This window comes from Eublepharis macularius, chromosome 14 (assembly GCF_028583425.1).
Source record: "Eublepharis macularius isolate TG4126 chromosome 14, MPM_Emac_v1.0, whole genome shotgun sequence".
Taxonomy (NCBI): domain Eukaryota; kingdom Metazoa; phylum Chordata; class Lepidosauria; order Squamata; family Eublepharidae; genus Eublepharis; species Eublepharis macularius.
This window is the reverse complement of record NC_072803.1, coordinates 47,426,397-47,547,680: the sequence shown is the minus strand read 5'-3', so window position 1 is coordinate 47,547,680 and position 121,284 is coordinate 47,426,397. Positions and strand designations below refer to the sequence as shown.

At 44.2% G+C, this 121,284-nt stretch overlaps 4 protein-coding genes across 4 annotated transcripts; 1 reads left to right on the top strand and 3 right to left on the bottom strand.

The window, feature by feature from the left end:
• Positions 1–8,582: 8,582 nt before the first annotated feature.
• Positions 8,583–44,898, bottom strand: SLC2A8 (solute carrier family 2 member 8). The gene is made up of 11 exons (XM_054997401.1): positions 44,832–44,898; positions 37,318–37,480; positions 30,035–30,197; positions 26,503–26,709; positions 25,283–25,382; positions 19,138–19,349; positions 18,311–18,457; positions 17,232–17,340; positions 13,769–13,933; positions 12,697–12,842; positions 8,583–10,683 (listed from the first exon to the last, which is right to left on the bottom strand). Exons 2-11 carry the CDS (start codon positions 37,404–37,406, stop codon positions 10,528–10,530), a joined length of 1,494 nt encoding a protein of 497 aa, XP_054853376.1. The 5' UTR covers positions 37,407–37,480; positions 44,832–44,898; the 3' UTR covers positions 8,583–10,527.
• A 245-nt stretch (positions 44,899–45,143) lies between these two features.
• FBXW2 (F-box and WD repeat domain containing 2) lies at positions 45,144–58,945 on the top strand. The gene is made up of 8 exons (XM_054998541.1): positions 45,144–45,533; positions 47,371–47,476; positions 48,043–48,552; positions 50,371–50,565; positions 51,572–51,705; positions 52,971–53,057; positions 54,372–54,541; positions 56,990–58,945. The coding sequence occupies exons 3-8, from the start codon at positions 48,063–48,065 to the stop codon at positions 57,276–57,278; spliced, it is 1,365 nt and encodes a 454-aa protein (XP_054854516.1). The 5' UTR covers positions 45,144–45,533; positions 47,371–47,476; positions 48,043–48,062; the 3' UTR covers positions 57,279–58,945.
• A 6,506-nt stretch (positions 58,946–65,451) lies between these two features.
• On the bottom strand, positions 65,452–76,734 carry LOC129342480 (uncharacterized). Its single transcript, XM_054998274.1, has 2 exons — positions 76,458–76,734; positions 65,452–67,234 (listed from the first exon to the last, which is right to left on the bottom strand). Exon 2 carries the CDS (start codon positions 67,190–67,192, stop codon positions 65,879–65,881), a length of 1,314 nt encoding a protein of 437 aa, XP_054854249.1. The 5' UTR covers positions 67,193–67,234; positions 76,458–76,734; the 3' UTR covers positions 65,452–65,878.
• A 16,917-nt stretch (positions 76,735–93,651) lies between these two features.
• LOC129342391 (beta-1,4-galactosyltransferase galt-1-like) lies at positions 93,652–116,845 on the bottom strand. Its single transcript, XM_054998120.1, has 2 exons — positions 116,724–116,845; positions 93,652–95,229 (listed from the first exon to the last, which is right to left on the bottom strand). Exon 2 carries the CDS (start codon positions 95,203–95,205, stop codon positions 93,916–93,918), a length of 1,290 nt encoding a protein of 429 aa, XP_054854095.1. The 5' UTR covers positions 95,206–95,229; positions 116,724–116,845; the 3' UTR covers positions 93,652–93,915.
• Between the last annotated feature and the right edge of the window lie 4,439 nt (positions 116,846–121,284).

Below are 121,284 nucleotides of genomic sequence, written 5' to 3'. Positions count from 1 at the left end.
GTGGAAGCGCAACACAGGAAAACGGCTGAGTGCAAACAGGAGAACTTTCGTGGTTCTGCTAGCAGCCGCACACAGGGGAATTCTCCGGGTTCCAGCTGGAAATTGTTCAGCTCTCTGTTCTTTCCCTTCTTCTTTGAGATGTTCCAAAGCTATTTGGATTATGTAAAGTGTTTGGGATTTCTTTGTCATTCTGTTAGCAACTGCTTGGTTTGCATCCATTGTCTGCTTTGGGGTTTCAAAGCAATGATGAGATAGTATTGAGGAATTCTGACGGTTCGCTGGCCTGTTTATGATACCCTGTTCTTGTTCTTCGGCTAACTGTGGTGTCCTTTCCCAGCTTTTCTACCCTTCCTCTAATTTTAAAAAGAGCTTTTGAGCAGTTCCTGATTTGGGAGGAAATCTGTTTGCTGCTAGAGCACCTTCTCATACTATGTTTCGCTGAACAAAACTTTGTCCATGCAACTTTAACATGTGAGGGCTACGTGCGGGGAGACCCTCTGATAGGCTGGTGAGCTGCCCACAGGAGCGTTCTGGACTCATGCCATTCGCAGGCCTGCTGAAGAGCCAGTCCTGTTGCTCCTTCAGAGGAAGATGCTTGCTCTCCTAAGCAGATGTGGGACTAGCCAGGTTGACTTTTATGTGAAAGTTGCGTATCTCATGAGTTCCTTCCCAGGCCCATGAAGGCTTCACAGGATTCCCAAGTCCTGCATGTTGCAGGTCATTTGTTTCCTCAAAACAGTTTGAGTGTGCCTGCAAGGCTGACCATGCCACTGAGGGCTAGCAGCTGGAGCCAGCATTGCAGGGCCTCGTCCAAAGCCCACGCCATGGCAAAGTGCCCTCTACCAGTTCCTGAACTCACACACACACACCAGCTCTTCTGCTTCTCCATTTTGTGATCATGGCCTGCCCTCTTTGAGTGAACAGAGACCAAAGGAGGAGGAGCTGCCACTGTTCACCCTCTCCCTCTGTGAAACGGGCCCAGAGCAAGAAGGCAGAATGAATGGGCAGTGGCAAGAAGGGGGGCACATTCATGGCAGCTCCCGCTGCCCCATATCTGGCACTGACAACGCAGTTTCGGTCATAAATGCTCCACGCTTTTTTCATGACATTAAGGAAAGATGGCTGGGATGCACGCAGCCAGACCTGTGCTGGAAGTAGCAGAGAAGAGGCAGCCCCGATTGCTTACCTTAGTGGAATAAACAAGACTTGAGTGTCTTGCCTTAGGTAATTGTCTCAACTTTAAGAGCATAAAACTGATAAAAGGGCAGACAGAATGGCATGCACTGGTGTGCTTTAAATTATGAGCCAGGATCTTGCCTCTGCCACGGAATCACCAGGAGATTCCTTTGGCAAGCCTCTCAGACCTAGTTGACACGTGCAAGAAAATGAGGAGACAAAGAACCAAGATGAGTAAACGGATTGTGCCCCTACAGGAGAGAGAAATCATTTTTTGGAAAATTTTCTGCCATATCCCCACCTTTTCAGGTTTTTAACAGCGCCTCTCCTTTCTGTGCTTGCAAAAGTAGCACAGGAGGATGGGGCGGATGAGAGAGTCTTGTTCTGGAAGATCTGTGTTTTCTGTCTGATCTTCTGGAAAGCTCAGAGCTGCTCATGCAGGGCTCTGGGGTGGCCGCCCATCCATTCAGTCCACAGCCTTCAGCGATGAAACGGCTGCACCCAGACCATTCACTGTTGCAAAAAATAAACATAACATAGCAAAGCAGTCCAGTCGTTGAACAAAGGAAAGTCCTTTGGCCAGAACACGTGGCAAAGTTTTCTTCTTGCCGGCAGGCTCCTAAAGCTCTTGGGTCCCTGTCTCCTTTGTAGCATTACAACACACACAAACACACACACACAAGCTATCTTTGCATGTCTGTCCTGTTTGTGCCAGTCAAACACCCAATGACCAAGAACTTCCACATTTCCTGCAGCATCACTGTGTGGCTGGAGTGAGGAGAATTTCTCTTTCGGTTTTCTTTCCTTTTTCTTTTTAAAGGGACTGTTTTCTGCAGGCTTGACTTCTGAATATTTATTATTTTCTCTTGCCAGATGGAAGGCACTCCAATTCTAATGTTTGTACAAAACAGTTTGTCGTCAAACCTGGTTGCTTGTTTTCCTTCAAAGACTTTGGTCAGAATCCGGCACAAGTTGGTTGAGGCGGGCAGCCTAATCTTTGCGTGGTTAGCTCAGAAGCCACACTGCACCCATGCCAGTGACATTTGCTTCTGAGTAAAGCTGCAGTCCTAAGCACACTTGGGACTTCTGAATAACTTTACACAGGGCAGGCTGTAAGTGAGCCTAACATTGTAGCTTCAGGGCCAAACAGATATCACTTGGGAGATCCAGGTTTAAATACCCTGACCTGATATTTTTTTTAAACTAAACCAGCCAGAGGGAGCTCCATTTTTTATTAGATCAATAGCCTGACAGGAGAATTTATTGCTCTTCTACTCCTGTGCTGTTTTCCTGATCTAAACTACTTCCTACCTGTATAGGGTGGGGTGTTAGATCACCCCAGCAGTGGGGTGGAGTGTTAGATCAGGAAAACTAAACCCTATGCATAGGTATAAGTACTTATATTCTTTTCTAAAAGAAAACTGTTAGTTTACTGCAACCAAAACATCAAAGCATCTTGTAGCACTGGCAAGCTATTTGTTGTGGCATAAGTTTTTCATGTGCCAGAACTTATTTTGTCAAATGCATGAAGTGCTGTATACAGATGACAGCAAGATCTAAAGCATGCTGTGGAACTGGCCTCCCAGACTCCCTTTGTAATAGCCCCCCCCACCATTATGTTTGTAACTCTAGCTGTATATATGTGTTGTTACCTGGCTGTAACACTTCATGCATCTGACCAAGCAGACACTGGCTCATGAAAGCTTTTGCCACAATAATTTGGTTATCTTTTAAGATACCATAAGATTCTCCATTGTTTTACTTATTCTATACATTTTTATCCTGCTGCTTGTAGCTTTAAATGGGTCTCAAGGCATCTCCTGATATAAACATTTAAAAAACCTCATTAAAACATACAAAACCTGATAACAAAACAGCCACAAGAGCATACCAATAGTAGAACAGCAGCATAAAAACATCCGTGCAGAGATTTAAAATCAAACTGATGACAATACGACTTGTCTGACTACAAACGAGACCCAGCAGTAATTTTTAAAAGTTAACTTATAGGAAAAAAAGGAACTTTTTCACCCTGACCAGGTTAATCTCCGCAGCTGTTGCTCCTTCCTCTGCTGCTTTATGGTTAAAAAGGGTAACTAATTCTGATCCTGGATCATTCAGTTTGCATCTATTTTAGCCTTTAGTTGCAACAAGTTCCCTCTTGATTTCTGTGGGATGCTTGATCCTCTGTGTATTTGTTCAACTCAGATGTTCCCACTTGATTTCAAGGGGACTTGCTCCCCACTAAGCATGCTTAGCATCTCAGCCCAAGCCGTGCCTAACTTTTGCTGGATTGTGCCCCTTGACTGTTAATCTAGTGGGGTTTTGTACTTTCAATGATTCTGTACTGTTGGGCTGTGGGTTTATCCTCTTGTGAGTCTCAAAGTTTAAATTACCACCAAGTGTCTTAAACTCGATTGTATTGCCATTGTTTTTAAATGCTAAAGTAATAATGTATTGATTTTTTTCTCTTTTTGTGTGTGTGTGTGTGTTTTCAAATGTAGCCTGTAAAGAAAAGAATCAAGATATGAATATAATAGCAAAAAAAAAAGTTCTAAAAAATTCTGTAGACCACAGCTGTAAAATGGACTGTAGGTTCTTTGGGTTTTTTTCCTTCCTTGATATGTAATAAATATTTATGACATTTAACATTCACTTTTTTTTCCCTTTGGGGCAGATGCATAATTTTTAAGTGGAGCTGCACAAACACAGAAGGGAATGTAGGATCCAGCCCGACAAGATGCTAGAAAATTTATAATGAGATCTCCAGTACAGATTTTTATTTTCAAATAGTAGCTGGTGGTGGGGAAGCGAGGTACCAGTTGCAGCCTCCATAGAGCACCTTAAAAGGCATCACGTCTGAATGTAACAAAGGCACGAAGGACTGGCTCAGTTTTGCCACCCCCACCACATTTTTCAGTTTTACATCTTTCAGTCGAAGATCATTAATGTCCATTTCACAAAAAACAAACCATTAAGCAACCACTTGCAATAAGCCCCCTAATGTATTAAAAAATACTTTAAACTGGGGTAGAAGTAAGGGTCTGCAACTTTTTACAATTAGAGACAAATTTCATCAAAATTCAAAGCAAGAGATTAGCAAAAAGCCAGGATAAGAATGCCCATTTGTAGAAGTGAAAATACACATTATTAATAATTGACACGTTGAATAATCCGTACAGTTGCTGCAGCCCTTTTGTGAGTCCTTCATTAGGAAGTGGCGCACACAAGGTCTCATAATAAATACATATAGGAGTAACTTGTGCAGTTGTTTTAGTGCACTGGTTTAAATCTCTGCATGGTTTGCACTTGAATTACCGGCTACTGTACACCTCTTCTTTTCCTTTCTGTAAAGCATCACTAAGAAGCCTTTTAATCTCATAAAAATCTTTGCAATTCCTTTCACATAGTGGTTATTCCAGCACCTTATTGATTGGAAGATTTCTTTTGAAGAGAGATGTATTTGGCTCTAGAGTCAAGTAAAAAAAATGCATCAAGGCAAAGAGCAGGAAAGGATGAAGCAAAACGAGTCTTGCTCAAATCAGCAACCCTGCAAAGCAGCCTCTTTGAAAGCTTTTGTGGGCTCAAACCAGAAGGGAGGGATCTGCAGCTCACAGCTGCCTCTCCATGCCCATGGCGGTAGAGAACACAAGCCCAGAAAGACAAGCTGGAAACAACTGTTGTGGGCTGAATTCTAATGAGGCTTCAGTGTGCTGGGGAGAATACGCAAAGAGACTTGCCACGGCTAGTCGATTTGGCCTGCAGGATGTAGCTTCTGCTAGGGGCAGGGACACAGCACCCAACCCACCATTCCAGATACTACCAGCAAGAAACAGCCACGGGTATAAAGCTGTGGGTGATCTTTTCCAAAGCAAGACTTTTAGGTGTAGCAAATTCTGTGCTGTTTACTTGCTTTCCCTGAGATTTCTCAGCAACAGATGCTGGAGCAAGGGGGAGCACATGATCACCTTGTGCCCTGTTGGGAAGGGCACAAGGCCCAATAATAAAGCATGAAGCTGCTTAGCCAACAGAAGAGACCAGGTTCCACCATGTCACCTGACTGAGGGGGACACAACTAGGAACTTCTTGTCAATTCATTTATACCCAGACTTTATTACCAGAGGGGATGCTGACCTTCTTCTTCTCCATTTTATCTTCGCAGTGACTCCATGGAGTGGGTGTGGGTGTGTGTCTGGCTCGAGGTCCCCTCACTGACCTTCCTCAAAAGCTAATTACTGCCCAGAGCGGTCTGAAAATGTGTGCGCGCTATATGCCGTCCAGTTGCCGCTGACCTATGGCGACCCTATGAATGAAAGACCTCCAAAATATCCTATAATTAACCAACTTGCTCAGATCCTGCAAACTGGAAAACATGGCTTCTTTTATTTGAGTCAAGCCATCTCGTTTTAGGTCTTCCTCTTTTCCTACTACCTTCCACTTTTCCTAGCATTATTGACTTTCCCAGGGAATTTTGTTTTCTCATGATGTGACCAAAGTACGATAGCCTCAGTTTTGTCATTTTAGCTTCTAGGGAGAATTCAGGCTTGATTTGATCTAGTACCCACTTATTTGTCTTTTTGGCCATCCATGGTATCCACAAAACTCCAGCACCACATTTCAAATGAATCAATTTTCTTCCTGTTAGCTTTCTTCACCATCCAACTTTCACATCCATACATACTAATGGGGAATAGTATAGTTTGGATTATCTTGATCTTGGTTCCTAGAGAGAGCTCTTATCTGGACATAATACCCTGAAAAACACAATTATTTCAATATTATTTACATCCCCCACCCACAATGCTTTACTGGCTGTTAATAAAATAGCCCCAGGCAGGAAAAATTAAGTTTGGAAGCAAGATCAGTACTCAAAACATCAGATGGCAATAATTTTATTTCACATGGCAACATCCTCGAAAAACTACATTAAATAGTTCTTTGTTCCACAGAACACAAAGTCAATCACTAATACTGTTATTTGCTAGGTCAGTTACCCAACAAAGAGGAGGAAGCATTTGGGAACGTGTTACATTTCCTCCAAAGGGCTGAGGACAGACTACACAGTGTCTTTCTCCCCCCTCCTCCTGTTTTGTTCTCACTGAGGTAGGTTAGGCTGAGGGAGAAGTGATAGCATCGAAATCACCCACTGAGCTGCATGGCTGAGTCAAGATTTGAACTCAGGTCTTCCCAGTTTTAAATCTAGCACTTAAAAGTCCAGCACTTCCACAAAACCACACAACATCTGGAACCTGGCTTACAGTGGCAGTGATGAGCCCAGCCATTCACAAAAGTTCTGTGCAAAGTTCTGCGCTACACCCTGACTATTCAGGCTTGACCCGCAACGGGAAAACATGAACCGTAACCAGTTTGGCTTTGAGCAGCATCAGCTCCTCAGCCCCATGCATTAAATAACTCATTCATACACGCCACAGAAAGAGTTGGTAGAATGAATGCCCACAGAAGGAGGTCGTTTTTGTAATACCCACCAAGTAGAAAACTAGCAAAACAGGGAGAGATGGACAGGACATTCTCCTTGCTGTGCTAGTACTGGGGAAAGAGTTATGTGCAAAAACTATGGAGGAACATATATAATCCACCAGCTGAAGACAGAAGTGGTACAGTTTATCATCTGAGGATTCTACCTCCTCTTTCGGCAAGAGAATTCTGGACTGGAAACTGCTTCATCTTCCAGTTGGGTGGAACTGCATTTCTGAATGTTCTCCATCCCCCCATGCATTGCTTGCATGTAATAAGCTAGCACAACAGGGGGCTTTTTATTACAATGAGGCAGCATTCAAGAAACAGCACACAGAAATTTACCAGGTCCTTTTGTACAATATGTAGATCAGCTTTCTAATGAAGAGCCCCCAATCTTTTCATATTGCAGACCAGAACATTACTCAGTTCCAGTTTCCATCCAACAGGGATGGAGAATGGATATCACAGTTCAAAGCAACATTCCATGGTGGGGAAATACATTCATGGCCACCAACTCTGATGGCAGCCTCTTTGCCTAACACTTTCAAGTCAGTACAAAAATATTATTCTCCCAAACCAGTCCATCCTCTGGCCAAACAAGAATATACAGTGCAAGAATATACAGTGTGGAAGGAGCAGTTGTTTCGGACAATTTAGGCTGCAATCTTGCACACATTTACACTGAACAAAGTAGAATTTACTTGTAAGTAAACATGTACAGGATTGTACTGGAAGGCAAATTCCATTATCCTTGAGTTTATATTGAAATTTCTTTTAAAAGAGAATTCAGTTGGTTAGTATCTATACCAGAAAGGTTCACAGAGAATGCTCAGCTGTGTTTTTCATCACAATGGAAAAAATTCCCAGATCATTACTGATCCCGGCAACAATAGGATTCTCCCCCTTCCCGCTTGCACACACAAATGTAGTGTCTGTCCACAGTTGTGAAATCACAGAAGCGAAATCATAACCAAATCGTTGACCAGTTTGATTGAATACTGTTGCTTAGTAACTAAATTAAGTATACACACAAATGTAATATCTTTTAAACTTTGCCAGTTTCACCAACTGGTGCCTGTGAAAGACATTTCTCCCTCCCTCTTGTACGTGTACTTAAATTTTTGTTCCCTCTCCAAGACCCTTGGAAATTGAAATGCTTTAAGCCCAATGCACAAAACAGCAGGGAAATCTGCATTCTCCCAGACCACCGAGTACTTAACAAAGGCAGAAAGATATATATTAACAAGCATACCTTCAAGATGCCAGAGTGAAAGCTTTTTAGAATGTCAGCTCTTTGGACTTTGCCATGCTTTGCCATGCTCCATATTATGCAAATCAAACACGGTACAGGAAGAGTTAAACAGTAAATATTCCAGCACTGCAACCCCCCTTCCCACACACAAGCACTTCTTTTTTTAGCAACCAAACATATGCTGGAGAGCCGTTCACAGAATGTCCAGCACCCTGTCTGGTTTGACCCTTAGCGGAGTCACAGAAACCATTACTGGATGAAACTGTTCCAAACATCTGAAATGGTTTGATTTGCATAATACTTTGATTGCCTATATTTTGCCTTAAAAAAACCCTTCCACTTTGCTTTATTGATAGGCGTTTATTGCTTTTTTCTCACTCTGAACAATTTAAGAAGCAAAAGGAATTAACTTAATCTGTATGCATACTTGCATCGGCCCTTTGTGTATTTAGTAGGGTTCAGGGCTTTTTTTCTGGGAAAAGAGGTGGTGGAACTCAGTGGGTTGCCCTCGGAGTAAATGGTCACATGGCTGGTGGCCCCGCCCCCTGATCTCCAGACAGAGGGGAGTTTAGATTGCGCTCCGAGCCGCTGAGCGGCTCGGAGGGCAATCTAAACTCCCCTCTGTCTGGAGATCAGGGGGCGGGGCCACCAGCCATGTGACCATTTTCAAGAGGTGCTGGAACTCCGTTCCCCCGCGTTCCTGCTGAAAAAAGCCCTGGTAGGGTTTATATCATTGCGGAGCTTAACAGCCATAAATACATGAATGAGGTACACAACACATCTTTCATAGCTTCTCTCATTGTCAAAATACACAGATTTCCCCACAATAAAGGGCTTCTTTCCTCTCTGCATAGAATTCTATATAACTCTAAAGCTGGCACACCAGAGTGGGGAGGTTCAATGAAACAATGTTAATGCACGGCTAGATGGCAAAACCATCAGGTAATATTTCAGCTGGAAATGAACTGAATGTGGTCATGCCTGCATTTTCTTAGAATGGAGAAGAAATTCCACCAAGGGGACTGTTCAGTCCATGAGCCGTCACAGAAACTTCAGCCTATAAATACTTCCTTTCCAGACTGCTGAAATTTCAGGCAAGGGCGTTGCCACCAGAAAGCCAGTGTATGATCTAGACCTCCCTTGATTTTTCAAATGTTGGAATTATTTGTGTTTTGATTAGAATAATAAAAAAGGAAGGTCTCATTGTAGACTAAATTTTAGATATGATATTCGCAATCATTTTAGAGCAAATTTTCATTTTATGGATACTGTAAAAAGAAACTTTGCATATGAGTGTTCTGTAACAAAAATATAATATTACAATTGAGACCTAACTTCTATGTAAACACATCTGCTTTATTAAATTCAGTAGTTAAAGGGGAGGGGGGGTAGGCGAAGTTACCTAGGCCAACCTCTACTAGTGTAAGAATGTGTCAACTTGGAGTTACACACAACTACTAAGTCAGTAGAAGGATAGAAAGAGGCCAACATTGTGTGAAAATTTGTGCATTTCTACTGAAACAGCCAAAACTTTCGCAGTGAAAGAAGTTCAGGTCACTTGGGGTTTATGGGGATGAACTGATGCAGAATAGCCCAAACCTAACTATCATTGTTTAAAAAGGCAAACAAAGCCTAACGTTGCGAAACTCCAGGTTTGGGCCTGGAGATCTCTTTGAAATACAGCTGATCTTCAGACAACAGAGATCAGTTTCCCTGGAGAAAATGGCTGCTTTGGAGAGTAGTGTATATTACTTTATACCCAGCTGCAGTCCTCCCTTCCCCAAACCCTGTTCTTCCCAGACTCCACTCCCAAAGCTCCAGGAATTTCCCATCCCAGCTTTGGTAACCCTAGTAACACGTCTCTCCCTGCTTCTATCACTTAGATATGGTGACCACTATAGTGAGATAAAGGTGTTTTGCCGCTAGAGAGACCAGATGGTTACCTCATTACCAAAAGTAACTGCCTTCAGGCATTCTATTCAGATTCAGCAATGGAGGGAAGGGGTCACACCCAGCCTGGATTGCGCACTCCACCTCTGTCATGACTTCTGCAACTGATTTACATGGCCCTCACTCCCTGTACCCTCTCCCCCATCCCCTCACCATCTATATATCTCTGGCCACTTTCTTCATACCTTCCATGCATCTGACAAAGAGAGCTGTGGTTCTCAAAAGCTTATGCTACAATAAAGTTGGTTAGTCTTAAAGGTGCTACTGGACTCTTTACTATTTTGCAACTACAGACTATGGATCTATGATGACACATTTCCCCTGTGGCTACAGCCCTGTAACAGAATGACCGGGCCATGTAGCTGTTTTTGTAATACTTACCTTTTCAAGCAGACATGTTGGAAGACACATGTCATGGCACAGTCAAAGATTACAGAAAAACATATTTTGGAAAGTTTTACACCATTAATTCTCTCATAATAAAACGATCGGTCCTCACAAAGTCCACCGTTGTCTCTCCAAAGACTCCCCAATTACATTGATTAAAAACTGAACTTGACCTGTCAGCACCCCACAAAATTCATGCGCTTCTCCTTGGAAACAGGAACATTTTGGCCCCATCAGCCAACACCCCGGATAAAATCCCAGAGGAACATTGCAGATTTCCTCCTTCAGATGGTAGATGGTTGATGCAATCCCTGGAAATAAGTCTCTATCTCTTCTAGGGTCTTTCCTTTGGTTTCAAGTATGCAAAATACAGTGAAGAGCACACTGAGAAGGCAGGCAGCAGAGAACAGCCAGAATGTACCATAAGGAGTCAGGATAACCTGGAATGGAAAGAGATGTGGGATCCTGGTTGAGCAGTCATTAAGGTGGTTAACCTAACTGGACTAGGCCACTTTACACTGCAGCTAGGGAACTCAGATGTGGAAAAAGTCTATCTATCTATCTATCTATCTATCTATCTATCTATCTATCTATCTATCTATCTATCTATCTATCTATCTATCTATCTATCTATCTATCTATCTATCTATCTATCTATCTATCTATCTATCTATCTATCTATCTGGCCCGGCCCGGCCCGGCCCGGCCCGGCCCGGCCCGGCCCGGCCCGGCCCGGCCCGGCCCGGCCCGGCCCGGCCCGGCCATTTGTTTGTTTGTTTGGAATCTACTTTTCCCTCCCAACCTACACCCTGGAGAGATGGCTACCGGTTTCACATCGACTGAGTCGTTCGAACTGGGAGAGCAGGTGGAGGGCCCTTCTAACCAACTACCCGGAGCCCCGGACCCGATACCGCCAGGAGGACGAACCTGGGCAGACCTAGGAGCGATCCCCAGGAGCGGGGTCTCCCACCTAACATGGACTTCCTTCCTTCCTGGCCTGGCCTGTTTTTAGATTTGTTGAGAATCTACTTTTCCCTCCTAAGCAACACCCCGGAGAGATGGCTACCGGTTTCACATCGACTGAGTCGTTCGAACTGGGAGAGCAGGTGGAGGGCCCTTCTAACCAACTACCCGGGGCCCCAGACTCGATACCGCCGGGAGGACGAACCTGGGCAGACCTAGGAGCAATCCCCAGGAGCAGGGTCTCCCACCTAACATGGTCTTCTTTACCTCCCCCGAGACAGTGAGCCGCTCGGCCACGAGAAGAGAAGGAGCTGCGCAGAGGGACTCTGTTCACGCGCTACTCTGCTGGGACTGGCCTAAGCAGCAGCTTAGACCCCCCCCCCCAACTCTCAGCCATACCCAAAACCCAGCCTGGATGAGAAGTAGCAGGGGATTACGCCTGAGAGTCGCTTCAAACTTCTACGGCAGCGCTCCTCCCTGCTTTACTTAGTGGTGCTCCGGAACAATGGTGGGACAAGATGGCCGGGTGCTACGTGGAGGCGCCGGGGCTGCGAGAGAGCCTGGCCTGGCCTGGCCTGTTTTTAGATTTGTTGAGAATCTACTTTTCCCTCCCAACCTACACCCTGGAGAGATGGCTACCGGTTTCACATCGACGGAGTCGTTCGAACTGGGAAAGCAGGTGGAGGGCCCTTCTAACCAACTACCTGGGGCCCCGGACCCGATACCGCCGGGAGGACGAACCTGGGCAGACCTAGGAGCAATCTTGAGGAGTGGGGTCTTCCTTCCTTCCTTCCTTCCTGGCCTGGCCTGGGATTTGTTAGGAATCTACTTTTCCCTCCCAACCTACACACCCCGGAGAGATGGCTACCGGTTTCACATCGACTGAGTCGTTCGAACTGGGAGAACAGGCAGAGGGCCCTTCTAACCAACTACCTGAGGCCCTGGACCCGATACCGCTGGGAGGACGAACCTGGGCAGACCTAGGAGCGATCCCCAGGAGCGGGGTCTCCCACCTAACATAGTCTTCCTTACCTCCCCCGAGACAGTGGGCCCCTCGGCCATGAGAAGGAGCTGCGCAGAGGGACTCTGTTCACGCGCTACTCTGCCGGGACGGGCCTAAGCAGCAGCTTAGACCCCCAACTCTCAGCCATACCCAAAACCCAGCCGGGACGAGATGTAGCGGGGGATTACGCCTGGGAGTTGCTTCAAACTTCTAGGGCAGCGCTCCCCCCTGCTTTACTTAGCGGTGCTCCGGAACTCTGGTGGGACGAGATAGCCAGGTGCTATGTGGAGGCACTGGGGCTGCGAGAGAGCCTGGCCTGGCCTGCGAGGCTGCGCCAGGGCCGGGCCTGGCCTGGCCTGGCCTCTCCTGTTTTTATAAGCATGTGTGTTTAAAATCTCTGTTAAAAATCTAAAAACCTGCTGCCTTGGGGACACCATGTAAGTAGATCTCCAAATGGTGAAACCACATAAATGCAATGCTTCCTTACCATGAAGTCATGGAATTCTTTTGTTACGAGAAACGCCATAAACCAGTTTGTTAAGACACAGGCGCCACTAGCTGCTCCTCGTGCTCGGAGGGGGAATATTTCCGACATCACCAGCCATGGGATTGGGCCCCAGCCCAAGGCAAAACCTACAAGTTGCAAAAGAACCACAGTGAACCAAATGGAGAGTCTCTGGGTGAGCTTGTTTGGTATTTAATGAGGTTGGCTAGGAACAGACAAACTGACTTAGCAATCACAACTAGGTGCTTTCGTCATCTACTCTTATGCCAAACAAGACTTCCATGTTCTACTGCCAGTAGAAATCCAAAAAGATGAGTAACTCATTCATTCAACTTTGAAGATGCTGAAAGAAGAGGAGTTAATGCTGTTCTTTTTTTCCTAACCATCAGCCCTTTTAGTAAATAATAGTCGCATGCACTTTTCATACAGCACTTTAAAGGGTTCAAAGTACGTCATATATGGAGTTTTCTAATAACCTTACCACACCTTAAGCTGTAAGTCGATATTATTCTATTCCATACTGCCAATATAAATTTGGTATTACATAGTGGCTAAAACACTGATGTATGAATTGGGAAGTCTCCCATACCACTACAGACTGAAGTTATGGGGTTTACATATCTGAATGTTCCTCCAGACAAAGAGAAATAAATACATTCCTAGCTACTATGTTAGGGAGAAGACTAGGCAAGTACCCCAATTCCCTGACATGCTAGTTTTCTACATGTATGAAATCTGCCGTCTATTAAAAAGTGTTCAAATTACACTCTCTGCCATGAATTCACTAGATAAGCTATTGTCTTTCAGCTTCAGCCACACCTCCCCATCTACAGAGAGGATAATACTGGCCGACCTTACAGGGTCTGTGTAAGGCTTACTCTTGCAAGCTTATGTGCAAGGTTGTCGTAATGTGTTGATCGCATGGGCACTTCCCATGCCTGTGTCAGCGGCAGTTAGGCGATTGGCTAAACAAAGGGATGTACATCACACAGGCGTTTAAAGGATACAAGAGCCAAAGCAAATGGCTCAGTCCCACCACGAGGCCCACACTGACCCATGATAAAGAGACCCAGACTCAGCACTGCCAGCCACGAGAGGCTGTGCTCTTCTTCCACAAGTGCAACATTCAATGAGTTGATGTGTGAGGAGTTGCTGAGACTCTCAGCTGTTATGTAGAAATAGATCCCAAATACTGCTGCGCTGGCAGCCATGATGGTCCCTGGGGAAAACGAGATAAAGCACAACTTCAGGCCACACGTACTGGGAAGCAAGTGGTTCAGCCCTCTCTCATTCATGTGGCTTTTTGTCTAGAGGGTCAAGGTGAGTTTAGAGAAGCCTGCCTGTGCTTTGGGGTCAACCATTGGTGTCCAGCTATGTAAGATTATTAATCAAGTGCTTTTGCTACATGTTACTCATAAAAAGTGACCTCATTCATTTTAGTCCATAAGAATCAAGATGAAAAAGTTCAAAAAGTTCATTAAGTGTTGTTCCCTTGTAGTTTCTTCTGTATCAGGTTAAAGCAACAGTGTCCCAAACAAAATTCTTCCCCTTCCTCTTCTCCGGAAAGGTTCCCAATATATTACGCCGTGGTAGTATTCCAAATGATGGTTAATGCCCAATCTGACTGCCGGCTGTATAAGCTTAGATTTCGTTCATTTGCTTCCTCAGGGGCATTATATACCGCTGTAATACATACATATATTCATACATGACCTTTGTATTATCAATACAGCAAATTAAAAATAATAAATAATACTCCTCATCATTTTACCCATACAGACCTGTTGCTTTCTTGTATTTTCTGAATTCCCTTGGAAAGGGAGTGAGTGCACTCACTTTTGGATTTGTCTATTTGGTACAGGAACAGCCATTTTTGTTTAATTTCACAGCTATGTAAGATGGCATGAACAGAACTGAGATTGGAAGGCACATGAGGCAGGGCCTTTTCAACCGTGACCCCGAGAATTTGCTGTTTAAGGATGTCACTTCCTCACTCTGGGCTTTCTGGAGAATGCTAAAACTCTTTTATTCTGTAGGATCTTTGATGGGCTTTTTCCCTGACATGATGATTTTGTCTGATTTTTCTTGGACTGTTGTCTTCATTATATTGTTGATTACTGCTTGGCATTGAGACCCAGCAGGGTGCAGTGGTGAGAGTGTCAAGCTAGGGTATGGGATACCAGGGTTTGAATCGTTACTAGAGGTGGGCATGGACCGGGAAAAACCCATGGGCTGTGGGCCCATGGTCTGTGGCATTTCACGGACTATGGACCATGAACTTTTCACAGTCCAGCACCGGTTCGCGAACCGACTGGTTCATTGGTCTGGGCTGGCACTGGAGCACTTTAACCCCCAGGGCCGCTTGCCAGAGGGGCTGGGAGGCTTTAACAGACCACGGACCAGCGAAAAGTCCATGGGGTGCATGGAAAACGGGCACCCCATCACCCACCAGTTCATGAATGCCAAACCAGCCTGGTCCGTGTTAAGTTTTGGTTCGTTTTCCGGCCCGTGCCCACATCTAATCGTTACTATGACGTGGAAGCTTGTTGGGTGACCTTGGGCCAGGCACCCACACGCACAGCCTAATCAACCTCACAGGGTTATTGTGAGGATAAAAATGGAGAAGACATGTAAACCATTTTGGGCCTCCATTGGGGAGAAAAGCAGGTGATAAATGAAGTAAAAAAATTAATGAATAAAATACTGGTTTTATGGCTGCTTTTACTGCTTTGGTTTGTTTTGAGGCTGCTGCGCATTGCTGCTTTTGATTTTAAGATGGGAGGTGTTCATAGAGAAGTTTATTTCGTATGGCCAAAGGCCATCACAATTAGAAGAAAAAAGAATGAAAATATGAATCGAAGGAACATAAAATACAAGAGTTAACAGAGATTATAGTTAAAATAAATTAAAATGAGATTAAAATACAACAGATATTCCTTGCCCAAAGACACAAACACGTTAAGACGCACCACAATGAGTTAGGCCTCAAGAGCGGATCTAGCCTGAATTTTCTTGGTGACCGTGATGATATCAGGTAAGTAATGTACAGATCTATATCAGCTAGAGGAGGAAGATAATTTTCTCCACCACTGCACACAAGCTGAGACTTGAGGAGTTTAGATCTGAGCTCTGAGTAAAGGGCACAGAATGGAATATAACAAGCAGAGGACCTGCAGGGACTTGCAATGGGCATCTCATTTCCCCCTCCCTCACTATTGCTTCTTTCACTTCCCAAAAGTCCCCAGAGCTTCTCCCCTTGTCCTACTATCTTCTTCCCACCCTTCAGCCAACCTACCTTTACTTGCTGCTTTCAGTTTTCCTTCCTTCCCTCCCCCTGGCAGCCTCTACCTGCCAATACTATGGCCGAGTTGTGTAATGCTGACTGCTGGGCCAGGCCCAGTTGCGTGGCGGGGAACCTGCAAAAGGTGGGGCGGGGGGAGCACCTCATTTTCCCTCTGAATTCCCTTCCCCACACTTTTCCCTCTCCCCATACCTTCCACTGCCTTTTGTATTCATCGCTCCAGTCTCTGGATTTAAGTATTCACAGATTTGTCCATGTGGAGAATGAGATAGATTGATGGGGAAGATTCTCCGGCTCCGAGGCTCCACAGAGACACATGTTAATGTGGCAGTTGGCATAAACCGAAAGCCGACTGCTATGAAGGCTATTCTAAGTTTATGAAAGGGGATGGTGGACAAGAACAAAGCTCTGTTGTGGCACCTTTTAATCAGGCCAATTATTGGGGGAGAGGACGTGTAGATTTATTGTTGCAGTCTGACTCCACCTGTTGGTTTCAATGTTCAAATATTTGGTAAGCTGCCTTTTTGTCCCACCTACCCAACTGGCAGGTGGGACAAAAATCCTCAAAATAAACTTAGTGTTATTTGCAGCACAAAAATAAAAAAGGGAATCAACCAAACACCTGGGCAATAAAAAAAGTCTTCCCCTGGACCACCAGTCCAGCCAGCTTGGTATTGTCTCCCCTGATAGTGGCTCTTTCAAGTACAGAAAAGTCTTCCCTGACACCTGCAGCCCAAGACCCTTTCAGCTGGAGATGGGCAGATAGAGAAGATAAAGGGCCCAGCAACAAGCCAGGCTGAATGGCCCCTGAGCACTACACCCAGTGCTACGGGGACCTCCTCAGGCCAGATCTGGCTAGCAGTGCCAGTGAGGGCTGGCTGTTCACTGGCTGCTGCTCCCCACACCACTACTGAATTGGTGCAAGAGGTAGCAACAGGCAAGCCAATAACCATCGTAGATGCTGCAGTCCAGGTCTGACTTCATTGGATGCTGCAGAGCCTCTGGAGCTTGGCTTGTCCCTGGCTGTCAGGCCAACCAGGACCTTCCCCGGTAAGTTAAATAGCCAGCCTGCCCCCAGCTGGAGTTTCCAGGGATTAAATGGAGGACTTCCTTCAGGCACAGCATGCATTCTAGCACAGGGCAATGGTCCCTCACAGCCTCTAAAAAGACCCAGTATCCCACCGTTAATACTGGGCAGTCTGCTCGTTTGCAGTACCTGATACAACCAGAAGGATCTTCCTTCCCACTTTGTCGATGAAGAGAGCAGCCACCGCTGTGAAAAAGACTTGTATGGACCCCACAATGACAGACGCAGCACTGCTGTTCTGAAAGCGGAAGAAACAAGCGTTTCAAGGCATGGCACCTTTACTCTGATCCTCACTTCCTTTGCAAGACAAGAGAACAAGGAACAGACCGAATATCTGCTGGAAAGAGTTTCCATGTCAGGAAACTGTGCAGCTGTACAGACCAAAGGTCTGTCTAGTCTGGCATCCAATAGCCTGCAGTGGCCATCTGGATGTTCCCTTGGTTCCCAAGAGCAGGATCCTCCACTACTGCAGGTCTCAAGCAACTGACATTCACAGACACATGATCTCTGAACACAGATGCTCCATTTCAGCATTAGGGGCTTATGATACACATCACCATATGGGTCTCAAGCGCACACTGCCCTGAGATGGACCCCCAAATGATCACCCAGGACATTCTCAACATTTCTCCTCTTGAGGTAGGTGGGACAGAGAGCACATGACTGGCTCAAGGTCATCTGAGAAGGGATTAGAACCCAGAGCACTCTAATCAACCACATTACCCTGCTGGTGTCTCCACTTAAGGCCTCAGCTATCCAGGAGGACCTAAAACCCAGTAATTTGAATCCGAGGAACTCAAGATATTTCAGAATTTTTTTTCACAGTTAATAAGCATCCTATGGAGATACAGCAAGCCATGTTAGTCTGCCTGTAGCAGCGGAAAAGAGCAGGAGTCCATTAGCACCTGTAAGACTAACAAAATTTGTGGTAGGGGATGAGCTTTCGTGAGTCACAGGTCACTTCTTCATTAGTGAGTCACAGCTCACTTCTTCTGTATCTGAAGAAGTGAGCTGTGACTCAAGAAAGCCCATCCCCTACCACAAATTTCATTAGTCTTATAGGTGCTACTGGACTCTTGGTCTTCTCTGTTGCAATAAGCATCCTGTTAGTTTTCATGTGTGGCTCACATAGTGGTTCTCATAGGCAGCAGCACGAAGGAAGCTGTGTTAGACACGTCGAGAGCAGAAATAAACTACGGTCCGCTGACCTTGAAGTTGGCCTCCTCAAAGATGGTTTCCGCATAAAACATGATGGCGTTGATTCCTGAGACTTGCTGGAAGATCATCATGGTGACTCCAATTAGGAAAGGCTTGTAGATGGCTGGATTCTTGAATTCTGCTATGCCCAGCCCTTGCTACAGAGAGAAACACAAGGGAAGTTAACAACATTGGTCATTTCAGAGATGGGGGATGGGGTGGTGAAAAAATCAAGATTCAGAAACCTAGGAAAGGGCTTTAAAAAGGGGTTTTGACACAGTCAGGGAGGAAGAGAGGCCTATCAATGGCTGTTAGCTATAATGGCTTAGATGGAAACTCCATGTTCAGAGGCAGTGTACTTCTGAATGACAGTTACTGGAAGGGCAGCTGCAAGAGAGGGCTATTCCCTTCTTTCCCTATTAGTAGGCTTCTCACTGTGTGCAACAGGATGTTGGACTTCACAGATCTTTGTTCTGACCCAGCAGGGCTCTTATGGTCTAGCAAGACCAGGAGGTTTTCTCCTGGTTCGGCAACTGGACAGGAAGGAATATAGGGTATCCCTCAGGGACAAGATTTGGCCGGGGCCTCTAGTTGTTGATTCCTGAAGGCATTAAGCAGCTCCATTAGATTCCATTAAGCAGCTCAGTGCTGGACAGAAGAAAGGCCAGGGAGCGCTGAAGGTCTGCCAAAGTGTTTTGGGTAGGGCAATCAACAGGAACTGCTGCTAGCTGTTCTCCTCTGCCCTGAAAAGCCTAATGCTGGCTAAGCTGTCAGGAACTGTTTTTCTGTTTCCTGTAGGAATCCCTGCCGTCTTCTCTGCCTGCGCCCTGGGACATACCTGCTCGCCAGCATTTGCTTCGATCTCGCTGCATTCCCACTCATGGTCCACCAGGGGTCCCCGTAGAAACTGCAGTGCAGCAATAGCTTCGGCGCGCATATTCTGGCACAGCAAGAAACGAGGCGTTTCAGGCATGAAAGCCATAATCCCGAGCATGAAGCAAGGTGGGATGCAGCCCAGAACTGCAAGCCAGTGCCACTCCAGCACCATGCCTGAGAGGGAAACATAAAAAGATGCGGAGTTTTTAGGCACTGCCCGGTTTGTGAGGCCTGCCGATGATAACCTTTGCTTCCCAGATAACAGCTTTTCCATGTCTGTATTATGCCCCATGCATTTATGATGTGGCATTCAGCCAAATGCGTGTTGCATTTGGCATACCGGTGTGCATAATTCTGGAGCGACACATGAAACATGCAGCCCATGCCTCCAGCAGCTCTGCTTAGATCAGGCGCTTTTCCATTGTAGCACAAATACACAAAGTTTACACTTCCGCATTGGATAAATCAGGTGCCAGTAAACAGATGCCTCTTGCTCACCATGTATGTTTAAACAAGTGGCTTAGGCAACATGAAAATGTTATTATCCTTGTTTAGAGTATATCTTAAATCTGGTAATTTTAAAATCTATGCTATTAAAGCAGGACAGTTACAAGACAAAATTTACTGTTGGGATTCTTGCAGATCTCCCCTGTTCTAGAAAGTGTTGGGTTAATATAAATAATCATGCCCCCAAAATGTACCTGCATGAATTAACAATTCCCCCAGTCTGAAAAGCTTTTACAAGACCTGGGGTACAGACCTTCAGATGGAAAATACTTAAAATTCCAGCAGTTCAACGTTGCGGAATTTGTCACTAATGAAAAAATGAAGACAATGTACTTTATATCTTACAAGAGGAGGACGTGCAGAACTTGCAAGGGGAAAGGAATTCTTCTTCCCCATCTCCAATTCCAACCCTTTTGGTCAATTTTCCTTCCCTACTAGTTCTGCATCTCCCCTACACACACTTTGCCCTCCAACTTCATGCCCTCACTCCTCTCCCCCATCACTGACTTTTTTTCCATTGTGCAGTAGATGTCCACTGAAATTTTGTGAGACTGTCTCGTGAGATTTCAACAGTTGTGTTGCCCAGGTATTCCAAAATGGTCGCTGAGATCTCAAGAAAGGCTCAGCACAAACTGTTTCATGTTTATTCTCTCTCCCCCACCGTTCTCTCTCCCCCTCCAGGTCTGTAAAAATATCACTCCAGTTCTCGCCTAGCCCCACTGTGTCTCTACGCATGGAAGGCAACAGAAAAGGTCTGCACCAATGCCGAATCCAGGAGAAAAGAAGAAAACAAGTGGGAGAAATATTGTATTTGTAATTACAGATCCCAATATGTTTTGTGCTTGGCTTTGTTAGGGAGTTTGTAGAGCAGCAATCCCTTTTAATTTCCACCTTGATAAACGAAATGCAATAGGACAGCGATGGCGAACCTATGGCACATGTGCCACAGCTGGCACGCAGAGCCCTCTCTGTGGGCACGCGAGCCAAGTTGCCGATTGCTAGGACCAGGTCTCATTTGGAGGGAGAACGCCTGGAATGGCGTTCCAGTAATTCTGAGCAGAGATCACATGGGTTTTGGCCCTGCCCACATGATTCCTTTTCCTCAAGGCTGCCTCCCTGCTGCCCGTCTCTTTAGCAGCAGGAAGCGGAGGCAGCAGCCGGGCTGCGGGGGCTGGCTTTCTAAAGAAGAGTAAGCTGCTTTGATTTAACTTGCTTTACTTTCAGTTGTGGCTCTTGAGTAGGGGTGTGCAAGCCAAAAATTTTCGGCTAAAGCTGAAAGCAGAAAGCCGAAAGAGGATTCTCTTTCATATAAGCTGAAAGCCGAAACGGCCAGCCGTTTCGGCTTTCGGCTTTCGGCTTACTTTCGGCTTTCGGCTTTTTCAATGGGAAAATGCCTCCGGCGTCTTCCCGGATGTCTGGGGGAGGCATTTTCAAACCGAATCAGCCCAAAATTGGTGGGGATATTCCTCTAACCCCTCTCTACAAACCCCCCAATTTTCAGACCGATTGGACTTTGGGGGGCCATGTTATGGCCCCCCAAAGCAGGTCCCCCTATCCTCCCATAAGAAAGCGAAGGAGCAGCATATTGTTAGCATGCTGCTGCTCATCTTCTTCATTATTTCCTATGGGGAAAAATGAAGAAGCAGGCTTCCTTTGCCAGGGGTGGCATTTTGCATGCAAAATGCCCCCTCACCCTCAGGGGCCCTTCTCCCACCCCTCCTCCCACCCCCCACCAAGGCTCAGCCTGCTCCCACTTGGGGGGGCCATTTCATGGCCTCCCCAAGTAGGTGCTCTTTTCTCTACCACTGACAGCTGGGGGAGGCTTGTCTTGCCAGGGGTGGCATTTTGCATGCAAAATGCCCCCCAGCCCTCTGGGGCCCTTCTCCCACCCTTCCTCCCACCCCCACCAAGGCTCAGACTGCTCCCACTTGGGGGGGCCATTTCATGGCCTCCCCAAGTAGGTCCTCTCAGCCCCTAAAGTCCACCCCTTACAGCCCCACACAAACCCAATTCCCCCCCAGCTGCCACACACAGACCCAAATCCCCACATTAGCCCCTCACAGACCCAAATCCACCCCCACCTGCCCCACACCCATAACCCCAGGAACAGGCTGGCAAAGGCCAGCCCTCTCCCTTTGTTCCCTATGCTGGGAACTTCTAAACTCTCTTTCCCTGGGCAATTCTGCACAGCCCAGGGGTGCCACAATGGTGGGCACACTTCTGAGTGCCAGCTGGTCCCTGTGAAAGAGCACCTGAACCACAGACACCCTCCCTCAAATTCCCCCGCCACCTACAGAGATGGCTGGCCAGCCAGCCCCATTGTTCCCTATGATGGGAACCAACTGCACAACAAAGAATAAAACAAGAACAACACAAAATAAAGTTTTTAAAAAATTATTTTCTCCCTTCCAAAGTACAAGTAGGCAAAGCATTATGACACATTACACCAGCAGTCCCCCACACAGAAAAATAACACGACTCACTTAACATCAGAGAATCACAAAGCACGATTCCTGTCAAAAACACTTTATTTCTTGAACAGCTTTAGGTTGCACAGCAGGGGGGAACACCAAAGGGCATGGCAGCACTATCTTACACAAAAATAACACAACTCACTTAACATCAGAGAATCACAAAGCACAATTCCTGTCAAAAACACTTTATTTCTTGAACAGCTTTAGGTTACACAGCAGGGGGGAACACCAAAGGGCATGGCAGCACTATCTTACACAAAAATAACACATCTCACTTAACATCAGAGAATCACAAAAACACAATTCCTGGCAAAAACACTTTATTTCTTGAACAGCTTTAGGTTACACAGTAGGAGGGCACAACAGGGCATGATAGCAATGTACTACAAAAAATAATACAACCCACTTCACCGTTTTTGACAGCAATTGTGTTTGTGTGATTCTCTGATGTGAAGTGAGTTGTGTTATTTTTGTGTAGTACACTGCTTTCCTGCTCTGTTGTGCCTTCCTACTGTGTAACCTAAAGCAGTTACAGAAATAAAGTGCTTTTGACAGCAATTTTTTGGGGTGATTCTTTAATGTGAAGTGAGTTGTGTTATTTTTGTGTAAGATACTGCTTCCATGTCCTTTGGTGTTCCCCCCCTGCTGTGTAACCTAAAGCTGTTCAAGAAATAAAGTGTTTTTGACAGGAATTGTGCTTTTGTGATTCTCAGATGTTAAGTGAGTTGTGTTATTTTTGTGTAAGATAGTGCTGCCATGCCCTTTGGTGTTCCCCACTGCTGTGTAACCTAAAGCTGTTCAAGAAATAAAGTGTTTTTGACAGGAATCGTGCTTTGTGATTCTCTGATGTTAAGTGAGTTGTGTTATTTTTCTGTGTGGGGGACTGCTGGTGTAATGTGTCATTATGCTTTGCCTACTTGTACTTTGGAAGGGAGAAAATAATTTTTTAAAAACTTTATTTTGTGTTGTTCTTGTTTTATTCTTTGTTGTGCAGTTGGTTCCCATCATAGGGAACAATGGGGCTGGCTGGCCAGCCATCTCTGTAGGTGGTGGGGGAATTTGAGGGAGGGTGTCTGTGGTTCAGGTGCTCTTTCACAGGGACCAGCTGGCACTCAGAAGTGTGCCCACCATTGTGGCACCCCTGGGCTGTGCAGAATTGCCCAGGGAAAAAGAGTTTAGAAGTTCCCAGCATAGGGAACAAAGGGAGAGGGCTGGCCTTTGCCAGCCTGTTCCTGGGGTTATGGGTGTGGGGCTGCTGGGGGTGGATTTGGGTCTGTGAGGGGCTAATGTGGGGATTTGGGTCTGTGTGTGGCAGCTGGGGGGGAATTGGGTTTGTGTGGGGCTGTAGGGGGTGGACTTTGGGGGCTGAGAGGACCTAATTGGGGAGGCCATGAAATGGCCCCCCCAAGTGGGAGCAGTCTGAGCCTTGGTGGGGGGTGGGAGGAAGGGTGGGAGAAGGGCCCCAGAGGGCTGGGGGGCATTTTGCATGCAAAATGCCACCCCTGGCAAGACAAGCCTCCCCCAGCTGTCAGTGGTAGAGAAAAGAGCACCTACTTGGGGAGGCCATGAAATGGCCCCCCCAAGTGGGAGCAGTCTGAGCCTTGGTGGGGGGTGGGAGAAGGGCCCCAGAGGGTTGGGGGGCATTTTGCATGCAAAATGCCACCCCTGGCAAGACAAGCCTCCCCCAGCTGTCAGTGGTAGAGAATGAGATTAGAGCACCTACTTGGGGAGGCCATGAAATGGCCCCCCCAAGTGGGAGCAGGCTGAGCCTTGGTGGGGGGTGGGAGGAGGGGTGGGAGAAGGGCCCCTGAGGGTGAGGGGGCATTTTGCATGCAAAATGCCACCCCTGGCAAAGGAAGCCTGCTTCTTCATTTTTCCCCATAGGAAATAATGAAGAAGATGAGCAGCAGCATGCTAACAATATGCTGCTCCTTCGCTTTCTTATGGGAGGATAGGGGGACCTGCTTTGGGGGGCCATAACATGGCCCCCCAAAGTCCAATCGGTCTGAAACTTGGGGGGTTTGTAGAGAGGGGTTAGAGGAAGGTCCCCACCAATTTTGGGCTGATTTGGTGGGAAAATGCCTCCCCCAGACGTCCGGGAAGACGCCGGAGGCATTTTCCCATTGAAAAAGCCTAAAGCCGAAACGTTTCGGCTTTTTTTCTTTCGGTTAGCCGAAACGTTTCGGTTTAGCCCGAAACGTTTCGGCTAACCTGAAAGAAGCCAAAACACTTTTGTTTCGGCTTTCTTTCGCCTTTCAGAAAGCCGAAATGCACATCCCTACTCTTGAGTGAGTGAGAGAGAGAGAGAGACAGAGTGCTTGCAAGCCGGGCTGCTGGTGTAAAGAAGGGCAAACTGCTTTGATTTAACTTGCTTTACTTTCATTTGTGGGTCCTGAGTGAGTGAGTGAGTGAGTGAGAGAGAGAGAGAGAGAGAGAGAGAGAGAGAGAGAGAGAGAGAGGTTAATTAGTTCGGACAACTGTATGAGTTGTTTTTTCTTAACTAAAACCTCAGTATTCAGGCTTAATTGCAGTGTTGGCGCTTTGAAATAAATAAGTTGGTTTTGTGTTGCAGTTTGGGCACTCGGGCTCAAAAAGGTTCGCCATCACTGCATTAGGATCTATAATTACAACATAAAACATCTCTCCCACTGCACCTTGTTTTCTTCTCCCTTCCTGGACTCCACACACTGGGAATCGGGTTTGGAATTAGCCACAAGATATTGTTCCCTCCATAATGCTTCCAGGCACAGGTTTGAGATTCTTGATAACTACTCCCCTGATCAGAGGGGGTCATGACAGTACCTCTGATTGCCTTGATACCTTATGCTATGAATGTGGCCAACAGGTCACTATTCCCTGCCAGGAAGGTCATTTAATATAACATTTGGAGTGCACTCAAGTGTAGCTTGATCTGAATGTAGTCTCACTGGGATTGCCCACCCAGGAGTACCCAGTCCCAAACTATCAAATACTAGACATATGGAGAATTGCAATAACCTTTGGTTTCCAACAAATAAAAATGAGAACAATGTGTGCGTGTACGTGTGCGGCCAGCCACTGACCCCCTTCCCCCCGGCCCAGAACGGATGCAAAATGAACAGGAGACCAAACATGCAACGTGGATACCTGCTACATAGGCTCCCAGGATGCCGGTCACCACCATCAGCTGAACACATGAACCAAGCATGCCTCGCACCTTGGAGTGGGCCACTTCAGAAATATATATCTAGGATATGCAAGCAGGGAGAGGGCTATGCCAAGCGATACAAAAGAAAACTTTTTTATTTTATTTTTATTTATTCACATCATTTATAGTTCGCTTTTCTGAGACTCAAGGCGGATTACATAGTGTGAGATTAGCACAGTCAATATCAAGGACATTTCAATAAACATTTCACATAGGGTGAATCAGCGCAAGTTTACAAAGACGTAACATTAGCAAAAAGTCCAACACAGAGTTGAAGAAATGCTGAAACGTTTCTTCAGGTACGGCATTCTAGCTAATCTCACAGCATTTTAGCTGTATCTGAAGAAGTGAGCTGTGCGACTCACAAAAGCTCATACCCTGTCACAAATTTTGTTAGTCTTATAGGTGCTACTGGACTCTTGCTCTTTTCATATGGGCTCTTCTGATCCTTAAAACAATTCTTTAAGGCTGACTGGGATTATTATTCCCACTTTGCTAATGATGGGGGCAATGACACTGGGGGCTGAGCTGAGAGGCTTAAGTTACAAGCCTAAGAACGCCTTCCTGGGAGTCAGCCCCACTAATAAAATGGGACTTTCCTCCAACTCTATCTGCTTAGGATTGTTCCCTTCATGTCTTGGCTAAGGCAGGCTGATTCCTTGGCTGAGGTGAGATTTAACATGGGAAGCTACTTTATACTGAGGTAGGCCATTTTTCCATCTGGCTTAATATGGCCGCTCTGACTGGGTAACAGCTCTTGGGGGTCTTGGGTAGAAAAACGGGTAGGAGGACATCGCTGCTAACCGAGATCCCCCTAACTGAAGAAACTGGAGGGCTAATCCCCTGACCATTTGCCATTAAAAATGTGCTCTGCCATTAAGATACAATCCATCTTGACTGACTCTCCCAGATCTCAGGCAGAGAAAACTCATTCCAAACATCTGCCACCTGAGACCTTTCAATCAAAGGTGGTACAGATTGAGCCTATCAATCTCGCACGGAGGCCCTCTTTGGAGGGGTAAAAAGCAAAATTTTCTCTTTCTGTTAAAGAATATAAAGATTCCCATTTATAAAACCGAAGTTAACATTGTTTCAATAGCAGACAGTTATTTTTTTCCACCACGTCCACGAGAAAGAGCAAGGACATGTTTTGTCTTACCGGAACCACCAAAGAGGTGACGCCACTGGCCACTCCATTCAGGAGCCGGCCGGTGAGAAGCATCCCGATATTCTGGGCAGCGATGATTGTCGTGAAACCAATGACATAGGGGATTGAGCAGAGCATCAGGCTCAGCTTCCGGCCGATTTTATCCACCACGTAACCTCCCAGGATTCCACCAGCTGCAGCACCCAGAGTCACTACAGACTGCAAAACACACACATGTTGCACGATGAAAACAGACCATTTCAAACTCTCAGGAGGCAGGGATAAAGAAATAGATCTGGAGCAGAAGCATCCCCTATTTTCTTATCATAAAATAGATAATAAGACTTTTCTTTTGTACTCATATATATTATTTGTTAAATATAGAAGGCATGTAGAATGTTGTGAAAGTAATACTGGACATGCAATAATGATGTAGTTGCAAATTATTGTATTTTATAGACTGTGGCTGAATCCACATTACCTCAGCGCGTCCCGGTGTTGCACTAAATGTTTGCTAAACACCCGGAAGTATAGTGTCTTTCTAGCGCGATTCAGAAATCGCGCTTGAAAGACGCTATACTTCCGGCTGTTTAGTGAACATTTAGTGCAACACCGGGACGCGTCGAGGTAATGTGGATTCAGCCTGTGTCTTAAAAATGTAATGAACGGAATGTTGGGGAGAAAATTTTGTTTCATATACTTTGTTACATATAATTATTTCTGATTTACATAATTATGTTATATAATCTCTTTTTCTTTTCTGTACCCCCCCCCATATTATCACTCTGTTTTTTAAAATTAAAAGTATATAATTAAAAAAAACTCCCAGGAAGAGGCAGCAGCATTTTGTAATCAGTGATCGGATTTTGATTGTGAGCTCCTTGGGGTCAGAAACCTGACTATGTTATGGGCCTCTGGATAGCCTCATATCCAGACGGCACTATATATATTTTCAGTTCAAAGGCCAGTCTGGCATAGTAGATAAGAGTGTCGGACTAGAATCTGGGAAATTCAGGTTCAAATCCCTCCTTCCCATGATGGTTATTAGGTAACATTTGGCCAGTCGCATGCTGTCAATCTAACCTTTCTCATATGGTTGTTGTAGGGATAAAACAGAGGAGGAAGGAGAGCTATCTGTACTGGCCTGAGCTCCTTAGAGGAAAGGCAAGATAAAAACGTATTTGACAGATGGATATTTTTTTCATTAACAACAACAGGCAGTAGGACTGGGGGAACTGAAGTCTGAAGGTCCAAAAGAGGCTGGCCTTGTTTCATTTACTGTACTTTGGGGCCCTCAGTATCGTTGGAATAGGACTGGATCCAGAGAAGTTGGGCACAGGTCCCTCAAGACTGGAAAAGGTTCACCAGGGTGCCATCATAGCTGCTATCCTCACTAGACACAGATAATCCCAGAAATCATCATTTCTTGATCATTTATTCTTCTGCCTTTCTTCCATCGTGCAACCCAAGCCAACTGACAGGAGGATTCCCAAGAGGTCTCCCTTCCAGGCACTGGCCAGAGCCACACCCACTTGGCTGCAAAAAGGCAGCTGCATCATGCTTTGGAATACAAGGATTGTCGTCTGTGGTTATCGCTCCCTTCCCCAGAAGAGCTTGTGCCCTGAAACTTCTGCACCCAGCAGGCTCAACTCTAGCAGGGAAGCCTTTCCTTTTATTGCCCATCCATAGTTAGGAGAGAAAGCTGCACCTCTTGAATTTCTGCTTGCCATTGAGCTCTATAAAGGCACCAAAGTTTTATTATTACATTTATATCAGCTCCTCAAGGACTGCCTGAGAGGGCATTAGGGTTCTATTGTTCTGTCTTTTGTTGCAAAGCTTCTGTTCCCTTGAACTTTATTCAAAGCTCTCCTCCTCTGGTCCAAACCCTTAGTTATCCTCCCCTTCTGCAACTAAGGCTTGATTTAAATGAAATACTAATGAAGCAAAATAATTCTCCTATGGTCCTCTATAGATACATGATGTATTGTTTGAACTGGGCTATTAACAGAGCAAAGCAGCAACGGGCACTTAACTAGCACACCAGTGCAACACCCCCCCCCCCGAGCTACAAACCTCTAGCTCATGAAATAAAAAGAGCAGAAGAAATGCTCGTACCAGTAGCTGGCTGCCTGCCCCGGATAAAAGTGCCAGAAGCAGAATGGATCCACAGGATCCAACCCATAGTCATTTAGACAAAGATATTTTTGCTTCCAGAGAAAACTGCCAATCTCTGGCCTGGAAGGGTTCTAGGCTAGCATTCATTAAGATGTATTTTTTGTCAGTCTTTGATCAATCAGTTGTTTTTGTTCACCCAGCAGAAACTTAGGTGTTTCCAGCATACACACTTACATCAGGTTTTTCGGGGACTCAGTTCACAAGGATCGAATCCACTTTGGGCCCCTGTAATTCCACACTTGAGGGAGTCGAACTAAAGTGTCTGTTTACTTTTTCTGCACTAGAAAAATGCCCCGGTTCCTGCTGTGGCCATTCTTTTTTTGTCTGTTGATTGGCTGAGGAAGGATTCGTAAGTTTCATCTGCTGAAGACAAGCCAGTTTCCTCAGTTGATGGGCTGAGGAAATTTGCAAGGGTTTTTTTTCCTTTGAATGCACTAAAGTTGCAATGTTGTAACACCGGCCTCGGCAATATTTACCGCTTTTGACTGCATAACTCTTCAGGTTTTCTTCTGAATTCTGGACACTTAAATCCCACTTCAAATTTCAATGCGCTGTTTCAAGCGTTCCATTCTGAATTTTCTGCCTGTGCTTTTTGCTCAGGCAGAAAATTCGGAACAGAACCCTCAAAATGCCACACTGAAATCTGATGGGGGAATTTAGCGTCTGGAAGTCGGAAGAAAACCCAAAGAGTTATGGGGCCAAAAGCGGCAAAATTCTCCTGTGCAAAAGTGGCCAGTGCTGGGTTTTTTTTGAAAAAAGAGATTTATTTCTTACTGCTGAGGTTAGTCTGTACATACAACAAACTTTTCAGTCCATTCTTAAAATTTCTTTTAGCCATATTGCAGCTGATGGGCTTATGACATTTCTAATTTTTTAAAAAATATATATTGTATTTTGTCAAAGTAAAAAAAAATGCAAGCGGCATTTTTTTTACTTTGACAAGATTTTTTTCCAATGCACCAACATTGCAACATTATTGTTTAAAAAAACATTTTAAAAAGAAAAAAATCTGGATTGGTTGCTGTTCAACCAATCAGGATACAGGAGGATAAAAGAGAGGGTGAAAGGCAGGGCCAGAACCAGGCCTCATGCCAAAGAAAGCATTCTGCACTTCAAAAAAGCTCCGGTTTGACTTCACTGGAAAAAAAAATCGGGGTATGTGCACAGGAACAAAAAAACATACAAAACCCAAGGAAAAATAAACTCTGCAGCTGATGTAGTCTTTTACCATGCAAAACACAAAAATATCATGGAAGCAGTTTGGAGACTGAATTGGGGTATTTTGACCATCCGTGCATAACTCTGGAAAGAAACTGATGCAGTATGAGGCCAGAATCAATGAAAAGGCCCAGTGTGGAAAAGTCCTTACCCCAAACCAAGATGCTTGGTTGTCATCAAGCCTTAAATTTGGATTAATGCTTTTCTTCAGGGCTGGAATCGCTGGGGAGCTGTAACCAAGGACGAACCCGAAACTTAGCGGTCCCAACACAGTAGCAAATGTGGCCAGGTAGAGATTTCGGTTCCGGACTCTGCTGCAAGAGAAGCAGAAGCAAGTCAAAAAGATAATGCCTTCTCCACAGACCATAAAGTTAAGCAGAGCACAGCGCTCAGAATGAATCTAGTGCTTAGAGTGCAAAACCAGCAAGTCCCGGTTCAGATCCCTGGAAAGTCACTCAGTAATTTCGGGCCAGCCACACTTTTGCAGACTAACCTACATCACAGGGTTGTTGTGAGGATAATATGAAGGTGGGAAACAGTCATATATATATGGATGTGCAGGGACAGAATGATTCGGTTTTCCCACTTTGGAATTTCTGAAGCAGGAAAAAGAATCGGAAATAAGCGATTTCTGAAGCGGCAAGTCTCTTCAAGAACTGCTTGTTTCCCCGCTTTGGTATGCTCTGTGAAGATTCGGAGCACTCTGAAACTTCCTGCCCCACCGCTTATTTCACTCAATGGGAGGGGGACGAAGCGGTTCCCTCTGCCCCCTCCCATAGGGTGAAATAAACAGGGGTGGGGCTTCCCGCACATCAGCTGGCCTGCAGGGGGGATTCCCACCCCCGCTGGCCAGCTGAAGTTTAAAGGGCCATTTCCGTGCTGCTTGGCTCTTTAAACTTCCGCTGGCCAGCGGGGGGATCCTCTCTGCTGGTCAGCTGGAGCCAGCTGCAGGGTTTGAAAGCACCCTGAAGCTTCCCGAAGCAACTCGAATTGCTTCAGGAAGGTTTGATTCAACATGTTCGAATTGGGGCCCGATTTTTTACGAATTGGGTCCGATTCGGGTATTTTTCCCAAACTGGAAACCCAAATCGCACACCCCTAGTCATGTATGCTGTCCTGTGCTCCCTGGAGGAAGGTTAGGGATAAAAACATAATAGATAGTAACAGAGTTTGTTTTAACACCATCGCAGATGGAACTATTCAGTTCCCCTCCTCCCATCTGAAAGTCTTCAGAAGCTGAAAACATGAACTACATACATTGGGTTTATTTATTCAAGTCATTTACTAGCTGCTTTGCTGCCCCTTGTAACTTAAAATAAAATGATATAATCAGTAAAAAATAAAATCATTGGTTTAAACTAGTTTAAAACTAGTTTAAAAGCAGATAAAATGCTACATGAAATACTATGAAATGTAAAGGCAGCAGAAAAAAACCCAGCATGAAATATGGTGGGAAAGAGACAACAGCATACAAAATTGTAAATATGGCAGCTGTATAAATCAGTTTCTGCCCTAAAGAATTTTTCTAGTGATAGCCAAACAAACTCTGGGGTAGTGGTTTCACAATCTGATGAACCACTGAAAAATCCCTGCCTCTGGTAGGCACCCACTTAATTTCAGAAAGTGGAGTGAAGCACACAGAACATTTCTTGAGATCCTGATCTTTACTAATGCAGAGGAGTTAGCCGTGTTAGTCTGTGGTAGCAAAATCAAAAAGAGTCCAGTAGCACCTTTAAGACTAACCAACTTTATTGTAGCATAAGCTTTCGAGAATCACAGTTCTCGAAATGCATCTGACGAAGAGAACTGTGATTCTCGAAAGCTTATGCTACAATAAAGTTGGTTAATCTTAAAGGTGCTACTGGACTCTTTTTTATTTTGATCTTTACTAAGGATCCACAGATAGGTCCAAGTGAAATCTGTGCTAAAAGCAGGGCCAAAAATCTCAAGTTACCTGGAGGCCAAAAATCTTAAGTTACCTGGAGGCTCCTAAGAATTTTGACACCTTCAAGTGTCTTTTTACCTCTATAGCTTTAAAAAAAAATAATTTGGATCTCAGGAAAGTTAATTTTGTGCTGAATACCAGATGCAGTCCTCAATCATTCTTTTCCTGCAATCAACTCTGCAGTATGCAAGTGAATGCAGTGTGACTGTACATTGGAACATGTGTTCCCTTACCTTGGAGTCTGCCTCTGCACGTTTGGAATTAGGGGCAGACTTTCCAATTCATTCTTTTCAGGCATGTTTGAATCGCAGCACCTCTCTTTCCAGAGTTAACCAGTGTTCACTGTAATCCAAGAAGTCTTGTTTGTGGAGAGGGAGGGAATAGACCTCAAAGGCACATCAGAAACAATTTAGTAAACCCTAGATGAGTCAATCTCATCAAGGGACTGCAGAAGGAGATCCGATAGTGCAGAAGGTTGTTTTAATAAATTGCTCTTGAAGGAGAAACTTGAAATGTGCCAGTTCTAAAGGAGGCATTTCCAGTTAATTTCAGCTCTCCAGGTTTCTCGCTTCCCGTGATGTGTTTTGAGTGCACAAGTAACCATCTGATTTTGCAGTCACCGAGAGGGAAGTGTTGGTTATGATTTATGATTATGATAATGATTAGCAGAGTAGAGCATTGCACAGCAGATAATCACAGAGACATGTGTGTTCAGCTTCTAAAATAATGTTTACTACATAAAGGATAAAATAATAAGGGTTACATTGGTGATAAAATAAAGAAGAGCTAACTAGCTTCTACGTCCTTACATGCTGGTTATAATGGTGGAACTGACTAGAGAGTAAATGGCGTCCTGGACAAAGGAAAAAATGTTAATTGCCCCCAATAAAGCTGGTCAGCCAATAATTAATCCTAGATTTGTTCATTAGGCATGCAACTCCCCTTTGCCCTGGCGGGAACAGTTACTCCACATCTAACTGGCCTCATGCTAACTCATTATGCTTAGCTAAACACAAACAGATTAACCCTTTCACGACAGAAGAGAATGACACTTGTAAGATTCCCAACAGGAAGGCACATGTGAACTCACCTTCAGAGCATAGGTGGACTTCAGGTCTTTTAAGATTTACTTACTATTTTATCAAAATGCCCACAGTCAACCAGTCTGTTCTTAAATTTAAAACAAATATTTTCCTAGACTCTCTCACCATCTAACCATAGTTAATCAATGTCTGCACTAGGGTTGCCAACTCCAGCTTGGAATATTTCTGGAGATTTGGGGACACTGGAATTTGGGAGAAGGGGAGCTAAGTGGTATGTGATCTTTATCATACACCATAGAGTCCACTCCCCTCGAAGCTACCATTTCCTCCAAGGGAACTGATTTCTAAAGCCTGAAGACGAGCTGAAATGATGGAAGAACTCCAGGCACCATCTGAAGATTCGTAACTGTAGTGTGCACTCTTGATGAAGACCCTCAGAAGTTTTGCTGGATCAAACCAACTAGTGTAACATCCTTTGCAAGAATCCAAGCAACCATCAGGCACTGGGTGTACCCCTGGAAATTGGCTAGGGGTCTGCTGGTAGACCACAGTCTACTTTCTGCCTGCCCTATCCCCTACTTTAGAGATAGTGAGCATAGTCTTGTTGGATCAGACTAGTTTAGTCTAGAGTGCTGTCAAACAGCAGCCAGCCAAATGCCTCTAGCCCTTCCCAAGCAGGTAATAAAAGCTATCCCATTGTATTTGCCCACAGCAAATCTAGCGCTCAGAGATATACTGCCTCTGAACCTAGAGGTTCCATTTAGGTATCATGGTTCATAAACATTAATAGTCTTTTGTGAATTTCCTATCCCTTTTCAAAGTTACCCAAGTCACTGGTCACCACCACACCAGTTGCCACTTCATGTATTGTATGGAAAAACTTCTGAAGTTACTACCCATCAACTTTTTTGGGTGATCTTGAGTCTTAAGAATTGTGAGGATGCAACAAAACTTTCTCTCTCCGTCTCATTCATAATTTTGTAACATCTATCACATCTCCCTACAGCCATCTGTAAAATATTGAAGAATGTGCTGCACAGCTGGAAAAGGGCACAATACTGAGTTTAAAGAGCAGCACATGAACATAAGAAGAGCCCTATAGGAACAGACCAATGGTCCGCCTAGTTCAGGAACCTGTTCACACAGGCATCAACCAATTGCCAGGAGGGCCCAAAAATAGGGCCATTGGGTCCAAGGCCTTCCCCGCTGTTGTCTCCTAGCACTGGGCTAAAGAGGTTTGCTGCCTTCAAATATAGAGTCTCCCTTTCATCTCCAAAGGCTAGTAGCCATTGATGGACCTCGCCTTGATGGATCTGTCTAATTCCCTCTCAAAGTCTTCCATGACTACAGACAGCAGCAATCAAAGGGAATACTGCCCACATTGCTTTCTTGCATGGCTGAGGACGCAGTCCTTTATGTACTTCCTTGGGGGCAAGCATCATTAAATGAAGTGGGATTCACTTCCAATGAAACACGAGATCAGCCAGTTAGCACTGCCACGGGAGCGAAAGCTGCTTGGGGCAAGTTTTTTGTAACTAGAATGGCAAAGAGTCCAGTGGCACCCTGTGGACTAATAAAATAATGATGGGCATCAGAAGGGTGAGCTCTGACTCTCAAAAGCTTGCGCTGGAATGAATTTTGTTAGATTTTAAGGACTCCTTCCCTGGGCCGCTGAGCTGGAATTCATATGCAGATTTGGTAATGCAAATTTGGGCTCAATAGCACCTGGGACGGCAGCGGGTAGAATACTACAGAAAGCAATTGTGCCACGTTGTTCATCTTCCTTTGCCAATTCACTGATAGTTGAGAGTAACCCACACCCACAATGGGATCATTTACTCTTTGGACTGCATCTTTTTTCCCTCTGCAGTAACACGTAGCACACTTCTAACACGGAATGTTGGGGCATCTGGTCTCCCTCTGTGCTAACTCCTCCTTTATTGTTGGCATGTTTGTACATATGCATGCATGTATGTATACATAAAATATATCTGTCAATTGACAGTAATCTTCATGCTTCTGAAGAAGTGCGATCTGGCTCTCAAAAAAGAAGGTATCACAATAGATTTGTTAGTCTTTAAAGGGCCACACAGTTCTTTGTTACTCTTTGGTTTTCATTGCAAGGGGCTAAAATAGCTGCCCCCCTGGAATATCTAACAATCAAAAACTTTTCGGCCAGTTAGGCATTTAAAAGAAAAATAAATCCTCTTGGCGAGGTTGGCTCATTCACCCCTGAAGTTAACCTAGTGATTCAGAGCCTGGTAAACAAAGGCTTTAGATCATCTGACCTCAGCAGCAATCAGCAAACTGTTGATCTACCTTGTGGCCAAAGGGGCGGGGGGGGGGGGTGAGTAGATACAAAGCCTTAGATGACCTTGCGTCTATTGATCTCAGTCACAAAGTTTGCAAAGTCTGAGCTTCCCAGCAGGCAGGGCTAGCTAGAACGACTGCATTTGGCCCACTTTACAGAAATGGTTCCCCAAACTGGACATCTTAAAAACTAAATAAAATAAAATTAGAGGGTGACCTGGAGAAAGCTGTATACAGTAAAGTCTCAATTACGTTCAAAAGATTTAAGAACAGCTATTTACTCTCTCTGCATCTCTACGCTCAGAGGTAGATAGAAGTACTGGTGCCCAACACCTAAAACAAACTTTGATTTCAACTACCCTCTGTAAGCAGAGGTGGTAAAATTGACAGAGCCACAGGAATTGGCACATAGGAGTCTGAAAGCTTTGGCTCAAATAAATCCTTTAGTCATTAAGGTACAACAATACTCCTATTTTTTGTCTGCGAACAGACTAACATGGCCGTGGCTACCCTTCTAGAATTAGCCCAGGTATATGAAAAATATAGATCAAAGAGATGTAAAGAACTACAGGGAGGAACTTTAGTTTCAGGTGGGTAGCCATGTTGGTCTGCAGTAGAAGAGTGAGATTCTAGTCCAGTTTGGCACCTTAAAGCCAGCAAGATTTCCAGGGTTTAAGCTGTCAAAAGTCAAAACTCCCTCATCAGTCACAGGGTAGGGGTTGAATCTGCAAACACAGACATTTGCTCCAGAGCTGCTGATCAAAACAAGGTACACTCATACCTGCTTTGAAAAGATTACCATGGCATATCTGCTTCCTTCTGACAGTCAAAAAGAAATTGTGCTTTCTCCAGCCCATAAATTCCTGATTTATGTGCCAGATCAGAATATTGCACAAAAAGAAATGAAGTTTCCAGGGTGCCCAAGTGCCCATCAAAAGAGTAGCCTGCTGTATCTCTGCATGAGTCACAGCTCTATCTTTACTACATCCCAATCTATCTCTGCTAGAGTGTTAAAGAGTTACTTCCACCTTGGGGGTGGGGGGGGGGAGATTACTTAAAACAGGCACATGGAAACAGAAAATTTCTTTGATTGTTTCAAAGCAGCACATTAACCACTAAATCATGAGGCTGTGTGAAGAATGATCAGTCTCTTCAATGATTGTTCTGTAGAGGCACCAGTCTTTTGAAGAGAAGTCAGAAGATTATTTATTTCAGGTCTTGGGGAAAACCTTGTATCCCAGCCAAAGATCACTCAGTGTTGTATTTTAAGAACTTTGTTTAAAATCACCCGTTACTCTTGAAAATGAATCACAAATATACAGAAAACTCTAGCATATGTACATGAGATAATAAGTTAAAAACCCTACTTGTTATATCTTCTGTTACCTAGCCTGCATTTATAGATAAAACACAATTTCTAAAATTCTTGCCAAGCTTTTTCAGAAAAGATAAGATAGTCTCATTGCAACCCCATTTGAGAATTTCGGAGGTTTTAGGGTCTGTCAGAGCCTCACATAATTTTATTAAACCATTTAATCTGTTTCCTTTAAAGGTGTGATGTTAAACGCCTCTGAGCATTCTAAAGGATCATCTGGCACCACGGGAAATGATATTAGCAAGTTGTCAGGGATGCTCTAGTATTCAGACAAAACTCTATGGTTTAACCAAATTCTAGAGTGTCCTCAGAGATGCACTGGGGAGGGGAGTCCCCACCCCCAGCAGGAACTTGGCAGGCCTACACCATAACAGCCCATTCTCAGAGGAACCTCTTCCTCACTTTCCCACATGAATCTCTGCTACAGGCAGTTAATTTGTTCTAACTGGGAGACACCCAGATCAGTGACTCATACAGAGATACATAGTTTAGGTTTTTTCATAGGTGCACAGTTCTTACTATAAAATTAAAACATTTTCAGATGTTTCCTGAATTAAAACTGGAGGCAAGTCTCAGCTAATAGAGGTCCAAGAGATGCTGGTTTCAAACATTTGCCTTTCCAAGGATCAGGCAGGATAAGCAACATGACATTTTCTCTGATGAGAACAACTGGGATTCTGTAATCCTCTTTAAAATAAAACCACCCACTGTATACACCAATGGAAAATGCTTCTTGCTTCCAGAAGCTCAGGCAGAAATACCTCAGATAAATATCTAGTGGAGAGGGTCCCTGGATCTCTGCAGGCTCGTGCCTGGTGCCCAAAAGAGGGCTGGATTCCTCAGAAGGCATCTTTCAAGTTGTCAAGAAAGGAATGTTGCAGCGCTGTCCGGGCTGCTGTCAGTAGGCCAGCCTGATCCTTAGCCCTGAGTCATGTAGAAACAGGAAAAAAAGGAAGAGATAGCAACCAACTCCAGGAAGAAGCAAAAGCAAATCTTGTGACTTCAGAAGTTGTGTTTTACCGCTTTCAGGCAAAACTGCTGGTTTTCGCAATTTCAAATGCCTCTCTGTCTCTATTGGTGCAGCCTGAGATATTTCTGCACCAAACTTGTCTACTACAATACTGCAAAGAAATTACTGCTAAGGCCGCAAGGTGCTGTGCTTTGGCTAGCGTAATCAGACAGAACACTATTACTTCCTCTAGAAATTTTAATTAAGATTTTAATTATTTTACCCATTTTAGCACACTGATGTACTGAATTTTTAGACATGTGTAAACTTAAAATTAATGTACTCTTACAGTTAATTTTATTCTGTTATCCTTTTAGCAGTTTGCTGTAATGAAATCACTGCTGGGGTAGCAAGATTCTGCACCCTGATTAGTTTAATTAGATAGACTACCACAACTCCCTTAAGAAATGTTAACCAATATTTAACCATTTTATGTATTTAAATATATTGCTCAGTTTCCTAGATATGCTTAGACATGTAATCAATGTATTTGTTATATACTATTGTATATGCTGATGCAAATTCTGATCCTAGATCGTAATAACAATAAACTGAACTGAACTGTCTACTACAATGCAGTCCTGAAAACACACACTCATTGCATAGACCCATGTAGGATTGTGCTTAGGATCCCACTGTTAATTATGGCTGCAACCCCAGGCACTCTTACCAGGGAGTAAGCCCCACTTCTGAGTGAAGTAACATAGGTACATTGTAAGAGTTCAGACATCACATGAAACTATGGCTTATTTTAACTGTGGCTAGCTTCTTATGCCAGGATTTGATCACATACAACCGCTCAAATCCAGATATGCCTTGACAAATAATAGTTTCATTGTGGGCAGCACGCAGGAACAATCCAGAATGTCAATGCACGCAGAACATGAAACCACAGCTAAGACTGAGGTTAATAAACCAACTTGTAGCATTCCACATTTATAAGTTAATTAACCTTATGAGTTTCATTAAACCATGTTTTTTGTGATGTCCAAACTGAGCTCAAGTCTGCACAATGCATCCTCACACCCTCCAATATTTCACAGCTGGAAATACAGATACATGAGCTTGGAAACCAGGTTTTTTTGCACATCAGGGAACCCCACCCACCATTAGGCACTGCTGAGGGCTCTCACTGGCTTACTGCACCCTGCAATATTTGCCTGTGTAACACAACGTCCCACAATAGATTATCGATTGACATTTCAAAAGAGACCTCTATAGTTGCAGCATGGAAAACAGCAGCCTGTTTAATCAGCACGATGCCGTAGTGTTCACGTGCATTTATTTATTTATTTTATTTGTATTTTGCCCTCCCCGCATCAGCAGGCTCAGGGCAGATTCCAATTAACACAAAATATAAAATACAAATACCTTTAAAACCAATAAAACATCTTAAATATTTAAAAAAGAACACACACAACAAGCAATACAGCAGCAGATTTTAAAAGACATATGGCAGCAGATTCCACCAGCGACCACCACCCAACCACCTTCAGAAACATATGACAAAGGCCGGTGGTGGATACCCTTTGTAGGGGCACAGCTATCTCTAGGTGGCCGGCAGGGAGGCCCAGAGCATCAACCATATGCCTGGCAGAACAGCTCTTTCTTACAGGCCCAGCGGAAGCATAGCAAATCTGGCCGGGCCCTGATCTCTTTAGACAGAGTGTTCCACCAGGTTGGAGCCAGGACTGAAAAAGCCCTGGCTCTGGTTGACACTAAACGGGCCTCCCTGGGGCCAGGGACCAGTAGCAGCTGTTTATGGCTGGATCAGATCGTCCTCCGGGGCTCATACAGGGAGAGACGGTCCCGTAGATACACCGTTCCCAGTCTACATAGAGCTTTATAGGTTAGTACAAAAACCTTGAATCTGATCCAGTACTCCACCAGTAACTAATGCAGCTGGCGCAATACCGGTGTTATATATGCAGTGCAAGGCACTCCGGTGATGACCCATGCCATTGCATTTTGGACCAGTTGTAACCGCCGGATCAGGTTCAGGGGAAGCCCTGCGTAGAGCGCGGTACAGTAGTCTAGCCTAGAGGTGACTATTGCCTGGACCACTGTAATTAAGTTGCGAGTCAAGAGATAGGGGGCGAGTTGCCTGGTCTGTTGTAGATGGAAAAATGACGACCTGGCAACTGCTATGATCTGGGCCTCCATTTTCCAGGCTCCTAACTCTTGGGGCTGGTGTAAGCACCGCCCCAGCGAATACAGGGAGCCAGAGTCCCAAATCCACGTTCCCACAACTCAAGTACAGGATCTCCGACTTCAAGGGGTTTAACTTCAGCCGACTCTGCCATAGCCATCCAGCCAAAGCTTCAAAAGCATGCTCCAAGGCATCCAGGCTGGCCATCCATCAGCCGATATAGCTGGGTGTCATCAGCGTACTGATGACACGCAAGCCCGAAACTTCGCACCAGCTGGGCGAGGGGGCGCATATAGATGTGCAGTACTGCAAGAATGTGCAGTAAGGCCAAGGCATGCCCAGCTCCAATCAGAGACTTAACTTCTTGAGACTGAGAAACGTCAAACCTCTAGCACACACTGAAGTATGCAAACATTTAAATGCATCCTGTCAAATACAAAATGGGGCAAAATTAGGTAGAATGATTTAATTTAATTTATTATATTTATATTCTGCCCTCCCCGCTTTCGCAGGCTCAGGGCGGATTTACCAAGGAACAGAATCAGAAATTAGGGATTATCCTGGGTAAAAAGGGAACACTAGTGTTTATGTATCCTCCATTCTATATTAAAGCTGTAAATTACATCTTTTTCAACTTACACAGGTACAAACCCATCTCCCCATTTTTTTGTTTTGTTTTATACTCAGCCTGCAAAGTTTGCTCAGTCCTTTGTAGGGCTGCCAATAACCTGGAGAAGAAATGCCGTTCCTTTTTAACAGGCTTAATGGCATGTTGCTTACCAGGTGATATTATTTACCCCCATGCCAGAAAAGCTTCAACTGCCCATTTCCACACATTATATCTCTGTCAAAGGGGCAGGGCATTTCTTTCTCCAGGTCGCTGGAAACTCTAGTTCAGTGTGACATTCTAGTTGCTCCTAATACAGTTATTACTTTGCAGTTATCCTCCTTAAAAGGCGTAATATTAAATCAATCCTTTATAGAAACCTCCTAGGCAGCTGCAGGGCTCCCCTCTCTCCAGAATCCAAAGTTGCAAAACCAGAAGGGAAAATGAGAATCCATTCATGGGGAAGCAAAGTGTTTAAAAAGCAGTGTGGAAGCATTCCAGCCACACAGGACACTTCCTTGGGCAAATTTAAAATGGAGAGGGGGGAAATCACTCTTTCTGAGCCGTATCATGAGACAATGAATACAATCCAGCATTCAGCGAGAGAGATCCAAATATGCACTTAACTTTTCCACTGATGTAGATGAAAACTTGGAACTACACCACTTTACTGGATCATGCCTTTTATATTTATCTATGCACCACCTGTGGGTAAATGTCTGCCCTAAGCCAGAAAAGTTCCAATTCAAATCTTGTTTAGGACAATCAGAAATAATCAACCTAACCTACCTTACTAGGTTGTTTGGGATGAAAAGGGGCAGGCAAATGATATTTACATTGCAGGATAGAAATATAACTCTGCATCTCAAAACACTTTGAACACACCACATTCCCTTTGCTTTTGTCATTGTGCTCTGGGGAAAGCTTGCATCACACAAACTTTGATGTCAGCCAGCTCATCATATGAAGTAATAATGAAGCCAGCATGCAAACACATACACAGCCTTTCGCTCACTACTGAGTATCCACATACACACACACAGTAGCCTGGTATAAGACAGCAGAGTTGGCAGTCAGAAGGTTTGCTTCTAGCAGCCTTAATGCTTCTTTATTATAAGTATTAGTTTGGGACAGAAATTAACAGCAGGGGCCATTCCCTATGAAACTCTCAAGGCAGGGGTTCCTAACCTTGTTGAACTCATAGACACAGGGAGTTTTGAGAAGAGGAAGTGGGCATCACGACAAAGTATCTGCCATGGGGAAGGGGAAGCCAATCACAAAACATTGGAGTGTTCCACAGAATGTTACGTTCCAAGCCAAGCATCTCGGAAGCAGCCATTTCCAAACATATGCTTCTTATGAGTATACAAAGATGATGCCTCCTGGGCTCTCCTGAAGCACCTCCTGTTCCAGAGAAGTAGAGGAAAGCCAGTACTGACTTTTTGTTTAGGGGAATAAGTGGTCACTAGGCAACACATCAGCATGCACCATGGTACCCACAGGCATCATATTGGGAATCACTGATGTAAGGCATGCAGAGGAGGGGGAAGTGTTCAAAGTGGCAACCCTAGAGGGGCATCCTCTTTAAGCTGACAGAAATTTTAAAGGAAGGAACATAGAAAGCTGACTTGTCCTAAGGCAGACCATGGAACCATCTGGCTCAGTACGTTGACTGGTGGTAGCTCTCCAGTTTCCCAGGTAGTTGTCCTTCCCATAGACTTTGGAATGCTAAGTATATGCTTTACCACTGAGCCACGACTCCTTCCTAATAGCCTGGGCACACAAAGCTGGCTTATACTGGATCTGGTGATTGATCCATCAGGCTCGGAGCTATCTATTCTGACTAGCAGCAGCTCTCCAGGGAGAGCAAGGTCTTGCCCAGCCCTGCTACCCAAGATGCTGAGAATTTAACTGTGGTTCTTCTGCGTGCAAGGCCCCACAAAACAAGCAAGGAAATGAGGGAAAGCACCAGCATGGGAACACAGAGAACCTCATTAAAGGTGTGCTAGAAATAATTTATTATTCATCTACAGCTAAATATAAGTTGTGGGCTATCAGTTGCTTGATCAGACTGCACAGTACTAGCTGTGGAAGTCTATTACAGCAAAACCACCCAGGAATCTTGGGGCACCTTAAAGGTATGCTGAGACAGAAGCATTATGGATTAGAATATGCATGAAACATCATCCTTAGCAGGCAGAACAATATGCACATCTGTTCATACAAATAAAGATAAGGAAAAAAATATAAACAACATTGAGAGTAAAAAAGGATATTAAATGCAAGTGGTTTAGTTTGCATCTTAAAAGTGTACATTTAAAAGCTCAAATATATTCATAGCTCAAGTCTTCTATTTCACACTTTTGGTACCACTGTTAACAATTTGTTTTTCTCTAAATCTGTGTCGTATGTGAATCTGCAAGCGCACAGGGAGAAAAGGAAGGTGCTAAACATCCTTACCCTTTGCCTTAGCCAAATCTCATTCAGAAGACCCAACCCAAGGACATTTTAAATTATAACTGATACCTTTACTGATTTTCAGTTCATATAAGCTGCTGTGAGAGGGTATTTTTGGCTGAAAACCCAGGTTAGTAAATGTTTGTTGACTAATATTTGTGAGAAACTCACCTTTAGTATTGTTTGTGTTCATTTTGCTGTTTATTATTTGAAAAGCTCATTTAAATTTTTAATTAGAACAATAAAGTGTGCATGTTTTTCATGTATGTGCCAGCACAGAATACACTTCATGTATCTAATAAGGGGGGGGGGGCTCTAATCCACAAAAAGCTTATGCCACAATAGACTTGGTAGTCTTTAAAGTACTCAGGAGAGCACTCCTAAACTGATCTATTCAGAATCTTACTCAAGACTATTCAGTGGGACTTAAAAATGTATTTAGGACTGCACTGCAAGGCTCTTATCTATACCCAATGCTTTTTTGTGTGTGTGAAAAAGGGCTAGTACTCGTATATAAGTTTGTACTGCTTTCCACCAATTCCCCCTTACCTCTAGATCTCCATTAGGCTGTTCCTGAGGGTCTAGTCTCTCTCTTCCCATGGCTGGCACACGTGAAGCAGGCTGACATACAAGGTTCAGGACTAGGCAGAGTCCCTCCCCCCCCCGCCCCCACGCCACACACACACCTCTACACACACACACACATGCTGGAACTCAGACACAAAAATGCTCCATCTACACCTGCAGCAAAATGAAGTGGCACAACACTACAGGAACAATACCTGTTATATTTTTGAATGTCCCCTACCTTCCTCTCTATAGGCATAATATAAATAGGGCTGGGAGAGTCTCACATACTAGTTTTCTTTATTTTCTTTTTAACATGTTGGAAGTTTTTAAACAAATAAGGTAACATTCAAAACTGTAATCATCCCTGTTCAGTCAGAAACGATACATTCATTTGCACTATTCTGTTGTGTGTGCATTATGTAACCTGTCATTCCACTTTTGCACCAACTGAAACAAATGTTAATATATGCTTTCAGGCCACTCCCTCAAGTCCATCTGGCTTCAGCGATGGCAGGTGGCAGCTTGAGATGCCAACTCTTCAGTCCCTCTATCTGCCCCTTTAATATCAGTTTGATCTATAAGCAATTACCAGGTGATGTTATTAAGCTCCTTGCCATGAAGCACTTCATGTGTTCATTTCTGTATATTAAATATCTGTTAAAAGGACAAGATGTTTTCTTTCTCCTAGCCATTTGGCAACCTTATTGGCAGCTGGGAGGAAAGGAGCTCCTATATGGAGCTCAGTCCAAGCAAGAGAGGTGCCTTGTTATTGCATCTTCTCCTGCTGGCTTCAGAACTGCAGTGAGAACTGGACCTGATGGAGGGATCCTGGCTGCTTTCTGTCCACTGATTAGCCTGTCCCACTAAGGACAGATGGAGGAACGGTCTCTGCTAAAGAAGTGCCTGGCTTCTCTCTTTCATACTTCTGGCCTCACTGATGACAGCAACAGGGAGTGTGCGTGTGTTGTGTGTGTGTCCGATGGAGCTGGGTCCAGGCACAATGATGGTACCACGACTATGTACAGAACAAATTTGAGTTAATTTCTCAAGAAGAAGTCTTACAACTCAGAATGGGTCTGATCTAATGTTGCCAAGTCCGAGTTGGGAAATTCCTGGAGATTTAGGAGTGGTGCCTGGGAAAGGCTGAATGTGGGGAGAGGAGAGCGCTCAGTGGAGCATAATGCCACAGAGTCCCCCCCTCCAAAACATCCATAATCCTCCATAGAAACTGACCTCTGTCACATGGAGATGAGTTGTTTATCTGGGAGATTTCCAGGACCCACCTAGAGGTTGGCAATCCCAGTTTCTGACCTTAGTCCCTTTTGCCTCTCGCCCCTTGGCCGGTCTCCACTCTCCTCCTTTAATCCCCAAACCTCTACAAAGTAGCCTCCCGCTAAAAAGCACACAGAAAGAGCAGCGGTACTGGAACAAAAGAGAAACGTCTACGGGCGAGAATGCGCGGCCTGAACGGGCGCGGACTCACCTTCCCCTCCCTTTCAGTCCAACCCCGAGCCTCGCTCGTCCCGTGCAGAAGCCACCTCTAGGGCTAGCTGTGGGGCGGACTCACAGAGCCGAGGCTCTGTTGAGGGAGGGGAAACAAAAACAGTCCAGAACCGGAAGTTCCTCTACTAAAAAATACCCTCTGTAGGCCACTACCGTTAGGCCGCTCTGGGCACTGGAGAGCTGGGTCATAGAGAGAAAAAAGAGGAGGGCCGCTCCGATACACCACGGCTTTCCTGACGGGCGTTTCCGGTTTAAGTCTTCCGGCGTTCACATCCAGCTTCTATAGGTTTTATTTCACCAGAGACGACGGGGGAGGGGTCGAGCCCCGTGACATCAGAAGCCGGCTTTCAAACGTTCTCCGGAAGTTCAAGCCGTTCAAGCCTTTTCCATTTGACAAGCAATTTTTCTTTTAGACTTGAAAACGCATATTTGGATACTGTTTTTTATACTTACTAGTATAGTTATTTAACATGTTATATTTATATGCTATTTTCAGGCTTGTTCCGCTGCCGTTCAAAAACGACATTTCCGGGTGAGGGCGGAAGTAGCCCTGGTACAGAGGCGGGAGGAGGAGGGTGGAAGAAGGAAAGAAGACAGGCGCTGGGCGATGACGTTCGGTGCTCGCGCCGGAAGTGCCCAGGGTAGAGTCTGTGCCTGGACCCGGCGGCGGCAGCGGCAGAAGGTTCGGCCCCCTGAGAGAGGGGGGAAAGGGGGCGAGGAAGAGAAAAGGGAGGGGCAAAGGGAAGGTCAAGCCAGGGGGTGGACGTGGAGGGGGGGCTTGTCATGGCGACCTACCATGGCGAGTGGGCGGGGCCTTGAGGGGCTGAGAAAAAGTCCTGAGTAGAGCAGCGGCGGTGGGGGGGATTAGGCTGTGAGAATGAGGTTGGGGTAAGGCAAGAGCCCAGCTGGATTGGGGTCCCCAACCTCTGGCTGGTGGCTGGAGATCTCACGCAATCACAGCTGATCTCCAGGCCCCAGAGATCAGTTCCCCTGGAGGAAATGTCTGCTTTGGTGGGTGGACTCTGGCATTATATCCCACTGAGGTTTCTTCCCAACCCCCAATCCCCTCTCCAGGCTCCACCCCCTAACCTGGAGCATGGAACCCTAAATTGGATCAAGCCCAAAGGTCTGTTAAGCCCAGCATCTTGTTTTCTTCAGCCGCCAGCCAAATGCTGCTGGGAATCCTGCCCAAGGAAGGGACGAAAGCCACAGCCCTCTCTCCATTTTTGGCCCTTGCCATCAGGTATTCCAGATCACTGAATCAGGAAGTTCCATTTAACTGCCGCCCTATGGCTGCTGTCTTGTTTTGAGCCAAAGTCAGCCAGAGGGTTCTAGGAAAATCTACATGCTAGCTATGAAAGGAATAGTTCTTCCTTGTTCTGAATTCCCCATATCTGGTATTTAGGACTTCACTTTTCTTTGGGTTATTGCCAGTGACAGACTGTCTCCCCCCCCCCCCCCTTCCTTTAGATTCCACTTCAAGAGCCAAGTTCGAACCTGAACCACCCTGGCCTGCCTTACTTGCTTCTACCCAATTGCTCCATAAGTCTTTTCCCTCCCCAGATGATAATAGTAATAATAATAATGGTAGTTTTTCTCTAACATCTGAAAAAAACAAAAAGATGAAACAAAGTAAAAAGCACCCAGTGTTTCTCACAGATTTAGTGTATAAACAGATGCATGAGGAAAGGGAAGAAGACAACAAAAGATCCCTTTTTAAATAAAAGTATGCTTCAAATATAAAATATTAACGCTCATATAATACTGATACCATATTTCAATAAAAGACAATATTAATCAAAACTATTCATTTATTACTTAAACATTATGCTAAATTATTCATAATTTCTAATTTCTCATTTGCATTTTATTGTGTAGGCATTTGATTTCCAGTAGCATAAACAACTCCGGTTGATGCTGTCATGTGCATTGTTAATTCTTGATATCACCTTGGAATGTCACTCCTTACAAAGTGGAGAAGAGATAGTTCAGGCTCCAGTGGTAATTTGTATTCAGTATTTTCCCAGTTGACAACCTGCAGCCTTCATATCAAAAACACTATCTCCACTCATAGAAGCCTGTATGGCAGCTCTGATCATCATCTCAGGTTCTTTGTGGTTCTCCTTCCTGGGGCTTTGAGAACTGCTGGGCTTTAACTCCATTTTCAGTGGCCAGTCCTGTTTTATGGAATGGCCTTCCTGAGGAGATGAGAGAGGGACTCCTCAAAATGTCTTGTAATGATTTAAGTGTGTTTTAAATGTTCTCTGACTGAGGGGCATGCCAGAACTGCTTTTACACATTCTTGCTATTTTCCATAGGTACCATTAGCTGCTTTAAGAATGATCCATCTAGTATGGATTGCATTAGTATTATTTTTTACTTAAATTACTGCTTTTTGGTCTGCTAACCTCTATACAGCATAAGCACACTGGATGCTAAATTAGTATTAATGCCCTGATTCTACTACACATTTATTTAGAGTAAGTTGCACTGACTTACAGTTGTTGTTGCTCCTCTAGGAGAAATGGCCCCAGCGGGATCCAAAACCCTGTTGGACTTTAAGGAGAGAGAAGGACATTGGCAGCTACCTGCTGAGCAACATTCTAACACAGACAACTATCTAAGGTAAGCATGCTGCTTTTCCCATTCAAGTCTGATAAAGAGAGAAAAGGAGGTGCATGGGACTGAGTTGTAAAGTTGGATGCAACCAACAGTGTAGTTTACTCTACTCCCTGGTACAAAGGAAGGCCACCCTTCCAACTGCTTTCTCCCCCTTCCCCTGATAAATTTGAACACTGTACTACAGCAACCAGTGCTGAACTTGTGTGGGCTGCAGCCTACACATTTAGTTATTAAATTATAGACAGTATCTGGATAAACATGAGGATTGGAAGTGTGCTTGATTCTAACAAGTCTGAGACTATCAAGAAGCCAACATAATTTTGTGCTGGCCAGCAAAGTTCCACTATCTCAGTATGTTGCAGTCATGCATGTTTTTAGATCTCATTGCTGTCATCATATGGACAATTGTACAAACTATACATGGCTGGTTTTAAGTTACAGTTTTGCTGGGTGATATCAGCGTGGGCCTGAAACACAGCAGAGGTTATGAGTTTGGCAATTTTTATTAATACAGTGGTGCTTGTGTTTGATTCTGAACAAGACTAATACCGTATTTTGATGTACCGCAGGTAAATGTTTCCATAACCTTATGGAGAGAAAGGACTTTGAAGCATGGCTTGATAACATTTCTGTTACGTTTCTCTCTCTGACGGACTTGCAGAAAAATGAGACGCTGGATCACCTGATTGGCTTGAGCGGGGCTGTCCAGCTCAGGCATCTCTCCAATAACCTAGAGACCCTCCTCAAACGGGACTTCCTCAAACTCCTTCCGCTGGAACTCAGTTTCTATTTGTTAAAATGGCTTGACCCACAGACCTTACTCACGTGTTGCCTCGTCTCTAAGCAGTGGAACAAGGTCATAAGTGCCTGTACGGAGGTGTGGCAGACTGCCTGCAAGAAGTTGGGCTGGCAGATCGATGACTCTGTCCAGGATGCTTTGCATTGGAAAAAGGTGTACTTGAAGGCCATTTTAAGGATGAAGCAACTAAAGGACCATGAAGCCTTTGAGACCTCCTCACTGATTGGACATAGTGCCAGGGTTTATGCACTTTACTATAAAGACGGACTTCTTTGTACAGGTAGGAATGCCCAAAACACTTAGAAATGGTGGCAGAGGATATAAGCTGCATATCAGGAAATTGCAGGTTCAGTTCATACATCAGCCACCAACTCAGTTGGTGGCCTTTGGCAAGACAATGTTCTCTCAGTCTCAGCTCCCTCTCCCCCCATCAGCAATATGAGGGAAACCTTCTAGGGTTAATGCAGTGTTTCCCAGTTTTTGGTCACAAAGGGACACTTCTTCATTTCCAGAATTAAAATTGGAAGCATGCGTCTGCTTTAGAGTGTGTGAAAGTAAGAACAACCTGCTCTTGGAGAAACCCAACTCTGAGTCACTGCTTGAGTATGTTTACTGAGTGGAAAGAAGCTGAAGCTCTCTTGGCTGCTATACAGAAAGGGGTCTTTCCCAACACCAGCTACCTGGATTTGCCAAGGTTTATACCTAGGATTGATCTTTACTCAAGGCATGACTCTGCTCCTGAGCTTTCTCTCTCTTTTCATGGGAGCTGTATTGTCCTTTACTTACATTTATTTATTTGTGCACTTCATTTGTACCTTGATTTTCTCCCCAAAGTGGCATGCATCATTTTCCTCCCTTCCATTTTATCCTTAAAACAGTTGTGTGAGTTAGGTTAGGTTGAGAGTTTGACTGGCTCAGGTCACTCAGTAATCTTCCATGGCATAATGGGCATTTGAACCTGGCTCTCCTGAATCCTGCCCTGACCTGGATGGCTCAGGCTAGCCCGATCTCATCAGATCTTGGAAGCTAAGCAGAGTCGGCCCTGATTAGTACTTGAGTGGGAAACTACCAAGGAAGACCAAGGTCTCTATGCAGAGGCAGACAGTGGCAAATTACTTCTGTTTGTCCCTTGCCTTGAAAACATTAGCAGGGGCCATTGTAAGTTGGCTGAAACTTAAAGCACTGTACATGCACACACAGCCCTGGATTCTAGTCTGACACTGCTCAGCTCCAGGACAGATTCACAATGGAGCATGGCTCCTTTGTGGTCATTGTATTTTGGCTTAAATCAGAAAAATGCAACTGCATTAAATTAGGAAAATGCAAAAAAACAAAGATTGGGTTGTGTGGAAGTGGTGTGATATACATGATCATATAGACCAGTATCGTCTATACTACAGTGTAGTTTGGCTTCTTTCAAATAACAATAATATCCATGGCTAGTTGGGAAGCTGAGTTAAAGGCTCTTCTGCACCAGTAAATCCCATACTCTATGCTGTGCAATGGCTTGTGTGCCAGCAGCGTGGGAGAGCCCGGTTCAGATCCCACTCTTCCATGAAGCTTGCTGGGTGACCATAGGCCAGTTACACTTGGCTTAACCTACATCATGGGGCTCTAATGAGGATAAAATGGAAGGAGTATGATGTGCACAGCTTCAGTTTCTTGAAGTAAAGCCAGGATAAAAAATACATTATATTTTTAGAAGCCCATATTACTGGCCTGTTGAAGAGGCTGCCTGTTGCATCCATACATAAGCCTCAAGTTCTGGCATGTTGAATAGAAGCCAAATTCCAATAACTTGTACAGAAAAAATGGCGATTTTATGTGCTAAACAGTTTCAGGTTAGAGAGCAAAAAGGCCCTCCAGACAATTCAGAAAGTAGTGTGCTATCAGACATGTAGGAAATGAAAGGAGAGATTCTTTCCAGTTTCATTTTGCAAATGGGTCACTGAGTCAGGCCAAACTACCAGCAATCACGTAGCTGACTTGGGTCTTCTAGTTCTAGGTGCAACATTTTTATTCTCTGGCTTATGCGGGGGCTTCTGAATTTCTAGGTGGTAAACCGCCCTTCTTTCCTTCCTCTTCCTTTGAACGGCAGGTTCAGACGACTTGTCTGCAAAGCTGTGGGATGTGAGCACGGGTCAGTGCATCTACGGGATCCAGACCCACACCTGTGCGGCAGTGAAGTTTGATGAACAAAAACTTGTCACTGGCTCTTTTGATAACACTGTTGCCTGTTGGGAGTGGAGCTCAGGAGCCAAGACCCAGTATTTCCGAGGCCACACAGGAGCAGGTGGGTTTGTGGACTCCAAAACAGGCTGAAACATTTTACTGTTTTGAGGATTTTTTTGGTATTTTATTAATAGGTTTTTTTCTTGAAGAGAATTTCTTAAAAATCCCGCCCAAGTACATTGCAGATAACTGAATACTATGAGAAATTGCTCCTTAACACTTAAGTTGAAAGGCTGTGCATAGAAGATAGAGAGCTAAAGTGTTATTCTAAGCAGACTTCACATCCTTCAAAGTCCACACACTTAATTGTTCATTTTTGGTAGGAGCAAATTGCAGGACTGAGTTTACTAAAATCATTTCTATCCCTGACCTTTAGTCCAAGTAGATTTGTAACAAGCTAAAAAACAAAAAACGTTGCAATGAAAACAAGGCATCAACCAGCAATCCGTCCTTAATTCTCACCGTAACCATATTTAAAGCTAGTGTTACCAAAAAGCATGACACACCAGCCCAGCCATTAAAGAGCAGAATATCCAACAAAGGCTCTATTAAAAAGCAGCCTGTTAAGCTTGCAATGGAATGCCAGCAGAGCTGGAACGAGGCAGACCTCCCTTCAGGATCTGCAGAGCCATAGTCCTATGAGCAAGAAGGTCCTCTCTCCGGTGGCCCCTTAACCATTCTTGTGATGGTGGAGGCACACGGAGAAGAGCCTCCAATGGCAATCTTAGTGCCCAGTTACTGGCATTGTTACTAGTTTTCAGGGGGCAAGCAACCCTCCCTCTGGTCCTTACAAATGATGATACCCAAATGAAATAAAAAAGGAAGCTTTAAGAGAAGAGTTAACTGTTATTCTCTGATTCTGTCATTCTAGTCCAGTTTATTTAGTTATTGATTGTTTAATACTGTCTGGTTGCACTGTGTCTATCTTCTGTAATCCTCCCTGAAACTCAATGAGGAAGGTGGACTATAAATGAAATAAATAAATGGACCGGATTAGTCCCAGATGATAGAAAGAAAGTTGGCATCGTTGATCTTTAAGTTTGTTCTTTCTGTCTTCTGTGTTGTAGTTTTTAGCGTGGATTACAACGATGAGTTGGATATCCTGGTCAGCGGCTCAGCAGATTTCACTGTGAAAGTCTGGGCTTTGTCGACTGGAGTGTGTCTCAACACCCTGACCGGACACACTGAATGGGTCACTAAGGTGTGCCTGGTTTGACTTTTTTGGCTTAGCTTTATTTGTCCTTCTGTGGGTGAACTCCATACTGAGTGTCATTTGGAGAAAGTTGTAGGTTTTATTTATTACATTTGTTTGCTGCCTTTCTGCCCAAATAGGGTCCCCCAAGACAGCAAATTTCAAAACATTTAAAAAAATTAGAACAACATTTTAAAGTTTGCAATATTTAAACAACTGCACTTTTTCCAGTCGATTATGAATGAGCCTTAACGGATCTGGGTCTAGTTAGCATCTCTACCTTGAGTTCGGTGATGGGAGAGCAGTGGGGATATAAATATTAACAATGTATTGAAAATTCTAATGTGAGTTCTGTTTTCTATGACCTATATCAGGGAGGGCCCATTTAGCATCGTACTGTCTGTCCTGGCTGAGAAGCATTTTATCTGTTTAATTTATAGCCTGCTCCTCATCAATCAGTTTCTTGGGATGGAAAAGCACAAAATTAAAATGTCTCTGCAGGAGAGATCCCAAGCCATGCTACCTGTGATTCTTTTGAACTAGAAGGGCCTGGGTTTGAGCCCGACACCTTCTTGCATGCAAAGCAGCGGAACTGCCTGTGAATTAACTAAGGGACTGATAGTCCGCAGGCAGAAGGGATGTTCAGTTCCTAGTATCTCCAGTTAAAGGATGTCAAGGGTGGAAGGACTCTTCTGTGCTTGTGACCTTGCAGAGCCGCTGCCCTTTGGAACTGATAACAGTGGGGTAGATGGTTTGACTCCCTGTTCATGTGAGCCTGCTCCTGTTTGCATCACCAAGATGGCATTTGAAGTTGCCATGATGCCCGCCGGTACATTTCCTGATACTCATTTTTCTTCTCCAAAGATTCTCTTCCCCCCAAAGTGAAGAGCCAATCCTGGCTTTCCTCCACCTCACTGGAGCAGGAGGCAATTCAAATGAGCCTAGGAGGCGTCGCTCGTGTGTCTGCAGGGAACACCCATTCAGAACCAGCTTTCTCCATCCTAGGAGAATGCTTGAATTGCAGACTCCCAGCATTTTGTGATTGCCCCAGCCGTTTCATGGTGGTTCCCACTTCCCTTTCTCAAACGTTCTAAAAGTTCCTTCAAGCTCAACAGGTTTGAGGAACCTTGCTCTGGAGCTGTAGAATATTGGGAGCTGCCTCTTACAGAGTGAAGGTTTCTACCCCTTAGGATGCAAATGCACTTGAACAAACACTGCAGTATCGCTGAGAATGGGTCTTGTGAAACTGGCTCTTACCTTCCCTCTGGTTGCAGGTGGTCTTGCAGAAGTGCAAAGTCAAATCTGTCATGCACAGTCCTGGGGATTACATTCTGTTAAGTGCTGATAAATATGAAATCAAGGTAATGGCTTTATTGGTCTTGTTAAACTCTAGGAAGTTGGGGAAATTGCGGATTTGAACATTAAGGGGATCATTTTGAAGGCACACGTGAAAATCTGTTTGGTTGGGTATAACTAAATGCATGCTTGATCAAATACTGCCCAGCAATGGAACACAAATCCTCAGTACTCCATTCCAGATAGATAAACCCTTCCTTGTATGGGGCTGATATTGCAAAATAAGGTTGTGTCTTGTCTACATGTTATGCAGTTAATTCAAGAACACCCCTGAAAGTGTTGCCTCTAGTTTGTTCACCTGCACTACCAGTTTTTTTCTTGTTCTTAATTATTCTACTATATAAAAGGCAAGCCGTGTTGCCAATGACTCACTTTTTATCCTGGCACAGGTGCAGTGAGCCGTCGGTGACACTGCGCCTGCACCAGGATAAGCCTGGAGAAGGCGCAGCAATCCCAAGGCCTTTGTGGCGTGGTCCTCCCAAGGAGGCTTCTGGACCAATGAAGGTGGCAGGGAGGCCCAGTGCACCAGTGTGACCCTCAGCTGGCCGCAATGGCGACAGGAAGGCCCAGTGCAGCAGCGACCCCAAACAGGCCAAGGCAGTGCGACAGCCCTGGAGTGCTCCTGTGCTCCGCAGTGGGCTGATTTTTATTTCAGCCCATTTAAAGCTGAATTGGACCCATTTGGGGCTGAAATCAGGCCTCTGTGGAATGCAGGAGCACTCCAAGGCCTGTTGCGCAGCCCTGGCAGCGTTCCTGTGTTTTGCAGCAGGCCGATTTTGGCCCACTGCAGAGCACAGGAGCCATTTTCTAGAGTTTGGTTGCTAGTTTATAAATAAAATCGAGGTGCATAGCACTTCACAGACATCAGCAAGAGGTCAGGTCTCTGCCCTGTCTAAGTTCTTACAGTGGGAGAGATGAAGATGAATGTGCAGTTACCCAGATTTAGATTTACATTCTTTAGTGGATGAAAGCACTAAGACAACAGATGGGACAATGAGTCCTGCATGCGGAAAGCCCCACCTTCAAACCTTAATGTCTCAAGTTAAAGGATCTGAGATAGCAGGAACTGAGGAAGACTTATCTCTGAAAACTTGGCGAGATGCTGCTCGTTTGAGTAGGCAATACTTAGCGGACCAGTGGTCTGAGTTCATCTAGACAGAGGCTTAATTATAAAGGTGCATTTGAGGGGGATTTGAAGGTGCTTGGGGAGGTCGTTCAGAGCATAAGAGATTCCTCGATTGGGTGCTGGCAAATCGCACTGTTTCCTCTTAGGTTGCCACAGACTTCCAAGTTTTCCACCTTGTAATTTTTTTAAATAGATCTGGCCTATTGGAAGAGAGATCAACTGCAAATGCTTAAAAACCCTGACGGTGTCGGAAGACCGCAGCATCTCTCTGCAGCCCCGGCTTCACTTTGATGGGAAATACATTGTGTGTAGTTCAGCTCTCGGATTGTACCAGTGGGACTTTGCCAGCTATGATATTCTCAGGTAAGCAATTTGAATTCAAGGTTGGGAAATTTGTGCCCAGGAAACATAGCCTTGATCCTTGTTGCAGCTTCTTCTGGGAATTGGTCAGGGAAGAACAGGGAGGCAATTGGGGGAGAAATGTCATGGATCATTCCTTATATTTATGAAGGAACAAGTTAAGGTTAACAAGACAGCTAACTAGTGACAGCCTTTGTCTGCAGTTTCAAGTGACTGGGGCTTGAAACTACAGCTAGGAACTCTTTCAGGGCTGTTTAGGATTTTTCACAATGTCCCATCTTGAACATATTAGCTTGTCAGATCTGGTTTGCTTGGTGGTGGAAAGTGCCATCAAGCCATAGCTAGCTTATGGTGACCCCTTCTGGGGTTTTGAAGGCAAGAGACTAACAGAGCTGGTTCGTCATTGCCTGCCTCTGCATAACAACTCTGGTCTTCTTGGGAGGTCTCCCATCCAATTACTAAGCGTGATCAACCCTGCTTATCTTCTGAGATCAGATGAGATTGGAATTGCCTGGGCTCTACAAACCAGGGCAGTTTTTTTGTTACCAAACTATAAAAATAAGTTTGACAGTTAAAGGTCCAGTAGCACCTTTAAGACTAACCAACTTTACTGTAGCTTAAGCTTTCGAGAACCACAGTTCTCTTCATCAAATGCATGGAGGGTATGAAGAAACTTGGTCAGATATATATAGGTGGTGAGGGGAGGGGGGGGAGTAGATGCAATCAGTAGCTTCTGATAATGGGATTAGTTTGCTTCTGATAATGAAATCAGCTACTTCTGATAATGAGATTACCAGTCATAGTCTCTATTCAATCCAAGTCTGACTGAGTCAAATTTACATATGAATTCCAATTCCAATGAATTCCTAGTGGAGATGGATTTAGCATGGTATGAGACAAATTCATGGAGGAGAAGTCCATCAGTGGTTATTAGCCATGATAGCTAAATAGAACCTCTGGAGTCAGTTGCTGTAGGGGGAGGGGTAAACATTGAGGAGATTCAGTCTCTGAACCCATGTTGGTAGACGGCTTGAGACATCTGGTTAGAAACAGGGTTTGATGTACCTTTGGTCCGATCAAGCTGCTCCTTTTTTGGGCCTCTGCATTGTCAGCCACAAGGTTCCCCAACACCACATGCAGGGCACTGATCCAGAGGTTTCGTAGGGAAATCCTTTAGTACATCATCAACATGCTTTATTTAAAGTAACTGTAGCCTGCCTTTCTTCAATTAGCCCAAAGCAGGTAACATTGCCAAACCAAGTTCATTAATATTCATGTAAGTGGCTTCTGAAATAAAGCAGTTTCTGCTGGCTTTCTGAAGGCCAGCTAGGAGGAGATCTTTCACATCTTCAAGGGAAGTTTGTTCCACACTTGCGGGGCAGCTACGGAAGAGGAGAGGGCGTGGCCAACCATGCCACTGAAAAGAACTACGCTGTACCTTCAACGTGCATTGGTCTGGGGGGTGTAATTGGTGTGCAGGTTCAAAATGGGGGAGATGATCCTTTGGTTTTGTGAAAGGCTCTAAAGGAGAGCACCAACATTTTGAATTGAACCCGAAAACAAATAGGAAGCCCGTGAAGCTCTTTCAGTAACATCATCATATGATAAAATGGTTAGTCTCTGTTAACATGTGAGCAGCCACATTTTGAACTATCTGTAGCTTCCAGATTACCTTCAAGGGTAATCTCACATACAGTGTGATACAGTAGTCTGTCCTAGAAGGCCAGCCCTGTCCAGGAGGATTGATAACCTACAACTAGGATTTGAATGGAAAAAAGCATATTTTGCCTGCACTGTCGTGTGTTTTCCCAGGGTGTGTGGGTGCGTCTAATAAGATTTCCCCTCTTAACGGAATCTGCTAGCAGTAGCTTTACTCAGTGATTCTCAAGCCGGGATTTGGTGCCCAAAATTAGGTTGTGATTATCATGGATGGGTCACGAGACCAGGAGGGAACGGAGGGGCATTGGGTGAGCTGGGAGAGGAGATTCAATGGCAGATTTGAGATTGCCTCTGCTTAAGGTACAAAATGGCCACGCAATACAGCCTGTGGCTTAGTAATGCTATATTATTGTCAATACAGCATTCAAAATGATAGATTATAAACTTTTTCATCGCTAACTGTTGCGAGTTTTCTGCATTTTATGCTGAGGAAGGGGAAAGAAACATGGAGTTACTTTTGCAAATGAGCCTCAAAGTAGAATCAAAGTGTGAGAGTGACTGTCTTGCAGCCTCCAGTTGAGGCAAACCAATCCCTTCCAGGACATCAAGCTTCAACACAAGCAGTACCTCTGTCTTGCTCAGCACATTCTCAGTCTTCCATTTTGACCGCAGCATCCAGGCACTGGCTTAGATGTAACTCTGTTTAAAGTCCCATTTCTTTCAGGCTAACCTGTCCTTTGCAGATCATGCTTTTTTAAAAAAAATTTCCCCCTTGCCTCCTTCTCACTACAGGGTTATCAAACCTCCTGAGTTTGCAAACTTGTCCTTGCTGGGCTTCGGAGACATTTTTGCCCTCCTGTTTGATAACCACTACCTGTACATCATGGATTTGAGGACAGAGAAACTGATCAGTCGCTGGCCGCTGCCAGAATACAGGAAGTCCAAGAGGGGGTCGAGCTTTCTGGCGGGAGAAATGTCTTGGCTCGATGGCTTGGATGGCCAGAACGACATGGGCTTGGTCTTTGCTACCAGCATGCCCGACCACAGTATTCATCTGGTTTTGTGGAAGGAACATGGCTGAAGGGGAGCAGCAGATACATGTGTGATGTGGCTTTTTTAAAACAAATGAACAGCTGAGACTGCCAGCAACAAGTCAACCAGAGGAGACTTTGCATGAACCAAAGCTGCTCATCTTCCAGACACCATCATGCAGTGTACAATCATTTTACCTTTAATTTTCTAGGGCATTGGAGGAGATGGGGAGGTACAGAATAATACAGAGGGGTGTGTTATTATTATTATTTTTAGAAACATTAATGCACCACAGCATGCGTAACATCCTTCACACCAACACGTGTGTATTCATGTTCAAGCATACACATTTGGGCATCTTTCTCGACTATGGCTTTATGGTTGTTGGTTTGGCTTTTCTTTTTCTCTTAAAAAAAGATACCATTCAAAAGAAGAAGGGTATTGGCTCTCAGCCCTTCCCACTCTTGCCCCCATCTCTCTCAGAAAGAAAAAGAGGAGGTAGTGAATTAAATTGTTTTTTAGATACCTTGTTCACTAGGTGTTCACCTCCACTGGGAAAAATCAGATTTCTGCAAGCTGGGACTGTGCTGGTTAATCAGTTTCTCTGTTTCAGATGTTACTTCACCCCTTACACAAACCAACAACTCTGTGTGCAGTGAAAGTGGACCTCTCCCCTGTGTGCATCTTTTCTGAGTCTCAGCTGTTACCATGCATAGAAATGAATATCTGAAGCAGGAGATCTCGCAGTTGTTTGGAAAAAAAGCAGTGAGCCCCTCTACTCAGCAGATTCGCTTTTTCTCTCAAAGGTCTGGCTCCTTTGGAATGGGCATTCACTTCTGTGTATGGTGAAGGGGAACTGGTGCTTGGAGGGAAGTCAACATCCCAGCACTCCTTCACTGGAGGCATGATTGGTCTTGTAAGGCAAATTCTTGGGCCAAGCTGAGAGAGTCACCTTTTTCACATGGCACCAAGTCAGTGGAAGGCACCATCGGCCTGTAGTGGTTACTGGCACAGGAAAGCTCTGCCAATGTGTGTTGTTGAAAGCGGCGTTGAGCCTGCTTGCTTAGCAGATTCAGCGTTCCTCTCAAAGGCATAGCTTCCTTGGAATAGGCATTCGTCTGTCTCATCCTGATCTCTCTGCAAGAGATCTACAGGTGTTTCCATCACAGCTTCCTGAATCTAATGAGAAAAGGCAAGATGGTCACAAGGATGGGTAGTAGGTAAGAGCTCCGTTGGGAAGCAATTTCCTTTGCTTAGGAAAAGAACTGGATAATGAAGATTTGGGAGGAAGTATTCTAGCAGTATGCACTTGTTAGGCTTCATCTCCGCTGCTAATCTCTGCAGGCACACAGAGGCTTCTCTTCCTGCAATGGCTCATTGAAGAGCTACCAGCGCAGTACTGTCAAATCAAAAGAAGCTCTACGTCTTTCCAAGGATGTTTCTTTGACAGTGTGTTTCCAGTGCAGAGGCCAAAGCTGTAGGTTGGCTGAAGCCTGGCAGCCTTTCAGTTTGAAATCCAACTGAAGTAATTTAAGGTTGAAATATAGCGGGACAAACTGAACAATATGTAGCAGAGGGGATGGCTTCTCCCTACCCATCTACCTCTGCTTCTGTTCTTGGAGGGGTTCTGGATCAAAGATGGCAGTCTTTTTCCAGCGCGTGCTACAAAAGTTTACACGACAATATTAATAAAACCATCTGCCTGGTTGAACTTTAGTGCTAATGCTTTTTGGGTCCTCAGGTGCTAAAATATGCTCACAACCTCACCCCTTTCAGAGTTAAATCCTGAAAGTTGTAGGCTCCAGGTTGGCCAGCGAATGGGTTAAATCTAAGCCCTTGCCCTAAGATGCTGAAGCTGCTGTATGTGGCTACTTTTGATGCGTTCTGCGCAGGAAGAGAGCTATATTTAAAGAGCACAATGGCTGGCATACAGATGTAGACAGTTTTGGAATTAGCTATGGACAAATCTAGCCTGATTGCTCTACAAATGTTTGCTAGCTCTCTTTTTTTAATTAAAAAACCTCATCCATTCTCACCATCTCCATCTGCCAGGAGAAAATGTATGCCTATTTTATTTGCGTATCCCTAACACATCTTTTTTGTGTGTTTCAAGAACTAGAATTTTTTTGGCCAAGAACTATAATTGTGATCTAATTTTAAAAGAAGCATTTCTTCTGTATTCAACTTAAAACTTCCACATCATTGCTATTTTTATGGCACAATTTCAGGTTAAAAGAGCACACGGACAAGTCAGTTGCTCTTCATCTCTTGCTATGGCAGGCTTAATACTTTCCCCTTTCCACTTTTGTGATGAAAACTTCAGCCTGGTTCAGTTTGCTCAGTCATTCCCAGACAATGACCTGAGGATGGCACTACAGTCAGAGAGCTGCTAGTTTGACCTAAGCAACAAATGGATTGAATATTTAAGAGCTTCTGAAGTTTCCCATGTATGGGGGAGGACTCCCTTGTAATCATTGTGACTCCTTGGAAGAAAGTAAAGTTGAAGCAATTCAAGGAAGGGTGTGGTTTTAACCCTATCTGGTCTCTGGCTGCTTCCACACATGATGGATAATGCACTTCCAGTGTTTTTTAGTGACCATTTGGAACTGGGTTTTTGGGTGTGAAACAAATCCACTTCCAAAGGATTTCTGGGATGTACTGAAAGTGCATTATTCATGTGACGGAATAGGGCCTTTCCTCCCACTGGTAGACCCCACTCTGCCTACCCCTCCCTTTCTGCCTCTGGCCAGGCACCTGAAGGGGCTGTCTCCCTTCCCTGTCTCTGGGTATTCGTTGCCACCACTGTCCCTATATGGGGTCCTGGTTAGGCAGGAGAGCCTCCTAACCCCACCCCCTCTGCTAGTGGGCCCAAGCGGTTGGGGAACTATGTGGAACAGAAGAGCTTTCCTCTGTCATCAAGTCTAAAACTCATTTATTGAACTGTTAACTATACACAGGTAAATAGTGAATGGACGGACGAAGAAAACCTACACAGAAACCCCTACTCTTATCTCCCTCATGCCCTAATTAGATGTCGTGTAGGGCAGGCCCAGTCCTTTGATACCTGGGGTTACACTAGATCTACCTCTCCCCTCGGAGCCATCTCTCCCTCAACTCTCCCGCCACCAACTGTCGACTTCCAACTCCCACCAACTTGCTCTCCCTCCAATCACATTCCGCTCCAGAACTCACCCTTCCCCTCTGCAGCACACAGAAAGACAACTCCAGAAACCACAAGGGTGTTTCTCCACAATTCAATGTGTGTGGAAATGGCCTCTGTCTTTGGGCGTGATAAACCATTCATTTACCACACATGCAGAGAGAAAACACAACTATTATTAGGTTAGACAATGTTGACGGTTGTGTTTCTGTATGAATCCTAACTGTGGCCTTAAGAACCCTGCTGGTCCAGCATCCTCTTGCTGACTATCCAGCCAGATGCCAGCCCTCCTCCATTGCTTGCACTCTAGTAACTGGAGAGGGTTGGGAAAATGAGGTTTCTGTTTTGCTGTCGGGGATATTGGCTGTTGATGGACTTACCCTTTATGGATCTGTGAAACCTTTTCTAAAAATCTAAACCAGCAGCAAATTCATAAATGGATTCTGGATTGCATGAAGCAGCACTTCTTTTTGTCTGGCCTGAATGTGCTAATAATTTCATTGGGTTAGATCACTGAGAAGGGAGAGAAAAAAAATCTATCCACTTTCTCCATGGCATTCATAATTTTGTACGTTTAGCTGTCCTTCTTGCTAAACGGAAAAGTCCAAATACGGCAGTTCTTGTGCCAATTCCTTGACTGCATTGGTGTCATTGGGTCTGTGGTACCCCTGGTGATTACAGTTCTATGTTCAAGAGTGTGTGGAGGGGAAGGGTCGTGTCTGCTGACACCCTCCCCGCAACTACCACCCCTCATCCCAACCTGTGTACACAAATCACCACCCACTTTAATCCTGCCATCCCAGCAAGGATCTCTAGGTGGTGTACATGTTCTCCCGTCCATTTTATCCTCACAGCAACTCTGAAGAATTTACTTTCTGTTTCTATTTTCTTTATAGATACCCTTACCATTCTCCCCAAGGAGGAAGGTAGCTTTTATAATTCTGCTCTCCTCCACTTTATCCCCACAACAACCCTGTGAGGTAGTTTAAGCTGAGTGTGTGTGACTGGCCTAAGGTCACCTGACATGCTTCCATGGCACAATGGAGATTTGAACCTGGTTCTTACATATCCTGATCTAACCACTACACCACATTGGCTCTCAATCAGTTTATGGTGAGAGAATGCTTTGTCCCCTGTTAGCTCCATAACAGCATGGGAATTTGAACATGGGTCTTACTGGTCCCAGTCCCAGATTCTCTGTGCTTTAAAACCCTTCACCCGTCCTGTAGATGACGGTGCTATTTGAGACTCCGGAAACAGATCTTCCCATGTGTTTCCTGATTACTTAGTGCCTATAGAAGCAAGTGGAGGCAACCTTTGAGTTTTGCAATAGGATCACAGTATAAATATTCAACTAATAGAAAACTCCTGGGAACATTCCGCCATTACTTTCGACTTGGATGGCAGCTGCTGCCTCAGTACAAGATGTGCTCTTGTTTTGAAAGATGCAAAGCAACAACAAATAAGAGCTATGAATAATTAAGCACCCCGGTGTCACATACAGGATGCTTTGAAACCAGAGTGCTCTCGACTTCTGGCAGGGGATGGTTGTTTATGAGTCTTCTGTTTATGAGTTTATGTAAGTGCAGGCAGCGAACTCGATGGAGGTGGGTGAGAGTTGTGCCCTGACCCTGTGGGCTGAATCCACATGTCCCAGCATAGCGCTAAACTGTCAAAATGATAGTGTCTTCCTGGCATGATTTCTGACATCATCACGCCACGATTCTGTTCTCGTGGTGCGATGACATCAGAAATCGCGTCAGGAAGACGCTATCGTTCTGACAGCGCTATGCTGGGACGTGTGGATTCAGCCCTTGCGAAGGATTATGCCATACGGCAGGCTTAGTCCATGGCCGTATTCCTCGGCTTGTGAGCACCTTTGGAATTTTGAGAGGGGTGGATAGTGCCACCCCCAAATGGCTGTCGTAGGAGACAGAGTCAAACATTATCCCACTTTGCAAAAAATAAAAATCAGAAGAGGAATAAAATGAAATGAAGTAAAGCCTGAGAGGAAGGGGTGAGGGGGAGAGAAGGGAGAATAAAAAGAAACAAAGGAAGGGAGAAAGCAAAGAAAGAATAAAAGGAAGGAAAACCTGAAGGGGGAATCAAGCCACACACTAGCCCTGTTCGCATGTTACAGTGAACGCACATTCATCATACCTGTACATGTATACATCTGTTGTAAGGAAGAGCCAATATGTGTTCAGTTTACAAAAGGAACAGGGGCCTAGTACCGGGACAAATACGACATTTGTGTCACACATTCAGCTGTGCATGTGTTGAATGTAACCTAAGAATTACTTAAATGCACATACAAAGAAAAATCAAGTGTACACTGTACATGGATTGTGCATGCATTCCCTACAACTTGTGAACAGGGTTACTACTGACTAAGGAAATCTCAGGTGCTTACCAGCCCTCCTGTCCTAGCAGTAGCTGCAGCTGCTACTGCAGCCATGGAAAACTTTCATTTCATCCACATTCAGTCTCAGCAAGAAAGGTGGACTATAAATAGATAAAATTCAAAAAGAGCAAGGGTAGCCAATAACAAGCCCTGCCTTACATTGGCTTACAAAAGCTTCGTTTCTTTGGTGTGAGGCCTGGCCCTGGCCCTGCCTTTTGCCTTCCCCTTTATTCCCCCGTATCCTGATTGGTTGAACAGCAACCAATCAAGGTTTTTTTTCCTGATTTTTTAAAAAAAAATAGCAACACAACTTTGGTGCCATGAAAAAGACAAAACAACCAAAGAAAAAAAAACCCTTTTAAATTTCCTCAGTCATCCACTGACCAGCCCTCAGACATCCACTGAGGAAATGGACAAGCCCTCAAAGCCCACGGCTGAATCACAGCATTTTTCTAGTGCAGAATAAAAAACAGCTACCACTTCCCTCAAAGTGTAGAATTAAAGAATCAAAGCAGTATGGGGCCAGAACCAGTGAATAATGTCATAGATCCAGAGGAGTTAGCCGTGTTAGTCTGTAGTAGCAAAATCAAAAAAAGTCCAGTAGCACCTTTAAGACTAACCAATTTTATTGTAGCATAAACTTTCGAGAATCACAGTTCTCTTCGTCAGATGCACGGAGGGCAAAAAGAAACTGGTCAGATATAGAGGAGGAGAGGGAGAGCGGAGTAGATGCAAACAGTTCCTTCTGATATGGAGATCAGTTTGCTTCTGTTGAGAAAATCAGTTACTGATTTCCTCAACAGAAGCAAACTGATCTCCATATCAGAAGGAGCTGTTTGCATCTCCATATCAGAAGGAGCTGTTTGCATCTACTCCACCCTCCCCTCTCCTCCTCTATATCTGACCAGTTTCTTTTTGCCCTCCATGCATCTGACGAAGAGAACTGTGATTCTCGAAAGCTTATGCTACAATAAAATTGGTTAGTCTTAAAGGTGCTACTGGACTTTTTTTGATAGTGAATAAAGTGGATCCAATTCTCAAGAGGTGAATACGCAGAAAGCCTGATGTAAAGTTCACCACATGGAAGAGGCCTTAGAGTAACTAAGATTTTTAAAAACTTGTTAGGAAAATGAGAAAAGCCCTGATGCCACTAACCAAAGGCCCACCTAGCCCTGCATCCTGTCTCCAACAGTGGCCAACTAGAAGTCCCCCAAGAAGGCATTTTGTCTCCAATGTGGTTTGCCTTTGGCAACCTGGTAATCAGAGGCACACAGGGCGTGTCCACGGAGGTTCCATTCTTAGTTCTCTTGCATAACAGCTGCTGACAGACTTGTGCAGGAAATATATCTATTCCTTTATAAGAACGACCTTGCCAGATCAAACTAAAGGTTCATCTGTTCCTGCAGCTGGTGTTTCCGACAGTAGCCAGTCAGCTGTTTCTGGCAAGCCCCTGAGCAAGACATGAATAACCCTGTTGCTTGTCCTCAAAACCTGGTATTCGGATATATTCCCTCTGAACAGAGAGGTTCTATTTAGCTTTCACCACTAATAGCTATTGATAGATTTATATTCCAGGAATTTATCTACTCTCTCTCCTATCCTTACCATTCGTAGGGCTGATTAACACATTACGAAGCCCATGTCGCAGACCTGTGACTGGTGCGAAGCCTCAATCAGAGGTGTGCCAGGAGTTCTGTGGTGGGAACTCAATGCCTAGTCATACAGGGCCCTGGTTTAGATCATGAGTGTGGTGCATAGACAAAAGGGGCTTGTGCACCCCCACCCCTCACCCGCAGTGCCATTATCCAACCCTGAAATAGCCCCAGGAAGATTGTTGGGCCTGTAGGGGAATTTTACACGTACTCCATCAGTAAATTCTATCTTCTGACCCAATCACAACCTCCCATTGCAGTGGGGCTGTGTGAGCCCTTTATGAAGGGAGCAGCGTATAGTGTAAACATTTAAATGAATTAATAAATAAAATGCTCTAAACTCCAGTACGTCAAAGGCAGGGTTACGGTTGAATCAAGTGACGCAGCAATGCAGAAGGATTCAAGGAGCAATCCTATAAACAGGTCTACTCAGAATCTTATTCAAGTCTATTCAATGGGCCTTATTTAAGATTTAAGAGAACAATAGGGTATTTGAGCCATATCTGTTCACAAAGTAACACTTAAATCGCCCATGTTTGCTGTTCAAATGAAAGAAGCCCAGTGATTAGATACGACAGAGTGGCACAGGCAGGGACACCTGCGGGATATTTCTCTTTCCCTTTGCACTTTCCTTCTTTCCCACAGCCCACTTGCACTCCCCGCCCCCATCCTTTATCTACCCACCTGCAGCACAGAGGTAGTGATGATGTGGCAGTGTGATGAGATCACAGGGGTGGGCAGTACTACTTTTGCCAGCAGATTACATTGCATTAATAATTACTTGCAAGTGAAAAGCCAGCACAGCATGCAAAGAGCTAGGCTAGAATCCTTTTTCTTGATTTTATAAATAATATGTATTGTGCTATGATTATTGTTCTTTATATGATGAAGGATATCTTCGCTGATTAATCACCTGACTTTCAGTCAATTAAGTGTTGGAGCTTATATATACGTAAAACCATGATTTCGGATACAAAAGAAGACATTTTCTCCATCTTTAGGCATATTTTGTTTTTATGACAGTAAACAGTGCAAAAAAATAAGAATTTCCCCAGCAGTATGCATTCAGGGGTGTATTGCCCCTGCACATGGAGGTTCCATTTCTAGCTATCACTGATGAGGACTCAGGTGATGTAATGTTCTTGCAGTGAACATGGCAGTGTAATTCCAGAGGTGTAGCCATGTTAGTCTACTGCAGCAAAGAAAAACAGTAATAGTAATGCCAACATAAGTTTCCATGCATTAGATCTCACTTGTTTAGATGCATATTTACCTCTTGGCATCTCAATACAAATTAGTGGCACTATTAAATGCATGGGTGATAAGAGCTTCCAGCCCCTGAACCTCTCTTAGTAGTATTTGAACAGGCTCTCTAAGAAAGGAGTTCATCCGAAGGTGTTACCGTAATCATTCATCAACACTTCAAGATCTGCCTATCGCTTTTCTGTTAACAAGGGTATTTTTTGAAGCACCTGATTAACTCTGCCTACGAGTGATGAGTTATATCTCCAGAGTGTTATGTCCCTAATCAGGGATTCTCTGGGTAAGTCTGGTTGGAAGGGGGTCCGGCAGTGGTAGGCAATAGCAACATCCATAGAAACATCCAGGCTTTCTCCAAATGCCTGGAGAACAGAGTGCACAGACGTCTGAACCACTTTTCTCGGGTTGACAATCATTTTCTGTGGGTTGATAACTTCTTTTCGATCCGGTTCTCGTAACACATGCTGCAGTATGTTGACTCCAGGTACTGTGTTCCATGACGGAATGTCAGCAGAAGTAAATACGGTGTTAGGAAAAACGTGGTTCTCAAACAGGAAAATACCAATCTCTGGGTTTTGGTCCTGAAGATCTTGCATCATGGTCTTCCAGTCTGGATATTGAATGGGCAGAATGATTTCATCAATGTCATTAAGCAAAACATACCTACTTCTGTACATATTCCGGTAGATGCAGTCATTCAAGGCTGCAATTTGACCATAGTAACCAATCTGAATCCCGTCATTACTGAAAAACCATTCGGTAGAAACATTGAGGTAGGCTGTGATTGGCCAGGAGACTATCTCAACCGTCCCTTCTGCCATATAAAACTCCAGGACTTTCTCCATCAGTTGGCTGCAGCTATTCTTGTAGATGACCACCCTCTGCACTCCGAGAAGTTTATACATTTCCATGCTCTGTATGAATTGCAAGACATTGCTGTAGTTTCCAAACATGGTGGAGATGCACATGGTGAAATCCACAAGAGAGTTTGTGAGCCCACGATTCTGTATTTCAAAGCGAGGTAGCATGTCAAGGTTTCCTTGAGGAAACCAGTGAAATGACACATACGGTGGATCACAATCTGTGGGTTCCATACAAAGCAAGTCTGCCACTGCATAGGGGAATCCAAATCGATCTTCATGAACATCTATCAAAGCCTTGGAAATGTGTACGTCATTGCCAGTTGGGCAACAGAATAAGCAGTAAACTTCCTTAATTTCCTCATGGGGCACAATCCCAATCACCCGGACAAGTTTCTTTACCCTATTATCAAAATAAGGGGTAATAATTAAGGTTTTGTTGTCGCTCAAAGCCGAGATTGAGTTATTGACGATCTCACCTCTGCAGAAGCCTTTGTTCTTGTGCACGACAGTTTTGGGTAGGAAAGAATACTTCTGCATCCGGAGGTAGGAAATCATCAGCATGCAAACAAAACCCACCAGACATACAGCAGTGGCCAAATAAGTTTTTCTTCTAAAACGGATCATCTCCAACTTGGACTTCACTCCAATGTGAACACACAGCTGAGCCTGCAAAAGAAACAAGGCAAAAGCTGATGGTATTGGTACAGCGATAACACGTATCTTCTTTTGGCAAAGCAGGAGGGGAAATGGTGCTGTGTCTTGTGATGCTCTAGGAATTTTCCTGATCTCTATATTCTTTACCACAGAGATCAGGGGGGAAATCCTAGAATGTTGTGTGACATGGTGATGTCACTTCCAGGTTTCTAGCCAGAAGTTATGAGAGCCAGTTTGGTGTGGTGGTTAAATTTAAGAGTGTGGGACTCTAATCTGGAGAGCCGGGTTAGATTCCCCACTCCTCCACTTGAAGCCAGCTGGGTGACCTTGGGCTAGTCACAGTTTTCTGGAGCTCTCTCAGCCCCACCCACCTCACAGGGTGTTTTGTTGTGGAGATAATAATGGCATGATTTGTAAGCCACTCTGAGTGGGTGTTAAGTCATCCTGAAGGGTGGTATATAAATCGAATGTTATTATTGTTATTATTATTAAGGTATTGCACAATGTGGTGTTGTCAGTCTTGCAGCAACTTGGAGCTTGGCTGGCAGCCTTAGATTCACACCTGACTTTTCTATCTCAACTCCTCCCTTTTCCCCTTACACAGGGAATTTACACTTGAAAGATTCATAATAGAATTCACAATTAACCTCTCTGCCTCAACAACTCCTTCCCACCCCTGTCTTATAATCTTTCTTGTAAGGAGAATTCCCAATATGATTGCCTCTTCACATTTCTAAAGAAGTGAGCAGTGGCTCATGAGAGCTCAGTATTGAAAAAAAATGTTGTTAGTTTTTAAGGTGCCACTGGATTTTTGTTTTAGAAAGCATTAGCAAGAGATATTGGAAGGGTGCAGGAGAGTATGCATTTATTTAACCCAAAGAACGCCCCCCTAACTCTGAAAGCAGTAAAATATAGTTACTTGCCAAGTAGATGAATATATTATACAGAGCCCTTCAGTAATGCAAGGTAGCAATACGAGGGGAAGTAGGATGTGAGCAATGAAATCCAAATTGGTAGAAGAACTTGAGATCTGCAAACATGTTCCTGTTGTTGTTTGTGAAAGATTAGAAGGTATATAGAAAGGAAATACAGACTCCAAACCTCATGTTTCCCATGGGATACAATGCAAGGGGCTTGCAGGTCTGAGGGTAAGGGGTGAGTTATCCCACCCATAAATGTAGTTTCAGGTGGGTAGCTGTGTTGGTCTGCAGTGGAAGAGCAAGATCCAGGTCCAATAGCACCTAAAAGACCAACTAGATTTCCAAGGTATGAGTTTCAAGAGTCAAAACTCCCTTGATACATATCTGACGAAGGGAGTTTTGACTCAGCTCATACCTTGGAAATCTTGTTGGTCTTTTAGGGTGCTATTTAACCCCACCCAGCAACCCACTGATTTTCCTCAGAAAAATTATTATTGTTGATATTGTTGTTACTACCAAAATATTTAGCCTATCTTTCTGACCTCATAGGGCCACCAAGGGGGCTAATAAATTCAAAACAAACATATTAAAACATACATCTGAGTGGCTCTTAATTCGCACCCACCCACCCCTCAGCAGTCAAGTACCCTTCTACAGGGGAGGGAATGGACTTGTGGCGGGGCATTTGTACCCAAGAATCACTGGATTTGGGATAGTACTCTTCCCTTCAAACTGCTGGCTTTTCCCTACAAGTAGGATATCCCTCAGGGCCATAGTCTTTTTTTTCTCTAGCCGGGACTCTAACATTTTCTGGTAGGTCATCAAAGACTGGAATGGAAATCCAATGTTTTCTTCAGAATTAACAGAAACTTCTACAGCCCTGTTGCCTGAGCATCTTGTATACACTTTATTTTCTATAAATTGTTAGTTCCAGAAACCTACAGGGCAAAGGAGAACAGGAGATCTTTTGTTTTCTGTTTGCTTTAGGGCATTCTGGCTTGGCTGCCTTATAAAGAACACCTTACCTAAGTAATTAAGCACTTCCTCAACTTTTCCATTATTAAACACCTCGCTATGCTAATCATCCCAATTGCTCGAAGAGGAATTTTTCAGTATGATTTAAGCGTGACATTGGTTCTCAAGAAACACACACCCTAAGCCAAAGGGAATCTTTGCGACTGTTTTTTAACCTAGAAATGTTCCTATTTGAGGGGGGGGGGAAACCCTAAAAATCAATCCAGTCTAGCTTCATGTTTCCTTTCTGATTGTTGCCCCCCTCCAAATAACAGCAGCTATTCATCAGTGGTACCATGCTACTGAACATAGAGGTTCCACTTAGTCATCATGACTATAAACCGACTTCTCCTCAAATTCCTTTAGCTCTGTTTTGAAGACTTTCAAACCAGTGGCCATCACTACATTTTGTGGCCGTAAGTAAGTACTTCCTTTGTTTCTGTTCTTTTTTCTCATTTTCTTTGGATGACCCTGAATTGTTAGTGTTGTGGGGAGGAAGGTGAAATATTCCTGTGTACCCACTTCATATTATGCATAATTTTACAAACCGTTGTCACGCCCCATGCCTTATGATCATCATTTTCCTAAAATGAAAAACACACAGATGTGTTTAAGAAACCCTCATTCTTTAAATGGAAGCTGCAGTGTTACAAGTGATAGATTCCACCCCCCTCTCAAAAACCTTTCTCTCTGCTGTAAACAAATCATTTCATCCTCTTATTTGCTGAGATACCAAAGATGTGGGGGTGGGCTGTATTATAGCCATGGTAACGTCACAATGGGCATGCATTTCCTGTTTGGATGAGGGATGGGGAAGCATGGAAGGGAAGCTAGTTTACTACACAGAACGTGCATGTACTCTTTAACAAAAAGCACAAGTAAACATAACTTTCAAGGCATGATTCTTTTTAAAGACATTGGATCAGTCCAAATATAATACAAAACTGTGATGTAATTCAATTATGGTGAGTATGATTGTCTGAAAGAGGTAGGGGCCATGGTAACCTTAATCTCTATGCATTTTCACTAGCAGCAGGTCCTTCAGAAAAGTGGCAAAATGGCATCTCTATAGGGACAAATGATTCATCAAGGAAGCGCAGTCATCTGTCTACCGGAGAGTCTTGACCCAGAGGTTGAAGACCACTGCTATAAGGTGTTAGCTATCCCTCCAAGTGTCACCTGCAAATCTGTAAGGATTCCTTCCACCCCTTCAACCAAGTAATTGTTAAAAAGAGTGTCAGGCTTAGGACAGAGTCCTGTGTTACCCTACATGAGATTACCCTCAAGAGTGATAGTGCCATTAGTGAACACTCATTGAATTAAGTTCTCTTACCAAAGGTGGATCAACTTGATGGTACTGTCATCTAATGACCTGAACTTAGGCCATTTCCACACATCCTTAAAGGGATGGCCCACTCACCAAATGCTGGCGGCTTTTCCCCTTGACTCCAGATGTCTCTTTTTTCAAAATGGTTTCAGGCTGCTTGGCATCTGTTTCTCTGGCACCTTTTCAGGGACCATGGGCAAGTGTGTTCCCAGAAAAGGTGCAGGAAAAAAGGAAGCAAAACAGTCTGCAACTATTTTGAAAACAGAAACGTCTGGAGTCAAGGGGAAAAGCTGCTAGCGTTCGGTAAGTAGGCTGTCTCTTTAAGGATGTGTGGAAATGGCCTTAGTCAGCTAGCCAGCCAAAAGAGCATTCACTTTGTGAAATGCCCTGTTGAAAACAAGGTATAGTATGTGCACATTTCCACAATCCAATTGATCAAAAAACAAAATGGGATGGATCCAGTGAGCTTTTCTACTCCATCCCATTTAATTCTACTCTTTATTACTCACGGAGCTGGCCGACCTGAAGAGGGCTGGAAGACGTCTAGAAAGACGCTCACACAGAAACTGATAGAGCTTGCTACAGAGGATCTATGAAGCCGAAATGAAAGCAGCGAAGAAACGTTACTTCTCAGCAACCGTTGTGGCGGCTAGTTCCCGACCGTCCCAATTGTTCAGGGTATCCAGACACCTTCTAAGCCCTAAATCTGAACCTTTACAGTCCCAAGAACAGACAATTAGCTGCGAGGCCTTTGCTAAGTTTTTCACTGATAAAATAGCATGAATACGCTCTGATCTAGATGCTAGCTACAATACAAACTATAAGAAATGCTTAATACACCATCTGGCCTATATTTGGACTGCTTTGAACCAATTACAATGACAGACCTTAACAGGATTCTGGCATCTATGAAAGCCACTACTTGTGCGCTTGATCCTTGCCCATCTTGGCTGTTAAAATCAAGTAAAGATCACATAAGTGAACCACTGAGATCTATTGTAAATAGAAATGAGCATGAACCGGAAAAAACCGACCCATGCAGTTCATGGTTCGTCACAACGAACTTTCATGAAACTGCCCTGCTTCATGAACCAGTTCATTTGGTTCGTGAAAACATCACATTCAGGTCAGCAAATCATCACTTCCGGGCCAGCAAAAGGCCACTTCTGGGTCAGCAGAAGGTCTACAGGAAGTCCATCCCCTGTTGCTTAGGAAGCTGATTGATCAGCACCAGGCTGTTTGTAGTGACAAACCAAAAAATGAACCAAATGAACCAGACTAAAGTTCGTGTCAGTTCGTCAGAAATGGGCTCAATCACTAACTCAGAGCACCTTCTCCCAGCTGCTCAAACAGGCAATTATCTGTCCGCTAATTTAAAAACCATCTCTAGACAAAACTGATGTGGCCAGTTATCGTCCAGTCTCTAATCTGCCCTTTCTGGGCAAAGTGATTGAGAGAGCAGTAGCTGACCAACTCCAGATCTTCTTGGAAAACTCTAGCGCTCTAGACCCTTTCCAGTCTGGATTCAGACCAGGACATGGGACAGAGACAGCACTAGTAGCATTAGTGGATGATCTCCGTCTAAATATAGACAAAGGCCATGCTTCTGTATTGCTCCTCCTGGATCTATCTGCAGCCTTTGACACTGTAGACCATGCCATCCTGTTGAGGCATTTAGAAACAGAAGTGGGCATCAAAGGATGTGCCTTGTACTGGTTTAAATTGTTTCTCATGGAACGGACTCAAACGGTTGCTGTCGGAGATCAGCTATTTCTGTAATGGGAACTATCTTGTTGCCAATGGGAACTATCTTGCACCACAGGGCGCAATCTTATCTCCCATGTTATTCAACCTCTACGTAAAACCTTTAGGAGAACTCATTCGCAGCTATGGAATTGGTTGTCATCAACATGCAGATGACACCCAACTCTATATCTTGCTATCCACAGGATGCAGTAGAAATCTTAGATCGCTGCCTGACAGCCATAGTGAAATGGCTGAAAAATAACAAATTAAAATTGAACCCAGACTAGACTGAAATGATGCTTGTTGGGAAGTCAGAGATCTTGAAAGACATTGTACTTCCCACTTTTGATGGAGTTCATTTGACCCTTGCAGACTCCGTTAAGAGTCTAGGGGTTATACTGGATCCAGCGCTACTACTAGAAAAACAAGTTAAGGCAGCTGCAAAAAATGCTTACTACAATCTCACTCTAGCCTGCAAGATGGCTTCTTATCTCAACACAGCTGACCTGGCCACCTGGATCCATGCTATGGTAACATCAAAACTTGACTATTGTAATGCACTATACATTGGTCTCCCATCTAAGTTAACAAGGAGGCTCCAATTAGTGCAAAATGCTGCAGCTCAACTGTTAGCAGGAGCGAGCAGGAGCTTTAGCATCACTCCCATCCTACAGTCACTCCATTGGCTACCTGTCAGTTACCATGCTCAATTCAAGGTATTGGTTATTACATACAAATCTCTTCATGGCTTTGGTCCGACATACCTACGGAACAGCCTTCCTCCCTATGTCCCTCCACGGCAGCTTTGCTCATCTGAACAGGGTCTCTTGCAGGTGCTAGCCTGCACATGGGCGAAATTAACAGCAGCCTGTACATGGGTTTTCTCTGTGGTGCCCCTGCCCTATGGAACGGCCTACCTGAGGAGGTCAGGAGAGCCTCCACTCTCTTGGCTTTCCGCAAACAATGCAAAATCTAATTATTCAAAAAGTCTTTTTACTCAAATAGGAGGGCTATACTGTAGGGAGAGGGTCTCAGATATTTTGCTAATGAGTTAGGAACCATAGACTTCACCATTATGCTGCCTTACATATTATCTGTTGCTTTAAATATGTACTCCTATATACTATCTGTGCTTCATGTTGTTTAATGTCAGTCCTAGAATTGATTATGTTCTGTTTCAGCAATTCTTCAACCCCATATTGGATCCTTGCTAATAGTATGTCTTTGTAAACTTGTATTCATTTACCCTATGACATTGTTTATGGAAATGTTCTTGACACTGTATGGAAATGCCTGCCCTTGTCCTTGCCACTGATTGTACTAATCTCACACTATGTAATCCACCTTGAGTCTCAGTGAGAAAGGCAGGCTATAAATGACATAAATAAATAAATAATATTACAAGTGCCGTCCTACATGGCTTTAGTTCATGCAGGTCCCATTATCCCGAGCATAGTCTTTTGCTGGTCAAAGGGACCCCATCTGTTTTAACCAACAGAAAAGCTGGTTGGGTCCAAATGATTAAGAGGAGTCTAGCCGGCTTTCTTGATGCTGGGCTTCTACGAGTGCATTGTTTACAAGATACTTACAGGCTGACTGCTTAATCATCTGTTCGGATATCTCCCCCTGTAAGGCAGACTGTTCTGTTGTTTCCTGGATGTTCCTCCTCCTCCTCTTTGAAGATTAGGTCAACATTTGCCAATTCCTGGTCCTGTGGCACCTCACCACCCCTCCAGGTTTTCTCAAAGGTAATGGTCAGAGGTTTTTGTGTGTACATCAGCAAGGTTCTTTAGTACCCTAGGATGCAATTCATTCAGCCCTGGAGACTTAAGGTAGCTAAGTATTTCCTGACCAACTACTTCTCAGTTGTGAGCTGCAATCCTATCCCTTCATTCATGCTGAGTTGCATCCAGTTCTTCTTCTGGGAGACGAACAAGGCACAAGAGAAGTTGTGCTATCCCTCTTTCTCTGTCACCCGTTAATACTTCCCCATCCTCACTGAGCAGTAACTCATTCCTTCCTTTTCTGCTGACTTTGAACATACTTGAAAAAGCCCTTTTGTTATTCTTAGAATCCTGCACCAACCTGGGCTAATTTCGAATGTTAGCTTGTCTGATGCTTTCCCTACCAGGTGGATCAACTCAACTGTAGACATTCCCAGTGAGCTGTCCTATTTCCCCTGCATCTCATTTCTGATTTTCTGCCTCAGGAATCTTCCCTGTAAGTTAAACGGCCAGTCTGTCGCTGCAAAAAACCAAATTAACAAAATGCCTCCTTATACAAAACCAACACGTAAGGGTGAGCTGGAAAGCTCCTTCCCAACTTGCTAGCTTTCTGTGTGGAAGGAATTTTTTGGTATGGGGTCACATTCCACTATGTGAGCCTTGCTCCATCAGAAGTCTGAAGTGAGACAGACAAGGAAGATTTAGTGAGAAGTAGGTGTGGGCTGTCTTTCATATCTCAGCTGCACCAGATGGCCCCACTCATTGCAACATCATTGACAGGACGGTGCAAGTTAAAAATCAGATACACCTTTGAATGGAGCCAGCTTGTGTTTGTATTTTCATTGCAAAGGATAACATTTTGCATAGTATTTTCATGGGCATGACAGATCCCACACTGAGCTAAGGGTTGTGTTATGTTTGTTCCCCTTCAATACAAGCGTGTGCCCTATTGTGTCTGATTAAAGGGGCAGGAATGGAGACACCCTATCTCTGCAGCCCCACTGCTTCCCCTTCATCCCAACCCTCCTCCCATATCAGACTTCTTGGATGGGGGGAGATAGTGCATAGCCCTGGACATGCAACATGTATGTAAAGCTTTGAGTTTCATGTGCATTATCGGTTTGTGATCCTTGCAACCCAGTATTGTTATCTTCTGTGCTGCAGATGGGAGGCTGAGAACAAAGAGACTAGCCTAAGGCAAACTAATGAATTTGTGGCAATGGCAAGATTTGAACTGAAGACCTCCCAGCTCACAGCTGTTTCTTTTAGCCAATATGCTACATCTGCTCCATGTGCAGAAGGAAGGGTGGGAGCGCACCTGCCTCCTTTGATGTACACTCAGACTAGGATTGGCACACAACCTACACACATAAAAGGGTCTCTCCCTGTGTTTGGGCCCCCTCGAATGGTAATCTTGGCAGAGATGAAGCCCTGCATTCTGAAAGTGAATGGTTTAATGTCAGCATTAGGTTGCGCAGTCATAAGGCTGGCAGGCGCAACCCCTAGCCTTCCTCTGTGTGCATTGCCAGCACATAGTTGTATTCAACCTGTACAGGGCTTTTGCATCTGCTTCCTCAACCATGGGGCTGTCCCTGGTCAGTAGTGGCCCTCCATTTACCTAGGAGAGCATCATATCTTTTCTAGCCTCATTGCATTGTGTCTCCCCTGGCCCCAACTCCTGACAGCGCAATCCTTCCTTTCCTCCATAGAAATGACTTGTAGCCATTTCTTTAAATAGAAGCAATGAAAGATGAACATCAGACACCATCAGAGCGGCGATAAATCTAAATCTAATGGTGATCTTGGTGCTTGGAAAGAGAAGCAAATTTTCCTCCTGTAAGCAATGCCCTGCAACTTTACCCACATCTATTCCTTGTATGGAAAAAAACAATGGGGTGAGTGGGATGGGGTGGGAGAGACAATCTTGAGCTGATAACTGCTGGCAGGGAAAATGTTAAGTAACCTTCCTCTCGTCACTCTGCCCAGCTGCTCCTCTGGTCCCATTTTCTTCTTTCAGATGCTTTTCATTAGAACAAACAAAGAATCAAGGCTTTATTAGATGCAGTATTTGACAAAGAGAGCTTTGATGCTTGTAAGCTTACTCCCTGGAAATCTTGTTGGTCTTTAAGGTGCTACTGGACTTGAATCTTACTCTTCTGCAGCAGACCAACATAGCTATCCTCTTGAAAAACTGTCTTAGAGGCAGTGTAATTTATCCCCTTTGGGGAAGACTAAAATTGAGGTTTCTAGGTCACATAGAAGTACCTTGTTGTTTCTGCCTCCGGGACATGTGGAAGTATCCTAAATAATATTTCTATAAATGGCTGAGCAAATGAAATTCAAACATCTTTGTATTTAATTTTTTTCTATATCTGTTATTTAAATTATATTAAACAACACAGATTCTTTTAAATGACCTGTACCTTAGTCTAAAAACCCTACTTAACAACAACAACAATAACAAAAACCCTAAACAACATAAAGTTAAAAACTAAAGACAGTACCTGCTCTCTTCCAGAATGTCAGATGCACACGGGAATTCTCTTTTTTTCTTCTTGGAGCGAACAAACATTCAGAGACAAATGTCTTTTGGGAAATGTTCTGGAGCAGGAAATTTAGAATCAGTTGCCAGCCTTCATGCTCCTGAATCGGCTCCAGGAAATCTCTTTTTCCCCAGTAAATAAGATTTCCTACTAATTGTTTACCATTTGGAAATTCGTTATTGAAATATTGTTATATGTCTAATTGTTTTAATAAATGAGAAGGATGGAAGAGCAGCAAATCCTAAGACATAACCCAGCACTCTGCAGTTTTCATCAGTAACTCTTGGCATAGTTTAAGCTTGTCTGGAAAAGCTTGTTTGGAAAACAGGTTTTTCTTGCCCGAAGGAAGGCAGATGGCTGCTTGGTCTCCATTTAGGGCAATCTTGAAATACTTATTGTGGCTGTAATGTCAATCTGCAAAAGAAAAAGTGTGGAGAGCACATTTGGGTTCCAGCTTTTAAATACTCCTGGGGAAAACAGACAAAACGTTGTCCTCCCTAAGGGCTTTACCACATGAGCCACTGCTCCTGGGTCCTAGTAAGCATATTTGTGCTGGGAGGGACTTCCTGGCTGAAACTTAGATTCTCAGGTGTGTGGGCATCGATTCAGGTTATGATAGGGTTGCCAGCTATCACGTGGGGTATGGCAATCTCCGGGGATTATAGTTGATCAGATGACAAAGAGATCATCAGCACCCGTTGGTGTTGTCAGGTTCTGCCAGGTAGATCTCAATAACTTCACGACATTGAGTCCAGAACTGCATGAGTTAAAGCTTTATTGATAACCTACTGGTTCAGCAATCCATTACAGGAACATTGCCAGGAATGAAGTTCTATGCCAAGCCCCAAACCTATATTGAAGTCTAAGTACAGCCCAGTTCCCACCCCCCTAGCTGCCAGCCTAGCCTAGGTTCCCACTTCCCATCCCCAATAGCTACAGTGTGCGTGTAAAGCAAAAAGCAAAGCAACTGGGAACAAACGGGAAGAGGATGTTTTAGGAAGTTCAGGAATTCCAAGGTTATGTATCCATGACAATGGTTCTTCTTCTCAGGCTGAAAGTTGGAGACACGCAGATAAGCTCGGGAGGACCCCTCCCTCCTCTGCACACTTTCACAAGACAGAGACAGGTTTCTAAAATAAGAGCACAACATCCGTTAGAGTCCCGTCCTTTGCCCAGGCTCTTAACAGTTTGGTGTAGTGGTTAGGAGCGCAGGACTCTAATCTGGAGAACCGGGTTTGATTTAATGCCACCCTCCAAAGCAGCCATTTTCTCTAGGAAGGTAGGTTCAGGTGGGTAGCCATGTTGGTCTGTAGGCGAAGAGCAAGATTTGGGTCCAGTAGCACCTTAATGACCAGTTGATCTCTAAGGTGCTCCTGGGTCCAAATTGCGATTTTCTCGAGTGGAACTGATCTCTGTGGTCTGGAGATCAGTTGTAATTAGGGTTGCCAGTCCTCCACTGGGGGCAGGGGATCCCCCACTCCCACCCTCCACCCCCCGTCCCTACTCACCTGGCCAGCAGGGGGAAAGGCAGGGGAATGTGCCTCCCGGGGCACACTCCTGGGTGACATGGTTCCGGTGCACTCCCACACACTACAATGGACTGATTTCAGCCAAACTGAACTGGATTTGGGCTGAAACCAGCCCTCTAAAGAGTGCAGGAGCACTCCAGGGCCTGTCGCACTGCCCCTGCAGTGCTCCTGTGCTGCGTAGCAGGCTGATTCCAGCCCCCAAATGGGCCAAAATCAGCCTGCTGCGGAGCCCAGGAGCACTCCCTGGAGCAGCATGTGGCCTGTGTGGTGACGTCACTTCCTGGAAATGACATCATCACATAGTCCTGGGAGCGTGTGTGCAAAGACAACTATCTGGTGAGTGCCAGGTCTCCTACCTCCTGCCCGGAGGGTAAGGAGACCTGGCAACCCTAGTTGTAATCCTGGGAGATCTCTTGCTACCACCTAGAAGCTGGACACCCAGTCCTGGCAAGGGAGCTCAAAGGGGTATGCCATAGAATCCACCCTTCACCAGCCATGTTCTCCAAAGAGACTGATCTCTGTAGTGTCTGGAAATCAGTTGTAATTCTGGGAGATCTCCAGGTCTCACTTGGAGGCTAGCAGCCCTACCAGCAGCAGAGCTGAACAGGTAGTGGGAGGAGCAGGTGGCAGTTCCAGCTGATTCCCAGGAACGATAACAACCCAATGGTTGCTGCTGCTGTGCCCTCTTATCACCAGGTGAAAGCTTTGCTATTTGTCCTACTTGGTAAAGTAACAACCCCTATTTCTAGAAGATGGTGGTTAAAAAGGGCTTTACTATATATGTTTCTGATTCATTGGCAGTACAAACATCCGTGGACTCTTGGACTTGGTGACAATTATAAGGAACTTGATGATTTCTCAGGCATTTCTTTGAAGCTGCTACTGAGAACCTATAAGCACTATCTAGCAAGGAAAGTGGGACACAGGTTGGAAGGGATCGTGCCAAAAGATCTGCAGAAAAGGTGGCTTTTGAGGAGGGGCAGCTGGCATCATGCACATGCTCTTTGGAGGGGGAGAATTATATGGCTAATGGCAGAAATGAAGAGGTTTGGAGGGTGGGAAGGGTACTGGAAGTGAAGGAGGAAAAGTTACAGGCGAGGATGTATTGTTATATTAGAGATAATACTGGAGATAATCACTGAACATGTGAAGTTGATGGAGAATGGAGGCATGGAGGCATCATGTATGGATGCCTGAAAGTCTGCTTCGTGTCTGCTCTCTCTCAACCTTTGCACATTCACCGGAGCCTCTGCATACACCAGGCATGCGTCCATGCTACCACATTGCAGATTGTGTGCAAAGAGCTTGTCAGTGCACAGGCTGTGTGTAGGATGGAGATCAGGATATTTATTATTTATTTAAAATATTTATACCCCACCTTATCGCCTTCTGACTCAAGGTGGCTAACAAAGAAACAGCAAGTTGCAAACACACAAAAACAATATAACAGTCTGTAAGGATATCAGGCTACCTCCTGGTGCTCCAGGGGGCTTTGGAGGTAGAGACAGGTGTGCCAGTGTCACCCCAGAGAGTGATGCCAGTGAGTGACCTTGCTTCCGGCAAAAAAACAGAAGAAACATCATGACATCAGGGGTGATGCTCAAGGATTTGCCAAAACTCTATGGCTATGCCATAGCAGGACACTGCCATCCCAGGCTCCATCACCACTACACACAGAATAGAATCAACATACAAGATTGATTGATTGATTGTCCGCCGTTCTCACAGAGACCCAAAACGGATTACACAGTGCAAGTGAAATACACTATAATCAACAGCTAGGACATCCATTGATCAAAATATTTATTTATTGTTTATAGTCTGTCTTTCTCACTGAGATGCAGGATGAATTACTTAGTTAAACAGGGCAATAAGGAGGAAGTGAGTTTTTACTCACGAAACGGGTTAATGACAATTGCCTGCATATCCCCGTCGGCGTTATTTGAGATATTAATTCAAGTTTTTGGACTGTGAATGAAAGAACATCTTGCACAACTCCCTACTCTTCGGCTTTCTTATTACCGTTGGCATTCTGCACTTTAAATGATTTGAATGAGTTTACGGACATTGGATATTTACTAAGGATTTCATGCTTGTATATGAATGGATTCTGTATTCTTGTAATTTTGCATTTATATTGTAAATCAATTTTGTATTTATTCACTTTGGCACTTTTGCACTTCAAAAATTGATAAACAGAGAAACATACAAATTAATTTTTAGTTGTGGATCCCTGGTCTCGTTGTTCTTAAGCTGTGTGGTTGGGCAGGTTGAGGTCAGATGTCTCATCTTTTACCAGATGGGGCAAGGCTGGGCTGGGCCTCTCCCTTACTGGACTGGGTATGGCAACTTGACCAGGTGCATCCCTCATGTGGCAGATGCATACCTTCCCATGGGAAATTGGGAAATTCTGGAGATTTGGGGCATGGATACCTCAGCAGGGTACAATGCCCTAGTCTATCCTCCAAAGCAACCATTTTCTCCAGGGGAACCAAGCCTGACCCTTCTTAGTTTCCAAGATCTGATGAGATTGGACTTGCCTGAGCTATCTAGGTCAAGGCTAAAGGGCCATCTAGCTTAATACAAATGGTACATACTATGTTTTCTTCTGCCATTTCATCCAGTTAGCTCAGGGAGGTGTATATTGTTCCTCCTTTCCCCCCTTTTCCCCTCTCCAAAACTCTGTGAGGTAGACTAGACTGATAGAGACTGATCACACTGAGATTCTTGGGTGAGCAGGGATCAGAAGAACCCAGATCTCCCAGATCCTAGTACACTGGCTGTTTTGGTATACACCATCCCAGCTTGACTGGCAGCAACCCTCCAAGATCTCAAGCAGGAATCTTCCCAGGCCCGCTGCTTTTAACTGGAGGTCACACCTGAGATCTTTTGCATCCAAAGCACAAGCTAGAACTAGCCTTTCCCCTGGCAATTGACAGAGATCTTTCCCAATCCCGCAACTGGAAATGCTAGGGCTTTAAGCAATTGGCAGGACAAGGGTGTGTAGGCACAGCCCCTCCTTTTGCTAACATTCCCTATCTCAGTTAGCCTAGGGGCAGCCAACGTAAAGCCTGTTCTGTCCTACAACTGTGGGCAGTTACCGAGAAAAGGAAAAGGTTTTATGGCTGCCTCTTGTTCAGGATCTAGATGGGGACTGTGCAGTCATGTTTGTGTGCTCACAGATCAAACCAGCAATACCTGTTGTGGGTTTCAACTTCGTGTTCCTTGCACAATTCAGGAAGCTGTGGAGAGGCATCACTTGCACCCATCCGTCTTTTGCAGAGGCCACAGCTTAACCAAGAATCATGTTAAGAAATGACTGAAGGGGAGCGAGACACAGAGAGACTCTCAAGGTCATAGCCAGCCTTCCTGGCTGAGTATAGCAGCAAAGAGGCAAATGGAAAAGCCAGCCGATCACAAACAAGCATTTCTTTAAATTTATGTCCCATTGTCTAATGTAGTGAAAGCAAGCAAACTCCTGATGCTTTAAAACAACTGAATTAACATTTAAAAATGTGGGTACCGGTGGCTGGCACTGCTTCAAAAATGGCATTGCTCCACCCACTTCTGCCCACACCAGTTCCTCTTGGCTCAGATTGGCTTTTTGATGCCTCTGCAAGCTGCATCATGTTTCAGTTATCACTGAGAGTGCAGCTCAGTGCTTAGAGGTGTTCCGAGATAAATAGAGGTCAATTGGGAGTCTGGGGGCACCTTGAAGAACCCCAGCATAAGTTTTCATGAGCCACAACTCATTTCATCTGATGAAGTGAACTTTGACTGACAAAAGCTTATGTGGGAATAAATGTTGTTAGCCCAGGCTCTCCTTTTATGGTAATGTAGATAACAATCTGGAATTAAAGAAAGGTGTTTATTGTAAGGGAATAAAAACTACTGAGCTTAAAAGTAAGGGGTGGGTGGGATCCTGTGGACCTGTTCCAATAGCAGTGGTGCTTTCCTCCAGTTCAAGGAGACCACTATTGACACAAAATCCGCTTGCATCAATAGAAGATTCGATAGGTCCTACAGATCTACAGAACCCAAAGCTCTAGGAGTACTGGATGTGTACATTTGCTGCCAGTTCCTTTCCTTTATTATTCTGTTTCTATGACCAAAGGTCTTGAGCAAAATTAGATATTAATTCATAAAATTAACATTAAATTTGATTTATGCTTGGTTACAGAGTTACCAGTCATTACCATTTCTGGCACGCTAAACTTGTGTAATGGGAGAATGTGATACCTGCAGTTCTCCCCATATACATTGTCACTATTTTGGGTGAATTGAGCCATGCGCAAGTTTTCCAGCTTCAGTATGTTGTAATGGTTAGCCTTAAAAAAAAAAAAAAAGGGCTTCTGATCATACACCCTGAAGCTGGAAAATACGTTGCCTTGCGCACACAAAATGGGAACCACAAATAAAGAGGGTAAATAATATCCTCCCCTATATATGATTGGGTCATCAAAACTATAATGACTAAGCAGGGATCTTTTTACAAGGGAATTGTTGATGCTTCCCTTTCATCCTTTGAAGCCGTACCGGCTTAGCAAGGAAGATGATGTTTTAATAAATCCTTTAACGGAAACAGAGGCCTAGCTTAGTCACAGGCTTTATAGCAAGCAACTGAGGAATAAACAACTATAACTCCTTCGATATCCTCTGACTAGAAGTTGCATTGCCAGTTCCCTGACTGGATAGCGTCTTTGTTGCAGTGCCCTCTGGTGGTCTGGATAAACTTCTACTGTCCAAATTAGACAAGTGACATGAGTTGGGACACAGGAGTCCATCCTGACCTGCTGTCATGCCGAAGAACTCTGCTGCACACCTTGAAAGTGCTCTGTTGGGCTCCAGACTGCCGCAGAGGGGCGGGTCTTCCTGTTTCCCTTTTGTACTGTTTTTGCCACTCTGGATATGTGGAGTCAGAAAAGGGGGCAACCCCCCCCCCCCCGCAGGGCCGTGTTGGCAAAAAGCATGGCAGGGAAATCTGGAAATTTTTCCTCATAGGGTTGCCAGCCTCCAGGTGGTGGCTGGAGATCTCCAGGAATTACAAGTAATCTCCAGGCCATAGAGATCAGTTTCCCCAGAGAAAATGGCTACTTTGGAGGGTGGACTCTATGGAATTATACCATGCTGAGGTCCTTTCCCTCCTCAAACTCCGCCTTCTCCAGGCTTCACCTTCCAAATCTCCAGGAACTTCCCAGCTTGGACTTGGCAACCCTAGTCCCCTGCATCTCAGTGCTACGGAGCCTGACACAGTAATTTTAAGGTAAGCTGCACAGTTCTTCAGTGTGCTAGCAGGTCTGGACAGGCACCAGTGTTTCAACTTATGTTACATACAACTTCTAGTTTGATCCTAACGGGTAGGTATAAAACTGCATCTAGTTTGCCCTTTATTGAAGTTACAGACAAATGTTTCTATTCAGGTAATTTGAGACGGAGGGAGCTGCATGGTACCTCAAAAAAAGGTGAAAGAAAGAGGAAGCTGGCAAACATCATGTAAAATGGCACCCTTTCTGGAAAAAGCTAAAGAACCAATTCTTATTCAACAGTCCTTATGGAAAAGAAAACTAGCCAAACTGGAAAGAGTAGGCACATGATAGATGTTTCTTCTGCTAGACTTTCTGGACTAAGAATACATGTTTGGTACCATATGCGAAAGAAGAAATTGTGTGTAAACATACACTTCTCTTTTTTTTTTTTGAAAAATTTTTTTATTGGGTTAGAATCCGTTATTTTTACATTACATTCAATTTTCCCCAAATTTTTCATTTCTAACCCCCTCCCTTTCCCCCCTTTTGTTGACTTCCAACAGCTTTCCCACCCTTTGTCCCTTTTCCCTTACTTCTATTAAATTCCTCTATCTAAAACAAATATACATTCTCCATTATACTAAGCAGTACATCCTTAACTACTTTTCTTGTTATATACCCAAACTGTAAGTCTTTGTTTCTATCTTGGATAAACAATTTATCCCATTTTCCAATTTTAAATATTTCTATTTATCATAAACCTATATATCATAAACCATAAAAATCTTACACATTTAAATCAAACAATTTGACTTATTCTCTATATATTACTCATTCTATCTTTTTATGGTAATTCTATATAACTCATCACATAGTCAATCAATTTGACTCTTCTGTACATTCAGTTTGGTGCATTATACAAATCTTATCAAAGAAAGAAAGTATTGTTGGTTACTCAATCCTTATATTTAAACCTTATCATTAATTATTTTCTATCAATGTTCTATCTATTAACCTATATATATCTATATATATATCAATCTGTTAATCTAACTGCTTATAAATTCACATTTATCTCTCCCCCCCCCGGTAAAGTCACCCCCCTCTACATTTTATTATACTTCAGTAGTTCTCAAACTGCCACAGTTTTCCTCCCACCTCCCATTTCTTCTCCAGATATTGTTTCAGCTTCTCCCAGTCTGTGTTAAACTGCCCTGAGTCCAGATTTCTCAGTTTTCTTGTCATCTTGTCCATTTCTGCCATGTACAGCAATTTGTAGATCCAATCTTCAATAGTTGGCACTTCTTGTACTTTCCATTTTTGCGCATACAAAAGTCTGGCTGCTGCTGTCATATAAAATATCAACGTCCTATGATGGGCTGGAATTCCCTCCATTCCCAAGTTTAGTAGCAGGAGTTCTGAGTTCTTATTTATTTGAAATTGTAAAATTTCACTCATTTCTCTTATTATTTCCCCCCAGTACTGCCTAGCTACCTCACACGACCACCACATATGATAGAGGGAGCCCTCATGCTTCCTACATTTCCAGCATTTATTAGAAGTGTTCAAGTTCCCTAGCGCAATCTTCTTTGGTGTCATGTACCAACGATAGATCATTTTGTAAATATTCTCTTTAATATTTGTACATGTCGTTGTCTTCATTGTAGTCTTCCACAAGTATTCCCATGCCTCCATTGTTATCTCTTTATTAAAATTTATAGCCCATTTCACCATTTGTGTTTTAACTGTCTCATCCTCAGTATACCATTTCAACAGTACTTGGTATACCTTGGATATTCTTTTCTTGTCCTCTTTAAAAAGGGTCTGCTCTAGTTCCGAGTTCTCTATTCGTATACCTCCCTTTACAGAGTCCGAGTTATACAAATCTCTGATCTGTCTATACTGGAACCAATCGTAGTTCGGTGATAGTTCCTCTTGCGTCTTTATTCTAAGTTTAGATGCTTCTATTTTAGTTATTTCTTTGTAAGCTAAACATTGTCGTTCATTATCAACAGCTCTCGGGTCTATCACCTCATATGGAACCACCCACCAAGGAGTTCCTTCTTGTAGGTAAATTCTATACTTCTTCCAGATTTGTAAACATACACTTCTCAAAAGACAGGTTGCTGAAAATAGGGAGGACTTTCCAGCTGTGAGGGAAACAAAGGCAAACATTGACGCATAGGCAAATATAGAAGAGTGTTTCTCTGTCCTTAACTATTTGGAACTTAAGTTACATTAAACAAGCTTTAAAAATATGACCAATACAGGCCTTATCCATCACAGGGACTAAAAGGACAGATGGACTCACATTCTAGCTGTATCTGAAGAAGTGAGCTGTGGCTCACAAAAGCTCATCCCCTAGTACCCGTACCACAAATTTTGTTAGCCTTATAGGTGCTCCTGGACTCTTGCTCTTTTCTAGGGACTAAAAAAGTCCAGAAAAGAAATTTGGGGGGGGGGGTAGGATTAACTGGAATTGCATGAAACAATCTTTTATATTTATTTGTTTAGTGAAATGTTATGCTACATTTCCTGGGATCCTGCCTGAGGTGGTTTACAAAATAAAATGTAATAAAAACAAAACATTTAAAGTTATTAAAAGTTATTAAATACGCAGTCACAGCATTAAAACATAGATTATTGTGCAGCTTAAAATAACAATTCTTCAGACCCAAATCACACTAAAATGGTGTTAAAAGACCCTCTAATTAAAACGCTGGGTGAACAGAAATGTTTTTGCCTGGTGCCTAAAAGAGAGCAGCGTAGGCAGCAGATGAGCCACGCGGGGAAAGGCATACTGTAAGAAAGATGTCACTACTGAAAAAGATCTGTATCTGGTGCCACCTGCTTCACCGAAGGGGACCACCAACAGGGCTTCTGAGGCAGACATTAACTGGCAAGCTGGACAATATGAGAGATGGCAGTCCTTCTGTTGGATAGTGAGGTTAGGGCACTCTGTTTACTGCTCTAGCTATCCTTTGGTAAGTAGATTGCTATTCTCAGGATTTCCTCCTCCTGACTTCCTCCCTCTTATCTCTTCTCTTCCTGGCTTTGTTTCAGGGAACATTTCTCTCTTTCTCCTCCATTCATCTTGGAAGCATGGATGCAGGACTTGTCCTAGCATCCATGCCCATCCTTAGACAAGATAGGTAGTTAGGATCTATCTCTTCTCCTTTCCTATCATACTGAGTTCCTACAATAAAGAACTCTTATTTCCTTTCTAAATATAAGCAAGTGTATGCTTTGTTATTTTACTCTTTCCTCAAACCATTTAAGGCTTTTGAATTGTGCCTGGAGACACATGGAAATAGATATTTCATCATCGGTGGTCATACAATCCCTGTATCCCACCCCTAACAGTAGTCTGGCTGCTGCATTTTGGATGAGCTGAAGTTTCTGTGAATACCAAAGGCAGCCCCACAGAGAATGTATCATAGTAATTTAACCAGGATGTAATCAGCGCATGGATTGCTGTGGGTAGATCAGGCTTTTCGCGGAACGGCATAACTAGCATATCAACTGAAGCTGATTAAAGTTGCTACATGCCACCAAGGAGAGCTGGGCTTCCAGCGGTAAGCCAGGATCCAGCAGTAACTTTGTTTCATCAGGGGGAATGCAACCCCATCCAGGACAGGCTGACTCCTCCGTACTGAGTCCCTAAACTGCTTTGTCATTGACCAACAGCATCTCAGTCTTGTCTGGAATGAGCTTCAGCTTATTGGACCTCACCCATACCATTACCATCTCCAGGCACCTGTTCAAGATTTCTACAGACCTACCTGGCTCAGCTGAAAAGGACATGTAGAGCTGAGTATCATCTGCATATCGGCAGCTCCTTACTCCAAATTCCCCTGATGATCTCTTCCAGTGGTTTCATGTAGGTGTTAAACAGCATGGGGGACCAGAAAGAACCCTGCAGACACAGTAGCATAAATGCCATGGGGCCGAGCAGCAGTTCTCTAGCACTACTTTCTGGAATCAGCCAGTTGACCAAGAGCAGAACCACTGAGGCATTGTATCCCCTCCACTCCCAATTCAACCAGCCTCTCCAGAATCATAGAATCATAGAGTTGGAAGGGGCCATACAGACCATCTAGTCCAACCCCCTGCCCAGTGCAGGATGAGCCTAAAGCATCTCTGACAAGTATTCATCCAGCCTCTTCTTGAAAACTGCCAGTGAAGGGGAGCTCACTACCTCCCTAGGCAGCTGATTCCACTTTTGAACTACTCTGACGGTGAAAAAGTTTTTCCTAATATCCAGTCGGTACCTTTGTGCATGTAGTTTTAGCCCATTGCTTCGCGTCCTACCCTCTGCTGCCAACTGGAACAGCTCCCTGCCCTCCTCCAAATGACAGCCTTTCAAATATTTAAAGAGAGCAATCATGTCCCCCCTCAACCTCCTCTTCTCCAAACTAAACATTCCCAAGGCCATCAGCCTTTCCTCGTAGGGCTCAGTCTCCAGGCCCCTGATCATCCTCTTCGCTCTCCTCTGCACCCTCTCGATTTTGTCCACATCCTTTTTGAAGTGAGGCCTCCAGAACTGCACACAGTACTCCAGGTGTGGCCTGACCAAGGCAGTATAGAGATGGGCTATGACCTCCTGCGATTTCGATGCTATGGCCCCTTTGATACAACCCAGGACTGAATTAGCCTTTTTTGCCACCGCATCACACTGACTGCTCATATTCAGTTTACAGTCCACTCTTACCCCAAGATCCCTTTCACATATACTACTGCCCAGAAGTGTATCCCCCATCCAGTATTTGTGCTTCTCATTTTTGTGGCCCAGATGTAATACTGTGCACTTGTCTTTGTTGAATTGCATCCTATTCACAGTTGCCCACTTCTCCAGAGTATTCAGGTCTTGTTGAATTTTAATTCTATCTTCTTGGGTGTTTGCTACCCCTCCCAATTTGGTATCATCAGCAAATTTAATGAGCAGCCCTTCCACTCCTTCATCCAGATCATTGATAAAAATATTGAAAAGTACCGGGCCCAAAACTGAGCCCTGCGGCACCCCACTGGACACCTCCCTCCAATCTGATGAAACGCCGTTGACCACCACTCTTTGAGTGCGGTCCTCCAACCAATTCCCTATCCACCGAACTGTCCTATAGTCTACTCCACAGTCTTCCAGTTTGCCCATCAGAATGTCATGAGGGACCTTATCAAAAGCTTTACTGAAATCCAGATAAATCACGTCAACAGAGTTCCCCCGATCCAGTAAGCTGGTCACTCGATCAAAGAAGGAAACCAGGTTGGTCTGGCAGGATCTGTTAAGAACAAAACCATGCTGACTTCCCCGGATCACTGAGCAGTCCTTCAGATGCTTACAGATTGATCCCTTTAAAATCTGTTCTAATATCTTCCCAGCAACAGAAGTCAGACTGACTGGCCTGTAGTTTCCCGGGTCATCCTTCCTCCCTTTCTTAAAGATTGGGATAACATTCGCTCTTCTCCAATCTTGTGGCACATCTCCAGTCCTCCAGGAGGCCTTGAAGATGATGGACAGGGGCTCTGCAAGTTCTCTGGAAAGTTCTTTCAGCACTCTTGGGTGCACCCCATCCGGCCCAGGGGATTTGTATTCATCCAGTGCAGCCAGATGCCTCTCCACTACCTCTCTGTCAATGTCAATTAGCCACTCAGGTGTCCTGCCACATTTTCTACTATCTCTAGATGTGCCTGAGTTCTTCAGGGAGAAAACAGAGGCAAAAAAGTCATTAAGCCTGTCTGCTTTTTCTCTGTCCTGCATCAGAGTTTCTCCATCTACTCCCAACAGTGGTCCAATTGCCTCTTTTACCTTGTGTTTGCTTCTCACATATCTGTAGAAGTTTTTCTTGTTGTAGCGAGCCCTCCTGGCCAGACCCAGCTCGTACTGAGCTTTGGCCTCTCTGATGGCTGATCTGCAGTACCTAGTAACCCTCATATACTCCTCTTTAGAGGTCTGTCCTTCTCTCCATTTCCTGAACATTTCCTTTTTCTCCCTTAGCTTATTCTGGAGCTCTCTGTGCATCCACATCAGTTTCTTGGAGCCCTTACCATGTTTCCGTCTTGCTGGGATAGTGAAGGCTTGATCTTGCAAAAGCTCGTGTTTGAGAATGGCCCACCCTTCACTCGCTCCTTTTCCTTCCAGCACACTCCCCCATGGAATGACTCTCATCAAGCCTCTGAGTTCATCGAAGTAGGCCCTACGAAAATCTAACCTAAGAGTCTGGCTACGAACTTCCTTGGCTCCCCACAGCAACTGGAATTCAAGAAGGACATGGTCACTTCCCCCTAAGGTCCCCACCACCTTCATCTCATCTACCAATTCTTCCCTGTTGGTTAATATCAAGTCCAGTATGGCCGAACCCCTTGTAGCTTCCGCCACCTTTTGAAAAAGGAAGTTATCAGCCAGGCAGGTCAGGAAATTGCGTGATTCATGACGCTTTGCTGAGCCTGTCTCCCAGCACACATCGGGGAAGTTGAAGTCACCCATAATTACAAGGTTCTGATGTCTGGATACTCTGCCAATTTGTTCAAAGAGGGCAGCATCCATTTCTTCTCGCTGGTCTGGTGGTCTGTAGCAGACTCCAACAACAATACCCTTTGTCCTTCCTCCCCTTATTTCTACCCATATACTTTCCACCAGGCTGTCCGCCCCATTCTCCATAACTTCTTGACAATCAAGCCCTCTCCTCACATACAACGCCACTCCACCTCCTCTTCTACTCTTCCGGTTTTTCTTGAACAACTCGTACCCATCCACTAGCACATTCCAGTCATGGGAATCATCCCACCAAGTCTCAGTAATTCCTACTATGTCATAGCCCTCTGTTTGCAATAGAAGCTCAAGCTCTTCTTTCTTATTGCCCATACTTTGGGCATCGGTATATAAACACTTGTAGCCTTGTACCTTTGTTTGACCTTTCCTACCCAGGTGGGTCCCCACTGTGTTCACTTCATCATTGAAGTCGCCATGTCGATCGTCCCCTGCCCCTTGCGGCATCAGTTTAAAGCTCTCCTGATGTTCTCCAGGTTTGTTCCAAACGTTTTCTTCCCTGCCCTTGAGAGGTGAAGCACATCATGTGCTAGAAGGCCTTCTCTAAGAAAACCTATCCCATGGTCCCAGAACCCAAAGCGCTCCTGCCGGCACCACCATCTCAGCCAGCGATTCACCTCAAGTATGGTCTGCTCCCAGCGTACTCCTCTTCCTGTGACTGGAAGGATAGAAGAGAATACCACCTGAGCCCCCAATGTCTTCAACTGCCTTCCAAGGGCTTCGTAATCCTCTTTAATTCTTGCAACAGTATTCGAAGCCGTGTCGTTCATTCCCACATGAATCAGCACAAACGGGTACTTATCAGCAGGCTTGATGAGTTTTGGCAGCCGGTCGGTAATATCCTGAATTCTGGCTCCCAGCAAGCAACACGTCTCTCGGAATAGGGGATCCGGCCCAGAGACATGGCATTCCATACCCCTGAGCAAGGAGTCCCCGACGACTACCACCTTCCGTTTTTTTCCACTTCCATGAGGCCCCATGTCTTCTGCACTCCCTCTTCCAGATCTTTGCGGTTCTCCTTCCACTGTCACCTCTGTCACCATCCCTAGCACTTCAAAGCGATTCTTGAGCTCAAGTGGGCCAGAGCATCTTCTTCGTTGAGAAGGATATTGCATGCTGCGGAGAGGTCCAAGAGAATGACCAGGAACACACTTCCCTGAAGATCAGCAGACAGGATGACCAAGGCTGTTTTCATCCCAAATGCAGACTTGAATCTGGATTGAAATGGGTCTGATAATCTGCCTCCTGCAAGACTGCTGAAGCTGTGAAGCTAACCCCCCACTCAAGCGCCTGGCCCCCAAATGGAATGTTGGCTACCAAGCAGTAGTTGTTCAAGTGAGCAGGGGCTCTCACCTGCATCTTTCCAGGCAGTTGGACCCACACCCTCCTGCAAAAAAAAAAAGGCACTTATTGCCTTCTGGAGGCAATCAACCAATCCAGGCCCGTTTGATACTGATGGCCATGAAGGGCAAGGATCAAGTCGAGGTAGGGGGGGCTGCATGCTTTTAAGCAGCTTATCCACTTTACCAGGCTTCCCTAATTACAAGTCATCCACAGAATGACCAAGCTCTAATGGCATCCTTAGACTCAACTTCATCAACTGTGGAGTCTAAGTCAGGGGGAATGTGAGCGATTTTATCTGCAAAATGCATCCCAAAACATCACAGCAGATCTGAATGTTTTCTGGGTCTATATTTTCAAAAACTCAGGTTAAGAGAGCTCCTTCATAACCTGGAAAAGCACTGCTAGATGGCATTGCACAGATGGCAGGTGGCAGAGAAGTGAGTCTGCTTTGCCACCAGCACTGCCGCAGAGTAGGAAAGATAATGTGCTCTTACTTGTGTTCAGTCACATTCACTTTAATAATAATAACAACAACAACATTCGATTTATATACCGCCCTTCAGGACAACTTAATGCCCTCTCAGAGTGGTTTACAAAGTATGCCATTATTATCCCCACAACAAACATCCTGTGAGGTGGGTGGGCTGAGAGAGCTCCACTTTGAATTTTCCTCCACTTGTGCTCTTGTCTGCCCAACTGCTTCATTATTCCAATCTCTTTAGTAAACCAAGGAGCATTCTGGCCTCTGCATACAAATATAAACATCAGTTACTTAACAGATACCTCTGAGTTAACAGATGGGTTCTCACAATGGAATTTTTGATTTTTGCTCATCTTTGTAGCTCATAAACAGAGCATATTAATATATACGCTTACACATTTAATAATAATAACATTCGATTTATGTACCGCCCTTCAGGACAACTTAATGCCCACTCAGAGCGGTTTACAAAGTATTACCCCACAACAATCACCCTGTGAGGTGGGTGGGGCTGAGAGAGCTCCAGAGAACTGTGACTCGCCCAAGGTCACCCAGCTGGCTTCAAGTGGAGGAGTGGGGAATCAAACCCAGCTCTCCAGATTAGAGTCCCGTGCTCTTAACCACTACACGAAACTGGCTCTCTTTTAAGCCAACATTGAATGAAATTGCCCAAGTATCCAGTGTGGTCATTGACTTAGCATCTTTTTGTCTACTTAGAACTTGTTGTCTGCCCTATGAGCTTACCTGATGGAATTGTATTAAATGCAATTCTTCATGCCAGGAGGATTTCTGACGGGAAGGAACAGAAATGAGCAGAGCTTTTTTCAAGAGAGGATACCCCGGGCATGTTGTAGAAATAGCATATAGGAGAGCTGAGTTGGCTCGTAGGGAGGATTTATTTAGGACTAGAGAAAAGACTCCCAACATGAAAATATGATGGGCTATGGATTATACACCTTTGGCCCATCCAATTAAGAAAATCATCACTAAACATCGGCCACTTATACAGGAAATAAAAGGGTGTGAGCACTTACCTACAATAGGAATGAGACTAACACAAAATATAAAAGATATACTTGTCCATTCGGACATTCGCACACCCCCTGAGCCCCGGTTATTACCGCAGAGCACTTATAAATGTGGCCATTGTAGCATATGCCCACTGATATGGGACGGAGATCAAATTACTATCAATAGTCCATGTAAGCAGCTGGCTTTTAGATATTTTGCTACTTGTCAGACTGCTGGAATAGTTTATGTTATTAGGTGCCCATGTCTCCAACTGTACGTAGGAAATTCTATAAGGATGTTAAGAACTCGTATCTTAGAACATGTATCTAGAATTAAAAACTCAGTTATCGAGGCTCCACTTACACTACATTTTAAGGAAAAGCAGCACTGGGAAAAACGAGTTTAAAGTAGCAATTTTATTTGTCGCTCAGAAGGGACTTTCCCAACAGCAAGTACAGAATGTGCTACTAAGAAAGGAAGCCCAGTGGATTCATGTTCTGAATACATTAAAACCTAATGGTTTAAATACAGAGCTGTCTTTTAATTGTTTTTTAAAAATAAGAAAGTACTTCAATCTAGTTGAATGAAGCTGCTTCCCGTTTAAATGGAACACAGACAGGATGATATAATGGGTGAGAGAGAGGGGGAGGGTGCGCGTTTGACAACAAACTGCCGCCATTCTCCGGAGTGTGGGGAACTTGTGGATCACACTATGATAAGATCTTTGCTGATCTCCTATAAAACCATGATGGATGTATGAATTTAGTGTTGGCAAATTTGGGTTGTTATGTATTTTAATTTTGTGTTATAGTGGATTAACACGCCCCTGAGGAGGTGATGTACGAAATCTGAGTCAATAATATCTGGCCCCAGCTTGGGCGTGGGACATTGTATTCCCTTCAGTTTGACCACACAACGCTAGGAGATTAACAAAGTTAAAGAAAACATAAGAAGAAACAGACAAAAACTAATTGCCTCCATCTAATGTACTTTATTGTTCTCCTCCGGAATTATGTCAAGGTTGTAGCAAATGCACACAAGAAGAATTTTGTACTTTTTGTATTGGGATACTGTATATTGTACATGAGATTCGTAATATAAAATGTATTAGCACTTTTGCACTTTAAATTGACTAATAGCCTGCACAGTGTCAAGTGCATTTTTCTCCCGTGAGGGACTCTGTCCCCCCCCTCTTTTTTGCAAGTGACAGAATTGTCCAGCAATGGTCACAAACATCAGATCTTTCTCAGCTGTTCGTTCTTGCTTACAATCCTATCTGTTGTAGAACTTTGCTGACATTCCTAATTAGTGTGACATTGTATCTCCAGAGTGTTGTGTCCTTAATGAGGGATTCTCTAGATAGCTTTGGTTGTAGGGGAGTGCGACAATGATAGACAAAGGCAACATCCATTGGAACATGAACTCTGTCTCCATCGGCCTGGAGAACAGAATGGACAGATGTCTGGACCACTTTCCTTGGATTAACAATCATTTTCCAAGGATTGACCAAATGCTTCCGATCAGGTTCCCGGAAGATGTGCTGCAGAATGTTAACTCCAGGTGTCACTCTCCAAAAGGAAAAGTTGAATGGATCATTAAGAGTGAATACAGTTTTAGGGAAAATGTGGTTCTCAAAGAGGAAAACGGCAGCGCCAGGATGTTGTTCCTGAAGGTTCTGCATCATGGTTTTCCAATTTGCATATTTTATTGGTAGAATAATTTCATCCATATCATTTAGCATTAAATATCTGCTCTTGTACATGTTGCGATAGATGCAGTCATTTAAGGCTGTGATTTGGCCATAGTAGCCAATGTCTTTGGGATCCTTTGAGTAACGCCAACGAGAAGCGGCCTTGAGGTATGAATCAATGGGCCAGGGGATGATCTCAACAACTCCTTCTGCAATATAAAAATCCAGCACTTTTTCCATCAGTGGGCTGCAGCTGTTCTTGTAGATCACCACTCTGCCCACCCCGAGGATTCTATACATCTCCATGCTCTGCACAAACTGCAGGATGTTGTTGTACTCTCCAAACATGGTGGAGATGCAGACTGTGAATTCCACTGGAGAACCTTCAGGTTCACGGTTTTTTATTTCAAAAAGTGGCAGATGATTGATACTCCCATTAGGAGACCAATGTATTGACACATAGTGTGGTTCCCAGTCTTCCGGTTCTGGACAGTGCAAGTCTGTGGCACCATATGGGAAGTCAAATCTATCAGAATGGACATCTATTTCAGCCTTGGAAATGTGTATTTTGTCATTGGATGGGTGGCAGAACCAGCAATAAAGTTCCTTGACATCTTTGTGGTGGACTATTGCAATCACTCGTGTCATTTTGTTCTTTCTGTTGTCAAAGTATGGAGCGATTATAAAAGTTCTGTTATCTTTTAATGGTGTGATGGTGTTATCAGCTGGAATCCCTTGGCAAAGGTTCTTCTTCACCAATGGAATGAAAGGAAGAATTCTTCTCTCGATATAGGAGATCATTATTACAATGATGGCAAGGGAAATAGTGGCCACCAGGTAAAATTTTTTCCTGTGGTGAACCATTTCATACTACCAATGGAAGCAGCTCTGTAGAAGAATAGCAGACAAGAGAACTAGGTGAAAAAACACAACACAGTGTCAAGAGAGTAAATAATGGACTTATATGTCACTGTGCCTTGACAGGTCTATGTGTACTTTGAATCCAGTTTATGTCAACAATGGGGGGGAAAGTATGACTGGAAGTTGGATTAAAAAAAAACTTATGAAGGAAGCTGGGATGGTTTATGTTCTCAGGAAAGGGGACATGGGCATCAATACATAATAAAAAACCAAAGTGGCAGATTATAAAATACTTATGTGGGATGCTAAGCTGGAAAAAACCTCTTCTCACAGCAGTTGAACTAGTATAAAACTAATACACATTTGAAAATTACACAGCCCCACTACAATCTGTTCTTGTGATTACCAACATTTTTTTGAAAAAAAATATTATTACACATGCTATTACAAAACTAATAAAAACAACCCAGAGTAATCACATCCAATCCAAAAGTATTTAAGGTACAACTTTATCCTGAAATTTGCTATTTTGGATAATGAACCACGACCATTTCTCTTCAAATCTATTTGATACATTACCAGCCACATTTTTAGACCTTGCATAATAAGCTAATTTTGTCATTAGAATAATCTTCCACATTCTTTAATGCATTCTTCAATGGATGGTGGCATTGACTCTTTCCAGTTGGCTCCTATACACAGTCTAGCTGCACTAAACAGATTAAGAACCTTCTCCGCAGGTACTGGTTGTTGGGATGGCTATTTAACAGGGGCCTCATGCAGGCAGGCTTGCTTGTGAAGATACCTCGCTGAGGGCCAGCTGGATGCCTGGAGCACTTCTCTTTGATCTGCAGCTAGTGGCCACTGAGATGCAAGCCCTGCCCTCCACCTTGCTTTCTCCTCCCAAAGTACTGGTCGTTGAGATGGCTATTTAACAGGGGCCTCATGCAGAAGGCGTGAGCCTCTTGGCAAGAGCACAAAGGCTCTCAGCTTGTGGTTCTTAGCCTGGGGCACGCAGCTGCGGGACAGACATCGCTTGTACAAGGTGGAGGACCCAAGACCCTAATTATGTATTGCTTCTGGGATGGATGCAAGACCTGTTGGACACTGCTTGCTTAAATATACTATGGTTGTAGCCCTAGACTGTTGTCTGAGTTGAGACCACCAGTATGTTTGATATTTGAATATGTGGTTGAGGAGTGCACACCTGAGCTTTCTTACCTGGTCCAAAATGTCTGGTGAATTTACTATTCAAGTGCAGCTGGTAGAGGTAGGGATGGGACTTACCAAATGCGACCAGTTTCAAGCAACAATGCTTGCTGTTTATCAAACCTCTCTAGCATTCCATCTGCTGACGATGGGGCCACTTCTGCCCCCCTGCACACACACTAATACCAGATCTGTTGGGAACAAGGTTGCATGCATTGCTAGGATATTGCTGGAAGAGGAAATTGATGTGGCTTGCCTAACAGAGACATGGCTGCAGGAAAATGACATGCTGTATCTGTCCAAACTAACTCCCCTCCGGTTATGCAGGCTTACACCAATCTCACTAGGGTAGCCAGGGAGGAGGAGGTTGCTATTATTCAACACGAGTCCTTCAACTTTCACAGACTTCCAGTACAAGCTATAGCTGGTATTGACTGTATGCTCCTGCCTTTGGGAATTAAAAATAGATTGGGTATCCTGCTTGTTTACAGACTGCCCAGCTCCCCAATAAGCACCTTTTATGAGTTGGTGAAGCTGCTAGCGGATATGGTGTTAGCGACACCTAGACTTATTGTTCTAGGGGAATTCAACATCTATGCTGAGCGTTCCAAGTCAGGCCCGGCCCAGGAATTTATAGCTTTCCTGGCAACCCTAGACCTCTCTCAAACAGCGACAGGCTCGACGCATGAAAGAGGCCACACTTTGGACTTACGATTTTGCACTAAGCCTTTGAGAGAGAGTCTTGTTTCAGTGTTGGAGATTAGGCCTGAACTGCGGTCAAACCATCATCTGCTGAAGGCAAAAGTGAATATGGCCCAACACCCCACAAAATGGGAGGTCCAGTTAAAATTATTCGCCCACAAAGGCTCATTGATCCTTCTAGATTCCAAAATGCCTTGGGGGATTTTAGAATTCCAGGTACATGTTCTGTGAAACGCGAAGCTCCTTGAAGCTATTGACACCATTGCCCCTGTCAACCCCTCTGGCCCTTGGGATGGAAGCCAGCCCCATGGTTTACCATGGAGCTGGCTGATTTAAAGAGAGTTGGAAGACATCTAGGAAGATGCTGGTGGAAAACTTGCACAGAAGCTGAAAGAGCATGTTACAGAACCCACCTATAAAGCAAAAATGAAAGCAGAAAAGAAATGTTATTTCTTGGCAACCATTGCATCAGCAAGTTCACAACTATTTAAGGTATCCCAACACCTTCTAAACCCTAAATCTGAACCTTTACATTCTCAAGAACAGATAATTAGCTGTGAGGCCTTTACTAAGATTTTCGCTGATAAAAAACTGAATTATTCAAAAGGGCTTTTTACTCAGATAGGAGGGCTGTATTGTAGGGAGGTGGTCTCAAAGAGATACTTCACTAATGAGTTAGGGACCATAGACTTCACTATTATGTTGCCTTATGTCTTTTCTGTTGCTGTATGTGCTCCTATGTGCTACCTGTGCTTCAAGTAGGAGCCTACTGGGTAGTTCTATGATGTCTAATCTCAGTCCTAGAATTGCTTATGCTCTGTTTTAGCATTTCTTCAACTCTGTATTGGATTCTTGCTAATATTATGTCTTTGTAAACTTGTATTTATTTATCTTATGGCATTGTTTATTGAAATTAGAGATGGGCACGAACAGCAATATGAACAAAAAAAAGCCACGAACAGCCCAATCTGCTGTTTGTCAAGCCAGACAGTCTGGCACCTGCAATCAATTCCCTTGGCAACGTAGGCAGGGATTGTCTGAACTCTGTCTGAACTCCTGCTGTTGCCCTGGAAACCCCAATTTAAGCCCAATTTAGCTTGATAGGCAGCTTCCTTCCAAGTGTGGATCTCCAAATTTGTTACAAGAGAGCAAAGACCATGGGGGAGGGGGGCTCCCAGCTCTGGCTAGTCTTTGCAGACAGTGAAGAGCAAGAGACAGCTGCTGTTGGCATTTTGATAGAGAGACAGGGAGAGTGCATTGGAGCTTGAATTTTCTTTGTGTGTGGTGGGATATGGATCAGGTTCCAGGGCTGCTGCCAGGCTCTGGGGCCAAGCTATTATTTACTATTGGCACCTTTCCTGCTGCCTGCTCAGGTAGGGTTTCTGGGAGTGGTGCGGTAGGGATCTACCCACCCTCAGGTTCCATGGCTGCTGCCAGGCTCTGGGGCCAAGCTATTATTTATTATTGGTACCTTTTCTGGTGCCTGCTCAGGTCAGGTGCAGTAGGGATCTTGACAAAACTTGGATGTTGGCTGGAGGAGAGCCTGCTGGCCCCTATGAACAGCCAACCACGAACATGTTCGTGAGCAGGGTCATGTTCATGGTTGTTCGCGAGTCCCTGTTCATGGATGGCAACGAAAACGAACTTCATGTTCTGGTTTTTTCTGTTCGTGCCCATCTCTAATTGAAATGTCCTTGATATTGACTGTGCTAATCTCACACTATGTAATCAACCTTAAGTCTCAGTGAGAAAGGCAGACTATAAATGACACAAATAAGAAATATCTCTCTCTCTACTAACAGACCTTTCATGTAACATGACAGAATTGTGTTCTGTAGTTAGTAAACAACTGGGTATTTCTTTAATAAGCTCTACAACCATAGACGAAAAAATTTTCATCCAAGCAACTCCCTCCCAAGCATAAAATGACCTTTATTGACTTTATATGCCTCCAACGTTAATCTAGCATGTTAGGTAAATTTTTGATAACTGATAACAACGTAAAGTACTGATAACACTGGGTTTTCATCAAATTTTCTTTCAGATTGATAAAGGTTAATCGGGGTAATGCTTTTCTTCAAATCCACTCCCATTCACCTTGCAAGGTGGCTTGAGCAATATCTTCTCCCCATTTACTTTTAAAATGATCAGGGGAGTTATTCACGCCCAATATCGCTGAACATAAAAAAAGGCAACATTTGAATTGGCTCCTGATTTCACATCTTTAACAGAGTAGACATTACTGGGGGATAATATTTATGTTCATGCTATGAAAAGCTTTGCCTGCCTCTTTCTGCAGATCAACCCACTGTAAACTTAGTTTGGTCAGTTGGCTAGCATATCTGCTTTGCAGAGTGGTTTAATTTGGAAGTGTGATTTTGTTGTCTGCTCTTTGCAAGACATAAAACCAGCAACTGCTTGTCCTAATGTTATTCTTCAGATACAAGAAATGCCACAGTGAATGCGATTATAAGACCCAAAAGCTTGTCAGTTTGAGCTTTATTCCTAAAACAGTTGATTTGTTCTATTTCTATACAATAATGATGAGATCTACAGATAATATAAACTTCCTTTATTGGCTATAAAGTTGATAATTTAAAATAAAACACTTGATTGTTTCCCCTTCTGGACATGAGATCTTGAGAATATAGCAGCATCCTGCTTCTTCACTAACATGAGTATCATTTCACTAAAAACAGAACATGGATTTTTAAATGTTATTAATCTACCAAATAATAGAACTTAGATTCCAAGTTATACACAATGCAGTTCTCATTCATAAAGTAGCAAAGTAAGGGTCTGATTACACATTACGAAAAAGAAAGTTCTACCATATCTTCATAGTTGTATAACTGCTTCACCCTGTTTCTTGTATTTACTGTTCCTAGTGTCTGACTGTTCTGGGTCAGAGTGCTAAAGAATCAGTAAAATTCATTTTCACAGGTTCTTAACAGAAAGATGAATGAATTTATTGTATATGGCCATAGGCCTTCACAATCCAAAACCATTCATTAAAAAAACAGCAAGAATACAAATATAATTACATGCATATAAATAAAATTACTATAAAATGCGTTTTACCTAAAAATGTAAAAATTAAACAACATTAAAATCAAATGGTTTCTAGCAGCTTATAAGACAACAATCTATATCAGATGTTTACTCTCCTGGTTACCACATTTGCCCTTATTTTCCTAGCAGCCAGGGCATAGAGGGCCATCCTATTTGAAATAAAAGGGTCTGATCTGAAAGTATAAAGTTTAGTTTATCAAAATCAGACAAAAGATGGAGACCAGATAAAATATTCGCAAGTGACACAGGTTCTTAACAGGTATTTTTGACAAACTTAAAAGTGAAGTGTTTACTTATGTCAATGAGAGACTAAGTACTGCATTTGAAAATCTTGCTATGAGAAGAAAAAAAACCCCAAAGACCATTTTTGAATCTTTCCTTTTGAAACAAAAGCTCAAATACACCCTATTTCTCTTAATCTGCATATCAATTAAAAGGTAATACTGTGCTTAAAAAGATAATTATATAGTTATTGCTTTAACATTATCAAAAGAAATCAGCTTTACGAAAGTTCCATCTTGTTGTAAAAAAAAAAAGAGGGAGGGAGAGGGAAAAATGGCTTTTTTGAAGTGGAATTGAAAGGCATGTCTGACTGCCCCTATCTTACGGGGGGGGGGGGAGTAAATATGAGTTCCATGTATTAAAAAGATTTTTAAAAATCCAGTCTCTTTCCTTGGAAAACATATTTATTTCGATGTATTGTCGAAGGCTTTCACGGCCGGAGAACGATGGTTGTTGTGGGTTTTCCGGGCTGTATTGCCATGGTCTTGGCATTGTAGTTCCTGATGTTTCACCAGCAGCTGTGGCTGGCATCTTCAGAGGTGTAGCACCAAAAGATAGAGATCTCTCAGTGTCACAGTGTGGAAAAGATGTTGGCAGGTCATTTATATCTACTCAGGAGGGGTGGGGTTGAGCTGAGTCATCCTGTAAGAGTTTCCCAGGGTGTGGAATGCTAATGGCGGGAGGCTTCACTGTATCCTGAGGAGGTTCTTTTGCATATGGATTGGTGCTTGATGTGCTAATCTCTGCAGGGCTATTGTCGGGTGTAGAGTGTTTTGTTATGCAATATAGATTTCAGAGAATATTTTCTTGTTTGATGCCATTATAAGCTGTTCAAATTGTGACAGTTCATATGCTATGTTACCAGAATTATCTGTTGTATTAGATCAAGATGGGTAGCCGTGTTAGTCTGTCTGTAGCAGTAGAAAAGAGCGAGAGTCCAGTAGCACCTATAAGACTAATAAAAAATTGGAGTAAGGTATGAGTTTTCGTGAGTTTGTGGTGGGGTATGAGCTTTCTCTGAAGAAGTGAGCTGTGACTCATGAAAGCTTGTAACCCTACCAGAAATTTTGTTAGTCATATAGGTGCTACTGGACTCCTGCTCTTTTTTGTTGTATTTAAAAGCTTTTGACTTGTAGGTAAGACATACAGTAGACATCTGTTTCACTTCTGAACAAATTTCTTTATATGGTAATACTTTACATCTTTTAATAGAGTCAAGGTGTCTCCCAAGTGTACGCACTTCCCATTTATTGCAAGCTCCTTGTTTAAATACAGATTCATTTTTTTCTCTTGAGTGACTTCTCTAAGCAAGAATGAGTTACAGGAATTTTTTTTAAATGGTAGGTATCTCGAACTGTTAATATGCTAGTAATCAAAGGATTTTCATAGTATTTACCTCTCTCCTGTTCAGGTGTGGAAAAACATATACTAGTACTGAAATACAGTTTTGTTCTATGTTTAAAAGTGTAATATCATTCGAATCTGCAAACCATATAGAAAGTTGAGCCAATCATGAGGTTGCATAATATATAGATCTGGGAAGCTGTACCCCTCCCCGCCAATCCTCTTTTTTATTCTTTCAGATTCTGTTTTCCCCAACCACACAAATTTTAAAATCAATTATTGCCATTCTTTTAAAATGCTTTTAGGAATGGAGCAGGGAATGAGGACTTCTGCTTGGGGGTTATGGCGGTCTGACGTGACCCAGGGAGCTGGATCATCCAAGGTGCTGTTTTTTGGCTGGTGAGGTGCCTCGACCACCCACAGCCCCCTGATTTCAGTGGGAAATCAGGCAGGAATGTTTGTGGCCCTAAGAGTGATTGATGTTGGCGGGTGGGGGGTTCTGAATTAAGGACTCTCCCCCCCAGCCTTGAGATCTCTTCGCTGAAGGGCGGCTAATATCTCTGCAGCAGCTTTTGGAGCCATTTAATTGGCATAGGACCATCGTGCCTCAAGTTCTAGCAACAGACTTAAGTAGAGTTGAACAAAGAAAACAGTGAGTACAACCCAAGAGAAGTTTGAGAAGTAGAGATTACTATCTCCCCTAACGGACTTAATTGTTATGCAAAGGCCAGAAATTAAAGAGTTTAAAAGACAAAGACCTAAAGCGGAGAGTATTTACAACAAAGTAGAGTGTTAAAGTGTGACTTTTAAATTGGGAAAGAGCTAAAAAGAGTGAAAAGGAAGTTTTGTTTTGCATACCTGTGGTCGGGGAGATAGCGATGCGAAGGGGAGGATCGTGGGAAGCAGTGGAAAGCTCGCAAGAAGAGATCTGTCTACCATATCAGTGAGGAACAGATAGAGCAGCAAGAGGCAGGTCAGGAAGAAGTGGAAGGAAAACAATGTGAAGAAGAGGAAGTGGAAAGCCCGCCATTTAGATCATAGAGAGAAGAAGATATGACATCACCACCATAGAAAAAGATCGTCCGACATTTTGAAGCTAGAAAGAAGTGTAAGTCACCATTTTGAATGAGGGCAGACTCATTAACTATACTATAAAGAAAAGACGCCCGACATTTTGGAAAAGGGAAAAAACTTTTTTATTTCATTTGTACCTTTTGGAACCAATTGGACTTAAGCTAAATAAGTGAGCTAAGAGTAACGAAGTGAAAACGGAGTTAAGAAAGAGAGCAGACTCGTGTGGTGCAAAGGTAAGCCCAATGAGTTCGAAAAAAGATAAGGATAAGGACTGGCAAATTGCCTTTGAGAATCTTGATAAAAAAGTAACAGAAGGCAATAAAGAGACTCAAGAAATGGTTAAGCAATTACAACAGAATTTAATGAAGGAAATTAGAGAAGCTATTTAAGCAGAAGTGGCGGAGTGTCAGGTGGGAGGGCGCCCCCTGGCGATGACGGTGGCGGCGAGTCGGAACGGGGCGCCCCGGATGGGTCCGTGCTGGGCCCCCAGTGGGTGGACAGGTGGCCTGGTGGGCGAGCGCCGGTCTGGTCAGCAGAGAGCGTCCCTCTCGAGGCCTCAGATGGGCAGCCACCATCTGGTCTGGCGAGGCCAGCCAGCAATTGGCTCCACCCGGCCAGCCGACCCTTCAACGTCAGGGTTGGCTGGCACAGTCTCTCACGATCCTTCCTCCTTGGCCTGGGGTTGAGCTCTCCTAAATACCTTCCCTCGTTAGGGCCACCCCCACCCCTCCTTTCCGGTGCCCGCCCCCAGTGTCATTCCCACCACCTGGGCTAGGCGCAGCCACATCCTTTGGCCCCACCTGCCCTGGCCCCATTGGCCGTTTTGCCCCTGCTCCCGGCCCTCTTCCTCCTTGCCCCGCTCCTTGCCCCTCTTCCCTCCAATGGCTTGCCCCGGGAGGTGGCCGTGTGGGCCGTCCTTATGCCTGCTGCGCCCACCTCCTCCCTTAGCCTTCTGGGGGCTGTAGGCCTGGCTAGCCCTCTGCGCCAGCGCGGGTGTCCTGCTGTGGCTCGGCCTTCCGGGTGGCCACTCCTCGCCCCTCCCGCGGCTTCGCCGCTCTTCCTGTGGGCACCCTGGCCGCCGGGGCTGAGGGCCCGCCCCTGCCGAAGGTCTCCTTCTTCGTCAGCTGCATGCCGCCCAGCTCCGGCTGGCTGGCAGGCCTTCCCTCCGGGCCGGATGGCGAACCCGCGGTGCGGCTGGCATCCCTCCCGGCGAGACTCCCGGCCGGCTCTGAGGGCTGCAGGTGGGTGTCGGCGGGGGTGAGGGCACCAGCGGGGGTGGGGGTGGCCAAGTCCGAGGGCGCGGTGCCGCCGCCCCTCGGACATGGAGATGAGGAAAGAAATGGATGAGTTAAGAATGGAGCAACAAGTTACACAACAGAAGGTGCAAGATGTAGAAAAGAAGACAGAGGGACTAAAAACAGATATGACGTGCGTTTGTGATAAAATGGTGATGATGGAATGTAAAGCAACGGAAAAACAACTGCGTTTTAGGGGCATTCCGGAGAAAATGGGTGGATCAGCCCTGAAGCAAATTACAGAAATAATAGCAGAATTCCTGGACCAAAAGGAAGACGAGGTGATGGCGCATTTGGATATAGCGTATAGAGTTAATTCAAAGTATGCGCAGCAAAAAGATTTGCCGAGAGATATAATTGTCCAGTTAACTACAAAGAGAATGAAAGAAGAAATTATTAGAAAGCATTTTGAGTCCCCACTGGAGATTGATGGGACACGGATCCGGATAATGAAAGAAGTACCGGGGAAAGTGTTACAGGAGCGGAAAAAATATAGAGATTTGACGCAGAAATTGAAGACAGCAGATATTAGGTATAGATGGGAGCTACCTGAAGGTTTGAGTTTTGAATTTCAATCTGCGAGACACGTGATCAAGACAAAATATGCAATGGATGTGTTTTTGATGGACAATGAAAAGGACTTTCCCAGTACAAGTAAATCTTAAATATGGAGTACAAATTATTATCGTGGAATGTTAATGGACTTAATTCTCCCTATAAATGAAAAGCAATAACTCATTGGTTGGCCAAACAAAAATGTAATTTGATTTGTTTACAAGAAACCCATATAAGAGATCAGGATGTGAAATATTTATTAAACAAGAAATTGGGAAAACAGTTTATTTCGGCAACAAAGCAAAAAAAGAGGGGAATTGTGATTTATATTAAAGAATTGCCTCCTAAGTTTATAGCCTGTGATAAAGAAGGTAGATAGCTGGCAGTAGAATTTCAGTATAATGCTAAGAGGGCGCTGATACTGGGAATTTATGCACCAAATGGATCAAAAGAGCAATTTTTTAAGGATTTAATGTGTCAAATGGAACAATGGACTTACGAACAAATAATTTTAACAGGGGACTTGAATGGCGTTGTGGATTTACAAATGGACAAAAGAACTGTTATGACTAAAACTAAAATGGGGAAATTGCCAGTGTCTTTTTTCGAAATACAAAAGCAAGAAAATCTGGAAGATGTTTGGAAATATAATCCCAAAGCTAAACAGTATACCCTTTTCTCAGCAAGCCACCAATCGTTTTCAAGAATTGATATGGTCTGGGCATCTAAAGAACTGTCGGTATGTACAAAGGAAATAGAAATTTTGCCAAGAATCAGTTCAGACCATAATCCTATGATGTGGAGATTTGGAATGAAAAGTAAAAAACGGAGGTGGAGAATTAATGAAGATCTTTGGGGAGATTTAAAAAATGTTGATATACTTAAAAGAGAGATGAAAGGTTTCATACAAGATAATGTGGATAAAGGAGTTTCGATATATAAAGTCTGGGATGCGTATAAAGCAGTAATTCGAGGAGTTTTGATGGATTTAAATGGGAGAGACAAGAAAAATAAAGAGATGAAATTTAAAGAAATTCAAGGGAAAACACTGCAAATAGAACAGCAATTGAATAAAAGACCAGGTAAAAAGAAATTGCTATATGAGATCAAAATATTACAGGAACAGATAAAAATAATGGAAAATAAAGAGGTGGAATGGGAATTGAAAAGATTGAAACAAAAGTCATTTGAAGGAGCTAATAAACCATGAAAATATTTAGCATGGCAATTGAAAAAGAAAAGAGAGAAAAGAACAATAAGCAAAATAAATGAGGATGGAAAAGAGTTATATGACCGAAGTTTAATTGAAAGAGCATTCTATAAATATTATGCAAAACTATATCAGAAAAAGCCAGTGGATTGTAAAAAAATAAAGGAGTATTTTGATAAATTGAATATACCAAATGTGTCTTTGAAATTGAAAGAGAAGTTGAATGCTGAAATTACAACAATGGAAATTTTGGAAGCAATACAAACTACTAAAGTGGGCAAGGCACCAGGACCGGATGGACTTACAGCAAAATTTTATAAGGTAATGGCTGAAGACTTAAAGCAGTTGATGCAGAAAGTAATGAATGCAATATTGGAAGGACAAGAGATACCAGATACATGGAATGATGCTAATATTACATTGATACCAAAAGAAACTTTGGATTTAAGTAATGTTAAAAATTACAGACCGATATCATTAACTAATAATGACTACAAGATTTTTGCAAAGATATTGGTGGAAAGACTTAAATTATGGTTGGTGGAATTTATAGCAGAGGAACAAGCTGGGTTCTTGCCTGATCGACAAATTAAAGACAATTTGAGAGTAGTATTGAATGCTATTGAATATTATGATAAAAATCCAGGGAAACAAGTTTGCTTTTTATTTGTGGATGCGGAAAAAGCATTTGATAATTTGAATTGGGATTTTATGTTTGCAACGATGGAAAAATGAAGATGGGAGAGAAATTTATACAAGCAATAAAAGCAATCTATAAAAATCAAACTGCTAATATTGTTAACTCTGAGACAACAAAAAAAATGGAAATAAGAAAAGGAACAAGACAAGGATGTCCACTATCCCCACTATTGTTTGTAATGGTACTGGAAGTTCTGCTCAGACAAATACGAGAAGATGAAATGATAAAAGGTCTGAGAACGAAAGGGTTCTCATATAAAGTTCGAGCCTTTGCAGATGATGTGATGGTTATAGTAGAAGACCCTATCCAGAATATGCCAAGACTAATGGAACGAATAAAAGAGTTTGGAGTCCTAGCAGGATTTTATATAAATAAAGAAAAGTCCAAAATATTATGTAAAAATATGACTAAACAACAGCAGCAAGAATTGGTGGATTGTATAGAATGTGAAGTAGTTCATAAAGTTAAATATTTAGGTATAGAGGTGACAGCTAAAAATATTGATTTGCTAAAGAATAACTATGATAAATTATGGCAAAAAATAGACAAGGATACGGTGAAATGGAATAAGATGAATCTGTCATGGTTGGGGCGTATTGCCGTGATTAAGATGAATGTACTTCCAAGGATAATGTTTCTACTACAAACAATACCAATTGTTAAAGACAATAAGCAATTTGAAAAATGGCAAAGGAAGATTTTGAAATTTGTTTGGGCTGGGAAAAAACCTAGAGTGAAAATGAAGGTAATGTTTGATGCTAGAGAAAGAGGTGGACTGCAGTTACCGAACTTAAAAACTATACCATGAAGCTATATGTTTGGTCTGGTTGAGGGAATGGATGGTGTTGAAAAATCATAAACTCTTGGCTTTAGAAGGATATAATAAACTCTTTGGATGGCATGCATACTTATGGTATGATAAGGTGAAAGCAGATGGTATGTTTTTACATCATTTTGTAAGAAGAAGCTTATTTGTGGTATGGACAAAATATAAGAAATATTTGGAGGAGAAAACCCCAATGTGGATTATACCTGCAGAAGTCGTGAATCCAAAAACGGAATATGAGGGGGAAGAGTGGCTGATGTATAAAGAAATTCTTGAAATTAGTCAGAATGTGTATGTTCTTAAAAAGAATGACGAATTGCCATTTCAATACAGTTGGTTCCAATATAGACAAATAAAAGACTTGTATGATGTGGATCGTAGAAAAGTAGGTTTTAGGATGGTAAACTCAGAATTAAAAGAATGTATATAAAATGATGTATAGATGGTATCTAACGCCAAAGAAATTAGTCAACGGTAATAGCCAAATGTTAGATAAATGTTGGAAATGCAAGAAACATGAAGGTTCATTTTATCATAAGTGGTGGACTTGTGAAAAAGCTAAACAGTTCTGGGGGGAAATTATAGAGGTTATGTCCGATGTTTTACAGAAAAATGTGATTAGAACCCCAGAATTGTTGTTATTATGTATGAACCTAGAAGTGTTTGACAAAATGGATAGAGTAATGGTGTTTTATATGATTACTGTGGCTAGAATGTGTTATCCTCAACTATGGAAGACTCAAGAGATACCATCAGTAGAAGATTGGATTTTGAAAATATTGAACATGGCAGAAATGGACAAGCTAACGAGGAAATGGAAAGAACAAGATGCATTGGAATATGCTTTGAGTTGGGAGAAACTTAAGAATTACGTGGGAAAAAAGTGGGACATGAAGGGTAAAATGTGGTCTTTGGATAGCTGTTAAGAGGGGAAGATAGATCTTTACTTGATATTAGTTAGAGATTGAATTATGATATTGTATAGTTAAGAGTGATATAGTATATTTTATAGTAATGTGGAAATCTAAATAAGAGATGTATTTCAAAATTAGCAGATATGGATGTATACTATATATATCTAGTATATAGTGCCCGGTCCCGCCCCTTGCTGCTCCAGCCTACAAAGGTTGTTGTAGCCTGCACTGCTGCTGCTGCCAAGGGAGCTGCTTCCATCAAGGGCTGGGCTTTCCATCTGCCCGGCCCCGCCCCTTGTTGCTCCAGCCTACAAAGGTTGTTGTAGCCTGAACTGCTGCCGCTGCCGCTGCCGCTGCCGCTGCCAAGGGAGCTGCTTCCATCAAGGGCTGGGCTTTCCATCTGCCCGGCCCCGCCCCTTGTTGCTCCAGCCTACAAAGGTTGTTGTAGCCTGCACTGCTGCTGCTGCCGCTGCCGCTGCCAAGGGAGCTGCTTCCATCAAGGGCTGGGCTTTCCATCTTCCCGGCCCTGCCCCTTGCTGCTCCAGCCTACAAAGGTTGTTGTAGCCTGCACTGCTGCTGCCGCCGCTGCCAAGGGAGCTGCTTCCATCAAGGGCTGGGCTTTCCATCTGCCCGGCCCCGCCCCTTGTTGCTCCAGCCTACAAAGGTTGTTGTAGCCTGCACTGCTGCCGCTGCCGCTGCCGCTGCCGCTGCCGCTGCCAAGGGAGCTGCTTCCATCAAGGGCTGGGCTTTCCATCTGCCCGGCCCCGCCCCTTGTTGCTCCAGCCTACAAAGGTTGTTGTAACCTGCACTGCTGCCGCTGCCGCTGCCAAGGGAGCTGCTTCCATCAAGGGCTGGGCTTTCCATCTGCCCAGCCCCGCCCCTTGCTGCTCCAGCCTACAAAGGTTGTTGTAGCCTGCACTGCTGCTGCTGCCGCTGCCAAGGGAGCTGTTTCCATCAAGGGCTGGGCTTTCCATCTGCCCGGCCCCGCCCCTTGTTGCTCCAGCCTACAAAGGTTGTTGTAGCCTGCACTGCTGCCGCTGCCGCTGCCAAGGGAGCTGCTTCCATCAAGGGCTGGGCTTTCCATCTGCCCAGCCCCGCCCCTTGCTGCTCCATCCTACAAAGGTTGTTGTAGCCTGCACTGCTGCTGCTGCCGCTGCCAAGGGAGCTGTTTCCATCAAGGGCTGGGCTTTCCATCTGCCCGGCCCCGCCCCTTGTTGCTCCAGCTTACAAAGGTTGTTGTAGCCTGCACTGCTGCCGCTGCCGCTGCCGCTGCCAAGGGAACTGCTTCCATCAAGGGCTGGGCTTTCCATCTTCCCGGCCCCGCCCCTTGCTGCTCCAGCCTACAAAGGATGTTGTAGCCTGCACTGCTGCTGTTGCCACTGCCAAGGGAGCTGCTTCCATCAAGGGCTGGGCTTTCCATCTGCCCGGCCCAGCCCCTTGCTGCTCCAGCCTGTAAGACTGCTACTAGGGGACTGCTCGCCTTGTTACTGTTTATTGTTTTTATACTATGTGTGTTAGTTATTGTAGTCTATGTTGTTAATTTGGTAGGGTATTGGGGTTTTGTGTATGTTTGATAGCTTAGTCTGTGATAGTGGTGGGCTGTTGATTTTGTGAGGGTGGTGGGTTAGCACTATGATTATTGGTGAGGAGGCCGGCTTGGGGTCGGGGATCCCAGTGATCCAGGGACGCGGGAGGTATGGTGGTGGGAGCAGATTATGGAAGCGAAGGGCATTGAGACATGGTAGGGCTCGGTGCCCTTCCAATCTGCGTCCCATCCCAAGATATACCTGTTGTGGGGCTAGGATATTAAACCACTCTCCGACACTGGCGCTGTGCAATGCCAGGTCCATAAATAATAAGACCAAAATGCTGCAATGCAGCATTGAATGTGGACCTGGCTTGCGTGACCGAGACCTGGGTGAGGGAGGGCGAGACGGTCGCTTTGAAAGAACTAGCCCCCCCAGGTTATACGGTCCTCCACCAGTTCCGGACAAGTGGTTGGGGGGGGGAGGCGTGGCTTTGCTCATTCGGGAGTCTTTCTCCTTCAGACCACTCCCCACCCCAAAACCACTCCCCACCCCAAAAATTACTGGCATTGATTGTGTGGGCCAAGCATTGGACGCCGAGGAGAGGTTGGCAATATGCGTGGTGTACCGACCACCTACTGCACCTGCATCTTCCCTGTCTGGTCTCTTGGAGGCAGTAGCCAGCTGGGCCTTGGAATTCCCGAAACTTTTGGTTCTCGGGGATTTCAACGTCCATGCTGACGACGATGCCTCCATGCAGGCCATTGACCTGGTGTCCTCCATGGCGGCCCTAGGACTCTCCCAGTTTGTTTCGGCTTCCACGCATTAAGCAGGTCACACGCTGGATTTGATTTTGGGGGCAGGGATGATGGTGGTCCTGGATGCCTATGATGCAGTGCTATGGTCAGATCACTTTGTTCTGAAGGCTCGTCTGAGCATGCCGCTCCTTTCCCGGGTGGGCGGTGAGCGGATTTACGCTCGCCCGTGGAGGCTTATGGATCCAATTGGTTTCTAGGTGGCTCTGCGGGATCCGATGCCCCCTGGCAGTATGTTAGATGAGCTGGTGGATGATTGGCATGGCCGTCTTTCCGAAGCCATCGACGCTATTGCCCCCTGCCGTCCTCTCCGAGCCTGCAAACGGGTAGCTCCTTGGTTTACCGAGGAGCTTCACCAGATGAAGCGGTCTCTGAGACGACTAGAGCGAGTGTGGAGGTGGGGGCGCGACGAAGAGGCAAGAACATCTTATAGGACGTTTATGAAAGCCTATGAGGTGGCAGTGAAAGCAGCAAAGAGGGATTTCTTTGCTGCTTCCATTGCGTCTGCTAGCTCATACCCGGCTCAATTATTTTGAACAGTTCGGCCCTTGGTCTCCCTCTCTCAGGGAGACCACCAAATTCTTAATTCAACTATTGGCTGCGAGGCTTTTGCGAGCTATTTTGCGGGCAAAATCTTGTCCCTTCGCCGTGGCCTGCCACCCACTGTTGATACAGTAAGGGAACTGGAGACCCCTTGGCCATCTTCTGGGTCCGTATTAGACCATTTCAGGCTGCTCTCTCAGGACAATGTTGACAGGATCCTGCAGGGGATGAGGCCAACCACCTGTCCTCTGGACCCCTACCCATCCTGGCTGGTGAAGGCCAGCTCGGAGGGGCTACGGGACCATTTGGAGGCCATTGTTAACATCTTCCTGAGCTCTGGAGTTTTTCCAGGAGCGTTAAAAGAGACGGTAGTGCTGCCCCTCCTGAAAAAAACATCTTTGGACCCCACCAACCCGTCCAGTTACCGCCCAGTGTCGAACTTCCCATTCCTGGGCAAGGTGATTGAGCGGGCGGTGGCGGTACAACTGCAGGAATTCCTGAATGATGCTCTAGTCCTGGACCCATTCCAGTCTGGCTTCCATCCTGGCCATGGGACGGAGACAGCCTTGGCTGCCCTCACAGATGACCTTCGCAGGCATCTGGATCGAGGCGGGTCAGCGCTGCTTTTGTTACTTGATCTCACAGCAGCGTTTGACACGGTTGACTATGATTTGTTGGCCAGCCGCCTTGCCGACATGGGGATTAGGGGGACAGCCTTACAGGGGCTGGTCTCCTTTCTCCAGGGTCGGGGACAGAGGGTGGCGCTCGGGGGAGAGCTATCGCCCCGTCACCCTTTGGTGTGCAGGGTTCCCCAAGGGGCGATACTCTCCCCGATGTTATTTAACATCTATATGCGCCCCCTCACCTAGTTGGTGCGGAGGTTTGAGCTGGATTGTCATCAATACGCGGATGACACCCAACTTTTTCTGTTGATGGACAGCCGGCCAGACACGGCCCCAGACAATCTGGCCAGAGCTTTGGAGGCTGTGATGGCATAGTTGAAACACAGCAGGCTGAAATTGAACCCAGTGAAGACGGAGGTCCTGCAGCTGGGACGGGGGCTGCCAGATGTTGGGATCCAGCTCCCTGCCCTGGATGGGACACCACTGGCAACTTTGCCAGTGGTAAAGAGTCTGGGTGTGCTCCTGGATGCCTCCCTATCGATGGAAGCTCAGGTCACAGCAGTTGCCAAGTCTGCATTTTTCCATCTTCGTCAGATCAGGCAAGTTGCCCCCTACCTGACACCCCAGGACCTGGCTACAGTGATCCATGCAACGGTCACTTCCAGGCTAGATTACTGTAACTCACTCTACGCTGGGCTACCCCTGGGCCTGATCCGGAAACTACAACTGGTCCAGAATGCGGCGGCACGGGTCCTGACTGGTATACCTTACCAGTCACACATCACACCTGTCCTGCGCCAGCTGCACTGGCTTCCAGTTGAATTCCGAATCAGGTTCAAAGTGTTGGTTCTTACCTTTAAAGCCCTGAGCGGGTTGGGACCAGCATATCTTCGGGACCGCCTCTCCCTGTACGTTTCCCAGAGATCGCTTCAATCAGCGAATAAATATTTACTTGTGGTCCCTGGCCCTAAGGAAGCCCGCCTCGCTTCAACCAGGGCCAGGGCCTTTTCAGTCCTGGCCCCAGCCTGGTGGAATGCTCTGTCAATGGAAACCCGGGCCCAGTGGTACATATTATCGTTCCGCCGGGCCTGTAAGACAGAGCTGTTTCGCCAGGCATTCAGTGATTGAAGGGGGCGGTGCCATGTCGACCTCCCACCTTTGGGGTGGGGGAGGGTCCTCCCCACCACTGCACTTTGTTAATTTGTTTTATTGTTTGTATATTGATTTTAGTTCTTGTTTTTATCGATTTTAACTGTTTACCGCCCAGAACCCCTGGGGATAGGCGGTATATAAATTGAAATATAAATATAAATAAATAAATATATATTATAATATAGAAATAGGTGTTAATAAAATAGGAGATAGGGAAGTAGTATATATAAGGGGAATGGAAAACTGTTGGAAGTCAACTGAAAAGGGGGGGGATGGGTGGGATTATTATAATGTGATGGATATTGAAGTTATGTATTATGATTGGTGTATTTTGACCCATCCAATAAAAATTCTTTAAAAAAAAAAAAAGGAATGGGGCAGGGAATATTAAACAACCTTGTCCATGTTTTAGGCAAATGTGCTGGCTGGATTTTCTCCAACTCACCTTGGCCGTTCCCACATGGCTTACCTGAACCCGGAACGCTGCACAGCATGCCAGAAAAAACGCAGAAGATCGCGTTTTCTTGCGCGAGTTTTGCGCGAAGTTGCGCAACATCGCACAAAACTCGTGAGAGAAAACGCGATCTTTCCGCGTTTTTTTTGGCATGCTGCGCAGCATTCCGGGTTCAGGTAAGCCGTGTGGGAACGGCCCTTGTCTTTGGAAAGCAAAACAACTCTTTGGAAGAAGCAAACAGCCACACCTTGAATGTACGTTTGGGAGAGCATGCGAGCTCCAGGGAAATATGTTACAGTCAATGAACATTCTCTAGTTAACAATGCAAATCAGCTCACCCTTCACGCTGATAAATTGCTCTATTCATTCACACCCTCCAGCTCTCTCTCTCGCTCGCGCTCGCGCTCGCTCTCGCTCGCGCTCTCTCTCTCTCTCTCTCTCTCTCTCTCTCTCTCTCTCTCTCTCTCTCTCTGTTTGTGTGTATGTAGGGCTGGCAGTATTTGAACCAACCCTTATACCTCTCTCCACTGGCATTTTATATGCAGCAAAAAGGTGTTAATCTTTATATCCATACACTGAAAAGAATTACCCAATTTCTGTGTAATAAACTAAAGAGAAAAGATAAGTTCTGTTCTGCCAGTAGCCAGCCATATGGAATCAAGGTTGCTGTTACAGACGGAAGAGAAGGGCATGGCATCTTCAAGGGGCCCAAGCTGTGCATTATAGTGCAGTTCCATGATGCGTGTGGGGTGTGTTTTAGATCAGGGCCAAAAGGATGGGGGGGGGGGTATTCTTTCCAGATGCATCGAACGAAGAGAGCTGTGGCTCTTGAAAGCTTATGCTACAATAAAGTTGATTTGTCTTAAAGGTGCTACTGGACTCTTTGCTATTTTAAAACAATTCAGATAATTCAACTAGTGCAAAATACAGCAGCACATTTATTAATTGGAACTATTATATTTATTCTGCTCAGGTTGCTGGACTGTTTCTGAGTTGAATTCAAGTTGCTGACTATTGCCTTTAAAGACATTTGTGGCCTAGGTCCCACATAGCAGCAGGGCTGCCTCTCCCACTATTCTGTCATTTTTTATATTTCCTCATACCGGCATCTCTTGGTCATTCCCTCCCATAGGGCTGGCCAGTGCATCGTTAAGAATATTGTCAGTTATTACTCCTACTTTGTGGAATAGCCTTCTTGAAGAAGTCAGGAAAGCCCCCATCTAGCTGAATTTTTTCACACTATGTAAGGTGGAATTATTGAGAAGGGCTTTGGTACCAAGTTAACACCCAAATTATTCCGTAGTTTTATCTACCTGTTAGTATTTTGTGGGACTTAATTGTATGTTGTTTTATTATCATTGTAGGCTGCCCTGAGCCCATTCCTTAGAGATTAAAATTAAAGATTGAAAGAATGTATAAATAAATAAATATTTTATTTACAAATTTTGTGATTGAACAATAAAATTAATAGTTTGTTAAATCCTCAAATTGCTGTCACCAACAAATACTCTTACACTTGGCATAAGGAACTTTAATCCTCCACCCTCTAAACAGCCACCAGTAATTGTTGAAGGCTGGCCAACATGTATACCTATCTTAGAGGGAACTTAACTAATAGGATTAGGTAAAGTTCACAGTCAGTGAATACTTCAGTTTTGTATACTCACACAGGTTCACCACTCCCTTACTTCAGCATCAAACAATATGCCATTTCCCTGGTGGTAGCAGGCAACCTCTCCCTGCCCCCCCCCCGCCACAGTCCACCACCCTTGGTAATTTTAGCAGTGGGAGAAAAAATGGGGGGGGGGGTGTCATCTATGGTGATGATGTAGGGCTCTTCCCAATATCTATAGTCTTAACCATAGAGATTGGAGAAAATCCTAGAGTGTTGCCTGGAAGTAATGTCATGACCAGCAACCCCTCCACTTGGAAGTGTATCACTAACAGATGATGACCTAGGAATTTTCCCAATCTCTGTGGTCTTTACCATTTTCCCAATCTCTGTGGTCTTTGCCATAAACATGGGGGTGTTCCTAGAGGTCCATGGAAGAAGTAACATCCCACAATCTCCAACCTCCCCAAGTGCCACCCCAAAATATCCTGGCATTTGGCAGAGTGGGGCTGGCCATCCTAGCAATACGTGTAAACATAACTCTCAGAGCTCAAAGATGACTTGCTATTGCCTGACCTAACCTCTAGCATCTTGTTGATGTCTTCAGCAAAAGAAACCTGCTGCCAATTAACTTGCTGGTCAGTTCAAATCAATTTAGCACCCCACCCATCTCTGTTTGTCCCCCCTGTCCCCTGTGGCTCCTTGGGTTATCAGGTCACAGTACACAATGGCAGTGGAAGCTGCAGCTGACAGCATTCCCTTCTCGGGGATGAAACTCTTAGACCAGGGATAGTGAGTGGCTTGGGAGCCACCTGTGGCTCTTTGCCATGTTCCCTGTGGATCTTCTGAGTGCTGCTCCACATGGCACTGGCCCAACACATGTTCATCTGACTTTGCTGCAAAAGCTAACGGGGGATGCTTCCACGTGGAAGTTTTTCTCTGCCATGGTTTCCAAACTGGATCACTTAAAAAAAAACCTTGTATCTATACAACATTGTGCTGTAATGGTCCAGTTTCCTGCTTTTCCCTATTCTCAACACACTTTTTCCCAAACCTATTTTACTCCAATCTTTTTGGAAAGAATGCAGTCAAGATATATTGTCAAAGGCTTCCAGTCCTGAAAAACACCAGACTAACAAAATACCTGACATCTTACAATAGCCCTACAGATAAGATCAGCATATCAACCACTAATCCATATGCAAAAGAACCTCTTCAGGATACAGTGAAGCTTCCCCCCATTAGCATGCAAAACCTGGGAAACTCTTACAGGATGACTCAGCCCAAACCCACCTTCCTGAGTAGATATAAATGACCTGCCAACATCTTTTCCACACTGTGACACTGAGAAATCTCTGTCTTTCAGTGCTACACCTCTGAAGATGCCAGTCACAGCTGCTGGCGAAACGGCAGGAACTACAATGCCAAGACCACGGCCATACAGCCCGGAAAATCTGCAACAACTAATGCAGTCAAGCTTCCCAAATTCAAGTCCTATAAATAGTAAATTTTTGCTAATTGTGCATATTAAGCATTTTAATTATTGCATTACCTATCAGTTGCTTTGCATTTCCTCCTCCTAATTACCACCAAAATATTTACAGAAAACATACCTTGATTGATCTTTTGCTCAGGCCAGGATTTGTCTCAGTCTCCCTTTTGAGGCAACATCAAACTTTGTCGTAACAAGAAAATGACAAAGCAGGCACTGCCCTTCAGTCTCTGGTGTTGTTGATCCAGATTTACTTCCTTCTGCACTTAATAAACAACAGTCAGATGTACAAGAGACGAAATTTCTTTTTCTGGTCAGTCATGTAGTTAAACATTTAACCCTTTCTATCTATATAGTAGTGTAAAATCCCAAAATAAATACCTTGTTCTACTTAATTGCCCTTGGCTTACAGAGGAGTTCCTTGTGAAAAGCTAGCACAGGCAACAGGTTCTTCTTGTTTGCTTTTCTTTCTCCAGTTTTGAGCCCTTGACAAGTACTAAACATTCATGCATACCTTAGCGTGTAGTGTTCCACTTGGGTAGAAATGGAAACACTTGTGTCTCTAATGAAACTGAACATTGTGAAATTTCACAATTAAACTCTTGGAAACTGTGATTGCTGAGAAGCCCAGCAATGAAACATAAAAACAACATTTATTGGAATATGAATGTTGTTTCCATATGACTGGAGAGTTGTGTATGGACTGCTGGACCACTTTCTTTGGATTAACAATCATTTTCTGGAGATTCGTTTTCGTTTTCGCGGCCATGTCGGACGCTCTTCTTGGCAGGTCCAGGAAGAAGCGGCCGAGCCGCCTGGCCGGGCGGCTGATCTGCAAAGGTTAGCCCCCAGACTCTCAGGCAGGGAGTCTGAGTCCGGGGCGCGGCGGGAAGAGCCCTCTGACAGATCGAGGCAGGGGGTAAATTGCCCGTAAGTCCCTATGGAGGCTGGCAGACGAGCGCGGCACCCAGTGTGCTGCCGGGCCATGGAAAACGGCAAGGAACAGGATTAGGCGAAAGCCTGCAAGTAAGCGAATCCCTTCTGTTACTACAAGCATAAGTGAGGAGTGGTGGGGTCTGAAGGCTAGAAGACTCGGATTTTTCCCCCCTCGTAGAGGCTCGGAAGACTGGTGGTTCCCCCCCCCCTAAAATGGCAGCGAAAAAGCAGAGCCCTGCTCTTGGCAAGTCAGTTACGGCGGCCTTGCAGAGGGGCGAGACGCTTGCGGAACTGGTTAAAAGAGCGGTTATGGAAGCCATAAAACCCTTTGTTGACAAGCTGAATGAAACAGATCAAAGGGTGGGCTTAATTGAAAGCGATGTGAAAGCCATTAAAGAAGCAGCGGGGGGGGGCAGAGAAGTCTGCCCGGGAAAGTGCGTCACTTATGAGAGCAACGAACAGGGAGCTGAAGCTGGTGGAAAACCAGCTGATCGGACTGCAAGTGGAGCGAACACAGACCATTTTGCGTCTCCAGAACGTTAAAGAGGAGGAAAACGAGGATTTGTGGGATCTCGCCTCGGAACTTTTAGCGACACCCGCGAGGGCAACTAAAGAAGAAGTGAAAAGCGCCATTTTGGGAGTCCGTCGGGCATCTTCAAAATATGCAATGAAGCGGCAGCTGCCTCGTGAGATTGTTATTGAGTTTTCATCTAGGAGGGTCCGGGACAGTATCCTATATAATTCTTACAATGTGGAGTTGGACTTTTTGGGAAATAAAGTCAAGATATTGAAGGACGTTCCATTCTTAGTTCGGAAGAGAAGATTTAAGTACAAGAAGTTGGCAGCTCTTTTGAGGGAATGTGACATAAAGTACAAATGGCTACTCCCGGAAGGAATCGGATTTAGTCATAAAGATCAAGCTTACAAGATTAATTCGGAAGATCAGCTAAGGGATTTTGTGGAAAAAAATCCAGAATTTGGACCAGATACCAAGCAAAAAGAAGAAGATCTGAAGCCTGAAGGGAGGGGGGAGGCAACGAGCGCTGCGGCGGTAGCTGCTCAGAGAGAATTGCGTCCGAGGCCCAGGGGAGGGAAAAAGATTTAACTTGAACTGTACTTTGTAATTTGTATGATCAACCACTCCTCTACTATTTTATTAAGCTATTTTCTTATTATGGTAGTATGAAGGGAAAGCATTGAAGTGTAGCGTTTAGTGTTTGTAGGCTACCTTCCCTTTTTTCCCACCCCCCCTTCCCCTTCTCTTTTTTCTCCCTTCTTTTCCTTCCCTTGTGCTATTGTAGTCTTTTGTAGTTACTGTTATTGTAGTTTTGTATGTTAGATATTGAAAAATAAAAAACTTAAAAAAAAACAATCATTTTCTGGAGTTTAAACGGTTTTGGTTATAAGGCTCACAGAAGGCATATTGCAGTCTTTTAGGGCCAGGTATCTTTCTTCTAGAGGAGATGTTTAATGACTCATTCAGGTGAATATGGTTTTAGGAAGCACATGACTCTCAAGAAAACACATCCTTTGGATGTTGCTCCAGAAGGTTCTGCATTATGGTTTTCCAGCGGAAACGCTTAATGGGCAGGATAATTTCATCCATGTCATTCAGCAGCACATATTTGCTCTTGTACAGTATACACATTTTTAATTTTTATAGAGTACAACTTCCAGCTGTGTTTATTTGTACCTATTAATTCTCTTAAGCCAAGACATTTAAATTTCATAAATGTACCAAAGAGTAAAATTAAAAATATGATGCATTTGCATTCTCAAAGTAATAAAGTCAGATTAAGTATGATAGAGAAGGAAGTACTGCACATCTTACCATGTTTTCTCTTTTATCCAGAAATATACATATCCCGCCCCCCCCGCCCCCCGCATAATGTCCAACCTTCATCTCTACTTCCAAGGACTTACCCAGTCACTACATTCAACTCATCTTTCTGAGATGAGATAGGAACAGGACTGCAAGAGCGATTGAGCCTCTGGCACCTCTCACTTTAGAAATTAAAGGTATAGGAAGGATCACCCTCCATTAAATAATAACATATTACTGTCCGCAATACTATCAGAATGGGATTTAATAAGAGATAAAATAGTTCCTAAGATTTCAAGATTCTCCTCCTTTCACAATCAAACATGGTTTCCACAAGGAAAAAACAGTATTTATAACTTGGCCCTCAAAGATATGCAACTCAATAGGCTTATAGACATAGCTTCTGGGAAAGATATTATGTCAAAACAAGAACTGGAAAATAAAATGCAAAAGAAAATTCATTGGTATGTTTACCTGCAGATTAAAAACATGTCAGAGTATAAATCTTAAAAAAATTATGAGTACTCCTTTGACTGATTTTGAACAAATTTTAAACAATACACAGAGGGAGAAAAAGGGGATGATATCTAAAATATATGCTATTCTGCTCTCTTGTCTAAAAAGTACTGACTTACCTTGCCAATCCAAATGGCATCAGGATTGCAATATTGAAAATACACAGGAAAAATGGGAGGAAATCTGGTCATCTTCAATATTCACATCAAAAGTAATTTCTATAAGACTGCAAATGTTTAAAATTATTCATAGGTAGCACTTGATGCCTGAAAGATTGTCTACAATGTCACCCTCTTGCTCTCCCCTGTGTTGGAAGGGTTGCAGTGACGTAGGTTCCTTCTCTCATTGTTGGTGGGTTGTCCACGGATAGCCATATTTTGGAAAGAAATATTGGAAGTAATAAAACAGATTACGAGTTACGATATTCCATTATCGCCGTCAATTATATTTCTAGACCAATGGAATATTACGCAGATCCCAAAAGCTACCAGGAATCTTATAGCAATATTTTTAGTTGCAGCGAAATCAGCGATAGCTTCAGTCTGGAAACTAAAGAAAGTGCCAACTAAAGAGATGTGGCTTTCTAAGATATGGGACCATTTCATCCTGGATAAGATTAATGATAATATCCTCAATGCTGAATGCTTTCCTGCCAGGTCTAATTTCTATGAGAAATGGTTCCCTTTTCTTGAATTTATACATGCATGATTTACATCCAAAAATAAGAATTGCTCAGACGTTGACTCAGTTTTCTGATATTTGGTAATATTATGTATGCTTTGTTTAAAAGTTATTTTAATGCTCATATTCTTAAAAATTTGTAAACTATTGTTGATTAGTTGTTGTGTTACAGTTGATCATTGTTGATTTCTATTTGTTGTATGTTATAAAGCTTAATAATAAAAAAAAGAAATTAAAGGTATGATCACAATGCTTGCTGCTTTTGAAGTTTAGATCACGGCAGCTTCACTCATCTGAACAGGGTCTCCTGCAGGTGCCAAGCTGCACACGGGTGAAGTCAGCAGCAGCCCGTACACGGGCTTTCTCTGTGGTGGCCCCTATCCTGTGGAATGACCTGCCTGAGGAGGTCAGAAGAGCCCCCCACTCCCCTGGCTTTCCATAAATGATGCAAAACTGAACTATTCAAAAAGGCTTTTTACTCAGATGGGAGGGCTGCATTGTAGGGATGAGGTCTCAGGTGCTTCACTAACAAGTTGGGGATCATAGACTTCATCACCATTTTTGCCTCATATATTATCTGCTGCTTTAAATATGTACTCCTATGTACAACCATTGCTCCATGCTGTCTAATGTTAGTCCTAGAATTGATTATGTTTTGCTTCAGTATCTCTACTATGTCTTGGATCCTTGCTAATGCTATGTCTTTAAACTTGTATATGTTTACCTT

What these genes read in the sequence shown, in the direction of transcription:
- LOC129342480 (XM_054998274.1), bottom strand. Translation starts at nt 67,192, where the DNA reads ATGATCCGTTTTAGAAGAAAAACTTATTTGGCCACTGCTGTATGTCTG.
- LOC129342391 (XM_054998120.1), bottom strand. Translation starts at nt 95,205, where the DNA reads ATGGTTCACCACAGGAAAAAATTTTACCTGGTGGCCACTATTTCCCTT.
- FBXW2 (XM_054998541.1), top strand. Translation starts at nt 48,063, where the DNA reads ATGGAGAGAAAGGACTTTGAAGCATGGCTTGATAACATTTCTGTTACG. An exon ending in ACACTGAATGGGTCACTAAG is followed by an intron (nt 51,706 to 52,970) that starts GTGTGCCTGGTT and finishes CTCTGGTTGCAG; the next exon opens with GTGGTCTTGCAGAAGTGCAA. An exon ending in GCCAGCTATGATATTCTCAG is followed by an intron (nt 54,542 to 56,989) that starts GTAAGCAATTTG and finishes TTCTCACTACAG; the next exon opens with GGTTATCAAACCTCCTGAGT.
- SLC2A8 (XM_054997401.1), bottom strand. Translation starts at nt 37,406, where the DNA reads ATGCCTTCTGAGGAATCCAGCCCTCTTTTGGGCACCAGGCACGAGCCT. An exon ending in TTGAGGAGGCCAACTTCAAG is followed by an intron (nt 17,341 to 18,310) that starts GTCAGCGGACCG and finishes TTCCGCTTTCAG; the next exon opens with AACAGCAGTGCTGCGTCTGT. An exon ending in GATCCTTCTGGTTGTATCAG is followed by an intron (nt 13,934 to 17,231) that starts GTACTGCAAACG and finishes CGTTTTCCCCAG; the next exon opens with GGACCATCATGGCTGCCAGC.